At 55.7% G+C, this 115057-nt stretch overlaps 6 protein-coding genes, 1 long non-coding RNA gene and 2 pseudogenes across 16 annotated transcripts; 3 read left to right on the top strand and 6 right to left on the bottom strand.

The window, feature by feature from the left end:
• Positions 1-12304: 12304 nt before the first annotated feature.
• Positions 12305-13627, top strand: LOC123807357. The gene is made up of 2 exons (XR_006783629.1): positions 12305-12584; positions 13463-13627. It is a non-coding gene; the product is annotated as an uncharacterized LOC123807357 (long non-coding RNA).
• Positions 13628-13880: 253 nt separating this feature from the next.
• Positions 13881-24681, bottom strand: PSMD13 (proteasome 26S subunit, non-ATPase 13). Its single transcript, XM_045820994.1, has 13 exons — positions 24486-24681; positions 23244-23322; positions 20650-20684; positions 20513-20568; positions 20227-20270; positions 20008-20094; positions 18549-18720; positions 17746-17825; positions 17521-17646; positions 16354-16416; positions 15005-15085; positions 14713-14829; positions 13881-14194 (listed from the first exon to the last, which is right to left on the bottom strand). Exons 1-13 carry the CDS (start codon positions 24578-24580, stop codon positions 14099-14101), a joined length of 1131 nt encoding a protein of 376 aa, XP_045676950.1. The 5' UTR covers positions 24581-24681; the 3' UTR covers positions 13881-14098.
• SIRT3 (sirtuin 3) lies at positions 24670-36546 on the top strand. 8 transcript variants are annotated; one of them, XM_045820999.1, is made up of 7 exons: positions 24670-24917; positions 28903-29094; positions 29182-29414; positions 29894-29994; positions 31495-31656; positions 33870-34073; positions 36347-36546. In XM_045820999.1, exons 2-7 carry the CDS (start codon positions 29048-29050, stop codon positions 36407-36409), a joined length of 810 nt encoding a protein of 269 aa, XP_045676955.1. In that variant the 5' UTR covers positions 24670-24917; positions 28903-29047; the 3' UTR covers positions 36410-36546. The 8 variants fall into 8 exon arrangements, with proteins under 8 accessions (XP_045676955.1, XP_045676957.1, XP_045676951.1 ...); XM_045821001.1 differs by having other exon boundaries at positions 24797-24917; positions 28911-29094; XM_045820995.1 differs by lacking the exon at positions 24670-24917 and adding an exon at positions 25058-25205.
• Positions 36547-36553: 7 nt separating this feature from the next.
• RIC8A (RIC8 guanine nucleotide exchange factor A) lies at positions 36554-41908 on the bottom strand. 2 transcript variants are annotated; one of them, XM_045820991.1, is made up of 10 exons: positions 41682-41908; positions 41389-41436; positions 40713-41303; positions 40254-40345; positions 39590-39740; positions 38575-38670; positions 38351-38495; positions 38133-38277; positions 37722-37844; positions 36554-37420 (listed from the first exon to the last, which is right to left on the bottom strand). In XM_045820991.1, the coding sequence occupies exons 1-10, from the start codon at positions 41763-41765 to the stop codon at positions 37300-37302; spliced, it is 1596 nt and encodes a 531-aa protein (XP_045676947.1). In that variant the 5' UTR covers positions 41766-41908; the 3' UTR covers positions 36554-37299. The 2 variants fall into 2 exon arrangements, with proteins under 2 accessions (XP_045676947.1, XP_045676948.1); XM_045820992.1 differs by having other exon boundaries at positions 37722-37841; positions 41682-41817.
• Positions 41909-42161: 253 nt separating this feature from the next.
• BET1L (Bet1 golgi vesicular membrane trafficking protein like) lies at positions 42162-46294 on the top strand. The gene is made up of 4 exons (XM_045821003.1): positions 42162-42852; positions 43855-43946; positions 44180-44236; positions 44351-46294. The coding sequence occupies exons 1-4, from the start codon at positions 42162-42164 to the stop codon at positions 44516-44518; spliced, it is 1008 nt and encodes a 335-aa protein (XP_045676959.1). The 3' UTR covers positions 44519-46294.
• Positions 46295-47634: 1340 nt separating this feature from the next.
• ODF3 (outer dense fiber of sperm tails 3) lies at positions 47635-50018 on the bottom strand. Of its 2 annotated transcripts, XM_045821131.1 has the most exons (6): positions 49910-50018; positions 49537-49737; positions 49077-49178; positions 48873-48994; positions 48040-48180; positions 47635-47737 (listed from the first exon to the last, which is right to left on the bottom strand). In XM_045821131.1, exons 1-6 carry the CDS (start codon positions 50016-50018, stop codon positions 47648-47650), a joined length of 765 nt encoding a protein of 254 aa, XP_045677087.1. In that variant the 3' UTR covers positions 47635-47647. The 2 variants fall into 2 exon arrangements, with proteins under 2 accessions (XP_045677087.1, XP_045677088.1); XM_045821132.1 differs by lacking the exon at positions 48040-48180 and having other exon boundaries at positions 47648-47737.
• A 1406-nt stretch (positions 50019-51424) lies between these two features.
• SCGB1C1 (secretoglobin family 1C member 1) lies at positions 51425-52520 on the bottom strand. Its single transcript, XM_045821136.1, has 3 exons — positions 52466-52520; positions 51755-51954; positions 51425-51514 (listed from the first exon to the last, which is right to left on the bottom strand). Exons 1-3 carry the CDS (start codon positions 52518-52520, stop codon positions 51482-51484), a joined length of 288 nt encoding a protein of 95 aa, XP_045677092.1. The 3' UTR covers positions 51425-51481.
• Positions 52521-71904: 19384 nt separating this feature from the next.
• Positions 71905-79785, bottom strand: LOC123807362 (annotated as a pseudogene).
• Positions 79786-112390: 32605 nt separating this feature from the next.
• LOC123807280 overlaps positions 112391-115057 on the bottom strand; it is an 11847-nt pseudogene continuing 9180 nt past the window's right edge.

Genomic DNA, 115057 nt, shown 5'->3' with positions numbered 1-115057 from the left:
GGCCCCTTCTCCCCGTGATTGTTTTCTGTTTAAGACAAATAGGCCCCAGTTGGCCCCAAGGGGCGCTCAGCCTGTCCGAGGTGCTGTGTGGCCGCACTCACATCGACCCCCTGTAGCCTGCTCGCTCTCTCATGCGGGGCCCCACCCGCTGGCCCGGTCGCCCTGCACACGGGCAGCTGGGGGCAGGGGACGCTGTGTGCTTTCCAGGGACCCATCTCCCCTGTCCCCACGTGGCCCCGCCCCCAGAGCACGGTGTGGGCGTCGCCCGGGAAGCAGAGCAGCGCGCGGGCCTCCCGGCGGCAGGGTCCTGGGGACGCTGTCCGAGCAGAGGCTGCCACAGCTGCCTGGGGCGGCGCCTGCCACGCGGGGACGCTGAGGGGTCCCTGCCTCGGCTGCCCCGACACGCTGGCGCTCCGCCGCGGGCCCCCTGCGGGATGGCGAGTGCAGACGCCGCGGAGCTGGCTCTGCCGACTCTGGACCTGGCGCTGCCCCGCAGGCAGCGGCGGGGGAGGCGGGGCCTGCCGCACCCTCACCCGGGGTGCGGTCGCACGCACGGACGGACCACACGGGCCGCCGGCACACACGCGTGCGTTCCCTCTGTGCACCGCACACGTCCGTGCAGCCAGCTCCCCAACTGGCCCGCCCTCCTCGCCACTTCAGACGGGACGTGTCGCCGTCGCAGGCACAGCCTCCTGCGCCAGACGGTCCGGGGTCACATCCGGCTGCACTGCCTGGCGGCTGGGGGGCCTCGGACACGCTCCGCAGCCTCTGGGCGGCGCTGCCTCGCCTGCGCCCCCCAGAGGGCAGCGTGGAGAGGAGCAGAGCTGGCGCGCGCAGGCCCCTGCTCCAGGCGCTCGTCGCTGTCACCATCCCCGGCCTGTGAGCGGCCCCTCCCTCGCCAGACAGCTGTGCTGCCCGGGGTCACCGAGAGCGGCCCAGGTTCCACACCCACTTCAGTCTGGCTCCACGTCACTTAACCCTGTGGACCGTGACCTCTTCCTTTTGCCAAGGAGCCCAGGGGTGCAGGCCAGAGACAGCCCTGAGCCTCAACAGGGGCCCAGGGGGTGTCGCCTCTGCTCTGACACAAGTGGCACAGGCCGGTCCCAAGGCCTGGGCCGAGATGGACCCTCCTGGAGTGGACTGTGTCCCCCATAAACTCTCCCCACCTGCTGATAACAGCCCCGGGAGCGGCTTTGATAACCGGCTGGCATTCCTGAGAACCGGGAGGGCAGCCAGGCAGGTGGAGCCACGTAGGGTGAGGGCGGCGGGGCTGGGGGTGGGGGTGAGAGGCAGTGAACGGGGGAGAGGAAGACAGGGCGAGGAGCGGGTGGGAGTCAGTGCTGGGCAAGGCCAGTTCCCTCCGGATTTCTGTCACCTCCAGGCTTAGCTTCCGGGCTAAATCTGTCACGAAGAATTCACACTGCATTTCTGATTTCCTCCCGCGTCTGCAACCATGTCCAGAACCAGCAGTGCTGCTCTGGGCCCCTGCTTCTCCCCCGCCCCAGGAGCTCGCCGGTTGCAGGGCAGCGCTCCCCTTGAAGAGACGTGCCGCCCCCCCGGCTCATGGCAGTGGCTAGAACTTGCCCTCAGCTCCTCCTGCGACTCCCCGGCCTCCTGTCCGCAGACCCCCAGCGACGGGCGGGCGCCCACCCACCTCCTCTGCCGCCCCCAGCGTTCCAGTGCCCGCACCGCGGTCCTGCGGGCCTGGCCCCCGTCTCTCCTGGGCAGCAGCGTCGGAGCCCCCGTGGCGGCAGCCCCTCTCGCGCTCGACTGGCCCAGGGCCTCCAGGGCCCCGGAGTGTCCTGCCTGCTGCCTCGCCCACCGCATGCTATGAGCCTGACCTTCCGGGAGGGGGCCTTGGCACCCCCGCCTTGTCCTGGGAGGACAGGACATGGGGCCCCGAGGGCTAGGAGGCTGTGCGTGAGAAGGTGGGAACCACTTCCCGAGGCCGGGGCGGCTCGGAGCCGCCGCCTCCAGTGCCCTGGGTGGGGGGACTGTGAACCCAGGGGTGTCTGTCCCAGGCAGTGCTCAATGATGCCCCTCCCTGCGGCCACTCCTGCCCTCGGGCCCTCGGGAAGGCCCTGCCCTCCCCGCCATAGATGGGTGTTAGGGGGCTCCCGCACGTGCAGGCCAAACTCCGTTGTCTTGTAACAGGAGACCAAGAGAAGAACTTGAGGCCGTGTGCTGCGTTAGCCAGCCACAGAAGGACTGACCCTGCGTGACCCCTCTCGGCAGGGCCCCGGAGGAGTCGGATGGATTTGCTCTCGAAACAGAAAGCAGACCTGGGGCCGGGGCTGGGGCGGGCGGGGAGCGAGTGTTCCGTGGGGACGCAGCGTCAGCGGGGAGACGGAAGGTTCTGGAGACGACGGAGTGAGGGCCACATGGCAGTGTGTTTGACGCCGCTGGGCCGTGCACTTAGCAGTGGTTGAACTGGCACATTGTGAGTTACGTGTGTGCAGCTCAGCTTACAAACATGAGACCAGAGAGTCGATGTGTCCGTAACCTGATGAATTATTAGCTCGGGAGTCCTCTGCAGACAGGCTGCAGACCCAGGAAGGGGCCCGAGCGGGACCTTGGAGATAGCGATGCTCTGTCCCTACCAGATGACGGGGCCCATAAAGTTTTATCAGGCTTATCGCGCACTCACGCTGGCCACCTGCGGCGCCTGGGCCCCCCCGCAGAGCTGGGCCGGGCCGGCCCCTGCCACCCCGTGAGGCTGCAGGAATCGTCGCCTTGATGGCTACTGGCAAGGCTCCTCTCACCAGCCGGCCGTCCGAACCTTCAGCCGCAGCACCTCCTGTGGGGAGGGGAGGGCCTCCCACCGTCGTCCGGCCCCAGGTTCCTGCTGAGGGAGGAGCCTGGGGGAGGGCCGGGGTGGGGGGGTCTCCTCGGACAGGTGGCCACCTCCGCTCCCGGAGGTTGCCTCATCGTGTGCATGAGGCCCGCCCCCCCACAGGAGGCCCAGGCCAAGAGGACAAAGGCCTGGCAGGGGCACAGAGCCAGGAGGCACCCAAGCCACCTGGGGGGACGGTGCCCCCTGGTGTCCCTCTTTTCTTCAAGGGTGGGGGACTCTCCTGGCTCCTGAGAACCTGGTGGGGGAGGGGCACCCGACACCGGGAGGCCCCTGGGGTCTGGTGGTGGCCCACGGGGGCCCTTCCCGAGGCTGCTCAGCCTCCGCCTGCCTCGGGCCGGCGAGCCCCCACTGGAGCCCCAGCGGGCCCTGCACCCCACCCCCGCCCGCCCAAGGCCACACGCTGTCTGCTACCTGGCTCACCCCTCCCCTGACGGCCCACCTGCGAGCCTCCTCCTCTCCCAGACGTGACCCGCAGCACAGCACACAGCTGCTCCACTCGGCTCTCCCCTGCTCCGGGGGTCTCCCCCCGCCCCCCCAGGCCTCCGGCTGCAGCCAAGAGCGCAGGTGCAGCTGCCTCTGCCGCGAGCGCCAGACTCCCAGGCAGGTGCTGGAGCAAAAGGGAAGAGGGTTCCTCGGGTACCAGGACCTGGGAGACCGGTGGGCCCGTCCAGAAGACCGTTGCCCCTGCCCCCTTGAGCCCGCGGTTCTCCTAGGGACAGGAGAGGTGGGCTCTTTTTTCTATCCAGTAGCTCTGCTAGCTTTTGGGGGCCGGTGGGGGCGGCAGGCCCCGCTGAGGGAGCATGCCCACTGTGCGGCCGTCACATTCAAAATGACAGAGCCAGCAGAGCAACGCATCTGCACGGATTTTGCGTTAAACTTGAACGTTCCTCTGCAGAAACTATTTGGATGATTCAGAGGCCGCAGCCGTGGGCAACTGGTGATTGGCAGCTTCATCACAACAAGGTGCCCACTCATGCATCGTGTCTGGTGCAGAGATTTTTGGCGAAATGTCCAATCCCCAGGTGACTCAGCCCCCCTACAGCCCAGAGTGGGTACCCTGTGATTCCTGGCTTTTCCCAAAACTAAAATCACCTTTGCAGGGGAAAAGATTTCAGACCATCGATGAGATTCAGGAAAATACGACAGGGCAGCTGATGGCGTGGGGAGAACTGTGGGAGGTCCCCAAGGGGCCTCCTCTGAAGGGGACTGAGGCATCATTGTCCTGTGTGCAATGTGTCTTGTGTCTTGTATCTTCCTCAACAAATGTCTCTGTTTTTCACAGTACATGCCTGGATACTTTCTGGATGGACCTGGTATGAAGAATGCCTGCTGCTTAACAACAAAAACCAAATATTCCAAATACCAAGTAGGCAAAGGACTTCCAGAGAAGACACAGAAATGACCAATGAGACAGCACCCCGTACCCCCGACCCCCACCCCCGCGTCCCATCTCTGAACCGCATTTCCGCGCCCACTCTGCTGGCCCTTCTTCCCTTTGCTTCCGGACACTCTGGCCCCTGCCCCTTGGCCTCCCAGCCCGCGCCTGTGCGCCTGCCGCGAGTTCAGGGCCAAAGCAGATGGTCTTCCCAGCACCTTTCACTCCCCGGCTGGACCTGCCCTCCAGATGCGGTCTCGTCGGGGCCCCTCAGCCTCTTGCCCCTCTGCCGACCGTGAGGTCCCCGAACCCACAGCCCCCAGCAGCCCCCCAGCTCCCTCCACGCCCCACTCTGGTCTCCACACCCCTGGACCTCCTCTGGCCGCGCGGCTCTCACTTGGCAAGAGCGTAACTGACCCAGGACCCTGCTGTAACTGAGCACGGCTGGAGACAGAGGCTGTCTGGGAGGACCCACGGTGGTGACCCTGAGCCTCAGGGCCTGACACTGGCTCCCCAGGCACAGGGGCCACCTCTGTGGCGGTCCTGCTGGTGCTCCGTGCCCCAGGGCGGGGGCTCCCGCTGCCCCCCCCTCCCCTACACTGCTGCTAACTCGCCCGCTGGGCCGCCCGCCTGTCCTGCGGGGCCTGTGTTCTGGCCCCCACACCCCGCCCCAGTCTCTCCTGACTCCGCCCCAGCACTCCCAGCCCAGGGACCGCCCACGCCCCTCAGCCGCCCACGGGTTCCCAGCCCTGCTCTCCCCGCCCCTCCCCCCTCCCCGCTGGGAGCTCGGCCCGCCCTCCTCCCCTGACTGTGAGCGCCACAGGTGACGCCGGATGACTTCGACGCCACTGCCACCCACGCTCAGACTCAGCGCCTCCGAAGCCCCACAGGAATCTCAAACTCACGTCCGAAAGCGAGTTCACGCTCCCTGTGGACTCCGCACCGGAGACCCCGCCCGCGTGCTCTTTCGGCCTGGACTTCTCGCCCTGCAAACCCAGCACCGCGGCCTCCTGGGGCACACCCAGGCTCCCTGCCAGCCCCCCCTGCCCCCCCCGCCCCCCGCCCCCCCGCAGGCCCAGGCCCTCGCTGGGCTCCCCGCCTTCTCCGCCGCCGGAGGGTCTGGCAAAACCCACATCTGCTCAGCAAGTGGGACCAGGGCCCTTCAGCTTATTTTAGGGCTGGGCAGAAAATACAGGACAAAGTCTGGAATGTTCCACAGTGCTGGGAAGGAGGGAAGGAGGGAAGGAAGGGAGGAAGGAAAGAAGGAAGGAAGGAGGGAAGGAGGGAGGAAGGAGGGAAGGAAGGAAGGGAGGGAGGAAGGAGGGAGGAAGGAGGGAAGAAGGAGGGAGGAAGGAGGGAAGGAAGGAGGGAAGGAAGGAGGGAGGAAGGAAAGAAGGAGGGAGGAAGGAGGGAAGGAAGGAGGGAGGAAGGAAAGAAGGAAGGAGGGAGGGAGGAAGGAGGGAAGGAAGGAGGGAGGGAGGGAGGAAGGGAGGAAGGAAAGAAGGAAGGAAGGAGGGAGGAAGGAAGGAGGGAAGGAAAGAAGGAAGGAGGGAAGGAAGGAAGGAAGGAGGAAGGGAGGAAGGAAGGAGGGAGGAAGGAAGGGAGGAGGAAGGGAGGAGGGAAGGAGGGAGGGAGGAAGGAAGGAAGGAGGGAGGAAGGAAGGGAGGAAAGAAGGAAGGAGGGAAGGAGGGAGGAAGGAAGGGAGGAGGGAAGGAAGGAAGGAGGGAGGGAGGGAGGAAGGGAGGGAAGGAAGGAAGGGAGGGAGGAAGGGAGGGAGGAAGGAGGGAGGATGGAAGGAAGGAAAGAACGAAGGAAGGGAGGAGGGAAGGAAGGAGGGAGGGAGGAAGGAAGGGAGGAGGGAAGGAAGAAGGAGGGAGGAAGGAGGGAAGGGAGGGAGGAAGGAGGGAAGGAAGGAGGGAAGGAAGGAGGGAGGAAGGAAAGAAGGAGGGAGGAAGGAGGGAAGGAAGGAGGGAAGGAAGGAGGGAGGAAGGAAAGAAGGAAGGAAGGAGGGAAGGAAGGAGGGAGGGAGGAAGGAGGGAAGGAAGGAAGGAGGGAGGGAGGGAGGAAGGGAGGAAGGAAAGAAGGAAGGAAGGAGGGAGGGAGGAAGGAGGGAAGGAAAGAAGGAAGGAGGGAAGGAAGGAAGGGAGGAAGGAGGGAGGAAGGAAGGGAGGAGGGAAGGAGGGAGGAAGGAAGGGAAGAAAGAAGGAGGGAGGAAGGAAGGGAGGAGGGAAGGAAGGAGGGAGGGAGGAAGGAAGGAGGAAGGAAGGAAGGAGGGAAGGAAGGAAGGGAGGGAAGGAAGGAAGGGAGGGAGGAAGGAGGGAGGATGGAAGGAAGGAAAGAAGGAAGGAAGGGAGGAGGGAAGGAAGGAAGGAGGGAGGGAGGAAGGAAGGAAGGAGGGAGGGAGGAAGGAGGGAAGGAAGGGAGGGAGGGAGGAAGGGAGGGAGGAAGGAGGGAGGAAGGAAGGAGGGAAGGAGGGAGGAAGGGGGGAAGGAAGGAAGGAAAGAAGGAAGGAAGGAGGGAGGAAGGAAAGAAGGGAGGAAGGAAGGAGGAAGGGAGGAAGGAAGGAAGGAGGAAGGGAGGAGGGAGGAAGGAAGGGAGGAAGGAAGGGAGGAGGGAAGGAGGGAAGGAAGGAGGGAAGGAAGGAAGGAAGGAGGGAAGGAAGGAGGGAGGGAGGGAGGAAGGAAGGAGGGAGGGAGGAAGGAAGGAAGGAGGGAGGAAGGAGGAAGGAAGGAGGAAGGGAGGAGGGAGGAAGGAAAGAAGGAGGGAGGAAGGAGGGAAGGAAGGAGGGAAGGAAGGAGGGAGGAAGGAAAGAAGGAAGGAAGGAGGGAAGGAAGGAGGGAGGGAGGAAGGAGGGAAGGAAGGAAGGAGGGAGGGAGGGAGTAAGGGAGGAAGGAATGAAGGAAGGAAGGAAGGAGGGAGGGAGGAAGGAGGGAAGGAAAGAAGGAAGGAGGAAGGAAGGAAGGAAGGAGGAAGGGAGGAAGGAAGGAGGGAGGAAGGAAGGGAGGAGGAAGGGAGGAGGGAAGGAGGGAGGGAGGAAGGAAGGAAGGAGGGAGGAAGGAAGGGAGGAAAGAAGGAAGGAGGGAAGGAGGGAGGAAGGAAGGGAGGAGGGAAGGAAGGAAGGAGGGAGGGAGGAAGGAAGGAGGAAGGAAGGAAGGAAGGAGGGAGGGAGGAAGGAGGGAAGGAAGGAAGGGGAGGGAGGAAGGGAGGGAGGAAGGAGGGAGGATGGAAGGAAGGAAAGAAGGAAGGAAGGGAGGAGGGAAGGAAGGAAGGAGGGAGGGAGGAAGGAAGGAAGGGAGGAGGGAAGGAAGGAGGGAGGGAGGAAGGAGGGAAGGAAGGGAGGGAGGGAGGAAGGAGGGAGGAAGGAAGGAGGGAGGGAGGAAGGAGGGAAGGAAGGAAGGAAAGAAGGAAGGAAGGAGGGAGGAAGGGAGGGAGGAAGGAGGGAAAGAAGGGAGGAAGGAAGGAGGAAGGGAGGAAGGAAGGAAGGAGGAAGGGAGGAGGGAGGAAGGAGGGAGGAAGGAAGGGAGGAGGGAAGGAAGGAGGGAAGGAAGGAAGGAAGGAGGGAAGGAAGGAGGGAGGGAGGGAGGAAGGAAGGAGGGAGGGAGGAAGGAAGGAAGGAGGGAGGAAGGAGGGAGGAAGGAGGGAAGGAAGGAAAGAAGGAAGGAAAGAAGGAAGGAAGGAGGAAGGAAGGAAGGAGGAAGGGAGGAAGGGAGGAAGGGAGGAAGGGAGGAGGGAGGAAGGAGGGAGGAAGGAAGGGAGGAGGGAAGGAAGGAAGGAGGGAGGGAGGAAGGGAGGGAGGAAGGAAGGGAGGAGGGAAGGAAGGAAGGAGGGAGGGAGGAAGGAAGGAGGAAGGAAGGAAGGAGGGAGGGAGGAAGGAGGGAGGGAAGGGAGGGAGGAAGGGAGGAAGGAAGGAGGGAGGAAGGAAGGGAGGAAAGGAAGGAGGGAAGGAGGGAGGAAGGAAGGGAGGAGGGAAGGAAGGAAGGAGGGAGGGAGGAAGGGCTCAGCACAAACTGGAAAGGAGGTTCCGGAGTGATGAGGGCGCAGCAGGTGCGCGCAGCAGCCGAGAGGAGGGACCCCCAGTGGCCAAACCGGAAAATCACAGCAGGGACGGGAAGCAGCCCCGCACCCCAAACAGACACCCCGGAGTCCATGCCGATCTAGTTCACTGAGCAAACAGTAACAAGCGGATAGAAACTAACGAGCAGAAACGCTAAGTAACAGCGAGTGGGAGCTCATGGCCCGGGCAGAGGAATTCCAGGGATTCCCGCGGGGCCTGCCCCTCCCAGCGGGGCAGCCACGGTGCGGGCGCGTGCTGGTGGGGGTCGGTGGACAGGGACGTCGCCCCAGACGCAGAATGGCGGGGGGAGGGGAAGCAGTGGCTCTACCATGAAGAGACAGACAGAGCAGCCGCCGCCGGGGGCTCAAGGTCAGTGTCTCGGTGAGAAGCTGCACTGCCCTGGACGGAGGGAAAAGAGGAGCATTCGACCCCTGCGGTCGACCCCCAAACCCAAGCTCGGGCTGGTCCTGGAAACACGCCAGACACACTCCCACCAGGGGGGCACCCTGCCCACAGCCGAGCTGCCCCCTCCGGACCGCCCGGTCCGTGTCCAGAGCAGGGGAGCCGGCACAGCCGAGGGGACGACTTGGGTGCCGGAGGGAGCCGCCTGGGGTCCTGGAGCGGGTCCGGGGCAGGAGAGGGGCACGAGGGGGGACCCGGGGGAGTCTGAGGGAGGTGCGGTCTTTGGCTGCCCGCCCTGCCCGCTGTGTCAGGGTTAGGGTTCCCTGGAGAGGGAAGCAGCACGGGCCGGACGCGCGGACACGGCGCCGCCCACCAGCAGACCGATGATGACCAGGCCTCGGCTGGCTGGAGACGCTCTGTTTCAGCTCCCGTCTGTGGGGGCGTGGGGGGGGGGAGCCCCTCCCTCCGGCGCGGGGTGGGGGCGTCTGTTTTGAGGAGTTGTCTCCTCTGAGTGTGGAGACCGCGAATCCGAACGCTGTGGGGCGGGCGGGCGGGGGCGGCAGCCGGGGCGCAGGGAGGGTCGCGTGCAGGGGACGCCCCCCCCGCGCTCAGCCGTCCTTCTGCGAGGCCTTCTGCTGACTGAGGAGCCCCCTCACTGGGGGGGGGGCGGGGGGAGGGTGACCCGCTGCACGGAGAGTCTACCAGTTCACATGGTCGGTAATTTTGTCCAGCAATCACCGTCACAGAAACACCCAGAAAAGCGTTTGAGCAGATGCCGGCAGCGCGGCCCAGCCAGGCCGGCGCGCGCAAGCACAGCCAGCCGTCGCGCCAGCAGAGCTACGGGGGTTGGGACGCGCTGTCCTCCTCCGGCACGGCCTTCCTCCGGCAGGCTCCCTCCAGGGAGGCGGGGTGGGGTGGGGTGGGGTGGGACACGAGGGGCAGGCGGCAGGGCCTCCCCAGGGTCCCTGCCCATGGGCCCCAAAGCTCCAGGAAACCCTGCTAACCTAAAACACTTTGGCGCAAGGGTGTTCTTGTAGGTCAAAGGGAAGGACTGCGTTTTGCCGCCTGGGCGAGGTTTCCGTTTTCCTGGAAGCGGCCACGTAGTTTGGAACGAAACCGGGCCGAGCGCTGTGCTGGCGCGGCAGGACGACAGTCCCCAGACTTCACCGTGCACCCGGGGTTCCCGCGGCGGGGGCGGGGGCGGGGGCTGTAACAGGCGACCCACAAGCCCCGAGTTTCCCAGTGATTTCCGACAAGCTCCGGGCGATGCCGGGCTGCCGGTCCGGGCACCACGCTGCGGGGACCACCCTTACGTGGTGAGGGGAGACTGAAAGCAGCGAAGTCACCGGGAGTGTCTGCAGGCGGCATCTGTAGTTCTGAGCTTGGACACAGGGTGGCGCCATGTGCCCGCAGTGAGTGCCCCAGAGCTTGCTGGTGGCCTTGCAGCTTTTCAAGCCCCTGCTCCCCACTCCCCGCCCCCCTCCAACACACACACACCGCAGGCGGGAGGGACAGGTCAGCGCAGACCGACAGATGGCCCTGAGATGAGGATGAGGATTTGAGCACCTGGAGAGCTCTTCCTCCTCCCGCCCGGCACAGGCCAGGGCAGCCTGGCTGGCCCTGAGCCCCGGGCCCTGCTCCCTCCCCAGGCCTCGGTTTCCCCCAGTGTGACAGGGGGCCCTCTGCACCGTGCACCCTAGAGCCTCCTCCTTTGTGCAATGCGAGTGGCCACCACCTCCTTCCAGGCCATGGCAGACCCTAGTGGGGAAGGGGCACCGGGGACACAGGCCCTTGCTCTGTGAGGCCCGCAGGCTTTGGGGCGATGACTGAGGGTCCTGCCAGACCCCCCCTCTGGTGACCTCTGTGTGGGGCGTGGGCAGCAGGGGCCTGTGCAGGGTTTGGTTTGGACAAGGAGTTCTGGGGGCCAGAAGCCTGGTTGGGGTGAGGCCCAGAAGCTGCGTCCACGGGGAGCCAGGAGGGCAGGTGTGGTTGGAGAGGGTAGAAAGGTCCGGAAGGGCTAAGGCCTTGCAGCCATCCAGGCCTGAAGGAGTGGCTTGGTCTCCTGGGGGCGGCCTCCCGGACCCAGGCCTGGCAGGGAGCTGCCCCCCACTGCTCGCTCCCTGCTGCACCAGGCTGGGAAGAGGGGGCAGCTCCCTCAGCCAGGCCCGGGGGTGGGGGCCGCAGGTCTCATCTGGGAAAGGAGAACCCCTCGGCTGGGTGCCTGATCCTCTCTAATCCACAGCCTTATCCCCAGCTGCACCCCAAAGCTGTAATTAAAGTTTCAGGCGGAAGGGATTATTCTGGAGGAGGGGCGGTGCCCCCATGGCCTGAGCTGGCAGCTGGACCCAGCACTGCTGGGGGCGACACCGAGGACACCTCCCTCCCCCGGCCTCCAGCCCGGGAAACCGGTCATGGGAGCTGGGCTGGGCCCTGGCGGTGGGGCAGGGGCCCAGAGAGGAGTCCTGCCTCTGGAGCAAGCGTGGCCTCCAGGCAAGAGCAGCAGCGACACTGTCTTCTGTTCTGTGGGTGACGCGGGCATGTCCCACCTCCCCATTTCTAGGCCGACGGACCAGGGTACGGTGGTGCCTGTGGAGTCGGCCCCATGGGCACCCGGGGCTGCGGCCCTCCTCACCGTCGGCACCTCTCTCAGGCCGCTGCGCTGGTGCTGTGTGTGAGCAGCTCCTTGTCTCCCCCAGTCTCCCCAGAGCCCCCCGCCCCCCCATGCATTCGTCCAGCAAGGACCAGCCCCGCTCCAGCCCCCCGAAGCCCCAGCGCTTGTCCTCACAGGGCTCGCCCTCCAGCCACAGAGGCCCGCTGGCCGTGGGCAACAGGCACCGGAGGGGCCTGACCCAGGGACACAGCTGAGGGCGCACAGTGGCCACGGGGCGTGTTGGGGCCGCACCGCCGGGTGCGGAGGCTGTGGGCCATGGGCAGAAAGGGGACCCACCTGTTCTAGGCTTGTCTGGCTGCTGCGTGGACTTGGGGGCCACCCCTTTGAGCCCTCGAGGTTGGACTCGGGGAGGGGATGTGGGTGGGGTGATGGTGGTGGGCTGATGCGCGGGTGGGCAGCAGACGGAGAGACGGTGAGCCTGAGGGTGGGGGACACAGATGGGCCCACTGCTCCCCCTGGGACTGGGGCTGGGGCAGGCGGTGTCCCTGCACAGGGAAGGCGTGAGACCGTCCCCAGGACTTCAGGAAACAGTCCCTGGTGACCGTCTGCTGGGCGAAGAGCCCAGCAGCCAGAGGGGAGAGGTGGGGATGCTTGGGCTGGCCTGGGCGGCTGCATGTGGGCCGTGGACCGGGAGGCAGGGGGCACCCCTGCCGGTCAGCAGCCAGCGCGGCCCAGGGTTCTGGACCCCTGCAGCCCTGACATGGCCAAGAGCAGAGAAGCTGGGCGGCCGGGCAGTGTGAGGCAGCTGTCCAGGGAGCTGCCGGCTACCAGCCCCCAGTCCAGGCACCCCCCAGGCCCCCTGCCCCCGCTCCCCCGGGCCCGCTCCCTCCTCCTCCCTCCGCTGGGCCCCTCTTCCACAGAGAACTGCACACCCGCTCCGCTCCGGGGAGGGCCGAGCCTGCAGCCCACAGGGCAGGCCAGCTACAGAGGGGACAGTGTCCAGGAGCCGTGCTCGTGGGCTGGTCCCAGTTCCCGGCAGGCGTCCTGCCCGCCCGCCCTGTGACAGGAGGGGACAGCTGCGGCTGCCCCTCGAGCTATAAAAAGCCCAACGCCCGAGCGGGCGGAGGTCACAGGGAGCAGACGCAGGATTCCTGGCCTCGGGGAGCTCAGCCCAGCAAGCATGAGGCTGCCCCTCGCCATCAAGCTGCTGCAAGCCCCTCTGAGGGGCTGTGTGGTGCCCAAGGCGCACATCTACGCCAAGCCGGCCAAGACACCCGTGTCCCCCGCGGTAGGTGTCTCGAGCTGCAAGCCGGCAAGGGCGGGGGAGGGCCGGCAGTCCTGCGACAACCCCGGGATGAGGCTGGGCCCAGGGTGTGCTGCAGAAAGACAGGCTGGCGGGGAGGGAACCTCCTCCCGGGTGCTGGGTCCCAGTCCTGCGGCCAGGAAGGCACCCCCACTTCAGGCAAGGGGCACCCACAGCCTCAGCCTTCAGGCCAGGGCCCCAGGCAGCCGGCAGTCAATCACAGGGGCAGGCAGGGGGTCCCTATTCTTGAGCCTGTGCTCGCCTTCCGGCAAACGCCAGGCGTAGGGGGCCGAGCAGGCAGGGTGCTCGCTGGATCCTGCGGCTTCCCACTCGTCAGAGGGGAAGGCGGGCTGCCTGGAGGGGAGGCCACCTCGGGCACCCGGAGAGCAGGCAACTGTTGGTTTCAAGCACACACACCCAAGGTCCAGAAGGTCACCTGCCCAAGGTCACACGGCTGGACGACACTCAGACCCGAGGCCAGCCCTGCTCTTAAAGCTCCGGTCAGTCTGATTCCGGAAACAGGAGGGGTGCCTGGGTGCAGGCTGTTCCAGGGGCAACTGAGGACAGGCATCAACCCACCCAACTGGGGGGCCACCTCCCCCACTTGGCCACTCACTTGAAGGCCCCACACTTGTTTGCAAGCAATTTAGAACCTCGGCTGTCCCTGGTGTCTCGTATGAACCTGACGAGCACAGAGCCCTGGGGAAGGAGTTCAAGGTCAGTCGCTCGGCCACACAGGTGCAGGGGTAGACAGTCTGTGTAACGCTGTGGCTGCCATGAGGACTGGGGTAGGTAGACAGCCTCCTTCACGGAACCAACTCTGACCCCCCCCCCCGCCGCCCCCCGGGCTTCCCTCCACCCAGGAGCAGGCTGTGGGGCTCATGGTGACGTTCGTCAGCTTCCTGATCCCTGCGGGCTGGGTCCTGTCCCACCTGGAGAGCTACAAGAAGAGCTCCGCGGACTGAGGGCTGGCAGGCACTGCTTCCGGCACCGGAGGAAAAGTCCCATTAAACCCTCTCTCCAGCCAAGGCTCTCGTGGTGACTGACCTATGTGCGCCGCTGGCTTGGGGGTGCAGGGATGGGGGTTAGACGTCTGTCAGAAGGGACCTCCCCGGGCCACCGGCCCCAGCCTGCCCTGCGTGTGCAGGGAGACCCCTTTCTCCGAGCAGAGGAGAGCTGAGGCCACACCACACTCACACCCTCCCCGGTCCCACCCCTGGCCTTGACTCTCCAGACACAGGCCTGCCCCGGAGGCTGAGCCCAAGGAAACCACCACAGGGCCACACCAAGCAGAGGCCTTTATTACGCACGCCGGGGGAGATGCCCACACTCGGTGGGTGGGTGGTCACCCTGGAGTGGGGCGCCCGTACAGTCAGGGCTACCCCTTCGCGTTGCTTGGGCCCCCACGCACCAGTGACAGCTGTCCTCACAGCAAGGGCAGCCCCTCCTCCCGGCAGAGCCCGCTGCTCCCCCGGCCCAGCGAAGAGCCGGCCGGGGCGCTAGGTGAGGATGTCGTGGGCCTGGTGCTCCACCAGCATCTCCATGCTCCGGACGTCTGCGCACCACACCTCCAGGCGGTCCTTCATCCCCTTGATCTGAGGGAGAGCGGGGCACAGGGCGTCAGGGTGCCCTGCTGGGGCCGCACTGACGAGGGGCCGGGGGCAGGGGCCGGGGTGCAGCCGGTGGCGCCAACCCAGCCCGGGGCCATGGGGCCACGTTCTCCTCAAAACTGGCACGCGAGGAAACGGACGAGAACAGGAAGTGCACGGGATTACCCCCCCGCCCCCCCCCACCGCAAACTCGAGCCTGACAGGCAGGAACCCGAGCCCACAAGCAGGAGTGCCTCTGAGCCAGAGGACCCATTTTAGGATTAGAGGCACCACCGGCTGCCCAGCACGGCTACCGTGATCGCTGTTTAAACACAGGGTTCAAATCTCAGGCTGGCACCGAGTCACTGAGGTTCTTTGGAAAACCCGCAGTCCCCACAGCACTAAGGCACCCCCCAAAACGTCTCCGGACACGCCCTCCTCCGGTGTGGCTCCCGTCCAGAGTGAGCTCAGAACAGAGACCCGACCCAAGGCCTGGGGGGGGGGCTCGCACTCCGCCACGTCACCTGCTGCAGGTCCAGCACTCGGGGCTGCACCCAGGTCATGTGCACGCGCCGGTCCACCTCGTCGATGCTGCCCTTCACCAGCCCCACTGAGAGTGCCTTCATCACCAGCAGCTCCACCTGTGCGGGGGGCCGGGGGGGGGGCTGTGTGAGCCACGGACACCAGCACGCCCCACTGCCCCCACCTCGCACCAAACGCGAGGAGGCCCATTTCTTCCGTGGTTTGTGTCGGAGAGCAGGGTGCTGCCACCGGGAGCCCGGCCCCTCTGGGACCCTCCAAGCCCAAGAACTGTACCTCGTTCACGCTGATCTTAGCACTTTTGGCAATTTCTTCAAAAGTGAGTTGTCTGTGATTGGCAGGTCGTGTGAAAGTCATCTGAAAAAAAAAATTTGGTTTGTCACCCATTTTCCCAGATAGTAAAGACATCCTTATTAACACTGGCTCCAAGCCCTGGCTGCTGTGGCTCAGTGGATGGTATGCTGGCCTGCAAACCAAAGGGTCGCCGGTTCAATTCTCAGTCAGAGCACAGGCCTGGGCTGTGGGCCAGGTCCCCAGTAGGGGGCGCGTGAAAGGCAACCACACACTGACATTCCTCTATCTGTCTTCCTCCTTCCCTTCCTGTCTCTAAAAATAAATAAATCAAATCTTAAAACAAAATACTCATAAAATACAGCTACTAGTGCCCCTAAGCTAAGACTCTCTCAGCGTCAGTCTCACAGGGTATTAAGCAGCAGCTCCCAGCCCTAAAGGGAGGCCGTGCCGTAGTTTGCACAGTCACCGCCTGCTTCCTGAGCTGCACTCGGAGCTGGGGACACGTGCTGGGCCAGACCCAAACCAACAGGAACTTGGTTACAAAAACTGTGTAGTCTTTGTGATGCAGTACACCTCTGGAAACTTTCTTGCACTGCTCAAAACAGTTTTTGAACTCGTTTACTTTGATGCCTTTTAGTGCTTCTGCCGTTTTTTGTTTCACCTCTTCCACAGTGGCCAAATGTTTGTCTCTGAAGACTTTTTTCACCCAGGGGAACAAAAAAGTCTCTTGAGGAGACACCCGGTGAACAGGGAGGGTGTGGCACAGGGGTCATGCCACACTGGGTCGAGAACGGCTGAGCACTCAGCGTGGTGTGGGCGGGGGCGCTCGTAAACCGCCCCCAGTGCAGTGGGCAAACCTGGTGACAGAGTCCCCCCAAAAACTCACCGAGGCCCAACGCAGCCTCTCACAGCAACGCCAGCTGGCGCACTGACGCAGGTGGGTCCCTAGAACTCTCACCTGGGGGGGGTTGGTTGGGGGGCCTGGACTACGAGGGGCTACGCCAGAAGGTGGCTCTGGGCTGTGGGGCCCCCTGCTGGGACAAGCCCACACGCTGGCGGGAGAGGCAGACGACGAGCAGCGTGCTCAACGAAGGGGCAGCGACCTCCGCTCAGGCGGCCTGGCCTCTGAGGAGGGGCCGCAGCGCCGAGACCCAAACAGAAGCCCTGAGAAGCACGTGGAGGAGGAGGCCCAGGGGGGTGGGGGGGCAGGCGCCTCAGTGCTGTTGTTCCGGGGGACACACTCCCCTCTCCGCGGCGCCCGAGGCTGGGCGGCCACAGGCCCACAGCTCCCCTGCAGGGACGCGTCTTGGGGGCCCCGGCTGCCTGCTTACCTCCATGAGACACAGGAGCTGGATCTTCCTCAGGAGCTGCGCTTCGTTGGCGGCTAGGTCAGGCTGGGAGGGGGAGAGACAGCGGTCACCCGGCCAGCGAGGGGACGGAGACAGGCAGGGGGGACACAGACGCCGGGTCCTGAGGCTCGCAATCAGTGTGCAGCCCTCTGGCCCCACATTCTCGGCGGACTGTCAGACGCGGCCCGGCCAAAAGGCCGTCGTCCAGGACCAGGAACACACAAGCCGAGAGGCTCACGGACGCTGCACACACTGGGGGCCCAGCCACGGCACTCGGGAGGACATCAGCACGGGGCCGGGTGTGCGGGGCTTCCGCCACAGCAAGGGGCCAGCCACCGACTCGTCGCAAAAACGGCCGTGAGCCCCACACCAGCACCTCGCCCTGCAGGCCCCAGACCAGACCCCTAAGAGTGGGTTCCGTGAGGGCAGCCCCGACAGGGCCGTCTCTGCAGGGACTGCAGAGCAGGTGCAGCGGCTGTGCGTGGGGCCCTGCCCGCCTGCACCGCAGCGGCGCTCCAGGCTCCCGAGACCAGCCTGCTCCCCTCCGAGCCGCCTGCCGTCTCCCTGAGGAGCTGACACAGCCACCCCAGCCGGCTCGGCTGGGTCTGCTTGCCGCCTCGTCCCAGGGCACTCGCACCCACTCTGCCTCATTACGGGTGAGGTCCACACGTTCTTCCCCAACTCTGGGGAACGCGACAGAGTCTGAAACGCACAGGGACAGTCACACGCCCTGGCCGAGCGGCTGAAACACCGTCCCCAGACGCCGGGCAGGGCACACGCAACGGGTGTTCCCTCTGAGGTCACTTCACTGGCAACGAATGCGTCCTCACGCCCCAGGCCCTGTGAGGCGGCTCTTTCCCTGCCCAGAGCCTGCTCTTAGCAGAGCCCCCCCCCGCCCCCCGCCCCTCCCGAGTGCTCCGCACCTGCCTTGTTTCTGCGCACGTGGAAGGTCACGTTCTGGGGGGGGCCCTGCCACACCCCCTCCCCCTGCACTGTCCGCAGCACCCTCGTGACCCAGCAGCCCCTCCCCCTCCCCCCGCCAGCTCCAAGACGGGGGAGGGAGGGAGGTGCTGGGAAGCGCCTGCGAGTCAGCGCACAGACACGGAGCCGGGGGCGAGTGGGCGCGAGGCCGGCCCCGCCCACACCGACCTGCTGGCCCCAGGCGGCCCTCAGAGTCTGGAACCGCTCCACGTTGCCGCTGTTGAAGGCGTAGAGGGTGTCGATCAGCCACTGCCGGTCCGTGCCCCTCAGGGACTCCAGCACGGGGTGCATGAGCTGCGGGGGCAGAGCCGGTCAGCGGGCAGTGCGCGAGGAGACCCCCCACCCCCCGGGGAGGACCCCGCCCCCCAACCCCGCCCCCCGGGGCGCACTCACAAGCTCCCCGAAGTTGAACACGCCCTCGCCGAGCAGCCCCGCCAGGCCCAGCGTGAAGGCTCTCTCCTGCTGCTCCGGCACTAGGGCAACAGCACCCGTCACCCGCCGGCCCCACATGGCCCCGCTCAGACACCGTGTCCCCGGAGGGTCACAGCGGGGCGCCGACACGCGCCCCCTCCCCCCGCAGCTGGGCCGTCCAGCTCGCACGGGGAGCCACTCGCACGGGCCCCGCGGCGAGCACGCTCTCGCCCGTCTTCCCCCTGAGCCCCTGCGACTGCCACGCTTCCCGGCCGTCTGCGTCCTGCAGCTCCGGGCTCCCTGCGGCCCTGCCTCGGACGGGAGGCCGCCGTCCCTCCCTTTACCCCCTCCAGCCTCTTTCCAGACCAGCTTCGGCGGTCTGCGGTGAGAACCCCCCAAAACGTGCTGAGGTCTCCTCTCTGAACACGTGGTCGCTGCACTTTCCCCAAAACTCAGCGGTCACTCTTCTTTCCACCCTCCGAAGCTGGAAAGACTTCTGTCGTTCCTTCCCTGGGTCTGGCGTTTCAGTTCTCAGGGGAGTCTCAGGGGCGGGAGCAGGGGTCCAGCACCGGCACCGCTGCCCTGTCACAGCGACCTGTGCCACGGGCGGCAGCCAGGGCCCGGGAGGGAGCAGCTGGCCGCACCTTCGCCTGAGACTAAAGCTCTCACAGCGCCTCCCCCTCCGGCCACACGGGCTTTCTCGTGCCCGTGAGGACCCGCAGCCCACACAGCGGCCGTGTCTGCAGCGCCAGCTCCCGGGGGACACGGACGCGCGCCGGGGTCACCTGGCAGGTCCTTGATGTCGACGCAGCCCAGGAACCGCAGGGCGTCTTTGTAGTAGGAGGCGTGGCTGCCGACCGTCTGGTAGTATTTGCTGGACAGGTCGTAGAAGCGGCTGTGCACCGAGGTCACCCCGGGCAGGTTGCTGAGCATCTCTTCCACGTCCTCGATCGTCTCCTGCACACGGGGGGAGCAAGGCCGCCTTCCTGTCCAACCTCCGACACCGCAAAGGTGCACAGGGCAAGGTGAACACACACAGTCTGGCTGCACCGCGCCAGAAAACTCCGGTTTGTCCCAAACAGAACCCAGGACGGAAGGAAGGACAGCCATGGCTCACGTGCCCCACGAGGGACCACGAGCAGAGCCACAGCAGGAGCCCTGCAAGTGGAAAGGGCACACGCAACACAGGACAACGGGCAAAAGAAGACACCAGCAGGCGACTTGCAGAGGCGGAGACAGAGGCCAACAAACTGCCAGCGATCGGAATTCATGAATCACCCCCACGAGACACCACTGCACCCCCGCCGGACTGGCGGGCGCCGGACTGTCTGCACACGCACCACACATCGAGAGCACGGGGCCGCGGGGCACGGGCCACCGCGGAAAACTCTGGGCAACGCCCGGCCCAGGCGCATGGCCTCCACCACAGGCCCGCGGTCTCGCCTCCGGGCACGGCCCACCCGGTGCGTCCGCCCGCGCGCGCACACACACACACACACGGAGCTGGGCACGGACACGCGGACGCAGCACGGGTGGTGGGAAAGACCCCACCCGAACCCTCCCGGACAGACGCCGTGAGCGTAGCTGCGGCGAGACGCTGTGGAACAGTGACAGGCAGCCGGTCCCACGTGCCAGGGACGCCCGGGGCCGATACTCGGCCGGGCAAGGTGCAGCAGCACCCCCCTTTCATCCGGGGCCGCACGCCCCGACCCAGCGGCGCGCGAGGACGGGGTGCCCCGGCTCCAGCAGCAGGGCTCCCGGGGCGGGTGTGGCCGGGGCCCAGCTGCCACCGCTGTTTCCCCAGCTGCAGTGGGGGGAGCTGCCCATTCCGCCCCTTCTCCGTGGCCCGTGACGGCTTTCAGACACTTCAGAGCAGAGGCAGCAGGCGTGTACGAGGGCTAAGACCAGGAAGCAAAGAGGAAGGTTTCTAGGGCAACGGGCACACGAACGCTTACGCCCGGTACTTCCTTCAGTGCCGTAATTGCCAACAGCCCCACATGCACTCTCTGGTCAGCACGGTGCACCGACCACGGGAGGGGTCTCCCTGACACCCACGCCGGTTCCCACAGTCACTCCGAAGGGACGAGGAGAAAGGCACCGATGCAGACAGGGAGCTCGGGCAACGCCCAGGTGCAGACGGAGGGGGCGAGCGGCAGGGGCCCGGGGCTGCGACAGGCAGACTCCTGGGTTAAGGGCAGTGGCCACACCGGTCAGTGCCGACAGCCGGGGTCGCAGCGACCTCACCTTGGTGACCTGAAGGTCCCCGACGTTCAGTTTCAGGGCCCCGATCGCAGTCTTGCACAGGATCACCGCCTCGTCGCTGCTCTTCACCTGGGGGTTGGGGACGAGGGCTCTCAGCGGTGGGGGCGCAGGGCCTCCCGGCGCGACCGCGGCCCCGAGCACACCCTGACAGGCCTGACAGGCCGCCGCGCGGCAGACGGCCGGCCCCGAGCCCACACTCACTTTCTCTCGAGTCTTCTCCAGAAAAGTGAGAGCCACATTAGGATCTAGAAAAGGAGGCACAACACGCTCAGGAGAACCAACAGAGTCTCGTCACAGCCTGGTTTTGACCAACCAGGACACTGTGAGGTGGGATAACCCTTAGGGTTAGAACCCTTAGGGGTTAGAACCCTTAGGGTTAGTAGTAAAAACACAACTCAGAACCTGCTATTTCCTACCCAAATGCAACAGCTGGACTGGCTGTTAACTACCGCCTGGACCGGCCCCTCCCGGGCGCTCGCGGACTCACCTGTCATCTGTCGGACCACGTGGAGGATGATCTCCACCAGCGACAGCGGGTTCACCCTGGAAGAAACCACCAGCCTGGAGTGCCCGCGGGCACCCACGCTTCCCTCCCCCGGTCAGAAACAGACGACAGGGATTTACCTGTGTTCGAACTCACTGATGAAGTTTTCGTAAAGCTGTGGAGGGAAAACACGGAGAGAGATTACAGGGCGCCCTCACCCTGCGGGGCCCAGACTGCAGGCTGGTTACAGGCCATCGCCAGTTTCCCGGGCCAGGCAGCCAGCCCTCGGGCACGTCCTCAGACTCTGCTGATGCTGCCAGCTCAGAGGCTGTCCGGCCAAGCAGACCTGGGGACAAGGGAAGAATGGCCCGCACCCCGAGCGCTCGGGAGCAAGGGAGGTCAAAGCACACGGGCGCAGCAGCCGAGGGGAGAGGTTTCAAAGGTTCTTCCAGGAACGGTGGGGAGTTCTGAGGGGCGAAAAGCAGAGGGGCGGCACCTCTGGTGTGCGTGTGGGGGCAGCTGCGCGAACATTCCGGACGGGAACCAGAGCCACAGCGCTGAAAACACACCTGCACTGTGCTCTGGGGGATCTCTGAAGGGCAGACCGTGACCGGGGGCCCAGAGCACGGCCAGGGGCGGCGGGGGCGCGACCGCAGCAGCAGACGCGCGGTCAGAAGGTGCTGCCGGTGGGTCGAGCCAGACTCTGCGGGCAGGTCCCCGAGACGGGGAGCCCAGTACGACCGCTGAGCCTGCAGCTGGGTAACTGGGCAGAACAGGGAGGGGGCGTCCAGACGAGGTCAAGTTAGGGTAAGGAGAGCCTGAAGTTCCTCTGGGACACGCAGATAGAAAGACAGACGAGAAGTGTGGAAGAAAATGCGGTGTGCGCGCGCACACACACACACACACACACACACACAGACGTTATCCAGCCACAGAAAAAGCAAACCCTGCCGTCTGAGGTCAGGCTGGGTGTGGAGGGCGTCACGTTGCGGAAAACTAGCCCGACAGAGAGCCACGGGCACCACGACATCATGTACACGTGCAACCTGAACGAGCGGACTTCGCAGACACAGAGGGCCCCTTGGCGGTTGCCGGAGGCGGGGGCAGGGGTGCGAAATGGGCGAAGGGGGTGAGAAGGTCCAACTCCTGCCCGCGAGACAGGAAGCCCCCCCGGGGGGGGGTGGCACAGGGTGCGGCGGGTGCGGCCCACAGCGCTGCGCGTCACAGGTCTGCCAGCTGCTGGGCAGGTGCGCCCCTGAGGGTCTCCCCGCGGAGAACCTCTGTGTGGTGAGGGGCGTTGAGGGCACCGACTGTGGGGACCACTGCGCATTCACACACACGTCAGATCACTGTGCCCGTTACTTCTCAGTAAACCTTGGAGAAGAGAAAGCAAGCCCCTTCCCTGCAGCAGCCAGTGAGATCCTGACCCTGTCACCCAGCAAAGAGCAACGTGAATAAGAAGGCTGTCTCGTCACAGAGGACAGCGTCAGTGGCATCCTCCTCAGTAAGAGGGGTTGTTCAACAGCTCCGATGCCTACCACCATTTATGGAAGCACCTCAAGAAAGCAAGCCCTGTACAGAGAGAAGTCCACTAAACCTAGAAACTCAAAATTACTCCTGAATTCACAAATATGATCTACCTGAAAGTCACGTGGACTGGGTCCCAACAGTTTTTAAAGGTTCACTTTGTTCTTAGAAATACTGAACCTAAATCTGAGGACCTGAGTAGGGGTCATGTCCAAGGTTTAGGAGGTATCCTGCTGCGTGCAGAAAGTGATTTGAAGACAAGACAGCACAGGAAAAAGTGAACGGTCACACAGGACCCGCCACCGTGGTGCAGAGCCGTAGGGAGCAAACAGTGGGACAGCTGAGTCCTCATCTCCCCCCTCGGCCCAGCAGAGCCTCCAGGCTGACAGACGATCAACAGCAAGTCCCTCTGAGTACAACATGTTAAGCTGACGGGTGTAAACCACAGATCTCAGGAGCTCAGGTGGCACTGAGGTGGCGAGTGTCACTGTGGGCGTCCGGAGCGACGTGTGCAGGGCAAGGAGCTCACGCTGTCACCGCGAACCGTCTCTCAGCTCCAGGCAGGTGCGGATCCCTGATTTGTTCAGGATTCAAGAGGGAGACACCAGGAAACTGCGAAGAGCAAGTGGCCAGCGAACAGGTCCGTGGGGCTTTCTCAGGAGCTCGGGGTGCGGCTCAGGTGGGGATGGGCTTGCTCGTGCTGACGAAACCCCTTCCGCTGCGCAGAAGGTGCTCCCTCTTCCATAGGACCCAGGACAGAGGTGTGGGCCAGCAGGCACAGTGTGGGGGGGTGCTCCGGTGAGCCCCTCTCTCTGTATCCCTACTTTGCCCTCAGCTGGTTTTGAACTTTCAACTTTGAACAGTTTTCTAAAAGTACAGCAACAAAACAGTAAAATTCAACGGCATGCCGGCAGGTGCTAAAAGACAGAACGTATATCACTTCATGGCTGTGACCTACGGCGACTCCCTCAATCTCTTAGTTCTGCTTCAATGGCGAGAAGTCGGGTGACAGCAGCGCCGGCCCCCCAGTCCCCCAGTGCCGCTGGGAAGGGTCAGTGAGAGCAGGGGTGCGCGCAGCACTCGGCACGGCACTGGACACACAGTGACTGCTGGGCAGCTGTGGCGTTTTGTGAGAACCACCACCTACGGTTTTAAAGAGCCCTTGGGCACATGCACACAACCTGACCCAGTGCGACCAATCACGTACCTTGATGAGACCATCCCCTTGGGCGAAGCACGGGTCCTGCACAAAGTCAAGCACCTGAAGTGTCAGCTGGTGCCACAACCTGAAAAACGAGGCCCGTGAAACCTATGCCAAGTCGCAGCCACGGGCGGCCCAGACTGTCCCATCACACGGACCCCAGGCCGTGCCGCCCACCAGGGAGAATGCAGCGGGTGCTGCTGACCCTGCGCTCTTTCCCGGCCGGGCTCCTTCCTGCTCATGTCCCCCAAGACCACCTCTCCTCTGGGGCGAGCAGCTCTCCCAGCTACAAACAGAGAGCATCTCTCTGGACTACCGCAAAGGGCTCCTGTAAGGTCCACCGGAAACGAGAACTGTGGAGTCCACACATTCCAGCTGAGGTCCTGACCCTTCTACCTACTGGCTGAGTGTCTCGGGGAAGGAGCACAAGCCATGCTCCCGTTTCCTCATCTGTGGATGGGATGCCTGAAGAACTGAATACAGAAAACCTCCGGAACAACAACACATTTAAAAGGAAAGGCTAATTTTTAAAAATGCAAATAAAGTGCTGTGGAAAATACGAAATGCTACCCGACACAAGCAACTGTTTGCTAAATACTGGGCATTTTCTCCCACAAACTGGTAATGGTAGAAGGTTGACCACCAGCCGAACACACAGTGAGTATCTACGCGAAGGGCGCCACGCGGAACGCTGGGGGTCGTTAACTCAAGAACCCACAACTTAACCTTCCTGAAACTCATCCTATTTCTACACACACCCGAACTGCGATTGCTCTAGGGGCACAGCCCAGGATGAAGTGCCGTGGAAAGTCGGACCCGTGGGAGAGGGGACAAGGGGCTGCACCCCAGCGTGCACCCAGACGCAGAATCGAAGTGGTAAAGGACTAAACTGCGCTGGCCGCGAGTTCGTGCTCCTCAGACCGAAGCGGAAGACGGCTGTGGACACAGGCCACGTGCAAGACACAGGGTCTGCTCTCCAAAACGGGGGTGGGGGGCGGGCGGCTTGACCCCTCACGGAATCGAGAGCTGAAATCACAGGCCAGCCTTGAACCTCCTTCCGAAGATCAGCAGAAAGGGGGGTTCAGAACCTCAGCACAGCCCCTCAGCCAGGAGGCAGCGACCTCATGACCCCCAAACCCTGGCCCTGGCGCTGGCACCCCTCCCCCCGACCCGGCCCCTCCAGATGCCCCCTCTCGCGCCCAGCCGCTCCCCGCCCTCGCCCGCCGGTCCCGTCCGCGTGGCGCTCACTTCTTCGTGTAGAGTTCCTCCAGACGGTGCCACACGGCCGCCTGGCCGGGCCCGGAGCTCTGGCTCTGCTGCAGAAAGCCGGTTACGTCCTTCATGACGGCGACAACACGGAGAACCAGCGCACCGCGGAGAAGTCAGCACCGCGGAAAGAGCAGCCGGAAGTGCTCACTCACTTCCGGTGCCGTGCCGCGCAGGGCAGGCCGGGAGCGCGGCCCGGCGCGCCCGCTGGTTGCCAGGGAAACCGCGCCTCCGTGCCCCAGGGTGGCCCGGGTTTCCGGCGCCCGGGCGTGTGAGCCGCAGCTTCTCTCCGCGAGACCGGGGACGACGATGCTACGTTCCTAGCTGTGTGTGTCCTTCGAGGACCCGGTGTAAACGTAATCCCTGGTCAGAGTCCGGGCTCCCGAAGCGCCACCACCATTCCTACTGGAAAAGGTGGGCGTACGGGATGGGGCGACGCGGACGCCGGCCTCGGTCTCGGGGCGGAGTTCTGCGGAGTGGGGAGCCGCTCCCACCGGAGACTGCCAATCCCGGGCCGCGCGGGGCGAGGCGAGAGCACGGGGCGGGGCCGGGGGTGGGGCGAGCGAGCGGACGGGCGTGGGAATCTCGGAGACCGCGGCGCGAGCGGGTTGCGGCGAGTATGGCGCTGTGGGTTCGCTCCGCTGGTCGCGCTCTCAGGCTCTGGGGCCGGGGCGGTGAGCCGGCCTGGGCCTGCCGCCATCGGTGCGTCCGGGTAGCAGCCGCGGGGCGGGCGGCGGGGGAAAGGGCGGAGACGGGCTGCCTGGGTGTTGCCTTGGTGGTCAGAGGCCGGGGAGAAAGCCGGGAGGGGGGTTCCGAGTCCGGCGGAGCAGCTGTCTGGGGCCCCTCGCCTGGTGCATGCGGCGACGGGAGAACCGGGACTGTGCTGTCTGTTCCCGGCTCGGTTCTCAATTCTGCTCGCGGCGTCCCGTGTCCGATGTTGACACCGCCGCTCTCAGAGCCCAGTCGGTACTTGGGCTTTCACTTAACGGTGTTTCTTGGACTTAACTTCCGTTTCAAAGCAGAAGTGCTTCTTCCACCCTCTCTACTGATCTGCAGGATTCCGTTGTTCCGCCGTCCTCCGATTTCTGTAACCGTTCTCTTACCGGAATAGTTTCCAATCTTGAGCATTACAGATAATGCCGTGGTGAACTACCTTGTCTGTAGGTCACTTCTTTGATGAATTCCTAGTAGCGGAACTCCTCGGGCTAAAGCCCAGCGCACTTTATCGCCCCCTGTGGAGGTCGTGCAGGGGACGCTCCCGCCAGCATGGGTTGTGTTCACGCCCTCCCTTCTGCACAGTAATTGTGTAGTTGGAATCCTCGTCTGGGGCCGGGGCCTGCTCATGGAATGATCTTAAGGCCCACAGTTGTTAGGAAACTAGTTTAAATGGCCAGTGTTGGGTGGATATTAAGTACAGTGGCACATTCGCTCCGTGCTATCTTACCCAGCTCCTAAAAATATTGGTGAAGAGTTCTACAAAGTGATACTGAGGAGTCTCTTAGTCATCCAAGAAACCTTTAGACCCATCCTGTGCCAGACTCGGGGAGATGCTGAGGGCACAGCAGGTGCTGGACGGATGCTGGCTTCCGGGCGGCTCGTGCGTTCCAGCACCAGGCCCTGCAGGCGGCCTTGAGGGTGGGACGCTGCTCAAGAGATACCTGAGCTCCCAGGTGCTGCTTAAGAGATTGGATGGCCACAGACAGGTCCTGGCTGCCACTGCCCCCAGAGCAGGGGGTGCAGGCGGCCTGCAGGGCTTCCTGCAGTTGGAACTTTGGCCCTTTCTGTTTGATTTGGGAGCTTCCGTGTGGAGCCATCCTCTGCTTCCCTTTCCCAGGCTTGCCCCTCAGGGCGCTCCTACACCCAGCCAGTCTCATTCCGTGGTGCGCGTGGACTTCAGGCCGCACACCGCACGTACACTCTGGACTTCTGGTGAAGTCCTGTGGTTGCAGTTTCCCGTGACGGGCATCCGTGCGGGTAGGAGGCGTGTGTGCGGCCCTGAGTGGGACTGGGCACGCAGCAGGCCCTTGCAGCGACGGGCTCAGCCCCCAACACGCCCCCCACCACAGATGCCCGTGCAGGCGCCAGCTGTGCTGCTGGCATTAGATCTGAGGCTCCCACCACCCCTTCAGGTTGGATGAGTTTGCTAGAGCAGCTCCCAGGACTCAGGAGACCAGGGTACTTCCTCAGTTTGGGGTTTGTGATGGAGATCGTTGAAGGGCACAAACAAACAAAGGAGAGACGCACAGGGAATGGTCTGGAAGGGGCCCGGCCCGCGTGTGCTTCCCAGTTCCCTGTCTGACGGTTCTCTGAGTCTCCCTCCTGTTCGTTCAGTGAGGCTCCAGCCCTCCGTGGTCGGTTCTCCTGATAACCAGTCCCCATCCTTAGGAGACTTTCAAAAGTCTCTCACTGACAGGAGCTCAGGTGTGGCTGGAAAGGGCCGTGAAGACCCGCGTATGCGTTTATAATGTGAATCACGGCATCGCAGCCTCCCTCTCACCCTGCCTGCGGCTCCCACAGTGACCGGCATTTCGAGGAGCTCAGCAGACGCTGGGTTTCAGTGTGGTGGCGGAGCTGGCGAGCGGGCTCTCCTTCCTGGCCACCCGAGCAGCTCTCGAGAGAAAGCCCCTTTGCACTCGCTCACAGAAGTGGAGCGGAGTCCCGTGCAGAACCAGGGCCATCTCTGCAGGAGTGTGGGCGGGGCGGCACTGTTTGCTGGCTGGGAGGGTGACAGCCCCTGGGTCTGCTCAGGCAGGGTCGTCCCTCCCTGCCCAGCTGGGCTTCGGTGGCCGAGGCAGTGGGCATCTAAGTGATGAAGAGATGGGCAGTGAGCTCGGGCCCTGACCCCTTTTGGTGCCCTCAGCCCTGCACGTGCGCCCTCCCTGCCACCCTTCTCTTTCTCAGTGTGCACCTTTCAGAAGCCTGTTCTTTGGATAACCCAGGTGACACTTTGGCAGGAGAGGGGACAATGCAGAGGCTGCGTGTGGACTGAGTGGCAAGCAGGTGCCTGAGCTGCAGGTCACTGGCCCCAGAGTGGAGTGAGGCAGCCCTCAGGTTGCTGCAGGGAGAAGAGGGTGACCCTAAAGGGAGCGGGGAGCCAGTGCTGGCACCGTTCAGAGGAGGGGCCGTGACCCCTCACTGGGCTCAGTGGCGGCTTCATAAGGAGCTGGCCTGGACTCCAGGAAACTGGGCATGTGGAGGCGGAGAGAGGGAGCTGGGTGTGGGCACACAAGGACCTGGCCGTGGGGGCCCTTGTCCGGCTGACAGGAGGGGCATGTGAGAGGGCCAGCCCTGCAGTGGGCGGGCGGTGCCGGACGTCAGGGCCCTGTGGGGGCAGGGAGCTGTAGGGCAGGTCCCCGTGCACGGAGGGTTCGGTGTTGGATTTGGAAGGAGCAGAAGGAAACACGAAAGACGGAGCAAACCAGAGAGGGAGTCAGGGACGTCCTCCTCGAGGGTGAGCTCTGGACGGCCCTGCCGTCTAGACGTGTGCGTGCAGGGGGCTTGTTTCTGTCATGTGTCACCAGCGAGTTGAGGAAACACTCAGTTTCCTGTGTTCAGGTCTGTGTTTGCTGTCGAGTTATCATCACGTGGGGAGGGTTGTCCATGCAACCTGTTGCCTCTGTTTGGTCGTGGAGGAGGAGGGGTCTGCGTGCCAAAGTCACGGACACCAGCCCCTGGGGTGCAAGAATGCACCCTGAGCAGGGGGTCACAGTCATGGACTCTGGGCGGGGCATCAGTCAGACTCCAGGAAGCGGAGGCCTTCAAGGGGTGTTGCGGTGAATGCCAGCGAGGGCCCGGAGCCGCCTCAGTTTCCAGCGGGGCCGAGAAGGTGCTGGGAGCTCGGCAGCGGACTTGCTTGGCTGTGCTGTGAGGGGCCTGCGGGTGGGCTGTGGAGGCGGCGTCGGCAGCAGTTTGAACCCCTGGCCGTCAGGGCACGGATGTTTCTTTATGGAGTGTCTCTGGGGCCTGCCTGCTACCCTGATGATGCGTGGTGTCAGGTGTGAAACTCGGAGAGGCTTCACTGTCGTGAAGTGAGTTCGCTGCACACTTGCCACCCTCCAGGCGCGTCAGAGTGGCGGGGTCTGCAGAGCCAGCCCGCGGCTTGCAGCCGGCAGAGCGGCTCTGGGCAGAGCTGGCCCCGGGGGCACGGACCTGTGATGACCAGACTTCGGGAATGCTGCCTTCCTTGTTCGCACGCTTCCCGCGTTCACACCGGCTCTTTTGCCCCTACATGCGCCTCAGCTTCCGAGTCGAGTCTGCTCTCTGCTGGAACCCCATGTTCGAGACGGGAAAGGGGCCCTCGGGGACAGGAGGGGTGTGGCCATCCCGCGGCGGTCTCACTGTCCACCGCTGGCCGGGCCTGCTCGGCACAGCCCTCCGGCCACTCTCCTTTCTCTGCCAGTGTTGCAGGTGGGAGCAGGCCCACACCTTCCTCTGCTGGGGCCTCAAGCGCCTTTGGGAGCGGAGGTGGCGGTGAGGAGGAGAAGCCCTTCCTAAAGGACGTCGCAGAGCTGATCCGCACCCAGGCCGGCCAGAGGGTGGTGGTCATGGCGGGGGCCGGCATCAGCACGGCCAGCGGCATCCCGGACTTCAGGTGGTCCCCCCCCCCGTGCCTGCCCGCCCCGCCGTCCCCGGCCGACCCACGGCCCGGTCCCCTGACGGCTCTGGCTTCTCTCGGCAGGTCCCCGGGCTCCGGCCTCTACAGCACCTTGCGGCACTGGGATGTCCCGTACCCAGAGGCCATTTTCGAGCTCCCGTTCTTCTTGGCCAACCCCAGGCCCTTTTTCGCGTGGGCCAAGAACATGCACCCCAGGAACTTCAGGCCCAACGTCATCCACTACTTCCTGCGCCTGCTCCACGACAGAGGGCTGCTGCGGCGGCTCTACACGCAGAACATCGACGGCCTGGAGAGCGGTGAGCCTCACAGCCCCGCCCCCGCCCTCCCCCCGCTGCCGCGGGCGCCCTGAGCCCGCTGGCGGGAGCCTGCAGCTTTGCTCCCCGGCAGGAGGACGAGGACTCCTCGTCTAGGGCGGCCTTGCAGAGGTTTCTGCGGCAGTGAGCCCTCGGGCCCTCGTCAGGCCCTCGCGTCACCTCTCTTGCTCCAGGTTATTTTGAGGCAAACCCGTCACGTTAGAACGTTAACCTAAAAGTAAACACCAAAAACACCCAGAACATGTCTAACCTGTAACCCGTCTTGGGTATCTGCGGAACTTTGAAAACCTAACTGCGCTGTCGCCACACACATCACTGGTCGCTCCGTCCCGCCGTCAGACTCCGGGAGGGACGGGCGATCTCTGGGCCGAGACTGCGCAGTGGCCACGGGCAGCGAGCCCAGCGGTTGTGCCCGCCCCCACCGTCCAGGGCCTCAGTGCCGAGTGTGCTTTCACTTGCAGCCTCGGGCATCCCCGGCTCCAAGCTGGTCGAAGCTCACGGGTCCTTTGCCTCTGCCACCTGCACCTGCTGCGGAAAAGCCTCCCCGGAGCAGGACTTCTGGGTGAGCTGCCCTGCGGGTGGGCCCCCCGCCCGCGCTCGCGGCGGGACGGTCTGGGGATGCGGCGTTCTGTGAGCACTGTGTCCCAAAGGTGGAACGGTAATGGTGTGAAAGTGTTTTTCTTTGTTTCAAAATCAGAAATGTGATCCGTGCTTGTGAAAAACCAAGGCAGTACGGACACGCGCAGGAAAGGTGGACCTCCCCCCAACGCTCTGTAGCAGTTTGGTGTGCCACGCTGGTGCCTGTACACACACAGACACACGTGCACCTCCCGCCCCACGCAGGCCCCGTGTGTTTTCCGTGGTGGGACCGTGGAGCTTCAAGTTCTGCCGCTTTGTCGCTGAGCAGAATCCCACGGGGGTCTTCCCGGCGGGGCAGGTCCGCTCCCGGGCGCAGCGCCTGCGGAGCTCTCGTGGGGCGTCTGCTGCCGACCACGCAGCAGCGAGGCCGCTGCTCCCTGCCGGGGGCTCCGGGGGGGCTTCCTGTGGGCGGGTCCTGCAGGTGCAGGGGGGCAGAGCGGTGAGAACTCCTGGGAGATGGAAACGAAACGTGGCCCGGGGCCCTCTTCACGTCTGCCGGGGGGACGCACGCGGCGCGGAGCTGGCCGTGGAGCAGCGTGCGAGTCATCAGCGTGTCGCGGGGCCCGGGCTGTGTGGCCGCCTCTGTCTAGTTGGGGGTCCTGTCAGGGAGCCCGGACCACGCACCAGTGAGCCCCGTTCCCGCCCTCCCTGCCCCTCCGGTCCCTTTGTCGGAGTGTCACAGAGTTAGAGTCACAGTGCATGTCCCTCTCCAAATTTGGGGGGGCTCTGTGAGACAAAACTGGCAAAGTGTCACGTTGAAGTTGGGTTTATTACATACGGGGGACCCCCAAAGCTGGAATTTGTTTACAAGAAAATGTGCGTGTGTTCCTACGCTTGACTGTCAGTCGCCGTCCACGTCCTCTGCGTTCGGTGCGGAACGCCCACGGAGACGTTTCCTCCACGGCTCAGAGCAGCGGTTTGATGCCTTTTAGTGCTTCCGCCCTTTTCGGTTTCACCTTTTCCACCTCTGGAAAGCATTTCCTTATGAACCAAAAAAATCGTCACTCAGGGTGAGATTGGGTGACTAGGAGGGAAGGTCATGGGGGTCATGCTCTTTTTGGTCAAAAACTGCTGAGCACTCAGCGGGGTGTGGGCAGGTGAGCTCGTAAATCACCCGTATGAAATGGGCAAAGGTGTTGAAAGAGTCTTCAAAAAAATTCACCAAAGCCAAACGCAGCCTCTCACAACAACACCAGCTAGTGCACTGACGCAGGTGGGTTCCTAGAGCTCTCACCTAGCGGGGGAGCCTGGACTACAGGGGGCCCACACTCCAGACGGTAATTCCAGGTTTTGGGGGATCCCCTTTGTACATGGAGGTTAATTATACTACTCAGCTAACGTGTTAGAAACTTTCTTAAGTTGTTTCTCCTTTTTCTTTTGTGTTGCATTAACTCCTCGAGCCCATTTCCTGCATGTCTCCCAGGCCGCTGTGATGGCGGACAGAGTCCCCCGCTGCGCGGTCTGCGCGGGCTTGGTGAAGCCCGACATCGTGTTCTTCGGGGAGACGCTGCCCGAGAGGTTCTTCCTGCACGTGGTGGACTTCCCCGCCGCGGAGCTGCTGCTGGTCCTCGGGACCTCGCTGAAGGTGTGTCCGCGGGCGGGGGGCAGTGGGGGGAGAGTGAGGGGCGGGGGGTGGGGCAGCTGGGGAGCTCCCCGGGGCCCACCTTCGGAAGGTGGTTGGATTCAACCAGTGAGGAGGCAGGTGTCCAGGCCTCGGGGGCAGCAGAATGGGAGGGGGCGCCGGGCTCTGGAAGTGCAGTGAGCGTGCGGGGGTGGGGGACACAGAGGGCAGGTGGGGGCGGGGGGGGGGGAGGCAGAGGCAGGCTTCCTGGGTCACTGGCCAGTTTTAGGCCAGCAGCAGCAACACACTCAGAGGGCTTGGACCAGGGACCCTGGGGGCTGCGGTGGGCGTCCAGACAAGCAGACGTCTAGGGGCCGGTCCTGGGAAAGGCAGCGCTCTGGGTGCCCTCTGACCCCGTGAGCGCCAGAGGGGCCGAGGACAGCGACCGCTGGTCGTTTTGAGGGCCAGAGACCGGGTACTTGGGCCGGGTGCCCAGGGGCCCAGAGCGTTCCTGGTGGCGAGGGGTGTGGAGGGAGGGTGCTGAGCCCAGCTCTGCCCCTGTGTGTGTGAGGAGCTGGGGGGCTCGCCGCTGGGTGTGTGGAGGAAGTGTCGCTGTCTGGGGCCGTTGCTCAGGAGGTTCGTAGAGGACGTGAGGACAGCAAACAAGGCGGCCCCAACCCTGGGCCTGGCTGGCTGGAGGCACCAGGGTTGATGGGCCGGAAAGACTGGTGCCCGCAGCCCAGCAGGCCATGCTCCGTGGGGGGAGGTGGCATGTGGCACAGAGAGTCTGGGGGGGCTGGGCTGGGCTGGGAGCTGGAGGAGGTGTGGGTGTGAGGGAGAGGCATGGTGGGGATAGTGCCCAGGGGCCCGTGGTCACGTGCCGCAGTGCCAGACAGCATCAGTGACGGCGGACCAACCTCTGTCCCTCTGGGTGCTGTGTCCTGAACAGACCACGGGGCCAGCGTGGAGCAGGCGGCAACCGGGGGGCGGGGGGGGTGGCGTGCAGCCGTGTGTGTGCAGTGGGGCAGCGGGACAGGGCGGCTCCCGTGGGGTCCAGGGCTGTGGCCTGAGCGGCTGCTCCATCCTGACAGCTGATTTTCTGAGACAAGAGGCCTGTTGGGGGAGTTGGGGAACAGGTCCTGCCGATCGGAGAAGCGTGTGGGGCAGGCAGGAAGGGCCGGAGGTAGGAGTGGGGGTGCCAGAGTGAGGACAGAGTGGGGTGCCCACGCTGGGCCTGGGGTGAGGCGCGGCTGTAGCAGGGCAGGCGGGGGCCTGGGGCCCCAGTGCTGGTGCTGGGCCTGCCCGACCTGTGCCAGCCACCAGGTGTGGACACTGGGACTGCCAGCCCGCTCTCTATTTTTAAAAAGATTTTATTTACTCATTTTTAGAGAGAGGGGAAGGGAGGGAGAAAGAGAAGGAGAAAAACATCAGTGTGTGGTTGCCTCTCGCGCACCCCCTACTGGGGACCTCGCCCGAAACCCAGGCAGGTGCCCCAAGCAGGAATCCACCAGCAATATGACTCTTTGGTTTGCAGGCCGGCACTCAGTCCACGGAGCCTCGCCAGCCAGGGTCCTACCCTTTTCTGTAGAGAAGCAGGTGACGGTGTCCCATATCAGATCCGTCCTGTCTGACTTCAGTAGTCACGCCTGCAAAGTCTTTTCCTACTATTGCTTGGAAACCCAAAATTTCCTTCAAGAGATGTTTTGCTAACACTTAAATCTTTAAGTCATTTTAAACTATTACAACGAAAGGCAGGAATGGAGCTACTTCCTCCCAGGGAGTGAGCAGGTCATCAGCCTGGCTGTGTCTCACTCTGTGGAGTTCTCCGACGACCTTGACCGTGCAAGGTGCTGGCAGCTGGCGGGGCCCAGAGTGGCGGTGGACTGGGGCCCCTGCGGCCAGGGGCGCATCAGCAGCCTCGTTGGGGAGGACGTAGGTCACTGGCCGTTAGAGAAACGTCAGCTCTCACACCCACACTCACACACAGGAGTGAGGACGGGGGACGAGAGGGGTCTCGGGTCAGGGTGTGCTGGGGGGTGTGGCCCGGTGCAGGGGGGGGATGGGGAGACTGCGATTGCTGGAACTGAGCCTGGAGTGGATGCGGAGGCCACGTGGGGGAGGGTGCTGCGGGGAGGAAGCCGAGCGGGTGGTGGGCTCTCTACCCCTGAGGCCCCGCGTGACTCCCCTGGGGGCGCGGGTGGCGGGACGAGGCCCCTCACGTGTGGGCAGTTTTCCAGGTGGAGCCTTTCGCCAGCCTGTCCGAGGCCGTGCGGAGCTCAGTGCCCCGAGTGCTCATGAACGGGGAGGCGGTGGAGTCCTGGCGCCCCCGGAGCAGGGATGTGGTGCAGCTCGGGGACCTGGTGGACAGCGTGGAACGGCTGGTGGAGCTGCTGGGCTGGACGGAAGAGATGCGGGACCTGGTCCAGCGGGAGACGGCGAAGGTAGGCTGCAGAGCCGGTCCTCCAAGGGCTGGGGCCTCCCGCTGCTGCGGAGCCCTGTTTGGGCTGAGGCGGGAGCAGCCGTGCTGACTGGCTGTCAGCCCCAAGGGGCGGCCGCCGGGGCGTCCGCGCTCCTGGATTGGGCGTGCCGGTCCTTGCTGCCTCCGTTCAGGGACGAAGAAACCCACTGAGTGCTGGCTTGCGAGTGTGGAGTGGGGTGCAGCTCCTGTTCTTCTGGGCCCTTGGGGGTCTGCGGTTGCTTTTGTTCCCGAGACAGAACAGCACCGGCCGCTGCCGGCGAAGGCAGGATTCTGAGGGGACTGGGCCGGAGCCGGAGGCTAAGGCCCTCTGTGCATGTGCGGACGGGAGCCCCGCAGCGGGGGAGCGGGCGCGAGGTTCAAGGCCCACAGACAGAGTGGTTCCCCAGGGGACTCAGCGGTGTGGGGGGCTTCCTGCCGGAGGGGCAGCTGGCAGCGGGAGTCCAGCCGTCTCGGGACGGCACGCGGCAGGTGGGGACAGCAGGTGGGACAGCTGCGCCGGCAGGGTTCGCCACGGGTGCTGGTCCGGCCCCCGGGGCCCCAGCCAACAGCTGCGACTGCCCCTTCCGCCGCCACAAGCCCCCACCCTGGCCGCAGCCTCACCTGCCCAGTGGGGCCGGAGGGAAGGCGAGGCTGAGCTGGCGTGCTTCCACCCGCCGCATGTCCCCCACCCCCAGGCCTGCCCTTCCGGCGGGGTCTGGGGCCCAGACGGTGCGTGGCGCTGCTTCTCTTCCGTGGAGGGAAGTCGAGGCCGCGTCCAGGCCACGTTGCGGTCACTTCGCGGAAGTGGAGAGTCAGCCCGAGGCACCCAGGGCACCCTGGGAGCAGAGGCAGCGGGTGCCCCGCCCCGAAGCCTTTTCTGGGCTCCACCTCCTTCCGTCCTCAGCAAGGTCAAGTCCAGTGGCCCCTGAGGATTTTTGGAGGATTCTAGTCCTGTAAGATTCGGCTGGTGGCAGAAGTTCGGTAGTTCCTAGTTCCCCAGTTTACATAAATCAGGTTGCGGTTGTCGGGGTTAGTCAGGTAGGGGTTGCTCTGGGCGAGTAAATGCCGGGGCACGCCCTGACGGGCTGCTCAGAGGAGCCCGGCCGTCCGTGGGGCACCCAGCCGGCCCCGCCCCGCCGGCCCCGCAGCCGCTCTGCGGACAGAGCAGCGGCGGTGCGTGAAGTGGTGAGGACTGCGCCCAGGCCCCGAGACCTGTCTGCTTGCCCAGGTGCTTCCAGGTAACTGGCCCCCTCTCTCCGTGCTCCAGCTCAGCAGACCGGACAGATAGAGGGGCGGCCACCTGGAGTCGCCGCCCACTTCTGAACAGACCTCACGCCTGAGGAGCAGCCTGGGCAGGTCTGCCAACTCCGGCTAAGCCAGGGCGCAGGGCTGCCGCAGGCTCACTGTGCACCGCCCTCTCGGCTCTCTTCCCTCTGCTGGGCGCTCGGTGCCGACGGCTTGTCTGGACCGTGGCCCTGGTGTGCGGACCGCGCCCACTCACTCACTGGGCCCCGGGCTGCACCGAGGGGCAGGCTGGGCCCCGCCGTGGGACCCCCCAGGCCGAGTGGGCTGGGTCCCGGGGGCTGCCCCGGGCTCCGGGGTGCCCCTTTCCCCAGCAGGGCCACTCCAGTCTGTCCTTCACCACTCCAGTCTGTCCTGCGCCACCGAAGTGACCTTTGCTGTGGGAGTGGGGCGCCCCTCACAGGGGATGTGGGTGCTGACAGCTGCGGAAAGGGCACCCCGGGGTGCGGGGACAGGTGTCCCTGACTCCCCCTCACGGAACATCCCCACATCCCGTGTGCCTGACGCTTTCCTTTGACATTTGCCCCCCCACACCTGCTCCAGGCCCTCCCCACCAGGCCTGCCAGGAGCACAGCTCGGAGGGACCCCCAGGGTGTGGGCGGCCCAGGGCTGCCGGGCCCGCGGTGGGCTGGCTCACTGCTCCCTCTGCGGGGGCACTCCCCCAGCCACCCTGAGCCTGGGCTCCCACCTTCCAAGGCCAAGACCCCGGTGGGGAGCTCTCTGGGCATCGCGGGCAGGGCCTCAGACAGCTCTGGGGGTCTCGCTCCTCAAAAGGGGGGACACGAGCGGTGACAGGGAGCAAGCTGGGCAGTGCGAGGACAGGCCGGGCTGGCCAGTCCGGCGTCTGCCGTGAGCCGAGACACGCTCTCCACTCTCACCAGTAGCTTTATTGACTCGGACGTGCTGAGTCTGCGGGCCGGCTCTCACTGCGGGCTTCTCGTGGGCGGGGCCCAGGGGCGCTGCTGGACACCCACCCCGGCCCAGGACGGCCCCCAGCACAAGCACAGAACGATGTGACCCATGTCGGCAGCACCAGGAGACTCTGAAACCAGTTTGGACACGTCCGACCAGGCACAGCACCTTCTCCCTGCAAACCCTCTGTTTCAGCTGTGTTTTTACCTTTCTTGAAATAGTAAAGCACGATGCGACAAAAATGCCACGTGTTGTCTTCGTCTTCATGTTAAAGCGGCTGCACGGAATTCCGCCCATTTTGGCGAGTTGTTTTCTGGTGCGCTCTAACAACGGGTCACGACCACCAAGCACTGCCGGGGTCACGCACGGCAGCACTGCGCGGACTCTGGCCAGCCCAGTGCTCGCACTGAGGGCGCCCCGCTGTGCGTCCGACACACACCTTCTCTCACACGCCCGTTCTCCCGAGACGCTCACAGGGCAATGCCTCTGCGGTGCTCTGGGGCACACGGCAGAAACGCAGATGCGGCCTGACCTGCAGTGTTTTCCTTCTGTATTTACGGCCCACGCCAGCGGGGAAGACCGAGGGGCTGGGGGCGGGGGGGGGGTGGGGGGGCCTCAGGGCTGGGGACAGCGCAGCAGGCGGCTGAGCCAGGACCAGGAAGGCAGACGAAGCCGGGGAGCCGTGCCCGGTGGGCAGACGGCGCACCCCGGCCAGTGCGCCTTCCGTCGGCACCTGGGTCCCAGCAGGGTCTCCCCCTCGGCGGTGCAGCCCCTGCCGGTCCCTGGCCCTCGGCCAGCAAGCGGCCCGGCCTCCAGCTCACGGGAGAAAGCACTTGCCGGGAGGCAATCAGGTGGGCTTCCAGCGTGCCGACGGCACGACCCCTTCCCGGTCCTGGAGGCGGGTTAGGGACAGAACTTGGGGAGCAAGGGGAAGGGGACCCCGAGGACATCTCTGGAAGCAGCACCGGTTCGGACGGGGCGCAGGGCGGCCGTCTTCAGTCGGGGTCTGAGTCGGGGTCCGAGGAGAGCTGGCCCTCCATGCTCTCGCACACGGCGTCCTGCAGGGAGGTGAGGTGGCCCCGGGGACTCACCCCCAGGGGCTGGATGACTCGGTGCCTGCGAGCAGAGGGGCGGCGGGTGGGCGTCCTGCTCCCCACCGCCCCCTCTGGCTTCCCAGGCTGCTCCCGCTCTGGGTGCCAGCCAGGCTGCACCCTAAGTGCCATGGTGCCCAGGGCTCCGACGCCTCAGGCGGCCGCTCCGTTCTCCTGGGGCTCTGTTCCCCAAAGGACAGGGTGCCGGTCTCAGCCCAGCTCTAGCCCGGGGGGTCCGTCCAGAGCAGGTGTGCCACTGGACTCCCGGACCCCCGCCCCCTCTGACCCCGCCTCCCGGGTCTCACAGGACAGGGCGGGCCGCGCACCTGGAGAGCTTGTCGAACATGTTCACCAGCTTCATGGCCTCGTGCTCCTTCTGCTCCTCCGTCATGCCCTCCATGGGGTTGGGCAGCTTCTCCTCCACCCTCCCGGTCACCGGGTTTATGCTGCTTCCCGAGGGGGGGCATGGGGAGGGCGTTAGTCTGGGCTGGGGGGCTGGGGGGCAGGCGAGGTGACTTCGGGAAGAGACCCACCTCCTGCGGCAGGGGTCTCGTCCCCCAGCCCGCCCGGCCCCTCAGCCTGTTCTCCGCGGGGCCTCCTGCCGTCAGGACCGTATCCCGCGGGGACAGTGCCAGGCTCCGAGAGGCCTCACCCACGGGTCCCACTGCCCACCCGCTGCGGGCCCAGGTGGCCCAGGGAGCCCAAGCTCCCTGGAGCCCAAGGGTGCGGGCACATACCTGGCCTTGGCCTCCTTGTACTCCTCAGTGTCTGTGTCCTCGTCCTCCGAGTACTGGCCCTCGGGCCGGCCCCCCGCCAGGAGGCCCCGGGCAGCCAGCAGGCCGGCCGCGTTCCCGTAGCCCGTGTACTTGATGAAGCGCGGCACTGAGGGCAAGGCAGAGGTCAGCGCGCGCCGGGGCCGGGGCCGGGGCCGGGCGCACGGCCGCCCCACACTCACCGCTCTCGGAGCACAGGACGAACAGGAACTCGGCCGCCACCCTCTTCACGTCCGTGTCCAGGTGCGTCATGAGGCGGACGAGCTTGTTGCGCAGCTGCTCCCCCACCTCGGGCCGGGTCTTCACGTCCCTCAGCGGAGGCAGCACCTGCGGGCAGCCGCCCGTCAGCCTGGGTCTGCAGCAGCTGGGGCGGCCGGGCCCCCCACCCCCGGCCCCGCGGCCGCACCTGGGCCTTCAGGAATTTCCTGGCGGGGCGGTGCATGCGGGCACACTCGGTCAGCACGCTCAGCACCGGGGCCACGCTCTCCTTCAGCCTGTGCGTCTGCGGAGGAGCCTGTGTCAGCGCGGGGGCGGCACGCGCCCGCCGCGCGGTCCCGGCAGGCGGCCCAGAGAAGGGACCCCGCCGGGGGCTGGGAGCGGGCAGTGGGTGTCCGCTTCGCGAGGGACCGGGGTGGACCCTAACTCCGGAAGCCCGCTGCCTGCCTGTGTCTCCACTGCTCTGACTTCCTCCCCCACCGGCTGGGGCTGTGGGGAAGGGCAGCGAGTGGAGTTGGGAGCCACTGGCAAGCAAGTCGCCCTCAGAAAACAGTGGCCTAAAAAATCAAGAACAAAATGCCTACTCTGTGCGTTTCACGGACGCACAGCAGGGAGCTCCTGTTCCTGTCCCTGCCCCTTGGATACCAGTAACGGCAGGACAGACGATCACGGCTAGCGTGCACAATGCCAGGCCCGTGTGACCCAGCTCATGGGGAACCTCGCTGTGGCTGCACAGCCCCCAAACGTCCACAAGCTCCCAGAGGGGCCGCTTGGGGTCGGCCAGTGCCCTCCGGTGCAGGGACAGGCCTACCGGGGGCCTCCAGCTGGAGGACCGCTGATGCTGCCCCCCAAGGGATGCCTGCGCACCACGACACTAAGAGGCTGGGGTCACAAGCAGGGACTGGGGGCCTCTCAGGACCACTCAAGAGGGACCTACAAGCAGGTCTCGGAAACAAGGACTTTGCTAGATTCTACAAACTCGACTCCAGACTCGAAACCTTTGAGTGTGTGTGGGCGGGTCTGCCTGCGTCTCAGGGAGGCGTCTGCTTTCCTGCCCGCTGGACTGAGAGCGGCTGGGAGACCTGCCGGGGCTCACCACTGCGGAGCGACCTCCCCGCATCCTGGGGACTTGGCCAGAGCAGGGGCCACAGCTGCTTGGGAAAGCCAGAGCCCCTGGGAAGCCCACCGCGGGCGCCCCTGCCCACCTGGTGCAGACGCTTCTCCAGGAAGCTGAGGAGGGCGCTGACCGCATCCATGTTCACTCCCAGGAACTGCACGGAGCCCTTGTGCGGCTCCAGGCTCAGGAGCACGTCCAGACACTTGAGGGGCAAGTTCCCCAGGAGGTTCACTGTGTGGCTGGGGACAGGTGTGGATGGGGCATGGCTAAGTCCGGGACCCTAGTGCAGCACAGTCCTTGGTGCATCCGGCCGGGGCTACACCACAGGATGTGAGCCAGCGTCTGCCTCTGGAGCAGAGGGGGCACCACCCAGGGGTACACTCAGTGGGGTGGGTGCCCCAGGAGGGCACTGTCTGTGGATGCCCCACCTGCCACCCTGTGTCTGGACCTACACATCACAGGCCATCTCCGGACACCCAGGACCCGCCCAAGCACAGGTCACCGAGGATGGGGGCGAGTGCCCTGCAGACGCCACTCCGCCCACTGCCACTGCCCAAGGTCAGGGGCACATTCCCGCCCCCGCCCCATGGCTCTGGTCCAGAATGCACTGTGAGTGCCAGGGCCCTTGGGGACTCGGGGAATACACTGACATCTAGTCCCACCCAGGTGGACGAAGTCCCTCTAGGGTGGAGCCCGGTTCCCCATCTAGACAGGGGAGCGCACCCCCTCCAGCACAATGGGCCCCACCTCACCCATGGAACTCCTCCGTGCGGTCTCCAGCAGCGGTGACCATCACACAGTGCCGCAGGAGGGTCCCCAGGCGCCGGTAAAGGGCAGCATCTTCCTGACCGAAGAGAAAGGGGCTCCTGTGACAGGGCCACACCGGTCCCCCCTGCTGCCAGTGGAGGCTGCCCGCCTACACCAGGACCCCGTGTGCCGACCACATCTGCTCCAGCGTACGCTGCACCCCATCGACAGTGGCGGTGGGCCCCTGGACGTCACGCGGTGGGTGTTCTGGCCCCACACTCAGTCTCTCCCCACACCGCGCCCCCTCCCCTAGAAACCTGCCCCCTTGCCTCCCAACCGGCTGAGGTCTCCCCCTGCCCTGTCTGCGTCTGACACCCACACACTTCACAGTCAGCGAGGCAAGTCCAGGAAATGTCCAGCCTGTTAAGCACAAGCACCAGCAATGGGTTCAGGCCAGCCCTCACCTCGTCCACCTCCCTCTTGACGGAGTCGAAAGTGATGTTGAAGAGAACCTTGAGGATCTCCATGGCCCGCTCGGTCTCCTGGGATGGGAGGAGCTCCAGGGGGCTCTGTCCTGGGGCCACTGCCAGCGTCTGCTGCAGCGCGCCAGTCAGCAGGTGCACGCCCTGCAGCTCCTGGAACAGCTGCTGGCGCACGTCCGTGCGAAGCGCCGTAAGCAGGAACAGCAGGCGCAAGTCGAAGAGCTGGACCTCGTGCGGGAAGCTGCCCTGGTAGTGCAGCCCCACGCGCTCTGCCAGCCTCACCACCAGGCGGGCCTCCGCAGCCAGCGCCTGTGCCCTGGGGCTGCTGAGCACGACATTGCATAGGCACTTGAGGGACTCGAGTACCACGTCCATGTCCAGGGGCTCAGGGACTGACCCCCTGGCAGCAGAGATGCCGGCATAGCAAGCAAGGGCCTGCAGGCTCTGGCGGCTGGTGAAGGGGTCCAGGCAGCCGCGGTCCCTGGACAGGATGCGGATGCTCTGCAGCCAGGTGACGCGGCGGGAGGGCGGCAAACCCTGCTCCAGGAACGAAACCAGCAGCTCCGCCAGTCTCTGTGGGTAGAGAAGGGCGGCTCCACCAGGCCCCTCTACCAAGAGCCACCCGTCCCTGACCCTTGGCCCCTCGGTCGGCACCCACCTTCCTGTCCTCCTGTTGGGCAGCATCAAACGTGAAGCTCTGGGAGTTCTGTGGGGAGACCCAGAGGCTCAGAGAGCACAGGCCGCAGGCACCGCTCTGAACAGGCAGAGCCCCACCCTCCACACCTGCCTCCAGGTACGCACCCCACCCGCTCCCCAGCAACTCCTCGCAGCCTCGGTGCCCCGCCCTGCCGCGCGTCCTCCCTCCGTCCCACTCCCGCACCTCCGCGGGCACACGCAAGCCCCACCCTGCTCCCTCCGCCTGGAGCGTCCCATCTTCACGGTGCCGCTCACCTCCCGGTTGTACGCGCGCAGAGCCTCCACGATCATGTCCTCCTCTCCCGTCTCCACGGCATCTGCAACCGCTCGGGGTTCCATGGCGCCCCCGGAACCCGGCGCCGAGGGGGCGGGAGGGCTTCGCGGCTCGGTTCCGGGCCGGAGTCCACCCGCCCGCCCTGGCTCTGCGCGCGGGAGAGGCCGGGACCGGCGTGCGCGGCGCCGCGGGGCGGGGCCTGGCTGCGCGCCTTGGAGTCAGAGCAGGGAGCGCGCGCGCCTTCAGGTGGCTGCCTCACCCCGGGGATTCGAGACCGATCTCGGGGCCCGAGTCGCCCTTGAACTGAACAGTGACCCCTTCAGCGCTTCTTGGGCCGGACCCGGGGGTGGGGAATGAGGTTTTGAGAGGGGATCCCGACTCGGCTTCATGGTGGGCTGCAAAGGGATCTGCCAAGGGCAGTTTCGCCGACACCAGACAATAAGAAATGAGCCAGGAAAAGGATGTGGGGGAAAGTCACCGAAGGCAGGACGAACAGCCCGTGGACAGGTGGAATTGGCCTAGTGGGAGAAAGGGGAGTGTGGGGAGAGATCAGGACAGAGGCAGAGCCTGGTCACGTGCGGAGCGCTCTAGCCGTGCACCCCAGGTACACTGTCTGGCCCACCCAGTTTACTCTTTTGAAAGACGGCGCCGATAAAGATTCCCATTTCGATGGGCGGTTGGGAGGAGTCATGACACGCAGCGAACGCTCCGCTGCGGCGGGAGGTGGGGTAACTTATGCAACAAGCGTTTGTCGAGCGACTGTGTGGTGCCGAGGCGAGGAGCGCCGGCTCCGAGCGGCCCCGCGCCTCCCCTCCCACCAGGGCGCTTCGCGCCTGCGCGCGTCTCTGGCCGCGCCTACCTCCACTCTGTCCGGCCGGGGAAGGGCCCGACGCAGCCAGCGCCAGTCAGCCCGGTCCCCGGCGCGGACAACAGTGACCCCCGAGCGCCGGGAGCGCACAGGCAGTCCCTGTCTACGGGGTCCTTTCGGTGCCCGCCCCGCACCCCAGCCCGACCACAGCCGGAAGTCGACGGCCCGAGGCGGAAGGGGCGTCGCCGGAAGCCCCTTCGCGGGACGCTGCCACGTCGCGGGAGGTTGCGGTGGATCCGGGGCCGGGGGGGAAGGGGCCGGCACCATGGCAGATTGGTCTCGGGGTGAGCGCAGGAGAGCGGGGCCGGGGGGTGCGGGGCCGGCCCACACCCATGCCGCTGTCCGCAGGAGCCCGTCCTGGGTGGCCCCGTCGGAGCCCCTGGGTGGCAGACCGGGCCGGACGGCCGGACCGCCGCAGGGTCCCGACGCCCCGAGGCCGCCTCCACCCCCTGCGAGGCCGCCCTTCCCTGGGCCCCACGTCCCCGGCCCGCACGTCCCCGAGGCGGCGTGGAGGGAGGGCCTCCGCAGGGCTCATAGAGCAGGGGCCCTGGGATCCCCGCTCTCCTGAGAGCCCCTGTTCTCACCTGCGGAGCGGGGCGCCGATGCCGGTCTCACGGAGCGATCCTTAGCGTCAGGAGTTGGTGAACGTGAAGTGGCCGCGGGGTCTGTAGGCGTCAGTGACGCCCCCGGAACCGGGTCTCACTGAGGCATCCGGTTCTCCGCCACTGGGGGGCCGTGGTTTCCACTCACCTGGTGTGGCAGGGATTCCGAGTGACCTGGCTCAGCCCTGTCGTCTCGCATCCCAGCCGGCCCCGCCTGGGGGGTGGGGCGTAAGCCCCCTTCTGTCGTTGGGGAGCGGCGTTTCCTCCCAGGTTGCTTGTCCCTGCTTCGGACTCAGTGTGCAGGTGGTCGCTGCCTGCTGTCCTCTGGGTGCCCTTCCCAAGTCTCCCCTAGTCCACACCAGCCTGTTCCGCTTACCTCTGAGAACACGTCCCAAGCGCACCGGTGTGTGGAGGTACAGTGCGGAGCTGTGCCAGAGCTCCTGAAAGTGCCAGCGGGACTGAACTGTGGGGGGCTGTACCCGTGGGGGTTCCTGCCTGTCCCGGCCTGGGCGTGGACACACGCAGCCCGCCCACGCGTGTGAAGTTGGCACCGGACCCTGGGTGCCCCAGACACCAGGCCTGGCCAGGTGGGACTGTGGTCAGAGCCCTGAGGCCACCAAGGGCTGCCTGCGGGGGTCGAGGGCTCGTGGGCGGACCTGCCCCTCAGCCTCTCTCCCCCTGCAGCTCAGAGCTCCGGTGCCGTGGAGGAGATGCTAGACCGGGAGAACCTGCGCATGGCCGACAGCCTGGCCTCCAAGGTCACCAGGCTCAAAGCGGTCAGTAGTGGCCCACTGTGGCCTCCAGCTGGCGCCCTGCAGTGGGACCGAGGGGGCGGAGGCCTGGAAGGGTTTCCTGTACCTCCCATCCCCCGTGTGCAGCCCGGGTGGCCCTGGGCCTGACCCCTGGCGGTGTGACCGGCAGAGCTGTTGGCAGGGTCTGCCGTTCTTGGGGGTCAGGTGCCCTCGAGTGTGGCCCTGGCCCGACCCTGCCCCCTCTGTGTCCCGACCAGCTGGCCCTGGACATCGACAGGGATGCGGAGGACCAGAACCGGTACCTGGATGGCATGGTAAGGTCTGCAGCAGGCAGGGGCCTCCATCGGCGCTGCCCTCCGCCCGCTGCCAGGCCCCGGCGTGGGTGTGGAGGTGCCGCCCGGGGTGACCGAGCTCGGTTCCTCCCCCAGGACTCGGACTTCGCCAGCGTGACGGGCCTGCTCACGGGGAGCGTGAAGCGCTTCTCCACGATGGCACGGTCCGGGCGAGACAACCGGAAGTTGCTGTGTGGTGTGGCCGTGGGCCTGATCGTGGTCTTCTTCATCCTCTCCTACTTCCTGTCGAGGGCAAGGACGTGAGCTGGGGGAGCTGGCCTCCGTGGGTGCCCGGGGCAACCAGAGCCTTCCCCCGCCTGGTGTCCAGGGCTCCAGTGGACCTCCTGCAAAAGACTCCCTTGAGATGGTGGCTGTGGTCTAGGAATCTTCCTGTGTGGCGTGAGGCCCCGCTGTGAGGCCCCGCTGAGCCGGAGCCCTGTGGGCCAGCGCCCACATCTGAGCGGAGCGGCTGGGAGTCCTGGACGTGGCCACCTGTGGACAGCCCTTCCCCGGTCCTGCGGCCTCTGACATCGCAGGGCTCCTGTGCCCTGAGTCCCGGCCCAGGGGCGGCGGTTGCTCTGGGCCGGGTGTGTGTGGGCGGACCCTCGCTGAGGGCCCCCCACTTGCCCCGCCTGCCTTCCCGCCCCACGTCCGGAGCCAGCCGGTGTGCGAGGGTGCGGATGGAGCCGTGGACTGGTTCCGGCTGGAGGCCCTGCGCCCCGTCCTTTTGGATTCTGCGGCCGTATATCCCAGGGCGGGGACCCACGCCTTCTCAGGGTGAGGATCCTCCCAAAGACGCGTCCCTGAGGCCAGGTCGCCGGGAAACGAGGCTCTGGGGGCTCAGCTGAGCGTCCAGGTCACGGGGGCTTGTGGGTCTCGACAGGACCCCCTTGGTAGGACCCACGGGTCACTTCTTGAGAGTCACCGGGCTGTTTCTTCTGTACCAAGCCAAGCTGTGCCTCCCTCAGGGAGCCTCCCCTTGCTGTGAGGGGGCCCTGGGCCAGCCCCTCACCCCACCTTTCACAGACTCTCCTCCCTGGCCACCCGTCCTCCGGCCCTGGCTGCCCACTTGGCCAGCTGCACGTACCACCAACCAGACCCCAGGCCCGGCCAGGCCAGCGGCTTCCCCCCCAGTGAGGCCCCAGCGCCCTTGCCTTCACGTGGAGACTGGTGATGGGTTCGGCGTCCTTCCCTGTCCTCATGCCCATGCTCTGCCTTCCTGGTCATCCCCCCCATACTGCCTGGGGACGGGGGCCCCCCGCCCGCCCTCCTGTGTGGTCCCATCCACGGGCCTGTTGGCTCCTGCCTTCCCGCTGCTCCTCCCGGCAGGCCTGGCATGGTCACCACCTGGCACGGTGTCCTCTCTTTGGCACACATGGACGGGCCCCTCCGGCTCGGGGCTCTGCCTTGTCAGCCCCACCGTCCGGCACAGGCTCGCTTGCCACCGAGGCTGCCGGCCTGCCTCTGTCTCGGTCTGCCTCCCCTTGACGGTGCAGCCCCGGGTGCTGCCCTGTACGCTGGCAGCCCTGGGCACCTCCGCTTTGGCTCAGCGCCCCCGCACCCCCTGGCTCATCTCAAGTGCATGGGGACTTGTCCACAGTTTACCAAGCGGCACAGCGGCTGCCCACACGTCTCCCCACTGCAGTCTGCTCCCTGCAGACACCGGAACCCGAGCGCCTGCCCCCGACCCCTCTGTGGGCCTGTGGTGCCAGCCGCACACCCTGGGAGCAAGCCCTGGCCGGCACCAGGTCACCACCGAGGGTGGCTGTGCCCCCCCGCCGCCGGTGCACACCAGGAGTGCGGGTTCTGTGCCCACTGTGCCCTTGGGTCGCTGCTCTCTCCTTGCAGCTTCTGTTCGTTTGGGAGCCTGGGGGTCAGCTCCTTTCTGTCTTGCTTGTTTCTCGCTCTCACTGTGTTGGGGGGGGTTGGCTACTCAGCCAGATCGGGGTGTCCTGTGGGCTGTGCCCTCCTCACTCAGCGCTGTGCACGCAGTGCTTGGTCCTGGGCACTTGGTCCTGGGGGCGGGAGGGGTTTGTTGACACTGGTCCCCAAGGCCAGTCTGTGTCAGATGGCCAGGCCCTGTCCCGTAATTTGATGACAAAACATTGAACCATAAAAATTTGAAATAAACAGCCCTGGCTAGTGTGGCTCAGTGGGTTGAGTGCTGGCTTACAAACCAAAGAGTCACAGGTTAGATTCCCAGTCAGGGCACCTGCCTGGGTTGTGGGCCAGGTCCCAGTAGGGGGTGCGTGAGAGGCAACCACACATTGATGTTTCTCTCCCTCCCTTCTCTTCTCTAAAAAGTAATAAATAAGATCCTCTCCTCTCTAAAAAGTAATAAATAAGATCTTTTTTAAACATTTTGGAATAAACAGCTTCCTCATTTCTTTGGGGGCTGGAGAGGGTTTTGGGTGGTGCTGACCCTGGTCCATAGACACCAGAGGTGCCGACGGGTCTCGGCCTCTCCTGGGTCCCTGCACCTCCGGGCTCATGGCCTCAGGCAGCCTCCCCCGCACGTTTCTGCAGCTCAGACGGGCCAGGTGGGGGCCGACCGCCTCGTCCAGATTCCACGAAGAGCAAGCTGCGGGTCGCCCTGGGTGCTCTGTGTGGTGGCACCCGCAGGCACCTTCCCTGCCGGCGTCCTGCGCTTCCTGCCTCGTCTGTGGTGTGCCACCAATCACCTGGAAACCCGGTCACTTGAGTGGCAGCAGTGACTCCTGTCTCACTGTCACTGTGGTTGGGACTCAAGACGGGCTGGGGGCTGGCACCCGAAGGCTTGCTCGCTTGGCAGTGGGTGAGGGCTGGGGGCGAGCCGAGGGCCGGGGTGCCGCCCACAGCCCCACAAATGCTGCTGCTGCAGAAGGGGAGCGAGGTTTGGGGGGTCCAGGCAGAAGCTGCCTGCTCTGTGTGCTGCGTGGCATGGCCCCAGGGGACACCCCCTGTCACTTTGTTGAGGTCACAGGCTCCGGTGCAGAGTGGGGGGGAGGGGCACAGACCCTTCTCCCTGGGGGACTCCGTCCTGGAGGGAGCAGAGCACACGGGTGGGCGGGGGCAGGCCGCGGTGGCCGTCCGGAGTCTCTGAACTCACAGGGTGTGGCCCAAGGCCGAATCGGGAGGGCCAGCTGGGCGACCTCGCTCCGGAGCCCTCCCGGAAGACCTGACCCTCCCCGCAAGACAAGCCTGTTGCCAATGGAATCGTGATTTATTAAATGTGTGGGCACAGCAGGGAAGGAAATTAGCAAACAGAAAAGTAGCATAGAAAAAATGTCGCAAGTCTCCAGACGAGCGTGCTGGGCCCTGCAGGGCCAGGCGGCCGCCGCTCAGCGGGGCAGGGTCCGCGCCCACAGCCCAGGTCCGCAGCTGGGGGGCCGCGGGCAGGGCCGAGGGGCGGGGCTAGTCCGTCTGCACCAGCAGGGGCGTCATGTAGTCGGAGTGTTTGATGCCGAAGGTGATGATGGGGGCGCAGGGCTTGGTCAGGGTCACCTGGGGGAGGAGGGGCTGTGAGAGGGGCTGGCCCCCCGCCCGCACCCCACCCGAGAGAGGCTCTGCACTCTCAGGCTGGGCCTGCTGATGGCTGTCCTGTCCCCAAGAGGACCAGCGTGAAGGGGACACCGCCAAGTCTGAGCACAGGACCTGCTGTGTGGCAAGTGCTCAGTCGCATTCACGGTCTGGGGACAAGGAGCCTGCTCGCTGGGGGAGGGGCCGGGTGCCGCAAGTGCACCGGCAGGCCCCCGGGCCCCACCCCATCCTCTCACACTACACCCCCCCTCCCCCGCCTTTCAGACCTTCTCAGGGCTGTGGGCCCCTGGCCCTGGCTTGAGGGTCTTGTCCCCGGGGGGCTCCACGCGAGCAGCGATGGTGTACTGCGGAGCCTTCAGCTTGGTCACCTGCACGTCGGTCTGGTGGTAGGCTGCGGGGCCTGGGGTCTGGGGGGCCAGAGGGGCTCAGACAGTCTCTGCCTGCCCGGGCTTGTGGCCCCAGAGGGCAGCAGGCCCGTGCCGGACGTCGGGTCTCGGGCCCCAGGTCTCTGTGCGTCTGTGCCGGGGCCCCTCTGACTCCGGACAGCGCTCCCCGCGGGGTGAAGCCCCGGGGCTGGGGGCCCCCGTCTGTGTAGGGCGTCGTCCTCGGCGTCAGCCCCGCCGGGGCAGAGACACCCAGCGTGTGGCGGTCGGGCTCACCCTGCTGCGCGCGCGAGCGGCCCCTTTTCTGGGCCGGGGCGCTGTCCTGTGCAGCCAGACTGGAGAGGAGGGGACACCGGTGCAGCGGGGGCGTCCGCACAGGATGCTGCGCCCCCCCACCCCCGCCCCCGTCCCCAGCTCCCTTCGCCCCGTCCCGCCCCTCCCACCCCCGCACCTGCCCGCCCCGCCCCGCACCGCCTCGCACCGCCTCGCACCGCCCTTGCCTGGACGCGGGGCTCTGTGGACCCCTTCCCGGCTCAACCCTCCCCGGCTCTGGAGTGTGGCCGGCGCGGGGCAGGCCCCCGCAGATGGAGCGCTGAGGGCCTTGGGGGGGCAGGGGGGGCTGGAGAGTGCTGGGTCCTGGGGAGGGGGCCGCGAGGGCTAGTCTCAGGGACGCACTGCCCCCCACCACCGCCCCCCCCCCGCCCCGAGTGCCTTGCCTTGTGCAGGTCGTCGCTGAAGCCACCCAGCTTGCTGCGGCCCTTGAGGGAGAAGGAGGGCTGGGAGGCCTTGCCCACCGAGTGCGGCCCCATCACGGCGGGCAGCATGTACGCGGCGGGGCCTGCGGGGGCGCCAGCGCTGAGTCTCTCCTGCCCCGTGCACACCCCCACCCAGTCCGAAGGGCTGTCGGGGCCGCCGCAGACCTGGGGTGCTGTCCACGCGGAAGGTCCTGGTCCGGGCGGAAATGGAGTGGCTGGGCGCTGAGTCGAACACGTGCTTGGTAGATCTCTCCGGAAAGTAGTCGCCTGCAGGAGGGAAGCAGCAGAGGGGTGCTGGCAGGGCGGGGGCCATCGTGCACTCGCCTGGTTGGCGCAGGGGCCTCAAGGACGGCCCCGACATTGTGGGCACCCGGCCTCTGGGCCCTGCTCGGGCGGTGAGGGCGGTGACAGTGAGGGGTCGGGGGTTTCGGGAGGGGAGGTGCTGCGGCGGGTGGGGGCAGGGGCCCAGGACAGCGGGTCAGAGCCGCTCAGGTGTCTCAGTGGCTCCTCTGCGGCGGCGGGCCGGTGGTCACTCCCCTGCAGGAGGGTGGCGTGCACGCCGGCTCCGTGGTGCGGGGGCTGCGGCAGGGGCGGGCTGGGTGGAGGCAGGGCCACTGTCACGCACCCGGGCCAGGGGTCAGCCCGGCCTTGGTGTGGTAGCGCCCCAGGATGGAGAAGGCAGGGCCGTAGTCCTTGCCGGTCCTCAGTATCTTGGGGTTCACGCTGTAGCGCGGCCCTGGGGAGCAGTTCTCCGACAGGAGCATGGGGGCCCCGCGGAAGCTGTAGGCGGGTGCACGCAGCTTGGTGGGCGTGTGCTTCACAAAGCCTGCGGGGCGGGGGGCTCTCAGTGGCCTGGAGCCAGAGCCCGACCTTTCCCCCAGCCTGTTGCACCCGGAGGGGCTGATGCTCTGCGGCCCAGATGAGCCCCAGGCCTGCCCATCCCAGGCTCACCCCAGACCTGGCTCCTGCCCCAGGGAGACCGGCTCCCAGGCACCTACCTGTGGTAGGTGGAATCAGGTACTTGGGCCCGGGGCTGCTGTAGAGGGCCATGATGGGCCCCCGGGGGCGATGGGGCCTCCAGCTTCCCACCCATACGTCCTCCACCATGGTGGCTCTGTGTGTGGACAGGAGGGTGAGCAAGGGCTGGAGGGCCCCCCCCCCGCTCCCGTCTGTACCCCAACCCACTCCTCAGCAGGGTCGAAAGCTGGCCCAGACCTAAGGCGTGTGGCAGCTTCTGTTTGGAGTCGTGGGTTTGCTCTGCCCTCACCAGCACCCAGGGCAGCGGCCTCAGGCGCCGCGGCACAAGCCCAGACCAGCTGTGTGTCCGGGGCCTCATGGCTGCACCTCGCTGGCTCTGGGGGTCTGGGTAGTTCCTCCCAGTCAGAGGCTGCTGGGCATGGCGGGGCAGGAGCAGCGGGCAGCTGGGCTGAGGCTGGGCTCTGGGGTGGGGCGGGGGTGGTGGGCCCCGAGGGGCCCTTGCCTCTTGGGTCCGGGTGCAGCACTCAGAGCAGCCTCTGGACCGCGCCTCCTCAGAGGTGGTCCCGTTGCATCACCCTTGGTGCTGGAGCTCCCCAGAAAGCAGTGTGCACCGAGGGCCTCTGCCCCTCTCCTCTCCCGAGGGGGGCTAGGGGCGTTGGGGCGGGTCCCGGCCCCTGAGCTCTGGAATGTGGCTCTGGGAGGGTGGGTTCTAGATTCCTGTCTGTGTGAGGGAGACAATGGCCTCCCCTGGATGGGGCGACCCCCCCACCACACACCTTGCCAGGTGTGGCTCTAGTCCCGGGACTTCACTCTGCTCCTCGTCACCCAAAAGGGGGTGGCAAGTTCATGGGGACCCAGAGCCAGGTGGCCCAGGGGCAAAGGTCGTGAGGGCCAGAGCCGGGCCTGCTGAGCTCTGTCCTCGGAGACTACTGAGCAGGGGAAGCAGAGGCAGGAAGGAGTCCCGGGGTCCCGGTTCAGGGCTGGAGGGGAGCTGGCGGCCCCTGGCGGGACCCTGCTCTGTGACGTGCCATGCTGGCCAGCCGGCCCCTCAGGCCCAGGACCCTCACAGGCTGGCACAGCCTTTCTTGCCTTTGCTGGACCCCTCTAGGGGCTCGGGCTTGGGCATCTTCCAGGCTCTTTCCCCGGGTGACTTCATGGGGAGAGACCGCTCTCGGCCCTGGGCCAGGCCACATGGGGATGGTGGCAGCTTACTGGACGGCTCAGAGTGAGTGCCCTCCTAGCCGGGCCCTTCCTGGGTCTGGGCTCTGCCTGGCCCCGCTCTGAGCCCATCCCCTGCCCAGACGTGTCTCCGCCCGTCACCCTCCCCTGTCCTCCGGCCTCACGGGCCTCAAATGGCTTTGCATTGTGGGCCCCCCTCTGTGTGAGGCGCTTACACGTGTGCCTCATGCGTGTGCACTGCGTGTGCGTGTGGTTGTGTCCCTGAGTGTGGGAAGAGACAGAGCCAGAGCCTGAGCTGCAGGAGGTTTATTGATCGAGTAGTTGAGGAGGAAGTCACGCATGGCGAAGGGGGCGTGGGCGTGTGGCCACGGCTGCGTGTGGCCACGGCTGCGTGTGGCCACGTCTGGGGTCCGCTAGGCGCCGTCCTCACTGCCCAGCACTTGCGCCTGGAAGGCAGACACGGGTGGGGCCCCTCCCGGTGAGCGGTCACCACAGAGCCGCAGCGCCGTCAGGAGCACAGGTGCGGGCCACCCCCCGGGGGACGGTGGGCCCCTACCGCCGGGGGGCAGTGTGCAGGGGCAGTGATGCCTGCGGTGTCACCCCTGTAGGTGAGGTGGCGTGGGGAGTCTGGGGGCGGAGGGCCTGGGGAGCAGGGCTGCGGGAAGTGGGGTGCCCCGACACAGTACCAGCAGGGTGACCATCGCCTCCTTGTGCATGGACTGCAGGCCGTCGATGCAGGACTTGAGCTCGGCCAGCGCAGCCTTGGCGTTGGCGTTGACGTTGTACTTGCCCAGGGGCCCCTCGTAGAGCTCCTCAGGGGACCCCACCAGCAGCGTTTGCAGGAATTCCATGAAAAACTCACTGTTGTCCTCCCCCGTGGCCCGCCCTGCGTGGGGGGTGGGATGATGCCAGGACAGGGGGAATCCAGCCGGGCCTCCAGCTGCCCCAGGCCTCCAACCTCCGTGGCCTCCAGACCCCCCATCAGGGCCTGCCTCACCTGCGCCAGGTGTCCCCTACGCTTACCTAGCCTCACCTGCCCCTGATCTTTCTCCACAGCACCCCCAAACCTGCATGCCTGCAGACCCCAGCTGCGACCCTAGCCTCAGCTTTCTGTCTTCACTGTCTGCTCCCTGGGCTTCAGGGAAAGGAGAGCCAAGCTCCTGGTGTGGGGATCCCCCTCTGTGTGAGGCCGGCCTGGGGCTCAGAGAGTGGGGGCTGGAGTCGGCAGGGGCTGGGGTCGTTGCCCACCTCTGGGTTCTGGGTTCTGGGATGGAGGAGGGCTGGGGTACCTGGGACTGTTCCACTGTGGGGGGCCAGTGCCTGGGTCTCTAGCTTGCTAGGTCGCCGCCCACCCCCACAGCACAGTGTGCCGGAGGCCCCTGTCCGAGCAGACTCACCGCAGGTGCAGAGCAGGAGAACTGCCGCCAGCAGGAGGGCGCTGCTCCCCTTCATGGCGGACAGCAGAGGTTCCTCGGGAGCAGCCTTGGCTGGCTTTATGTCCCAGGGGCGGCCCCAGGCCTGGGGCGGGTGGGGGTGAGGGCGGGCCGACCTGCCCATCAGGATCTGCCAGGGGGAGGTGGGGGTGGGGGTGTGTCCTCACCTTGCCCTCCAGGGGGCACTGCGCAGCCACGAGCTTAGGTGCTGGTGAGGGTGGGCAGCAAATGGTTTTGGGGGAGTGGGCACAGGTGAGGGGCGCCGTGACCCTGGTCAGGGAGGAAGGACGGTGGTGACAGGGGGCTCTGGCTTGTGGGTCAGAGTGGCTGGCTCTGGGCCGGTTCTGAGTCTTTGTTTTGGGGGTCAGTTTCCCTCCATTCGATGAGCCACACGGGTTGGCATCTGGCTTGCAGCCCAGGGACTCAGGCCAGCAGGGGTGGGGGGCCTTCTGGGGCCTGTGCATCTTGCTGTGGGAGATGGGGGGGGGGGGGGGGGGCGGGGGGGGGGGGGGGGGGGGGCCGTCCCAGAGGCCTGTCAGCACCACCATGCCCTTGCCGGAGGCAAGGGGGCAGAGCTTCCTTCTATGGCCAGCCCAGCCCCAGGTGGTCTCAGATACAGGGGGACAGTCACACCCACCCAACCAGGTGCGTCAGCTGGAGCAGCCATTCCTGGTTTCTGGAGTCCTGGCCTTGCCTCCTGTCCCCTGCTGCCACCTGGTGGCTAATGGTGTCCTACTGGATAGTCCTGCTCACTCCGGAGGACCCGGAGTCCAGCCCCTGCCCAGCCAGCCTCATTGGGCACTGACCTGCACATCCCCAGACCGACCCACAGGTTGGCTTTGTCCACACTGGTGGCCGTGGTGGGCGCTGTCACCCTGCCCCTCATTCGCCTCCCACTGGGCTTGACTGTGTCACGGACCCCAAGGGAGGGGTCTCTCTGAGGTGTCGGGGTTTATCTCCACTGCACCGTTCTCACCAGCATAACCTCGTGTGCCAATGCCCCAACTTCCAGCAAACGCAGCAGAAACACAGCCCCGCCCAGTGATGCGGGCCGTCCTGGGCCCCTCAGACCCCTCGTCTGGCCGCCCCAGCCTTCCGTCTTCAGCTCGGGCCTGGCTCCTGGGGAGGGGCAGACACACACGGCATCTCCCCTCCCCCGCCCCCCCACCCCCCACGCCGGGGCCGCCTTCTGATGGGAAATTGCAGTCGGACCTTCTGTGAGGAGGTCGAGCACTCTGCGGAGCCGTGCGCTGAGCGGTCGCACGCCCGCAGACGCGCCGGTGGCACGGTGACATCGGGGAGCTGCTCGCCCTGACTGCTCAGGCCCCTCGGGCGAGTTTCTGCGCATTCATTCCTCCCTGCGACCCAAGGGGCCCCGGGGGACACGATGTGTCGTTCTTGCACAGAAGCTCGAGGGCCGTTGGACGGCGGCGCTGCCGGAGAAAGCAGCCAGCCGGACGGCCTGGCCGACGCCGCTGATGGCCTGGGGCCGGGGTGGCTTCTTTCTCCTGGGAGTTCCTTCTGTGCCAGCACTGCGAGCTGGACCGCCCGCCCCGACAGCCGGCCCGCCTGGAAAGGTGTCCGGGCTGCGGGAGGCAGCGGCGTGCCCGCGCACCGTGAGGAGGGGCTCCCCTGCCCAGGGACGGGGCTCGGGCCTGCCCGTGGTCCTGCCCCCGCCCAGCACACCTGGAAAGCGCAGCACGGACTCTGTCCTGTTTACTTCTTTTTGCTGGCCTGCGTGACTCCCCTTCCGTCAGACTGGAGCTTTCTGAGGGCAGAGGTCAGGCCCCCTGCTAAGTCCCGTGTCACCTGTGCGTGTGTGGCACAGTCGCCTCTCTGGCCAGACACGCCGCCGGCACGCAGCATGGGGCGTGGGAGGGCTCTCTGCAGAGGACGGGGGAGGGGCACTGCCCGCGGGGCTCCGGCCCCTCACCTCCCAGCTGAGGGAGGGTGCATGCGTGCCCCCGCTGGCGCCCCCCGCTGGGCCGGCTGCCCCGGGACCCACCGTCTTCCGTGTCGGTGGGGGCAGGCCCTGTGTGGCATGTGGACGGTGACTCAAGTGCCCAGTGAGGTTCCCCAGATGTTCCCTGCCCACCACAGGGGTGTGGGCTCTGCCGAGGGAGAGGCACTGTAAGGCAGGGTTGTTGTTCGTGACCTTCAAACCCAGACAGGGCTCGTGAGAAGCATCTGCCCTGCTCAGTGAGGGAGAGGTGGATGGAAACCCTGACCCAGTGCGACCCCGATCTTGCCCTTCCCTGAGGCGGGTGGCTGCGGGTCGGGGGCTTGTGCCCTGACCGGCACCCCCACCTTGGAACACAATGTCCAGAAGGTCCATCAGTGACCGGGAGCCAAAGCTCCCGTCCACGGCCCTGAGGGAAGTGTGTGGTGTGTGTGTGTGTATGTAGGAAGGGAAGCAGGAGGCATTCTGGCTGGAAACTGGAGCTCACAGAGCCTCCCCACTAGCCACCGGCTTGTGTGAGGTCCTTCCATCGGCTTGCTGGGTCTGGTATCAGCCGAGAGGCCACACCGAGGTCCGGTCTGCCCTCAGCAGGGGCAGGACAGGAAAACTTACCCTGGAGCACGCACGGACCCCGAGAAACAAAGCGTCCTGGCTTCTCTGTGCCACACTGGGCCGTCCTGCCTTTCTCCCACGAGGCTCCTCAAAGGAGGCCCCCTGACGGCCGCAGAAGGGGGTCCCACCTCGTTCCCTGGCCGCCTACCACCTGCCACGCTGGGTTCCACGTGGCCTCTTCCCTCCCTGCCTCTGTGGAGGGGCTGTGACGTCCTGGGGCCTTCTCCTAAGAGCGTGGCAGCCTTAGGGACACTGACCTCCAGGCCCCTGCAGGGGACTGGACTAGAAGAGCCTCGTTCTGGTACCTCCGAGGTACCGGTGGCCCATTCCAGTACCTCCATGAATCATCAAAAATGCCAACGTTTTCGAGTCCAAGCTCAATGTCACAGACTGCCTTTGACACTCAGAAGTGGGACAGAAATTCTCAGGCAAGGCACCCCGTTTCCGAGCTCAGGACACGTGGATGCCTCGCGGCGCCCGTGGTCGGCCGGGTCCTGCCTTCGACCCGTTTCCCGGAGGAGGGTTCTGAGGCCTGAGCCGGTCAGAATCGCTGTGCTGCCCCCTCAGATCCTGGGCTCCCCGAAACCCTGGACTGAAGCCCACTGCACTGCCCTCCTGATGGGGCACCTGGCCACACCTCAGCCCAGCATGACTCCCCAACCAGAGGCCCCTCTGGCCGTCAAGCTGGCTCTCACCCAGGTGTTCAGGGCTCACTCACTTCTGGAGTTCCAGCCCCCGATGGCCAGCAGCATCTTCGGCTTGGGATTCCCGGACAAGAGAAGGAAAGGGCCAGAGCTGACCAGCCCGCGCCCAGGGCTCACCTTGCTGACTGGGGCAGCATGGGGCCGGTGGGCGCCCTGGCAGGGGTGGTGGGGGGGTGAGGGGCATGTGAGCTCCTGTGCGCAGAGCCTCTGCCGCGGACGCTCCAGACTAGGGAAGAAGAGACACATACCTGCCTTTGAGGACCTGCCACCTGGCCGAGGAGACGCGTGCTAGGAATTCAGGAGGCGACACGTTTGAACAGAACCCCAGCAGGGTCCGTGAACGCGGTGCGAGCCGATGAGCTGAGGATGGACAGATTTTAGGAGGAGGGGCATTCCCTCCCAGCAGAGGGAAATCGTTTCTTAGTCCAGATCCCACTCAGACCTGAACTGGAGGTCCCCGCGGAGTCCCTTTCTACAGTCATCTCTCCCACAGACACTCGGGAGAGCCCAGAGAGGGGTGTCACTTGTTGAAAGGCACACAGCGGGTGTGTAGCCATACTTCAGTGCTGGGGAAGGTTCGGCTCAGAGAGGGGATTTATTTCCTCACTGCTCTGGAGGCTGGAAGTCCAAGTTCAAGGTGTCAGCCAGGTTGGGTCCTTCTGAGGCTTCTGACCTTGGCCTGCAGATGTCCATCTCCTAGCCGAGTTTCCACCTGACCTCCTCGCTGCCTCTGGTTGTGTCCTCATCTCCTTTTCTTGTAAGGAAGGGCCCACCTGTGCGACCTCAGTTTGCCCTGATTATCTCTTTAAAAGTCTAGTCTTACAAAGCAGTCACCTTCTGAGGAATGGGGGGTTAGGACCTCAGTATGTGAGTGGGGGGCCATTCAGCCCGTGCAGAGAGAATCGAGCTTGGTTCTCACAAAGCTCACTGGCAGAGCTGAAGCCAGATGCCAAGGTGGAAAGGAAGCAGATTTCAAGAAGGCTGACTGAAGATGAAAAGAGAAACTTTGTAGGGAGAGGACAGGTGCCCGAAGGAATTAGGTAAATAACCACAGTGAAGCCAGCCAGCAAACCGACTTCTTCATTAGGGGCCACACAGAGGTGGCCTGTTAGACCCCAACAGTTTCTCTGGAGACGGAGTGGCTGTGAGGCTGCGGCGGCCCCGGCCGGCCGCGGGGCTGTGGCTGCGGACAGAAGACATGGGGGGGGGGAGGCCTGGGGGGGAGGCGCTGAGAGCGGGAAGCCCTGTCGAGGGAGGTGGAGACGGGAGCCCGCGGCTGGCCACCGGGGGTCTCGGTGGGACGCGGGGAGGCTGGGCTGCACGTCCCGCTGCTGCCTCAGCGTGCGCTGTGCCCTCTGAAGGTGGGCGGTCAGGTTAGTCCCAGGTTGGGACAGAGAAAGCCACTTCCTTTTCTTTAAAAAAATAAATTTTTTACTTATTGATTTTAGAGAGTGAGGAAGGGGGGGAGAGAGGGAGGAGGGGAGACAAAGAGCGAGCAAGCGCAACTTGTTGTTCCACTTGCTTCTGCATCGTTGGTGGTTTCTTGCAGGTGCCCTGGCCCAGGCTCAAACCAGCAGCCTCCGCACGTCAGGACGACACTCCCACCCGCTGAGCTGTCCTGCCAGGGCCGCAGACAGAACCATTTTCAGTGGATATTTGTGCCACTAGTACTTTTTCATTTTCAGGTTTTTTATTGTTTACGCTTATTTTATTTGCAAATTATGTAAAACTGGTAGGGTGTCATGTGTATCAGTCACTTACTGCTGTGTAACAAGCCACCCCAACATTTGAGGGCTTAAAGCAATAACACATATTCCCCGCCTTTTCTGTGGGGCAGCCACTGGGGCACTGCCCAGCCGGTCCTTCTGGCTCACTGCCAGGCTGTGCGGGCACCTGCGGCCTCACTGCAGGAGCGTCCGTCTCAGACCAGAGGCTGGCGGCTAACCAGCAACGGGAACGTTTTTCTCACGAGCTGGAGGCTGGGAAGTCCACGATCAAGGCACCAGCAGACTCTGTGTCTGAAGTCTGTTTCCCACTTTGCCCTATTTTTCCCCTTTGACCTCACAGGATAGGAGAGCAATGGAGCTTTCTTTAAAAACAAAAACAAAATCTGTATTTTCACACCTGGGAGAGGCGAGGGAGTGGGGAAAAGCAGCTCCTGCACGGGCTGCAGCAGCTTCTCGCTTGGGGTGCTGGGGAACTTGGAGGGTCGGAAGCGAGAAGGTCCAGGAGGAAATGCCGAGTGCTGTGACCGGTAGGAGGGCGCAGGGTGGGGGCCTCCACGCCCTCCCTCTGGCCACAGGCCCTGTCATTCTGGAACCCTGGGCGGAGGTGGCTCCACTTTCTTTACTGCTTCTTGCGATGGCTGACGGTCTCCGGCTGCTGAGACTGAAGGACCCGTGCACGCAGCCGGCAGAGATGCACGAGAGCTTCGGTGGCTCCTGGCCGGGCGCCGGGCCTGCCTGCACCCACAAGGTTGCACTGGGAGGCATGGGCGTGCAGCTGTCTCTCTGCATGACTTTCGTTCCTTCAGGCGGGCTCCGTCCTGGAGAACTGGTGACGTCGCAGCAGCCCCACGTCCTGACATGCCACGTGGCTGCTGGATTGCTGTCCTTGGGTAGTGTCCCCTCAGCCAGTTCCAGCTACAGCGGGGGTGGTGCCTGCGGGCAGAGGGCTGCAGAGGGGCCCTGAGTGTCAGAGCCCCACCCGACCTGCCAGGGCCAAAGCCAGGCGTCAGGGCGCCTCTCGCAAGTCGCGACCTCTTCCTGCCATCGAACATTTGTTAATTCGTGTTCCCTCAGTAAGTGGCTCCAGGACATTGTGATCAAAGGGCCCTGGCGTCCACATCAGAATCGGTGGTCTCCGAGGTGCCCTCTGCTCGGGCCTCACTGGGGGTGCCTAGCAGGGGAGCTGCCCAGCAGCTCTGCCCTGTTCCATTCCTGTCCCGGGGGGCGGGGGTGTGGACCCCAGAACAATGAGGAGACCACAATGAGCATGGGAGAGAGGGGAGGGGCCTGGATGAATAACTTCTCTGTATTTTCCTTATTTTAGGTCCATTTTATTTATTTTATTTATGCATTTTTAGAGGGGAAGGGAGGGAGAGAGGGAGAGAAACATCAATGTGCGGTTGCCTCTTGAGTGCCCCCTGCTGGGGACCTGTAGGGGGCCGACAACCCAGGCGTGTGCCCTGACTGGGAATCTATCCAGAGGCCCTGTGTCTCCCAGGCTGGCACTCAATCCACTGAGTCACACCAGCCAGGGCAGGGTCCGTTTTAATAATGTGCATTTTTACTAGGAAATTACCCATTTTCTCTAATTTTCCAGTTATTTGACTCTCAATTTCTCCTATTTTTGTACAGAAATGTTATAATTAATAAACAAATACTGACACATCATTATGAACTAAAGTCTATATTTCACTCAGCTTCCCACATGCAAGGCTCCGTCTCGGTGCTGGTGCCTCCGTCTGTGGAAGCCCCCACCGTCTCCAACCAGAGAGGCCGATGCTGGCCTCTGGGGTCCCTGGTGACAGCAGAGTCTCGACACCTTGCTGGTGATGGAGGCTAGTCTCTAGGCAGGGGTGTCCAACCTGTTGGCGTCTCTGGGCCACACTGGAAGAAGAGCTGTCCTGGGCCACACATTAAATTCACGAACACTAACGAAAACTGAGGAGCAAAAAACAAAAAAGGTTTTAAGTAAATTTACGATTTTGTATCGGGCCACTAAGCATCTACTTGTGTTATCTTGCGAGGACATGCTGAAGCTCCAGGGCACCTCGCACGACCGCAGCCCAGCAGGTCTTGGATGCCCATCGTGGTTGGACCCCAAGTGCATGTGGAGGGACCCACCACTCTCTCGTGTGGGACATTTACCCAAACTAACGGGAGGCATACATAGCTAATATGACAAGAACCCCTGTTCTCCCAGAGAGGAGCCCCTGTCCACAGTCACAGGACCCAGAGCTGAAGCGACAGGACCCCTAACTCTGGCAGCGGGGCTCCCTCCCCATACGCATAGGACCTGAGCTGATGTCATAGGCCTCACTGCTCATTCTGGGTGAAACCCTGCCCGATGTTCACTAGACCTGGGGCTGACACGACACAACCTCTTACACTATTTGGCGAGGACCCAGAGCTCATGTCAGGGGCTCCATCCTCTCTTAGGTGCTTTCCCAGCAGTCAGAGGACCCAGGGCTGACGGCAGGACCCTTGCTTTCTCTGGGTGGGACCCTCCCTTTCACACAGTTGCACAGCGCCATCTAGTGTGCATCTGTGGAATAGCATCCAAGTTGAGGTCTCCAGGAAATGCTCTTTTTGTTGTCACCTAGTGGACATCTTGGGAATAGCACCTTTTTCCAAGCATTTGCTTTATCTTGCAAGGACATTTTGAAGCCCCTCTGCACCTCACGTCATCACAGCCTCAGTATGTTTTCTGTGCCCACGTTTATGTTCTATTTATTTATTTTTAAATATATTTTATTCATTATGCTATTACAGTTGTCCCCTTCCCCCCTTCACTCCCCTCCTCCCTGCACACCCCCTCCCACCCATATTCCCCCCTTTAGTTCATGTTCATGGGTCATACATATAAGTTCTTTCGCTTACTATTCTTACCCTCCCCCTGTCTATTTTCTTCCTACCATTCATGCTACTTATTCTCCGTATCTTTTCCCCCTCTCTCCCCCTTCCACTCCCCTGTTGCTAACCCTCCATGTGATCTCCATTTCTGTGGGTCTGTTCCTGTTCTAGTTGTTGGCTTAGTTTCTTTTTGTTTTTGTTTTAGATGTGGTTGTTAATAATTGTGAGTTTGCTGGAATTTTATTATACATGTTTTTTATCTTCTTTTTCTTAGATAAGTCCCTTTAACATTTTATAAAATAAGGGCTTGGTGATGATGAACTCCTTTAACTTGACCTTATCTGAGAAGCACTTTATCTGCCCTTCCATTCTCAATGAAAGCTTTGCTGGATAGAGCAATTTAGGATGTAGGTCCTCGACTTTCATGAGTTGGAATATTTCTTTCCAGCCCCTTCTTGCCTGTAAGGTCTCTGTTGAGAAATCAGCTGACAGACTGATGGGAACTCCTTATTGTAGGCGACTGTCCCCTTATCTCTTGCTGCTTCTAGGATTCTCTCCTTAATTTTAATCTTGGGTAATGTAATTATGATGTGTCTTGGCGTGTTCCTCCTTGGGTCCATCTTCTTTGGGACTCTCTGAGCTTCCTGGACTTCCTGGAAGTCTATTTCCTTCGCCAGATTGGGGAAATTCTACTTTATTATTTGTTCAAATAAGTTTTCCACTTCTTGCTCTTCCTCTTCTCCTTCTGGTACCCCTATAATTCAAATGTTGGAACGTTTAAAGATGTCTTGGAGGTTCCTAAGCCTCTCCTCATATTTTGAATTCTTATTCCTTCATTCTTTTCTGATTGTATGTTTTTTTCTTCCTCCTGGTCCACTCCATGGATGTGAGACCCAGTTTTCTTTCCATCACTATTGGTTCCCTGTGCATTTTTCTTCATTTCACTTAGTGTAGCCTTCATTTTTTTCATCTAATTTGAGACCAAAATCAACCAATTCTGTGAGCATCCTGATCACCAGTGTTTTGAACTGTGCATGTGACAGGTTGGCTCTCTCTTGGTTGCTTAGAAGTATTGGCTCTGCAGCTTTCATTTGTTCTTCTGTTTGAGTCATCTTTTTTTGGTCTGGTTGCGCTTGTTATGTATGAGGGGCAGAGCCTTAGGTGTTCATCCAGGAGGGGCAACCCAGTAGCTGGGTGTGACGTTGAATGTGGAGGTGGGGTCAGAGAGGGGACAATGGTGCTTGCTGTGCTCTCTGTCAGATTTCAGTCCCCTCTGCCACTTCCCCCAAGCAAATTGGGCCCTTCTGGTGCTGGTTCCCGGGTGGGTGGGCTTGTGCATGTTCTAGGACCCCATGGGTCTCTCCAGCGAACTCTCCTGTGAGGCTGGGAGTCTCTCCCTATGCCTCAACCTCCACAGGTGTTTTCAATCGGTGCTTTTAGGCTTTATTTCCCGTCACTGGGGTCCTGGGTTGTGCGGTCTGTCCGTTTTTCACCTGGTTTATCTGCACGCGAATGTGTGACTGTGGACAGCCAGCTGCCTTGTGCGCCTCACTGGGTCTGCCCATTGCCTCCCCGTGCCCGGGGACTGCTAGCTGCCACCTGTGTGCCTGGGTCTGCCAGCCACCACGTTTTCTGCCGTGACCCCTCTCTACAGGCCGCTGACTCCGCCCCTCTTACTGGTCTTGATGAATGGTTGTCAGATTTCTGTACAGTTCAGTTTTCTGTCTGTTCTGGTCTTTTTTTTGTTTCTAAATTTTTGTTGTCCTTAATTTTGGTTGTGTGAGGAGGCACAGTGTGTCCACCTACACCTCCATCTTGGCTGGAAGTCCATTTGATCTGCAATTCTTTACTGTGTCGGCAAGGAGAACTGAGTTTCTCCCATAACAATTCCATAACCGAAAGGTCATAGTTCAAGCTCTAGTCAGGTCACATGCCGAGGTTGTGGGTTTGGTCCCCAGTGGGGAAGCAACCCTTTGATGTTTCTTTTTCACATTGATGTATCTCTCCCTCTCTCTCTTCCTCCCTTCCCTTCCCTCTGAAATCAATAAGCATGTCCTCAGGTGAGGAACAAAAAAATTTGCTGATATTTTAATCTAGATCATATTACATTTATAGGTAACTGTGGGAAATTGAGATCATTATATATTTTTGTATCTAAGAACATGCTGTTACTTTCCTGTTGTTCAAGTGTCTTTTTGGAAAAAAATATTTACTTTAGAGAGGGGATTGGAAGGGGAAAAAGAGAGAGAGAGAGAGAGAGAGAGAAACATCTATTAGTTGCATCTCACACACCCCCAACTGGGGACCGAACCCTGAACTCAGACACATGCCAGGATTGGTAATCAAGCCGGTGAACTTTAGATCTGTGGCACAGCACCCAAGCCACTGAGGTACCGCAGTCAGTGTTGTTCAGGTGTCTTTTATTGGGTAGCATGTTATGAATTGTTTCATACTGATCTTACACATTCTTGTTAAGCTCATTCCCAGGCATTTCACCAGTTTTGTTGCTATTGGGTGTTTTTAAAAATTATACCTGTAACTTACTCTGCTGTATATAAAGGATATTTAATTATGCATGCAATTTGCCCTACACATTACTTAATTCTATTATTTGTAGTAATGTAAAAATTGATTCTAATGATTTTCAAGGTAAGTAAGCTATCATGTAATAATAATTACCACATTATTTTAGTTATGTATAACAGAAAAGTAGCTAAAGCTTGGCAGAAAACATGAAGAAAAAAAGATAATGTGAAGGGTTAGAAAAATTAATTTTGTTAGTTGTAAGTTTATTAGTGACTAAACAAATTAGTAAAAGCATTCTTAGCATTTTAAATGAGTTATGGCCTAGATGCATGGTGTTCTAGTACTTAGAAACCAAAGTATCTTATAGGTGAAATTGTGCCCCTTGTAGGTAATCTAAGGAATTTATAATATAGCAAATGTCCACATTTTCAAAAGGTAAATTTTAGATGGTGAATTCTGGGAACTAAAAGACTAAGATTATTGATTTTAGTTGCATTATAGAAGAGCTATTGAAGAGTGATTTATGGGCAATGAGAAGAAGCAGTGACCTTCAGATGTCTGCTGTGTGTATCACAGTGTGGTTCTGTCTCCTAAGGTGTCAGGACTTTTTTGCCTCCTGACTTTCTGAGGATGTCTTCTCAGCCTAGGACACTCGCCAATCTTTGCAAGATGGTGAACTTTTGTTGTTGTTGTTGTTGTTGTTCTTTAGGTCTCAGTTTGTGTCCTGTCTGTGCAAAGAGAGAGGCATTGTTTCAGATCTAGGGAGCAAAGTGACGTGCGGTTTCCATTCTCCTGGACTCTTCACTGAGTTCCACACAGAGCAGGGCTTCTCATTCTCAGCACTGCTAAGCAGGATAGACAGCAAACCAAGATGGGAAGGGGGAGGGGGGCACATCTCACCCAATATTTCAGCTGTCCTAGGGGGAGTCAGGTAAGGTTTTCAGAGGTTCCGAGGTAACAAGAGAGACCAGGATGAGCGCAGCAGCAGCTGGAGGGGAGCCTTTGAAATTCTATGTATCATTTTCTCTATTGGGAAAGGAAGCCTTTGAAGTCGAATGTTAATTCCATGGTGAGGAGAAGGTCTGGGAGAAGGGCAAGGAGGGGAAGCCTGGAGGCTCGCTGCAAACATGAAAGCCCTGAAACCCCAGCAGGTGGGGCACTCAGACTAGCTGAGTGCAGACTTGCAGGTTCCTGTCAAGTGCATTTCACAAACAAACCTGCTACCTCACTTTCATTGTGCTTGTTGTTCCTTGCCTGAATCCATCTTTAAAGCAGGACAAGAACCAAGGAGGGGAAGTCCCCTAATTCCCCTCACTTGGGTCTTCCCAGTAACAGTACTAATGACCTTTTGGGCCAGTAATTCTTTCTCCTGTTTTGTTTTGTTTTTTCCCTTAATTGTAGGTGCTTGTTAGCATGCATTACCTCCATTGACTGCTGGCCAGTAACACTCTACTTCACATCCACCCTCATGACAATCTGAAATGTGTCCCTGCTTTACCTAATGTCCCCCTGGGGGCAAAATCACTTGTGCTTGAGAATCACTGACCTTGACCGTTTGTGGAACCTGAGTGATCTGCTTTGGTACGTAGTATTTTTATTATCTCCCAGTCTAAGTTACTTCTAATTCCAGTTGTGATTTGTTTTAGTGGGTTATTTAGAAGTGTATTTTATAACATACAAATAAAAGGATTTTCCAGTACCCTCTGTTTCTGATTTTTAGATTATTAGCAATTAGAGCAAGTAACATGCACTATATAATTTCATTGAATTGTAATTTGTTGGAACTTGCTTGTAGGTTCCAACGAATAGCACAATATGGTTAATTTTTTTTCCGATATGTGCTGTTTTATTTTTGTTCTTTGTAGTCCAGAATTATAACCATGGACATTTAGAGTTGTCATAGGCGGGCACAGGTAACCAGGTTGTTGGTGATCATGGACAAAGAATTGAACTGAACACACAGAGTTTATAGGAGACAGAGAAAGCAGATTTAGTAAGTGATAATATACTCTACAGAACATGGGACCAGACTAACTCTGAGCAGAGATTGACCTCAGAGGCTGGAGTGATTCTGTTCGTATAGGATGGACATTTCCTGGCTAGGTTTGGTGGGGTTTTATTGCACATGTGGTCTCCCATGATTTTCCTTGATTGGACACTGGAGAAGGAGGTTGCACAATGTCAATTTATTATAATGCTATTATAATGCAGCAGGGGTCGTGTAGCATCTTCTGTGCAGGAGCAATCATGAGTCACCATGATTCAGTGCTTTTCCAGAAAGCAGGAACAACCAGTCTTAGAACAGGGTCTCTGTCCTGTATGGGTCCTTTATCTTAGCCCTGGGGCACCTCCAGAGTTTCCTCCTTCCTGACTATCTCCTGCCTCAGAGTTATACAAATGATACTTACAAAGAAAAAAAACACAAAATACAAATACACCTGAGTGAGATGCTTGGCAGAGACAAACCACAGTCAGGGGCATTGGCAGGGGCACGGCTGGGAGCCTGGGGTCAGGGGCTGGGTGGCTCCTCACAGGCTCCTGGCTGACAGTCAGCTTCATCCCACCCCAAGACCCAGAGTCCAGTCAGACAAGGAGCACCGATCCTGCCAGCAGGGGCGAACACCTCACAGCCCTGATCCCAGGTGCGCCACTGACAGGAGGAGGAGGCAGTAGTGGCCGTGAGAGGCTGTGCCAAGACCGCAGACCCTCAGACCCTGAGTCTGGCTGTCAGCCCTGCAGGGCTGGGAGTGGAGCCAGAAGTCAGGCCTGGAGTGTCCTCTGCTGCCAGTCCCCCCTACCACCACCTCCTCCTTGTCACAGTCCCTCTGACTGTTTCTGAGGGGAACAAATTTCTCCATCCTGAGCCAGGCCTGTGCAATCTTAAGTAGAGCCCAGCTGGAATGCCCAACAGCCCCAGGAGCCCAGCTCCTGACATCCGCCTGTCACCTTGGGGGCAATGCTGGGTTTACTGCTCAGGACCATTTAGATGAGACAGTTGTGTCCAGACGTGCTTTCACATTTCTGTCACTGGAACAAGGGCACAAACTCCTGCCATTCTCTGTCTGTGTTCTAGCACCTCTGTCTTGGGATCAAAGGACACAAACTGGCTTCATCCAGAGTAGGGAGGGCTTCCCAGCTGTAACAAGTCCAGCAGTAGTGGCCTCCCAGTTCAAAAGAAACTGACTTCCGCTCTCCTATCCTCCATGGTCTCTGGGACGGGATGAGTGTGATGCTGGAAGTACAGGGGTCCCTCGCTACCAGGACAAAACACAGGCCCAGGAAGACAGAGCAGAAAGACAGGTGAAGCAATGTGCCTGGTGCTGCTGCTGGGCTTCCTGGCAGCTGGGCCTCTGGGCCTGGAGTGAGTGCCACAGCCATAGTGCAGTTGTGCTCTTGAACCATCTTGCTAACATTTCCAGGCAAGTGGCTGAAGGTGTTTCTGCAGCCACTTGCCTGGCTGCAGAAGATTTGAGATCATGCAGGTAAAACATGCTGCACACACTGCTCAGTAACCTATAACTGATGTTTCTTCTTGGTCAGCCAAGACCCTGAGCAGAGATCTGAGAACTTGGCTGGTCTGGCTGATGTCTGGACAAGCACCGACCACAGGGAGGCTCACGCATGACGGTGGCTGGACTGTCACAGGAAGGATGCCTGTGCCCATCCCTGACACCACTGTGATGGGAATTTGTGGTCGGAGTCAGAGTCCCTCCCCTGACCCCAGAGCAGGCACATCTGGATTGTGTCATGGACTCTGTCTGCTTCACTTGTTTCCCCATTTGAGTCACTGCCCAGTCCAGAGATGGCTGCCCCTACCCTGGGACAGAGAGTCGGTTGGTGTGTCCCAGTGAGGCCCAAAGGGTTCTAATGAGCCACCTGGCTGAGGACCACAGGCCCAGGCAACACTGCAGCTCAACTTAGTGACACACAAGCCACCAGTGAACGCAGTTCACGGGATGTGTGCTGGCCCCTGCTGGACATGGTCAGGCTGGAGACAGGAGGGTGGCTGTTGCTGTCAGTGAGTGTGAGTCCAACTGTCACTATAGAACTTAACTTGTCACCTTGCAGGCCATCACCTTGGACTGTCAGGCTGTACATGGGCATGCTCTGCAGACACACGGTACTTCACTGTGAGGATCAGAGGCAGGTTTGGCTCATCCACCCAGTGCCACCCAGAGAGCAGATGAGGAGCCCCTGAGGCACCCACCTAGAAGAACCATCCTCCCCATTAGACAACCAGCTTCTGGGCGAGGGCAAGAGACTCAGCATTCAGCAGGTGTCAGGCTGAAGTCACTTCTTGGAGCCTGCACTTCAAAACAAGGATGGTGGTTGCCAGCCACTGCCTTGTTTTAATGTTGTGTGCAAACACCCAGCTCCCTGCACAAGGTGGTCTGAGATTGTGTGAACCATGCGAGCAAGGCTGAACCAAGTCTCTTTCTGACTTAGCTTTGAGAGCCACACACCATTTTCACAACACAGATCAGCTCAGTTATGCAGAGGGACTGTACCAGGGCATGTGCATTTGTGGGGTACCTTGGAGGCTGGCAGCTACACTAGGAGTGTGGTTTGCTGCAAAAGGAGAGGGAACAGACCTCTCTCCTCATCTTGAGTCACTAAGCCTTCTGGGAGAACTCCAGGGTCTGTCCTGGTGTTGGGGGTGATGAGCATCAGGTGGCAGTCTGTGGGTTCCCCTTCCCACTGTATTCAATGCCAGCCCCTCTGCCACCATTACACCAGGACTCTGCCCCTCTCCCATGGCCCATGCTGAAAGCCACAGAATATTGAATTTTTGGTGTTCTCTCTGGGCTGTGGTGGTGGGGGAGAAACAGGGAAGGGAAAGAAAACCCAAGAAATACATGTCCTTTTAAAAAGCATAAAAGAATATCATAGTGGGTATTTGTTATTGAAATCCACATAGTTTATGTAGACACTCTTCTTCACAAGCCTGGCACTGGGAGGACAGAAAGGTCATCGTTCCAGGTCATGGGGGTGGGTGACACCCTTTGGTGAACCCACTCCAGGATGAACAGGGTGGGTCATGCTTAGGTCGTGTCCCTCATGAAGGAGAGGGTAGGATGGGGTCCTCACTAACTGCCATCTGTGTATTGAACTCAGCTCTGGTTCTAATAAAAGTGAGAACTCTGGGAGCTGTTAGCACCCTTCCCTGTGCTTACGCAGATGATTACCCTGTTCTCACTCTGAGTCTTGCTGGACTCCCACCATTGGGCCCACTGGAATTTTATGCTCTTGGGCCATTGTGGACATGATCTGGGAATGGGTGGCCAGGAATGACCAACATTGTGCATGTCCATTATCCCATCAGGCTTAACCTCACAAACAGAAGTTTAAAGATACAGTAAGTACTAGTTTCGAGATGGTGTCAGTGGTGTATTAAGCCCTGTGGGGCCCAGGTACAAGGAGAGTGCATTACGGAAGCTCCTGTGTTGTGGGCTTCATGAATGACATATGCAGACTGGGTGCACCTGTCACAGGAGAAACTTGGTTCTTCTTGCCAATGCACTAAAGGATTACAGATCAGCAAGTGTATTAGTGTGCAAGCAGGATTTGTTAGTGATGCATTCTCATGGGAGAGGACAGGTCTTGCTGAGATGGGAGTGAAAGGTAAGAACCTGGGGGGCAAGAGCACCAGTTCCTTTGTCCTGAGGACTTACACAGTTGGTGGGATGGTGGCAAAGAAGTTACATATTGATTGACAGGTAAAAGTGGTACCAGCTTCCATGGGGGATGAGACTACTCAAATGTAGGTATGTGTGGGGGTCGGTAGCCCAAATCCTTATCTGGCTTCAGACCCCATTTGGTCATCTTGTAAAATAAATATGAGACAGAAGACAGTTAAAGTTAAAGCAGTCACCCAAAGTTATCTATGGGCTTTTTCTGTAAACATTAGGGACCCTTCATAAAACAGATAGTGGACAGAGGTAGCAATTAGCCAAAGTTGTTTTATGGGTCCTTTCCTTGAGTGCTGTGGACCCCCTCCTATCTTCTAGGCCTTGGGATGAATAGTTTCAAAGCCTTTCTTTTCCAGATGGTGGAAATGATACCTAGAACTTCCATGTGTTAGCATGGAGTTTCTGGTGATGCTGGACCATCTGGCAATAGAAATGGCCCAGGCTCAGGACTGCTGAGTTAGTGGGTGAGACATGTCTCCCTTGTCCTCCCTGCCTTGGCTTACCATCTATCCTACCTAACATACCAGTGCAGGCAGGTGCTGTTCCCAGTGTCAGTTCTCAGCAAGGGATGGGTGACGGTCTTGTTTCACAGGTATTTTCAGTAGCACCTGCCTGTGTTGAGGAGGCTCTGAGGGTGCACAAGCTCAGTGAGAGGGTGGTAATCTGGAGGAGGCACATCCCCCACCTCAGGCCTCCTTCTCAGGGCAGCTGAGTCTATGTGGGGAAAGCAGTGGGGTCTGCTCAAATTCTGAATTTGGCTACAGACCCCTACCCTGTCCTTATCTTCCTTTGTCCAGCAGTAAAGACCCAGAAGACATGGGCACTGAAGGCTGTTCAGCAGGACTTGTGATCTCAGTGACCCACCTGCCAGATTCTGTCTGTGCTGACTCAACTTGGAATGTCAAACCGAAAGCCTGGAGTTCTCATTTCCAGTGTACAGACTAGGAATCAGGCAGAGAGAAGTTGAGAATCTTGCCCTAGGTCACACAGCTGGAGAAGACAGAGCTGAGACTCCAACCCACTATGGACTGATGTGGAATCTGTATGCTGTGCACCAGGAAATGCTGACCCTGAAGGGGCAGCAAGGAGAGTAAGGAAGACCAGGTGCTCAGACTGAGCCAGGCTCACGTCTGTGCACAAGCATACATCCCTCCCTGCCGTTCACCTCTGAGGCTCCAGAGGTTGTAGGAAACCAGAAGAGCCAAGAGAAGCCAAGGGAGGAGGGTAGGGAGCCTATTAAGAGAAAAGGCCCCACTTCCCAGGAGTCCGGGGAATTCCCTTCTCTGGTGAGTCTGTCTCAAATCCCTGTCTCTGAGCAGTAACCAAAGTAGACTGGCTCCAGACTCACCCATCTGTAGGGGTTGAATTTCTGTGGCTGTGAGTATGAGTTCTTTGTGGCTCTTCCCGAACTCTCTGCTTTCAGTGATGGGGGAATGAGGGACTCGGGCTTCATATTTGTATGGAGACAAAACTCTTTAGAAAAGGACATCAAGAAATCATGAAAGAGATTGGTGCTGATAACCCCATTACTCATGGAACTATTTGTCCATCTCACATCTTGTCATGAAACTGGAGGGTTTGTTTAATCAGTTACTTCTGCACTAATTACAATCTTGGGGAGAGTAAGGTTCCATAGTTTTCTTAGGGCTATTGACTTGTGATTTAATGGTAATGATTCATTCACTTCACCTGCAAACATAGGGATTCTCCCCAGAATGTGTCCTCTGGTGTGTGATGAGAGCTGACTTCTGTGTAAAGCCTCGCCCACACTCCCTGCAAACATAGGGCTTCTCCCCGGAGTGTGTCCTTTGGTGTGTGATGAGATGTGACTTCTGTGTAAAGCCTCGCCCACACTCCTTGCAAACATAGGGCTTCTCCCCTGAGTGTGTCCTCTGGTGTGTGATGAGATATGACTTCCGTGTAAAGCCTTGCCCACACTCCCTACAGACATAGGGCTTTTCCCCAGAGTGTGTCCTCTGGTGTGTGATGAGACTTGACTTCTGTGTAAAGCCTCGCCCACAGTCCCTGCAAACATAGGGCTTCTCCCCAGAGTGTGTCCTCTGGTGTGTGATGAGAACTGACTTCCGTGTAAAGCCTTGCCCGCACTCCCTGCAAACAAAGGGCTTCTCCCCAGAGTGTGTCCTCTGGTGTCTGATGAGAACTGACTTTTCTGTGAAGCCTCGCCCACAATCCCTGCAAACATAGGGCTTCTCTCCTGAGTGTGTCCTCTGGTGTGTGATGACAATTGACTTCCGTGTAAAGCCTTGCCCACACTCCCTGCAAACATAGGGCTTCTCCCCTGAGTGTGACCTCTGGTGTCTGATGAGACCTGACTTCCAGGTAAAACCCCGCCCACACTCCCTGCAAACATAGGGCTTCTCCCCAGAGTGTGTCCTCTGGTGTGTGATAAGACCTGACTTCCAGATAAAGCGTCGCCCACACTCCCTGCAAACATAGGGCTTCTCTCCAGAGTGTGTCCCCTGGTGTGTGATTAGAACTGACTTCCGTGTAAAGCCTCGCCCACACTCCCTGCAAACATAGGGCTTCTCCCCTGAGTGTGTCCTCTGGTGTGTGATGAGAACTGACTTGCAAGTAAAGCTTCGCCCACACTTCCTGCAAACATAGGGCTTCTCCCCTGAGTGTATCCTCTGGTGTGTGATGAGAGCTGACTTGCATGTAAAGCCTCGCCCACACTCCCTACAAACATAGGGCTTCTCCCCTGAGTGTGTCCTCTGGTGTGTGATTAGAACTGACTTCTGTGTAAAGCCTCGCCCACATTCCCTGCAAACATAGGGCTTCTCCCCTGAGTGTGTCCTCTGGTGTGTGATGAGAACTGATTTTTCTGTAAAGCCTCGCCCACACTCCCTGCAAACATAGGGCTTCTCCCCAGAGTGTATCCTCTGGTGTGTGATGAGACCTGATTTCTGTGTAAAGCCTCGCCCACACTCCCTGCAAACATAGGGCCTCTCCCCTGAGTGTGTCCTCTGGTGTGTGATGAGAGCTGACTTGCATGTAAAACCTCGCCCACAGTCCCTGCAAACATAGGGCTTCTCCCCAGAGTGTGTCCTCTGGTGTGTGATGAGCTGTGACCCATCATTGAAGCCTTGCCAACACCCTCTGTGCTGGATTGTTTCAATTTTTGACATTCCTATTTTCACAAATAACTTGCCTGTGCCCTCTGGACTCTGTTTCTGGCCTCTGCGGGGCTCTTCCTCCATCATCTTCTCATGCTCACTAGAGCTCTTCATTTGTTCTTTGGCAGGTTGGAAAAAAGGTCTTAAGATTCTCCTCTGACTGATCCTTTTATGCAAAGGTTTGGACCTTTCTTTGACCTCTTGACCTTCAGCTTTATCATTCCAGCTGTGTGTATGAGTATGTTGCTGCTGCTCATTCTGATCCTCTGGACAGGGCTCCTCTGCTTGGAGGTGTTTTCTTGCAGATGTTCCCGGGAGACTCTGAGGGGGATGACTGAGTTTCACATGTCGGCTGAGGAACTTCTGAGTGGAGAAGGCCAGAGAGCAGGAGGGACATGGGTGCACCTCCGGCTTTGGTTCCGCTGAAAGAGAAAGGTTTGGTCAGGACAGGTGTTGGTGAGAATGCCTGGGCTGCACAACTTGTCTCCTGGTAAGACCTGCCCCATGAATCCTTCTTATTGTGGTGACAACGCAAGCTCCGTCTCCCATAAAGTGTGCACTCCCAGTCTTTCTTTCTATTTTTATGCAGTGCACCTTCTTCAGAAATCCAGAAAGCTCACATCAAGGATCTTTGCTAATATTCCTCAGACTAGGGACTTTCGAGTAACATCAGAGGCCATTTCACTCCCTGAACTGCAGTGACCTTTTCCAACTACAGGTATCCTGAGAAAAACTAGAAATTGCTTTTCTTTCAGTTTTTCAGAACTATAAAATAAAATGTCTTTCCTGCCCTTGCTTGCGTGCCTCAGTGGATTGAGTGCCTGCCTGTGGAGCAAGGACTCACAGGTTAGATTCCCAGTCAGGGCACCTGCCTGGGTTGTGGGTCAGGTCCACAGTAGGGGGTGTGTGAGAGGCAACCACACATTGATGTTTCCCTGCCATTCTTCCTCTTCCTCTCTAAAAGTAAATAAATGAAATCTTAAAAAAAAATTCCTCAAGCCTCACACCAAATATTTATGCTTCATCTCATTCAGTGTTAGTCCACTTCAAATATCCTAAGAAGTCCTGTTTCAAAATATTTCTCCAACCACATGTCTTACACGCCTGACTCCTGCTGCTCTCTGGCCAATCCACCATGTGCTCCCACTTGGAGATGAAGTGATCTCTGAGGAGATTCCCTACTGGAGTTTATTTTCTAAAAATTAACAAAGCATGATCAGAACAGAGAACACACCACTCTACGCTGAGGACTGCACACTTGCACTCAGGAAAGTCCCCAGTGTCTCAGCTCGGATCATTGGCACTGCATTTCCAGGCTTAAGCATCTACCTGATCTCCCTTCTTACCCTCTGTGCTGAGACGAGACCTGAGTGACCCTCAGCCAATTCAACGCCCCACCTCTTTTCTTCCCTACACTAGCTGCTCCCTCTGCCTGGGATCCTCTGCCCGCAGGTATTTTTGTAAATGTTATCTCCTGAGGGAGCCCTTCCCGGGTCGTGTGCCACACTGCACCGCCCCTCACACTGATTGATCCCTAGGCACTTGTCTTGGATTAGTTTTCTCCAAAGCACTAACCGCTGGGTAGTGTTATGCACAGGCAAGCATGTGAGCCTGCGTTTCCCTCCTTTATTGGTCAGCTCCTCAAGAGCAGTGATTCTCATCCTCATGTTAACCTGTATTTCCAGGTCCCAGGATCCTCTGTCCCACAGAGTAGGATCTCACCTGACAATTCACTGAAATGATGAATGTGCCCTGCCTGAATGGTGTGGCTCGGTGGGTTGGGTGTTGTCTCACAAACTGAAAGGTTACAAGTTCAAATCCCAGTCAGGAAACACGCCAGGGTTGTGGGCCAGTTGGGGTGTGCCATAGACAACCGATTAATGTTTCCCTTGCATTGATTTTTCTTTCTCCCTCCTTTCCACTCTCTGTAAAGGTAAATAAATTCTTGGTTAAAAATGTTTGATTTATGTATTTATTTATTTTCAGAAAAGAGGGAAGGGAGGGAGGGAGAGGGAGAGAAACATCAACGTGTGGTTGCCTCTCACATGCACTGTACTGGGGACCTGGTTCAAAACCCAGGCATGTGTCCCAACTGGGAATCAAACCGGCAGCCCTTTGGTTCACAGGCCAGTGCTCAATCCTCTGAGCCATACCAGCCAGGGCAAAATCTTTAAAAAATAATGAATGCCTATAAACAAAAACGTTTTATTCAGAAGTACGGAGGAAAATGAACAACAACAACAAACAGCTATAAAAGTTTCAGAAAAACTGCCTTGGTGAGAGAACTGGTAAGGGATTGAAAACTTCTTTTTTGCCTTTCAGTATTTCAGCACTATGTGTGGTTGTGTATTTTGCTCATGAAATATTTTTAAAATATAAAATATAAAAATTTTGCCTAAGAGTCAAAGGCACATGATTGCATTGTGAACTTCTGCAGCATGTGATTTGAAACTTTACTGACTTTAGAGTGGATTTTACTCTTCTTAGGAGTTGGATCATGAATATTTCTATGGAGAATTCTCTCTTTTCTTTCTGTTTTGAAGAACAGTGGTGCCCACCTCTCCCGGACTGCGAGCTCTCTCTTCCACTTGCTGCCCCCACTTGCTGCCCAGCTCCTGGCCATACTCGTCCCCCGAACCAGACCAGCAGCTCACAGCCCGGCCTGATGACCCGGCAGGTTCGGTAGAAAATCTGCCCGTGGTATTGAAAGGCCACCAGGTTCTGCTCTTCATCATCCCGGGCACAGTTCACATACCTGGGATTGAGGAGAGGAAGGGAAAGAAAACCACAGTGATGAGTTCCCACTACCTGTTACATCCATGTCCAGCTCCTCACTGATTCTTAAGGCCCTCAGGCTCTGGTGTTGCCCACTGCCCCTAATGCTCCTGGGAACCTCTGTTCACTGTCTGAGCTTCTGTCATCATGTCATGTGAATTCCTACCTCCAAGTGCTGCTTGCAGTGCTCATCCTGCCTAACACCATTTTCTAAAACCCAGTTCTAGACTTAACCTCCACCCTGACTAGCCATAATATCCAGTGATCTCTGGCTTCTCCAAGCTCTAAATCAAGTTGTCTCACACCACAGAACCTGGTGCTTGATCTAGGGCTCTGCTTCTAAATTAGCTCACTAATTATCCAGTTCTCAGCCCACATCTATTTTCTTGAGAGGCCTTTCTGCAACCCCCCTACACTTTATTTAGAGTACCATTCACTTGGCTGCCCAAGGTGACCATAGAAAATTGGAGGTCTTTTTGTCCTAGTTAAAATAAAACAGAACAATAGTAGTTGATTCATATTCTGTTATTCCTGATAAAAGAGAGCCCCTCTCAGGAAAGGGGCCCATGACTGTTCCTCTGCAGGCCTCAGAGCCCAGCTCTAGTTAGAAGTGAGGCTGGGATGGTTTGCTGCCCTCACAGGTTTAGGCCATCCTTGGTTTGTGCTATCTTGACACTGTGCAGTTCTTGGAAATTAGTGAAATGTTTCTAAAAGCAATTGTTTTATGTCTGTCTGCAAGAAGTCCTTCATAAGGACATGGGTTGTGTCATCTGTGTAAGTAATGTATTCCTTCACCTAAACTGGAATATAGTCAGTGCTTAATTAATGCTCATTTGATAAGTTAAAGTGTAATCCAGTGTCCCTGGTGAATCTAGGCTCTTCAAGGTCCTTTCCAGTGGCCAGATTGTGTCTAGCAGAGAACTTCATCTTTTGAAGACATATGCTATACTTTTTCCTTAAAGCCCCCTGAAATGAAAGAACACTGTGTGGAGAAAAAGAGGAAAAAAGGATGAAGGGAGACCACTGACGGAGGCATGATGAGAGGGAAAGATATATGGGTTTGTGGGGGATGAGAGTCCCCTCTGGCACCCAGAGACCTGCTGACCTCACCTCATCCAGTTGGCCCAGGACCTGTCCTTTCCATCCACATACTCATAGCAGTTTCTCCCTTTGGTGATCTGTGTTTCAGAAAAGAAGTTAAAGACCTTTTATTTTTTTGGTGGGGAGGTAATAGTCAGAAGAATTATTTTACTCCACTGTCATCAAAGCTCTTCCAGCTTGCATGGGGATTCAACTGCCAGTTGTCGCCACATGATATTTTTCTTACTCATCATCTACGCATCTGAGTCTACCCATCCAATCAGAGTGGGAGCCCCACAAGGGAGGAGCCAGTCCTTTGTGTCTGTACCACTTTGCTCCCACTTACCTTCTGATCCTTAAACAGGAGCTCTGTGTTCATGGGAAGTCCAGTCAGTATACAGAGCTAACCACATTGTCCCCTCCATGTCTAGCATGTAGGAGGTGAGGTCCCTCCAAGCCTCAGAAGAAATGTGGGAAGGCAGGACAGTGGAAGAGGTAAACAGTTCTCACCAGCCAGGAGTATCTGCTCTTGGCTGCCTCTTCATCTTCTGTGATGTGTCCTTCATAAGGGCCAAAGTGCAGACCCACTGGCAAGTCAGCTGCCTCATTCCACACTCCAAGCCCAGCCTCAGGGATGCCGGATGGCCCGATTCTCAACCCAGGGGGCAGGGTGAGGGCTGAGTGGTGGGGATGCCCCTTGTGCACTGCAGTGTCCTTTACAAATGTAGGGGGCCCATGCACAGCACAGCTGTCGATGAAGAAGTTCTGACACTTCTCACAATCTGGAGGTGAGAGGAACAGGGGTTAGGGAAGGGTTAGCACATGTTCCTGGACACAAAGAGCTTCAGAGGGAGTCCTGCAGTCACATCATTGAGACTCAATCCTGTACTCCAGGTCACTAGAGGAAGGGAATGATTTGGGGACCAAAGGACTAGATGAAATTATTGTATCATAACATGCTTCTCAGTGAGGGTCACTTACAAAGGTAGTCATCATCCTGGGGCTCGTTGACCTCTTGGTACACACAGTCCTTTCTTTCTTGTGTGCTGTACATCTTCACGTCAATCTCCTTTTTTGAGTTCTAAGTTGGAGAAGGGCAGGTAAGCGAGGTTGGTGGGGTCTGGAGTGTTAGTTCCCATTTTGTCAGATAACACACAATCTCCTCCCATCAAATGATTACCTGTCCTTTTGCATACTCTGGTATTTTACTCCATTAACTGTTGGTCCAGAAGACTAAGACTCTAACTACAGATGACTGATTCAATTTTAGTTTCTAGATTTTCACATTACCAGCCAATATTTCCCATTTTACTTGCCAATCTTTAATCAATGATAAAATATTTATGGAGTGCACATTATGTGTTAGGCATTGAGTAAAGGCCTGAGCATACAACACCAATAAAGTGTGGTTGCTGTTATCACAGATGGATTTATTGGACAACTTGTATGTGTCACCTGTTTTAAATTCAGTTTAATGTTTTCAAACAATATATGAGTGATGTTTCCTTATCTTCACTTTACACATTAGCATTCGGGAACTCAGAGAATTTATGGGGTTTTCCCAAAGGTCCAGTGCTAACTTCAGTCTCAGCTTAGCTCAGCTTAGGTCCAGACCCATCCAAAGTCCTCCTCACATACCTAGGTCATACTTATCAGCCCTTCCATTGGACTTAGAGGAACTAAAGTTTCCAAATTATTTTCTCTTACCCAATTTTTGTCCAGTTTGCTTTCCAAAGGCACATGCTTCTCCAGGAGGGGACACTGGTTTCTGGGCATGCTCTGAGTCACTTGCAGTCATCAAATTTGCTGTTCCTGACAATTCCTTCAAACTATATTCATTGCTTAATGGCACCCTGGATGTTGCCTTCAATATAAGAGTGACATATTAAAAGATAACATGTATTTAATTTTTAGGGCTTATTATATATCTTACATGCATGTCTTTAATACTTCAACCCTTGGAAATACCTAGGGAGTATGAATATTAGAGGGGATAGGTCCAATGTGGGTAATGAATCCAAGATTAGAACCCATGCTTATGGCCCTTTTCTTTCCACTGTCTCTATAATATTTAGAGTGAGGGATATGGGGAAGAGAATAAAGAAATAGATGGCAGAAACATATCTAGATAATAAATAAAATGGTGATAACGTTTGCAATACCTTGGAGAGAATATTTGTACTTAGATTAGCTGGTTCCCACCAATTCTGTTTGAATAAGGCTGTGCCAGTAGCTAGTTGTCCTTAGTGTCTTGATATATAACATGTCAATTTTTAATGCTATAGTGAACATGCAATTAAATAATGTTCAACAGTGTTCTGTGAATTATGTAATACAGCATGAATGTTCTGCTATCAATTTACCACTCAGCTCTTTCCATATTCCATCAACACTCTGTTGACCCCAGCAACAGAATCCCAGTCAAGTTAGAGATCACATCTTGACCTCAGCTGTGTGTCAACCCCAGACCCATGAAAGTGGACGGACCCCACCCACCGAACACTCACGATACTGGACAGATACTGGACAGAACGGCACCACGACCGACATCAGGAAATCATACGGTGATCAACCCCTCCCGACCCTGGCCCTCCCCCACTCCCGTCATCACCAGGGTTAACACTGTCCCCCCCGTCTGTCTCCATGCGGGCCACCGCGCGGCCAGGTGTGGGGACCCTCCTCACCGGCCAGACCCGCCTCCCTCCCTTGCGATGACGACCCTTCTGAATTAGTTACTTCTCGCTCACTTTATGTTCTTACACATTCACTGCTTACTAATGCGTCTGTAAATACATGTGATTACGTCGCCCACGTGAAAGTTGACGGGAACAGCCCCTCACTGTGCGACACACTGTTGTGCCTCTTGCTCGTTCGCTGCACCAGCAAACCTGTTCCCTGGTGACGTCCTGAGATGCCGCCCGACCCAAACCAGGTCCGAGTCGGGAGGGCAGCGCTGGCTCCTCCCGCCGCTCACCTTGCTGCCTCGGAGCCCGTTCTTCATCCGAGTCCTCACGGTCCTCCTCCTGGAGCTCGGTGGCCCGCCTGCCTGCGGCGGTGACCCAGGAAAGCCGGTCGCGGGGCCCTGAGACCTGGGAAGAGACGAAACCTCTGTCCTGAAGCAGAGAGCGTGGGGGAGGAACACGCCCAGGAAGCCCGTGGGGCTGGCTCTGATGGGACGGGAGAGTCTGCAGCGAGTTGCAGTGAGCCCCGCACCCTCGTCAGCGCCGGCCCCGCTCTGACTGAAGGAGCAAACTCCCCCCGATCGGTGTCCGGGCGAGAGGGAGCTGCGGGCGGACGGAGCCCCCTGAGCTGGAGCCAGCCCAGCGCCTGTCGGGTTCACTAGGCTCTCCTGGCCCAGCGCCTGCGCACGCGCTACCTGGGCTGCAGGGCCCGTCCGAGTTCCTCTTCACGTTCCAGTGCCGGCCTTTCTCCCCGAGGGCAGGGCGCCCGGCGAGGGGGACGGAGGGGCTGGACCGGCCGGGGCGAGCCGCCTGCGGGGGCGCCCTTGTTCCCGCCCCTCCCCCCGCGCGCCGCCTCAGCGTGGGCTCCCGAGGCCGCGGCCCGGGGGTCTGAGGGGCCCGTCAGCCGGGCGGGCCTGTGGCGGCGCAGGAAACGCGCTTCTCCCGGGGAAGGGCCCGCAGGCGCCCCCGGGGTCCGGAGAAGCCCGCGCGAGGCGCAGGCGCAGTGTCCGGCACTCCGCCGTCTCTTGGGCTGAGAGGCTCGGGGTCCCTCAGGACACGATCTGCGTCTTCCGGGCGGAGGACACTCAGCGTCCCGGGGGAGGGTCAGACCGCCGCGGCTGAGGGGGGTTGGGGCGTCTCCCGAGGGGCTTCCGGGTCCCCTCCACTGAGTCGGTTTCCAGGACGACGGCATTCGGGGTCTCTGCGTTTGGGGAGGTTTGGTCTTCCCGGGCGGGCGGGCTGCAGGAAGGGCGCCCCGAGCTGAGGGGAACTGGGGTTCCAGGCTGTTTGGGGGTCTGAGCGTTGGGGGTCAGGAGACGTGGGGTCCTCCGGGTTAGCGGACGCGCGCCCCTCGGTGCTGAAGGGGTTCGGGCCCCTCGGGATGAGGGCATCTGGGGTCTCTCTGGCTGGACTCGGAAGGTCTCAGGCTGAGGGTTCCCCAGGGCAGGGATCCCCGCTTACCGGTCCGTCTCCCAGGTCCTCTGTCGCGCTGCCCACCTCGGCGGAGGGTCCTCCCTCTCCCGGCTCCAGAGCTCCCCGCCCTCGGGAGGAGGCTCCACCCTGGGCAGCCGCGTGGGCACAACCCGCCAATCAGAGCTGGGATCCCTGGGCCCTGCCCGCCAATGGGCGGTCAGAAGAAGCTGAAAGGCCGGGGCAGAGTCCCCTGGGCTCAGGATAGGCGAAGGGAAGACCCGCCCCGCCCCGCCCCGCGGGGATTGGCTACCCTGGGTCTCCCGAGCGCCAGTCACGCAGTCTGCAGCTCGGTGGCTCGTTTTCCCGCAGCTGGTGGAGGGGTGCGCCCCGCAGGAGCTGGGAGTCCCGAGCCGGGCCGGACCTTAGGGTGGACGTGGCCCTCCTGCCGCCGGGCAAGTGTCTTTGTTCCTCCAGACTGTGGTCGGGATCCCCAACTTACATGTAGCCCCGTCCGTGCCCCCCACCCCCACCTTTTCAAACGCACTTTCAGCTAGAGCTGCGGAAGCAGTGAGGACGGGGTCAAGACTGCATTGCGTTCCGTGGAAACTTAAGTCAGTGAATTTTGAGCAAGCAATTCGCAGACACAAAATAAGTCCTAGACGGCTCCAATATTTAAACACAACAAATAGAATAATAAGTGTACTGGAAAACACACTGGGAGAATTTCATGTCTCAAGGAAGTGGTGTTACGATTGATAGGTGTGTTTAAGTAACTCAGGTGTAAAAACATTTCAGAAATAAGAAGACGAGATAAAACCAAACAAAACTAAATAAATGTAGAAATGCTGGAAAAACCTACAAGTCTTTTGCTTAAAAATAACATCAAATTTGAGTACGGGGTCCACAGAGTAGGGTCAGTTTAGCTGCTGCTGGCTTTCACAGGATAAGGTGGGAAGAGTGTTTCTGGTTCTTACCTCGTTTTGAGCACGTAAATATAACTGGATTTCCATTGGCTGGAAATGAGCCAACTAACTGGAATTATTACTATGAAAATGCATAAAGGGAAACCTCACTGAAAGGGAGTTGGGGGTCAGTAGGGGTGCTGTCACATAGCATCACCCAGGGTCAATTACAGGAAAAATTGTCTGTCACAGGCCCCAGCATATAGATGGTACCGTGTGCTCCCAGGAGAAACAGACTCCCCAGCACCTCAGCCAGAGAGAGACCATCCTCACCCTGAACTGACGCTTTTCTGCAATGCACTTTCACTTGAAGTGACCCCTCCCTACTTCCTCCTTTCTGCCTGTAAAATAACGTTCCTCTCTTTTACTTGTGGAGCTGGCCTATGGTTTTTGCTACAGCTTCCTTGCCCTAAATTGCAATTTTTTTACAGTTTCTGAATAAACCCCTTACCTGCTGGCAAAATAACTGACTGCTATATTTTTAAGGTTAAACTGTTGCGCGTGGGTCACCGGCCAGCAGTGACCACGGAGCGCTGTGGATGGCTCGACAATAAACACGCGAGAAAAAACAACACATGCACAGAGACAAACTAGTTTCTGTGGGGAAGTAGGGATGAAATGGCCACCCCCCTAGTGGGGAGCGCGCTGATTTACCGTCCATACCTGCTTTTATTGGGCTCATTTTGCATAATAATTCAGGTAAAGTACAGTACTCATTAGGGGGAAGTAAGGGACCATAGAAAACAAAGAACTCTGCCGGTCTATTGAGTTGGGGGTCAAAGAGCTGTAAGACTGAGGAACAAAGTAACTTCCTCCTAAAACCCTTCTCATTCAACTGAGAGCATTCTAAACAAAGAAGGTTTCACAGTAATTTACATGTTCTTTCTTAGGCCTGATCACCCCGGGAAATCCGCACTTCTCAGTACTGAGCTGCACTACCGTGTCATTGTTTCAGGCTTAGGTAGAGCAAGGGAACTAAGGCAACTGGGAGACAAGGAGGTTTTTTTCCCAGACGCTGAGAACTCAGGCTATGTCAAAGCCGAGGAGCGAGGGTCCATCACCCCCTTTTGCTGCAGCCCCCCAAGTCCTTCTTTTGGGGGGCCTCCCAAAGTGATCGTGCCTGTCTTAGGTCGCTCCCCCCGTGGGGAATCTTACCCGTCTTTGGCTAACCGACCAAGCTTTGGGGTTCAGTCATGAATAAAGCAGCAGAAGCAGCATTCCTGCCAGGGAGGTAAGCTTTTGTCTCCTTGCTGGCTTACAGTTCCAAGGGCGTTCCCTTAGCCTTAGCTAGGCGGGGGTTTCAGCTTCTGATACCAGTCAGGGCGGTTCCCAACAGTAAACATAGTTTGGTGGCCTGTGTGGGGATCCAGAGGACTCCTGACATCTCTGAGGCTGACAAGCAAGCAGGTGCAGTGTCCTTGCTCTGAAAGACTCCTTTGGTGCAGACTCCCCAGTGATCATTTTGAGAATAGCCATCCAGAAATAACACCCTCATACCCTGTGATCCAGAAATTCCACTTTTCAAAATTTTCTCCTAGTGTCCCTGACCTGGTAGCTCAGTTGGTTAGGGTGTCCTGCTTATATGCCAAGGTGGTCAGTTCATTCTCCAGTCAGGGCGCATACAAGAAGCAACCAATGAATAAATACATAAGCAGAACAACTAAGTCTCTCTCTCTCTTTCAAATTAATAAATCAAATGAAAAGAAAAGCATAAAAATTCCCCCCAGTTATGCTTCCCTGTGTATGAAATGAAGTATGTTTAATATATTTTATCCAACACTTTTATAATAACAGATATAATTTTAAAGTTTTCGGTAGAAGAGAATTTGTTTAATTATGGTTTGCTCACACTGTGAAATATTATAGAACATTAAAAATGGGTGAAAATATATGATACTTCATTAAAGAAATAAAACCTAGTGAGGTGGTTCTAATGGATTTTAACAGAGTAACTTCCAAATAACGTTATTATGTGAGAAAAGTATCCTGCAAAACAAATTATGTTAAAAAAACAAACGAACGAACGAACCCAGGCAGAGGATGTGCTGAGAGGAAACACAGGGGCTAGTCACTGGGCAACATGGAGGGGAAAACTTGCTTTTCCTTCATGTCATTTGGAATGTTGTCTCATTTGTTTTCTCCTTTACTTAAAAGAAACCTATCTATAAATATATTTTGTAGGTAAAAGAATGGATGAGATGTAGTTGGTTGTATATGTATGCATTTAAAAATGACTCAACAAAAGTTCTTCACACCCTCATTAAATCCAGTGGAAGATTATCAGATAATCTTCCTTATCCAAATAGTACCTTGACCACCCAAAGTGTCCAATTTGCATCCAAAACTCTATTCCAGCAGGAACATTTCCATAGTGCAAAACACACTGTTATATAGTTACTGTTTGTTTGAGAGATGAAAACTATCTATTATAAAAACAATGAATTTTGCCCTGGCTGGCGTAGCTCAGTGGATTGAGCAGGCTGTGAACCAAAGTGTCGCAGGTTCGATTCCCAGTCAGGCCACATACCTGGGTTGCGGGCCACGGCCCCCAGCAACCACACATTGATGTTTCTCTCTCTTTCTTTCTCCCTCTTCCCTCTCTAAAAATAAATAAAATAAAATCTTTAAAAAACAATGAATTTTATATTTAACTATTGAATCCAAGGTCACTTATAGAAATGCTATTAAGAATATTATAAGCCCTGACTAGTGTGGTTCAGCTTCTCTGTCTGGCATCTGGCAACTAGGGTTCATTGTCCAGCTCCAACTCTGGAGTCTGGCTGTGGGATCTTGGTTATGGATCTGGGTCCTGTCTCCAAGGTCTGTGGCCTGGGTTTGACTCTATTTGGCTATGGATCTCGGATCTGGGGTCTCTTTGGGTGTGGCTTTGGGGTCTCTGGGTTTGTGTGTGGGGTCCATGTGGCTGTCTATAAATTTATAGTTGTTGGCTCCAAGTCAATGCCAAGAGGAGTCCGGAGGCTGGGGCGTGGTGAAGGAGGAAACTTTAGTGCAAATACCTGAATTTTAATACAGAATGGCTGTGAGTACAGAAGGGTTGTTAAGAAGCTCAGTATTGTTACAGGTGAATTATAAAGCAACACACTGTGTGTCAGCTCAGTAGTGCTGCTTCTTAGCATCTGGGCTGTGAGGAGGCCCTGAAGTGAGGCAGCCCTGGGGCAACTCCCTCTCTGGTGTGCTGCTTAGGGCTTCTCTGCTCATCTACATGACTTCTCGTCTAGACCTTCATTTCCTCTTTGCTCGGCTGCATTTGTACCTGAAGAAGTGAAAACTGGAAGAGGAGCCCCTCTGAACAATGAGATAAGGCCGGGTGAGCAAGAAAAGGCCTCTGGTGTTGTCCCCACAACAGACTAGATTATTTTTAAATTATGCCGTGTTTTCCTGTAGTACTTTGTAAGCCCAAACTGAGATGGCCTTTGTTTTGTTGTTGCTGCTTACTTAAATTATATAGAAAAGTAAAAATAATTGAAAATCCTACCCAAACAGGTAATAACTGCTATTATATTAAGTATATATGCTTCTAAACAAGGTGGGGTGTGTGGGGTGGGATGGGCAGAGGAGGGCAAAGGGGAAAAATTGGGAAACCCTAATAGAATAACAATAAAAAAATCATTTACTAAAAAAGTATATACCCTTCCAGACATCACTACTTGCACATTTTCATTCTTCCACTTCTTCTGGATTTAATTTATTATTTCAGGTTTGTAATATGATACAAAATTTGTGAATTTTCAGGTTTTGTTCCTAATGTGTGGATTTATCAATACATTTTCCCAGAGTGTTCTTTATGTGCTATTTTTATTATCATTCACTTCAAATTATTTTTTAACTGCAATTATAATTTAGTTTGAGAGTTATTTAGAAGTGTATTTTTTAAAAGATTTTATTTTATTTTTATTTTTAGAGAGGGAAGGGAGGGAGAAAGAGAGAGAGAGAGAAACATCAATGTGCTTTTGCTGGGGGCCGTGGCTCGCAACCCAGGTATGTGGCCTGACTGGGAATCGAACCTGCGATACTTTGGTTCGCAGCCTGCACTCAATCCACTGAGCTACGCCAGCCAGGGCTAGAAGTGTATTTTATAATTTTTAAATATCAGGACTTTCTTCTTATCTTTTACTACTGATTGCTAGACTAGGTGCAATGAAAGCAAGAAACATACTTTATATAATTTCAATCCTTTGATATGTTTTTTTGAAACTTGCTCCACAGTACAATATGGTTAATGTAAAAAAAAAAAAAAAAAAGCTGCAAGTGTGATTCTGTGCTTCCATCTCGTGTTCATTTTGGGAATAACACCTTAGTGCTGGTCAACAATAAAAGTGATGAATTCTGGTGGAATCTCAATGGCTGTTGATGGCAATGGTATTTAGAAGTGTATTTTAAAATGTCTCAAGATATGGACTGTCCAGTTACCTTGTGACTGGTTTCCAGGTTAGGCAAAAGGAAGCAGTAAACATGTTGTATGTACTATTTGTTGGAACTTGCTTTACAGTGTAATAGAGTCAGATTTTTAGAAGTTCCAAGTGTGCTTGACAATCATTTGTAATTTGCTTTGTTTGTTGCAGCTTCCTTAAACAATGAAGAAAGTAGAATCTATTTAAAATAAATTTTAACCCAAGAGGTTAAAAAAATAAAACCGCTATCATTTTATAAGTAAAAATCGAATGAACAGTTTGGCCAATCCACTGTGTCCCAAGTGTGCATCTCTGCTGCCATCTTGTCGAAATTTTGGGGAATAACATCTTAGTTCAGGGCAGCAGGAAAAGTGGTTGATTATAGTGGAATATCAGTGACTGTTGGTTTTTTTAAAAGACTGTTTCGAGGTACAAGTCTCAGGTCCCAGTATAAGTGACCAGTTCCTTGGGATCACTTTTTATGAGCACATTATCTAGAGCAGACAGTGGATTTGGGAGTGCACCATGGGTTCTTTTCTTTGATTATATCTTTAAATTACTCTTTGTGTATTCAAAAGAGTAACTTATTTCTGCATGTTATTTACCACACAATTTACTAAATTGTATTATTTATGATAACTTTAAGTTGATATTCATGAGTTGTCAAAGTAAATAAGATATCATGCAATAATAAAATTACATTAGTTTAGCTGTATAAAGCATGAAAAATAGTTAAAGCTTGGAATAAAACATGAAGACAAGTTAAAAATGTGTTAGTTATAAGTTGATTTATAATTAAATAAGAGAGTAACATTATTCTTAGCATTGTAAATGAGTTTAGGACCTGGAGCAGTGGTGTTTTAGAAAGCAGGAGTATTTTGTAAGTAAAATAAGTAAGTATTTTGTACCCCTTGTAGGTTATCTCAGGAACTCACAGTATGGCAAAGGTCCACATTTTCAAAGAGAAGAATGTTAAATGGTGAATTCTGGAATGTAAAAGAGTAAGATTATAGATTCTAAGTGATTTTAAGAAACAATTATTGCAGAGTGATTTATGGGCAATGAAAGGAGACAGTGGCCCTCAGTGCTGCGGTTTATCACACTGTGGTTCAGTCTCTTAAGGTGTCACATCTTCCTTGGCTTCTGAGCTTCCGTGGGTGTCTTCTTAGCCAAGGACATTCCTTCCCAGTCTTTGCAAGATGGCTGGCATTATTGTTTATTTTTTGTTGTTGTTCTGTAGCTCTCAGCCTGCAGGCTGCCTGTCCAGAGAGATGGTGATTTCAGATCTAGGGTGCAAATTCACATGCTGTTTGTATTCTAATTGATTCTTCATCCTCCTCCATATAGAGCAGGGGTTCTCATTGCTGTGAGACTGGGTTTTTTCCTCCACATTGTAGGTGCTTATTAGCAATCATTATCTTTATTCAATGCATGACAGTAACTTCCACCTTAACCCTCCCTAAGGACAACCTGAAAGGCCTCCATACAATATGCCAAATGTCCCCTTGGGGGCAAAGTCAACCTTAGGTTGAAAACCACTGATCTTTTTTTGAAAAATTTATGTATTTATTTTTAGAGAGAAGGGAAGGGAGGGAGAAAGGCAAAGAAACATCAACGTGTGGTTGCCTCTCCCGTGTCCCCCTCTTAGGACTTAGCTGTTGGGGTCCACCCTGCCTGGTCTCAGGAAGCTGTAACCCCCTGTGGCTAAGGCTGAGTGAGAGACCTCTGAACCAGGAGACACTAAGGAGACAAAACTTATTTCCCTGGCATGAACGCTGCCTGTTCTGTGCTGGCCTCCTAAGCTTGATCAGTTAGCCAATGACGGGTAAGATTTCCCACGGAGGGAATCAATGAGACAGGCATGATCATGAGGAGGCCTCAGGGAAGGACTTGGGGAGCTGTGGGAATGAAGGGGTGATTGACATCGACCCCTGCCCCCTCGGCTTTGTCAAAGCCTGAGTCCTTGTTCTTAGTTGTGAGAAATCCAAGTCTCCTGGCTGCCTTTGTCTCCTCTGCCCGACTCAGGCCTGCGGAAATAACAGGGGTGGTGCAGTCCAGACCAGAGTAGGCGGACCCCCGGGGTCATCAGGCCTGGGACATAGAATATGCAAGATCCTGTGAGATCTGCTCGCTGGAGGATGCTATTGAATTAAAATATGAAGGCACAGGCAGGAAACAAAACTAGCCTTTCAGGTCCTGTAGTTTTTTTAAGTGATAAAACTGCAAACTCTGCCCAGAATCCCAGTGGGAGATCTACCAGCACCTTTGAAAGCTACCTATTCCTTTTGATCTTCCCTGCCAGACTGACTATAATCCACAAACTGTATTGTATTCTTAATAAAAGCCTGCTCGGGCGACAACTCAGGGCGTTGTCCACTAGAGAGAGTGGCTGTTTCGTACCTATTTCTCCACAGGACTCAGTTGTCCATGTGTATGTTTTTCTCGTGTTTTGACGAGCATCTGCAGCAATGGATATGGCTGGCCAGTATCCACCACACTTAGCCTGCACCCCAGGCATGTGCCCTACCTGGAAATCAACTGGCAACCCTTTGGTTCCCAGCCTGTGCTCAATCCACTGAGGTACACCAGCCAGGGCAAAAACCACTGATCTTGAAGCTGAGATCATCTTTGGAACCTGAGTCATCTGGCCTTGATATGCAGTATTTTTTGTATCATTCCATGCAAATTATTTTCTAACTCCAATTGTGATTTATTTTGGGGTGGTTATTTAGAAGTGTATTTCATAATTTGTAAATATAAGTATTTTATAGTTTTCTGTTGTTACTGATTTCTTGATTAATGGCAATGAGAGCCAGCAATATATATGTATATAAATTTCAGTCATTTGAAATTTGTTTGAAATTGCTTTATATCAGTATGTGGTCAGTATTTAAAAAAGCTTCTAGGGTGATCTGAAAGCATCTGTAATCTGCAGTTTTGAGGCATAGTGAAGTACTTATGCACATTGAATGCAATTTGCTTGTCATGTTATTTCTTAAAATATTTTTACTTTTTTTGTGGGCTTTATTGGTTCTGAAACAGAACCTGAACGATAAGCCTTTGTTAAATCTCCTATTATGAGTATTAATTTGTGTATTTTCCCATGTAGCTCTGTTCTATATAATTTTGAGTTTATGTTATTAAGTGACTAAGAATTTAGAATTAACTGGTAAATTGACCTTACTAATATGAAGTATTCGTTTTTATTTGTAGTAGCATTTTTTGTCTTCAAGCCTACTGTGTTTTTTATTTTTCATTTTATTAATGTTAGTATAGTGTATTTTTCTTACTCTTTCACTTTAGATCCCTTGGTATGTTTTAGATAGCTCTCAGTTTTTTTATATTAGTTATGAGTGACTATTAAAATCAATTAAAGAATTGATTTTGGTGGAGGATATAATGTAGGGGGCCCAATATTTCCTCATTCAGTTGTTCTAACTCCTTTTATTATATCACAAATATTTTCCCACAGACCTAAGGAGATATCTTTATCACAAAAAATTTCCATGTGACTTTGCATTTATTGTTGGACTTTGTATTCTGTCCCATCAATTTGTCTATTCAAAGGCCATTATGCCACTGTTTTACTTAATGTAGGTTCGTAACACAATGCATAATTATATGTGGTTTGGCTAGGTAGTATTTATTAATTTGCTTTTCCAGAGTTTTCTTTTCTTTCCTCGTTTTAACAAGTGAAGTGAAAATGAGTTTGTTTTAGTTTTAAAATGTTGATACTTTAAACTGTATCACATTCAATTTATAAGCAACTCTGGGACATTGACATTCTTATGTTTTTTTTATAGAAGAACATGATGTCACTTTTCTGTTGTTCAAGTGTCTTTCATTGGGCATCATTTTAACATTTTGTTGATGTAGATCATCACATTTTTGCTAAGGCTAATGTAAACTGTTTTGTTGCTATTGGTTCTTTTCAATTCTATCTTTAACTTAGTGTTTCTATATACATATAAAGGATATTTTTTTCTGCGTGTTATTTCCCCTCACTGTAATAAATTCTATTTTTTGTAGTCATTACATTGCTTTTCATGATTCATCAAGGTAAATAAGCTATCATACAATAATAAAATTGCATTACTCTAGTTATGTAAAACCATGTAAAAATAGATAACGCTTCAAAGAAAATATGAAGAAATGAGGTTAATATGAGGAGATAGAAAAAGTTTTGTTGGTGTTAAGTCCATTAATGATCTGATGTGTCAGGGCCCCATACTCCCTCCAGTAAGACCCCTCCCTCCCGGCAGTCAGAGAATGCAGAGCTGATGGCACAGGACCCTCTGGGCTGGCGGAGTGGACCCCGCTCGCTCTCAGATGCCCCCTGCCCAGAAATGCTCTTCTCTACTGCCATCTAGTGCACATCATGGGAATGACAACTACTTACTCAGCAACTGCTATTGCTGTTTTGCAAGGGCACTGTGAAAACCCACGGCCCCTCACATCTTCGCTGCCTCATTTATGCTGTTCTGCATGTGGGGTTTCTGACTCTGTCCCGTGAGTGAGGCTCTCCTGCCTGTGTGTGTCTTACATTTGGCCATTTTCATTTGCTAATCGGTGTCATATCTGTTGGATTATTAGACCAGCCCAAAGATTCTTGAGGTCACAAGAAAGGTTATTTCCCCACCACATAAGCAAGCAGTCAGGTGTTTAATACAAGGTGAATTTGGGGAGTACGTGTATATCACCTTTTACTTAAGTAAGATTTAACAATTTAAGTAAAGCAAGTTATTCTCAAAACTGACTGATTATGTCAGGGAAATACGGAACAATGTACAGATGTACCCTGTGGGTGTAAAACTCCTATTTACAGTTTCAAAGGTGACAATGAAGAGGCCAACATTTTGCACTTGGCATGCTGATGCTAAAGTGGCTGTTAAGAAACGGAAGACTGAGAATTTACTTAGGATTGTCATCTCATTTCTTCCTAAGAGGTTTAGTTGCCACATTTTGGTTTAGGAAGAGAGCTTCAGCACAATCAACCTCAGCTTCAGACAGTAAGACTCCTAGCAAGAGCTTGTTGACCCTCTTACTGTTCTCCTTGTGTTTTAAAGTTTTGGGAGTTGCCCAACAGAAATCAACCTGCCAGGCATGCTGCCTTTTTTTTTTTTTCTAAATTACCTGCATGTCTCCTCTTTCCACTTTGCAATCTAAGATTCTATTCTTCCATTTACCAAAATGCCCTATACACCATATTACTTCACTATGTTTGGTATTTGCTTTAATATGAATTCTCCTTGCCCTTGTATTAGATGTTGAATTCCTCCCATTAATCAGATTATGTCAACTTGATTGTTATCCCAGCTGTTAGAATTTAGAAGGTATGACAAAAATAATTTTTTAACCCCCCACAGTGTTGGTGAGCTGGCCATGTGACATTCATGGCTGGGACACTAACTTCTGGAAAGCGCAGCCTCTGAGAAATCATGGACATCTCCTGGCAAAATTAAGCATTTTTGTTATTTTTTGCTCTGTCAGCCTTTTTGATCTATTTCTGCAGGTTTTGATCTAATTTAGTAGTGCCAGGAGTTATTTTCTTCCATTGTACACTTACATTGTCATGAAAAGCTATTTCTGCCGCCAGCTGCTTGGACTTAGAGAGTCAGGAATGTTCTTTATCAGCTCCTGGCTCTTTTCACACTGTGAGGACTTGGTTCCACTCCTGCATCTGGCAACTAGGCTCCATTGTCCAGCTCCAGCTCTGGAGTCTGGCCATGGGGTCCTGTTTACAGATCTTGGGCCTGTCTCCTGGGTCTGTGGCCTGGGGTTGAGTCTGTGTCTGTGTGCGTGGGATCTGGAGTCTCTTCAGGTTGGCTTTGTTTCCTGGCTGGGTGTGTGGGGTTCACGTGCAGCTCTGGCTCCAGGGTCTGATGCATGGAACCTGGTGTCCAGGGTTCTCTGTCAGTCTCTGGTGTCTGGGGTCTGGCATTCAGGGTCGATGGTTTGGCCTGAGTTGTGGGGACAGTTTTGGGATTGGGGCTAGGGCCTGGGGTTCAGCTTTTGGTTCTGGTTCTGCTCTGGGGTCCTGGTTCTGGACTGCAGGGCCTGTGTCTGTTTTGGCATCTGGTGTCTGTGAACTGATAGTCATTGGCTCCAATTCAATGCCAGCAGCAGTTCCAGAGTTAGAGTGTGGGGAGGAAGGAAACTTTATGTCGTACAAATGGCTCCATTTTGACACAGAATGGCTGTGAGTGCAACATGGCTGCTAAGAAGCTCACTGTTGTTCCAGGTGAATCATGAAGCAGCACCGCTGTGGGTCAGCTCGGCAGTGCTGCTGCTTAGTTGTTACTTAATCATACAGAAAAATAAAAATTAATTGAAAATCCTACCCAAACAGGTACTAACTGCTGTTGTTTTAAGTATATACCCTTCCACATTTCTCCTTGCACATTTCCATTCTTCTATTTTCCTGGATTTAATTTATTATTCTAGGCTTGTGATATGGATGCAAAAGTTGTGAATTTTCAGCTGTCTCCCTTAATGTGCAGATTTATCACTACATTTTCTCACAGGTTTTTAATGTATTATCTTTATTATTAATTAGTTCAAATTATTTTTAACTCCAATTGTGATTCATTTTGAGGGATATTTAGACATGTATTTCATAACTTTTAAATGTAAGAACTTTCTAGTTACATTTTACAAGTGATTTATCGATTAGCTACAATGGGAGCAAGAAACATACTTCATGTAATTTGAATCCTTTGAATTTTTGTTGAAACTTGTTTCATTACAATATGGTCAATGTAAAAAATGTTCCAAGCATGTATCTCTGCTGCCATCTTGTGTTCATTTTGGGGATAACACCTAAGTGCAGGTCTGCAGGGAAAGTTGTGTATAATCTGTTGGTTATCTGCGAATGTTGAATCCAATTTGCTGCTCATGGTGTTTCTTACATCCTTACTGAATTTTGTGAGATGGTCTCTTCTTTCTGAAAGAGGTATGCTCTAACTCTGGTGAGAGAGGTTTGTTAAATCTATTATGATTATACATTTTTCTTTGTGTCTGTTCTATATAATTTAAGTTTATGATATTAAGTACATGGTGATTTTGGATCTCCTGGGTAAATTAAGCTTTTTGAAGCACTTATCATCTCTAGTCATGCTTTTTACCTCAAAGTCTACTGCGTATTATTATGTAATTTTCATGTGATTTATGTAAGGTTTCCTTAGACTCTCCGGAGGAATAAAAGCCAATTATCCACGAAATCAGGCAGAAGAGCCTTATTTTGAGGGTCTGTGCTTCCGGGCGAAGTTTTCTCCATCTGCACAGCAGGAGGGCTGAGAAAAGATAGCGGGGGAGCTGGGAAGGGGGTGGGGGGGCGGTTTATTATGGGTTGACTCTCCGTGGGAGCCAAGGATTGGTCCTTGGTGAACAAAGAGGCCACAGATCATTGGTGGTTCCTGGTCTGACGTCAGCCATCTTTTCAGGTCACACTTCAGCCGCCATATTACTTGTAGTCCAAAACAGCCCCCAGACTACTTGTAGTCCAAACACCATAACTGATTGTAATCAGGCTCCCTTTTGTTCTACCCCGCCCATCCTGACAATTCATGTTTCTGATTAAAAGATTAAAGCTACTTTTGCACCATCCTATATATCCTTTCCCATTTTTTTTACTTTCGATCCTCTGTCACCCCATGCTTTAGGTAATTCATATTTTCTCCCATTTTGTGTATTTTATTTGTATTGTCTGAGCAAGTTCTTTTTCAGAGTTGTCTTTAATTTTATGAAGTATATGTCTTTAATATATTCGTTACTTAGTGTTTTTCATTACATTAGTTTATTATGTACATTAATACATAATGCACATAATGTATTTTATACATAAAGTATATGTATTAATAATGTATTCATTACATTAATGTATTTAATGTATGCATTAAACTGAATGTCCACTAGTATACTTGATTCCTGGCTACTTTTGTTTAAATGGACCACTAAAAATCAAATCTACGGATGAGGGGTGGGGTCTGTCTAAGGTCAGAGGCAGGACTGGGCTGCAGGTGAGAGGGGGCCACAGATGTGGGTGGGGCTGGGTGGGAGGCGTATTTAGGCTGGCAGGCGTGAGGGGCCGGCAGTTCTGGTGGACAGATGAACAACTACATGGCCTGGAGTTTAGGCGCTGCTGGCTGCCAGTCTCTGTGGTCACGAGGTGACGCTCACAGGCTAATGCGATGCAAGCAAGGCGGTCCAGGGACAGGAGGTGAACTGTGTGGGGGCTATGAGGTGAGGGGAGTGGGGGGTGGATACAGCCACCCTGTGGGGAGCAGAAGGGGGTCCAGACTGGGGTCCACATCTCAGGTCCCAATTTAACTAATTACTTCCTGTGAGACCACTTTTCTATGTTAATCTACATTATATTAAATTTATAGACAAGTTTGGTAAATGGGTTTCATTGTGTGTTTTTTTCTGAAATCCAAGAACATGATGATACTTTTCATTTGTTAAAGTTTCTGTTATTGGGTAGCAATTTCCAATTTTCTTCACACAGATCCTATGTATTGTTATTTCCAGGTTTTTTTTTAAACCTGTTTTGTTGCTAGCAAGTCTTGTTAAACAATTATATCTTTAACTTAGTATCTCTACATACTTATTTCTGCATGTTATTTCCCCATCATTGTACTAAATTGTTTGTGATACTTTTCCATTTATTTTCATGAGTTACAAAGATAAACTTGCTCCCATGCATTAATGATCATTACATGGTTGAAGCTGTTTGTGAACTAGAAATAGTTAAAGCTTTAAAGAAAACAAGAAGTGAGGTAATGTGAGGAGCTAGAAAATTCTTTGTTAGTCATAAATATATTAATGATTAAATAAAAGAGTAACATCCTTCTTAGCATTTTAAATGAGTTTAGGGCCTGGCAGCACAGTGTTCTAGAAATCAGAAGTATTTTGTGACAGGAAACGTGCCCCCAGGTACTCTGAGGAACACAAAATGTAGCAAATGTCCACACTTTCAAAGAGGAAAATTGGAAGACTGTACTATATGCTTGGCCAAAAGGTTTATTCGGTTTTTGGGTAAAGACACAATGAAAGAAACGTTTTTCGTTTTCACCAATAATTTCATTAAACAACATATTAACCATTTTCTCCCACTATTCTGCTATCTAACAGAGTAATCTGGAATCTAACAGAGTAAGACTCTTTCTTCTAAGTGATATTACGAATCAGTTATTAAAGTGATGTGTGAGCAATGGAAAGAAGCAGGGATCCTCAGAGAACTACTGTGTTTAATCACACTGTGATCTGGTCTCCTAAGTGGACAGATCTTCCTTTGCTTCCTTCCTTTGCCTAGGACACTTCTCCCCAATATTTGCAAGATGGCTGGCATTTTTTGTTCTTTAAGTTTCAGCTTCAGGCTTCCTGTTCCCAGAAAGGTAGCCTTTCAGACCTAGGATTCAAAGGGACATGCTGTTTTTATTCTAATGGAGTCTTCATGATACAGAGTAGGGTTTCTCATTCTCAGCACTATGGACCTTTTGGGCCAGAGACTTCATTCTCCTGGGGGACTGTCCTCTGCATTGTAGGTGCTCTTTAGCATCCAATACCCCTGTTCCCTGCCAGCAGCCTCGCTTCCCTTCCCCTCAGGACAATCTAACATGGCTCAGTACTTTGCCTACATCCCCTTGGGGGCAAAAATCACCTTTGGTTTGAAGCTTTGATCATTTTTGAAACCAGAAAGATCTTGGTCTGGTATGCAGTCTTTTTATTATTTTTCTATGTAAATTATTTTTCACTCTGACTGTGATTTACTTTGGGAAGGTATTTTAAAACCTCTAAATATAGGGACTTTCTAGTTACCTTATGACTGATTTTTAGATTAATGGCAAAGAGAGCAATAAACATTGTGAGACATTTGTTGAAACTTGCTTTATAGCTAAATATAGTCATTTTAGAAAAAGTTCCAAGCGTGCTTGAAAAACATTTTTAATTTACTTTGTTGCTGCTTACTCAAACAATGAGAACACATTCATTCAAAATTCTACCCCAAGAGTTAAAAAGAACTGCTATCATTTAATGTATATACACTTGCAGATATGTTGATGTGCACGTTTCTGTCCACTTTCTCTGGATTTCATTTACTATTTTAGGTTATATGTGTGGGCACAAAAATTGTAAATTTTCAGCTTTTATTTTTGATAATGTTTCTTTGAAGGGTGAAGATTTTTTTCATAACTTTTGGTATGTATTATCTTCAGCCCATTCAGTTTATTTTGTAATTCCAATTGTTATATATTTTGAGGTTAGTTAGAAGTGTATTACATAACTACCAAATATAAGGCCTTCCCAGTCACTACAAATGTAGTGAATTCTGGCTGAAGTGCAATAGGAGCACTTAAACATATTGTATATAATTTCAATGCTGCGATGCTTGTTGAAAATGGCTTTATATTGGTTTGTCTAAAAGATAAAAACTTTTGGGAAGATGGAATAATGAAGATGCTTGAAAGATAGCAGAATAGTGGGAGAAAATGGTTAATATGTTGTTTAATGAAATTATTGGTGAAAACGAAAAACGTTTCTTTCATTGTGTCTTTACCCAAAAACCGAATAAACCTTTTGGCCAAGCATATAGTACAGTCTTCCAAGTGTGTATCTCTGCTGCCATCTCGTGGGACTTTTGGGAATAACATGTTAGTAGCTGGTCAGCAGGAAAAGTGGTTGACTGTAGGAGAATATCAATGAACGTTGATTGCAATGTTGTGCATTTAGTAAGTTTTAAATATCAGTCCTTAGCAGTTACCTTTTGTTCCTGGTTTCTATATTAGCAGCAATGACAGAAAGAAACATACTGTATATCATTTCAGTCCTTTGAAATTTGTTAAAACTGGCCTTAGCACGGGATGGTCCCGTGTGAAAAAGTGTGGCTCTCTGCTGCAATGTCATGTGTCACTTAGGAATCATAGCTTCGTGCAGGCCAGCAGGAAAAGTCATTGGCGATAGTGAATTATCTACCAAGGGTTCATGGAACGTTATTTGAGAAGTGTCTTTCATTCCACTTAAATGACAGGACTTTCTAGTTACCTTCTGTTTCTGACTTCTACCTTAGCAGCCATGAGGGTGACACATGTATTTTTTATAATTTCAGTCCTTTGAAGTTTGTTGAAAACTGATGGCTGGTACAAGATGGTCATTTACAAAGTGTTCTGAGTGTGCACACTGCTGCCATCTAGTGGGCATTCTGGGGAATGACACCTTCGTGCAGGTTGGCAGGAAAAGTGGTTGATTCCAGTGGAGTATCAACCAATGTTGAATTGCAATGTTGTTTAGAAGTGTGTTTCATAACTTTGAAATGTAAGGACTTATTAACGACTCTTCCTTATTTCTACATTAACAGCAATGAGGGCAAGAATTATAGTGTATATAATTTTGGTTCTTTGTAATTTGTTTGATCTCGCTTTATGGCTCATTATGGTCACTTAGGAAAATGTCCAGGTGTGGCTCTCTTCTCGTCTCAGGTGCGTCTTGGGAAGGACACCTTAGTGCAGGCCAGCAGGAAAGGCTGTCAGCTGTGGTGAATGATCTATGACTGTTGAATGGAATGGCACTTAGTCGTGGATGTTATTACTTTCATATAAACGGACTTTGCAGTTCATTTTCCCTTCTCTCCCCCACGTACAACAGCGGAGTCTTTACATCAGATAAGTAGGTGCCTCTTGTGGGGTAGACCTGTGTCCATGTTTCAGCTGTGTCCTTGTGTTTGTGGTCCAGTGTCCCATGTGTGTTGACTTCTGTCAGCATGGATGTCCTTCCCATGTCCATGTTCTCGCCAACATCTTGATTGTGTCTAGGTCTCCTCAGCCTTGATGTCCTGGCCGTGCTGCTGTCCTGTCTGTGTTTGTGTCCCTTCCACATCACTGTCCTGTCTGTGTCAATGTAGAGGTCGTGCTGCTGTGTTGCCCGCATTTTAATATCCCATCTGCCTTGATGTCCCTGCTGCACTGCTGTCCCACCTGCACAGATTTCTTGGCTGTGCCACTTTCTTACCTTTGTCGACGTCCCAGTTCCCTAAGTGTCCCAGCCGCACCTCTGTATCGTCTGAGTCGATGCCTCGACCGAGTCAATATGTGAGCTGTGCTGCTGTCCTTTCTGTGTAGGTGTCTTGGCCTTGCCGATGTCCTGTCTCTGTCGGTGTCCTGGCTGTGCCTTGGTCCTCCCGCGTCAGTGCTCTGGCTCATTGATGTCAACTGCACTGATGTTTCAAACGTGGCCATATCCCAGCCACCTGATGTACCGGCAGCACTGAGGTCCTGACTGCATCATTGTCCCACCTGTGTGGCTGTGGCTCATCTCTTGGTTGTGGCTTCATGGTCACCTGCCTTGGGCTCACAGGCCACCAGCTGCAGGCAGAGGTGGATGGTCTGCACTCAGGGACACTCAGTCCTTTGATCCCTTGTGGGCAATGCAGGGCCCTCCTGGCAGCTGGTCACTCTCTCAGGCTGTGTCTGCTGCTGTTGCCACAAGATTTAACAACTTTAGCAAAGCAACCTATTCTCAACTAAATGATTACGTTGATGAAATTTGGAAGTTTATTAATTTAGCTTGTGTCCTATAGTTTGTGGGATTGCCTAACAAAAAGTAACATTGCATGAATGCTGCACTTTTCATAAATTTCCTGTCTATCACCCATTTTACCTCTGTAAGACTCTGTTTCCCCATACTCCCAAAGGTCCCATATGCCTGATATCACCTCATTGCCTGGTATTCATTTGTAGTCACGCACGTATTGAATGTTGAATATCTTGTATTGATCTGATTATGTTATTGTAATTATTATCCCACAGGTGTTAGAGCTGACAAGTTTTGTGGAAAATAAAATCTCCTTTTAATCCCTCAAAGTTTTGAAAAGCTGGCAGAGTGGAATGAATGGTGAGACAGCGCTAACTCCTGAAGCTGTTGCTGCTGAGAGATCATGGACATCTGTCTTCAAAGGTCAGCCTCCTTTTTGTTCACTCTGTGTTTTGGCCCATTGCTGCTGGGTTTGGTAAAATTTTGAGGTTTGCATTTGGAGAGACATGAGTTTTATCTTGTTAAATCACAAGGTTGTTTGTAATGGGAGGATCTGGTTTACCTCTTGACTGTGGCCTTGGGCAATGGGCGCCTGGTGTCTGGCTCCAGCTCCAAATTCTGGCCATAGTATCCTGGTTACAGGTCTGTGTCCTGTGTCCAGGGCCTGTGCTTCAGAGTCAAAATGTATTCAGTTGTGTGTCTGCAGTCTTGCACCTCTTGGGATGTGGCTTTGTGTCCTGGGTTCACATGCGAGGTCCATGTGCAGATGAAGATTTAGGTTGTGGTGTAAGGAACCTGGCATTATAAGGGTCTGATGTCAATCCCCGGCATCTGGTGTTTGGCCTTTGGACCACATGGTCTGGCTCAGGTAAGGGCCTATGGCTTTGGGCTTGAGGCTTTGGGCCCAGAGTTCTGGTTTTGGTTTGGGTCTGCTCCAGGGTCCAGGTTTTGTAGTCAAAGGTCTGTGTGCAGGATCCTGAGTTTGGTTCTGGTGTCTGTCAACAGATGATGTGTGTCATTGTGTCAAATTCAATGCCAATATGATTCCCCAAGTGTATGGAGTTTAGGCAGGTTAATAAAAATGTAAGAAAATTCCTGGATAGTAGAATGGGAAAACTGAGCTTGATAGTGAAATAAGGCCTAGCAATTTATATCTGGGTAATAAATGTGAGGATCTAACTTCCCTAAAAGGACATAGGAGGGCAAATGGTTCAGACATTCCAGACCAGGCAGGAGAAGACCCACCTCAGTCCCAGCCCTTCTCTGGTGACTCTTCTGGAGGAGAAGTTCACCAGAGAAGGACCCTGACCACTCTGTGTGCGCACTGTGTTGCATCAGCACATCAAAGGGCTCCCCTGGAAGCTGAGTATTCTGTGGAGATGACTCTTCTAAGACCTCCTCTAAAGTCCTCCATGTTAGAAAACAGGTAAAACCCTAAAGACAAAGCACCCAGCATGCACTGTTCATTGAGCACACATGTGCCTTCCCTTCTCTTCTTTTCTTAGTCGTGTAACTTTGCTTTGTTTCTCCTTATCTGCAAAGGTCCCTGTGAGACTTGCAGCCAGGGGAGTGGTGGGCAGCGGCAGCTCGTCCTGGGCTCACCCCTGATCGTGTGTCCAAGGTCCTTCTTTGTGTCTAACTTTTCTGTTTCCCCAGAAGCAGCTCCACCTATGCTAGCTCTCATTGCTGTGATTTCACCTCTTCTCTCTGAAGCGCCTTCTTTGTTTCACTGTCCACGGATTTAATATACAAACTCTCAAAATTCCCTAGCTTTGTGCTGTGACATTTTGCTGCACGAAGTCAAGAATCTACACACATGAGACCTTTCCAGGGAAAACCCCCTTTGGGTCTAGTCCCTTTTCGGTGACAGAATAACTAAATTTTGTTTATTCATTTATCTGTGGATGGACATTTGAATACTTTCTACCTTTCAGTTGTTGTTAACAGTGCTGTTATGAATAATCATGTATAAGTTTGTTTATGATATCTGTTTTCAATTTCTCGGCTGTATATTTCAAAGGAGAGGTATTGAATAAAGTAGGATAATTTTTTGAGGGACTATGAAACCATTTTATACAAGGTCTGCAATATTTTACATTTTTGAAAAAAATGGCCAATCATTCTAATTTTTGTTTGTGATTGTAAACATTTCTCAGTTTTGCTTTCTCATTATAGCCTTTGTAGTGTCTAGGAATGGGTATTGTGCCATGATGCTGCCATTGAACATCTTGTATGGTATTTTTTTAGCACTTCTGTGAATGTCTTCTCTTTAGAAGGGACTATTCAAGTTTTTTAAGAGTGTAGATGTCTGCCTGAGTGGTGTGGCTCAGTGGATTGAGCACCGGCCTGTAAACCAAAGGGGTCTCCTGTTTGATTCCCAGTCAGGGCACACGCCTGGGTTGCAGGCCAGGTTCCCAGTATGGGGCATGTGAGAGGCAACCACACATTGATGTTTTTCTCCCTCTGTTTCTCCCTCCCTCCCCCTCTCTAAAAATAAATAAAATGTTTAAAATTACATAGGTGTCTCTTCATTGATGAGTCATAAAGTTCTTTGTTGTGGAAGAAAGGGTCTGATCGAAAGTATAATGTGCAACCATTTTCTTCAATTCCGTGGTTGGTCTTCTTACTCTGCAAATAGCTTCTGCTGCTACCCAGAATTTTTTTTATCAGGAGGACATCACATTTACTCATTTACTTTAATTGATTTTGCTTTGGAAGAGTATGCCTTGATATGCCAGCAGCAGCGTCATGCATTTCAGGTCTTATGTGTATCATCATTTAATTTGCTTGATTTAATATAATTTGTTTTACAGAAACCTGCTTTATGGTTTTAGGCATTAGATGTTTAAGTTGCAAGGGTTTACAGGTTTAAATAGGAAGACACACTGTTCTCTGGAGTATGATGTCCAGAGTCAGGCATCTGGAGTCAGGGACAAGCTTTGGATACCCAGTCTGGTGCCTGGTGTGTGGCATGGTTTGGGGTTAGGATTAGGGGTTGGGGTTGTGGTGGATGCCATGACTTCTCTTTAACCTCTCGAAACCATCGTGTTAGACTGTATTGTAACAGGTGTCCTATGGGTGTGTGATACAAAAATCTCACCACAAGTAGTGAGTGTATGGTTGCCCATTTCCGCAGTGAAGATGCATGCACATAAGCAACATTTTCAGTCCTTTTGGCTTTGCTATTTCAAGAAGAGTACAAGGGAAACTGTACGGCAAGAGAAGATCTGTGGTGTGTGTGGAGAAGATGCTGTGACTGACCAACCGTGTCAGAAGTGGACTGCAAAGTTTCGTGCTGGAGAGTCCTCCTCCCACAGGCAGGCAGACCAGGTGCAGTGGAGAGCCCTCAACAGCAGACGTTCACTGAGGACAGAGCACGTCATGGCAGGTGGGAGACAGGCAACACGTTCAAAGTGTCCTAATCAGGCTTCAAAAACCATTTGCACCAGCTTGGTTACGTTAATTGCTTTGCCGTTTGGGCTTCGCAGGAGTTAAGCCGGACAGTGGGGACCCTTCATGAGTGGATTTCCACAAGTGGTTTTCCACTGAAACATAAGGAAAATGTTCTATTTCCATGAAGATTGTGTGTGTGTGGTGGGGGTGGGGAGGATAAATCTTTGCTATTTGAGAACAACGTGGTATGGGAGAGATTGTGGGCAAACCAAGGAACCACCACTCGCCCCTCCCAAGGGCGGTCGTCATCCAAAGGAAGTGATGATGTCCTTGTGGTGAACTCTGGAGGGAGTCCTGTAGTAGGAGCTCCTTTCAGAAAGCCAGCAGGTTACTGATGACAGGTACTGCTCCCCATCAGACCAACTGAAAGCTCCGCCTCAGGGGAAGAGTCCGGGGAATTTGTCAGCAGAAGATGAGGAAGGTTAGGATGAGGTGAGAGAGCACATTTCTCTTTGGTCACCAGGGGAGAATTGTTCCAGCCTGGCTGCGCAGTCCTGATTCCTCCACAGTAGTCAGAAGACCTTGTTCCTTCCCACAGCCATTTAGTTCATTTCTCTGAATGTTTCTTTATGGAGAGAAATTTCCATTCCCTGGAAGACTGCAGAAGACACCTAGAAGAGTTCTCTGCTCCAAAAGAGAACAATGTTGTGGGACCATGAAATGGTGACATTGCATGAAAGGGGCAGAGGGCAGTGGAAGAAAATGGTGATGACATTGTGCAGTCTGTTGTGGGGGGACAGTGAAAAGTGTGCCTGTGATTGTATCTCAGGGTAAAAAGCAAAGGAACTTTTCAGCCGGGCCAGCAGTAGGATATGCATTGCATCAGTCGGTGTCTGCTGCCATCTTGTGGTCATTTTGGGGAATGTCACCTTATTGCAGGTCCGCAGGAGAAGTGGGTATACTGTATCATCTAGGAATGTGGAATCCAACATTATTTCGATGTGCATTTCATCACTTTTAAAAATAAGGACTTTTTGGTAACCCTTTGTTACTGATTTCTATATTAACTGAAATTAGTGCCAAGAAAAAGCTTTACATAATTTCAATTTTTTGCAGTTTGTTGAAACTTGCTTCACAGTACAATATGATCATTGAAAAAATGTTCCCAATGTGCCTCTCTTCTGCCATCTGGTGTTCACGTTGGGAAAACACCTTGGTGCAGATCAGAAGGAAATGTTGGGTGTAGTGGATCATCCCTAAATGTTGAATCCAATTTTGCTGCGTGTTAAGTTTTTTTAAAAGACCTTATTTACTATTGTTAAAGAGGGAATAGGGGAGGGAGAAAGAAAGGGAGAGAAACATCGATGTGTCCATTGTGTAAGAGATGCATCGATTGGTTGCCTCTCACACACCCCAAACTGAGAATCTGGCCCTCAACCCAGCCATAAGCCCTGACTGGGAATCCATCATGACTGTTCGGTTCTCAAGCTGGTGCTCAGTCTGCTGATCCACACCAGCCAGGGCTCATGTGAAGTTTTTATATCTCTACAGGGTTTTTTTGGAGGGGGTGGTAAACAAGGCTACAGGTTTGATCCCTGGTCAAGGCACAGGCAAGACTCAAGCAATGGCTCTGACTGGTGTGGCTCAGTGGGCTGGGCATCCGCCTGCAAACCAAAAGGTCACCAGCTCCATTCCCAGTCAGAGTACATGCCTGGGTTTGAGGCAGGAGATAGTCAGGAGGAAACTCGGGAGGTGCTCCAGGGACAAGATAAAGGACATTGGTACAGGACAGAGACTGTGTTCTGAGACCAGTTGTTCCTGCTTTCTGGGAAAGTGCTGAATCATGGCGAATCATAACTGCATCTGTGCAGAAGATGCTACATGACCCCTGCCTCATTATAATAGCATTATAATAAACCAGCATTGTGGGACCCCCTTCCCTCATTGTCAATTAAGGAAGATCATGGGAGACCACATGTACAGTAGGTTTACACTAATATAACTACATGGGCAATAAAACCCTGCCAAAACTAGCCAAGAAATATTGCCCTGTAAGTATAGAATCCCTGCAGCCCCTGAGATAAATCTCTGCTCCAGGTCAGCTCTCATGTTCTGTCTAGTATGCTATTGCTTAATAAATCTTCTCTCTGTCCGTCTGCTATAAACTCTCTGTGTTCTGTTCAATTCTTTGTTTGCATTCATCAAGAACCTGGTTACCTGTGCCCACCTGTGACCAGTTGTGGGCCAGGTCACCAGTTGGGAGCACGTGAGAGGCAAACGATAGATGTTCCAAACAAAAAAATAAATCAGTAAATTTAAAAAACCGCCCTGGCTGGTGTAGCTCAGTGGATTGAGTGCAGGCTGCGAACCAAAGTGTCGCAGGTTCGATTCCCAGTCAGGGTACATGCCTGGGTTGCAGGCTATGACCTCCAGCAACCGCACATTGATGTTTCTCTCTCTCTCTCTCTCTCTCTCTCACTCTCTCTCTCTCTTTCTCCCCCTCCCTTCCCTCTCTATAAATAAATAAATAAATAAATAAAATCTTTAAAAAAAACAAATAAAACAAAACACAATTTCTATGTATGTATTAATGGACCCTGTATTCTTTTCTATCAATCTATCTATTCATAGGGTATTAATCCACTGTTATACTTACTGTATCTTCCTAATACAATACACCTTTTAATTCTTCCTTATTTTAACAGGTAAATTGAAATTGAGCTTCTTTTACTTTAAAAGATTTGGCTGAGTCCTGGCCAATGTGGCACAGTTGGTTGGAGTTTTGTCCTGTTAGGTAGGATAGATAGCAAACCGAGGCAAAGAGGAGGAGGGAGACATGTCTCACCCACTGACTCAGCAATCCTGAGACTGGTCTGATAATAGTGCCAGGTGTTCGGAACATCACAAGGAACACCATGGTAGCACGGGAGGAGGGAGCCCTTGAAACCCCATGTATTGTTTCTGCTGTCTGGGAAAGGAAGTCTTTGAAACTGTGTGTTAATTCCAAGGTCTGGTTGGTGGGTGGGAGAGGGTCCACAGAGCCCAAAGAAGAAGCCTACAAAACAACTTTGGCTACTTGCCTACCTCTGGTCACCATCTGTTTTATTAGAAATTCCCTAATGTTTACAGAAAGAGCCTGTAAATAAATAACTTTGGGTGACTGCCCCAACTTTAACTGCCTCCTGTCACATATCTGTTTTATAATAAGATGAACAAATGGGGTCTGGAATGAGATAAGAATTCAGGCTAACAGACCCCCACACATACCTAAGTTTGGGTAGTCACATCCCCTGTGGAAGCTGGCACCACCTCTACCCACCAGTCGATATGTAACTTCTTCGCCCCCATCCTGCCAAGTACATAAGTTCTCAGGACCAAGGACCTGAGGCTCTTGCCACCCTTGCCCTTGCCTGTTGCTGCCCTTACCTTGCCCTGCCTGGAATCTACACCTTTCACGCCACTTTGGCAAGGCCTGTTCTTTTCCATGAGAACATATCACTAGTAAACCCTGCTTGCTCACTAATAGACTGGCTGATCTGTAGGTCTTTACTGCATCGGCGAGAAGAACCAAATTTCTCCCATAAATGGAAAGGTTATAGCCAAACTCTAGTCAGGGCCCATGCCTAGGCTGCGGGTTAGGTCCCCCATGGGAACACATATGAGAGGCAACCCTTCAGTGGTTTTCTCTCACACAGATGTTTCTCTCCCTCTCTCTCTTCCTCCTTTCCCTTCTCTCTCAAATCAATAAGCATGTCCTCAGGTGAGGATTAAAACATTTTTTGCTGATACTGTAATGTAGATCATATTACATTTATAGGTAACTGTGGGAAATGGAGATCATTACATATTTTTCTATCCAAGAACATGCTGTTACTTTCCTGTTGTTCAAGTGTCTTTTTGGAAAAAAAAAAGATTTTATTTATTTTTAGAGAGAGGGGATGACAGCATAGGAGACCGTTATGTGTGGTGTGGGCCCAGCTCCCACTCATAGATGCACAGGACTCAAGCCCACGGATAGGTTCTCCCATAGGAATCAGGCCTGCATTGTACCTAGACTGCTATGAGACTTGCTTTTGCTGAAACTCCCTCACCCTGAAGTGAGACAAGTGCTTACTGTAACTTCCTAAAATCCATGCCAAAACTTCCAAGTGTGGAGTGCAACTGGTTCATCCACTTTTCCCTTTGCATTAGCAAATACCCTTCTTCTGTGATGTGATTAGCGACATCATCTCCTTTGTCTTCTGTATAAGGTGACCACCTAAAGTGAACCTGTGCATAGTAAATGAGGACCATCATGCAATGTGCCCAGAAAAGAAATAAAGGCATGTCACAGCAAGGGGCCGAGGCTTTTTTTCCTCTTGAGAGAAAAGCCATGCTGTCCCTTTTCCTCTACAGGACTTGGTAGTCTGTGTGAATTTCTTGTGCCTCATCCACAATGTGGCGGACCCCATGAGCCAGGGTCAGCATCATGGGGAGGGGGGAGGGGGGGAGGGAGGCCCTCAACTGGGGACTGAACCCTCAACCCAGGCATGTGCCCCGAGTGGAAATCAAACCGGTGACCTTTAGATCTGTGGCATGGAGCCCAAACCACTGAGCTACCACAGTTGGTATTGTTCAGGTGTCTTTTATTGGGTAGGTAGTTATGAATCAGTTCATACTGGTCTTACACATTCTTGTTAAGTTCATTCCCAGGCATTTTGCCAGTTTTGTTGCTATTTGGTGTTTTTAAAAATTATATCTGTAACTTACTCTTTTGTGTATAAAGGATATTTAATTATGCATGCAACTTGTCCTACACATTACTTAATTCTATTATTTGTGATAATGTAGAAGTTGATTCTAATGAGTTTCAAGGTAAGTAAGCTATCATGTGATGATTATCACATTATTTTAGTTACATATAATGTAAAATTTGCTGAAGCTTGACGGAAAACATGAGGAAATAAGATAATGTGAAGGGTTAGAAAAATTATTTTTGTTACAAATTCATTAGTGATTAAATAAAGTAGTAACAGCATTCTTGGCATTTTAAATGAGTTAGGGTCTAGATGCATGGTGTTGTAGTACTCAGAAATCAGAAGTATGTTGTAAGTGAAATTGTGCCCCTTGTAGGCAATCTAAGGAACTTACAATATGGCAGATGTGCACATTTTCGAAATTTTAGATGGTGAACTATGGGAACTAAAAGACTAAGATTATTGATTCTAGTTACGTTATAGAACAGCTATTAACAAGTGATTTATGGGCAATGAGAAGAAGCAGTGACCCTCAGATGTCTGCTGTGTGTATCACAGTGTGGTTCTGTCTCCTAAGGTGTCAGGACTTTTTTGCCTCCTGACTTTCTGAGGGTGTCTTCTCAGTCTAGGACACTCGCCAGCCTTTGCAAGATGGTGAGCTTTTGTTGTTGTCGTTCTTCTTCTTTAGGTCTCAGTTTGTATGCTGTCTGTGAAAAGAGAGAGTTGTTGTTTCAGATCTAGAGAGCAAAGTGTTGTGCGGTGTCCATTCTCCTGGGCGCTTCATTGAGTTCCATGCAGAGCAGGGTGATGTGGACCCTGACCAGTGGGGTCCGTGTGTTGTCTCTGTGACGAACAAACTCACACGGACTGCAGAAGTCCTGTGGAGAAAAGGGTCGGGATAGCCACTCTCTGAGTGAGACAGCTCCCTGACCCCTGCCTGGACAGAGTTTTATTGCTATTCTGGGCACATGACATGGAGGATGGTCCTCATTAAGTATGCACAGATTCACCTTAGGTGATTATCTTTTACAGATAATAAAGGAAAGGATTTTGTTGATTACTTCAAAGAAAGGATGTTGTAAATGCAAGGGGGAAAAGGGTGGAACTGGTTACACTCAGTCCTTGGGAGGATTAGCACAGACTTTAAGAAGTTACTTTAAAGATATGCAGTAAACATTTTCTGCTTCAATTCAGGGTGAGGGAGTTTTAGCCAAAAGCAAGCTTTAAAGCAGCTTAGGTACAATGCAGGCCTGGTTCTCCATGGGAAAGCTGATCTGTGGGCATGGCTCCTGTGTGCCGCCTCACACCTGTCAGTTTTCCAAACCAGGGCTGAGCTACATTCACCACTGCCACACAGATTGGTTCCCTATAGCAGGGCTTTTCATTCTCAGCACTGTTAAACAGGATAGGTACCAAACCATGGTGGGGTGGGGGAGGGGGACACATCCCATCCCATCCAGTAATTCAGCAGTGCTGAGTGGGATCAAGTAAGATTTTCAGAGGTTCCAAGGTCACAAGAGAGACCAGGATGAGCGCACCAGCAGCTGTAGGGGAGCCTTTGAAATTCTATGTATTCTTTTCTCTATCTGGGAAAGGAAGCCTTTGAAACTGTTTGTTAATCCCAAGGTCAGGAGAAGGGCTGGGAGAAGGGCTACAGAAGCCCGGAGAAGCCCGGAGGCTCACTGCAAACATGAAAGCCCTGAAATCCCAGTGGGCAGGGCACTCAGACTAGGTGGGTGCAAGCTTGCAGGTTCCTGTCAAGTGCATTTCACAAATAAACCTGCTACCTCACTTTCACTGTGCTTGTTGTCCCTTGCCTGAATCCATTCTTTTGAGCAGGACAAGAGCTGAGGAGGGGAAGCCCCATAACTCCCCTAACTTGGGTCTTCCTAGTAACAGTACTGCTGATCCTTTGGGCCGATAATTCTATCTACAGGGTTTTTTTCTTTTCCTGCATTGTAGGTGCTTGTTAGCATTCATTACCTCTATTCACTGCTGGCCAGTAACATACGCCCTCACCTCTGCCCTCATGAAAATCTGAAATGTGTCCCTGCTTTACCTAATGTTTCCCTGGGGGAAAAATCACTTGTGCTTGAGAACCACTGACCTTGGCTGTTCGTGAAACCCGAATGATTTGGCTTTGGTATGCAATATTTTTATTATCACTTAGTTTAAGTTAATTCTAACTCCAATTGTGATTTGTTTTGGGGGTTATTTAGAAATGTATTTTTATAACATACAAATAAAAGGACTTTCTAGTTACCTTCTGTTTTTGATTTCTGGATTATCCAGAGCAAGTAACATACCTTATATAATTTTATTGAATTGAAATTTGTTGGAACTTGCTTTAAAACACAATATGGTTAACTTTTTCTATTTGTGTTATTTTATTTTTCTCTCTTTCTAGTTCAAAACTATAACAATGGGCATTTAAAGTTGTCATAGGTGGGCACAGGTAACCAGGTTCTTGGTGATCACGAACAAAAAATTGAACTGAACACGGAGAGTTATAGCAGACAGACAGAGAGAGAGAGATCAGATTTATTAAGCAATAATATACTCCACATAACATGGATTGGGCCAACTCTGAACAGAGATTGACTTCAGGCGTTACAGGGATTTGGTTCTTAATAGGGTGGATCCTTCCTGGCTAGTTTTGGCAGGTTTTTATTGCACATGTACAAATCATTGTATTATTTGAAAGTCACTGCTCATGTGGTCTCCCATGATTTTCCTTAATTGGCCACTGGAGAAGGGGGTTGCACAATGTTAACTTATTATAATGCTATTATAATGCAGCAGGGGTCATGTAGCATCTTCTGTGCAGGAGCATTCATGAGTCACCATGATTCAGTGCTTTTCCAGAAAGCAGGAACAACCAGTCTTAGAACAGGGTCTCTGTCCTGTATGGGTCCTTTATCTTAGCCCTGGGGCACCTCCAGAGTTTCCTCCTTCCTGACTATCTCCTGCCTCAGAGTTATACAAATGATACTTACAAAGAAAAAAAACACAAAATACAAATACACCTGAGTGAGATGCTTGGCAGAGACAAACCACAGTCAGGGGCATTGGCAGGGGCACGGCTGGGAGCCTGGGGTCAGGGGCTGGGTGGCTCCTCACAGGCTCCTGGCTGACAGTCAGCTTCATCCCACCCCAAGACCCAGAGTCCAGTCAGACAAGGAGCACTGATCCTCCAGCAGGGGCTGAACACCTCACAGCCCTGATCCCAGGTGGTCCACTGTCAGGAGGAGGAGGCAGTAGTGGCCGTGAGAGGCTGTGCCAAGACCGCAGACCCTCAGACCCTGAGTCTGGCTGTCAGCCCTGCAGGGCTGGGAGTGGAGCCAGAAGTCAGGCCTGGAGTGTCCTCTGCTGCCATTCCCCCCTACCACCGCCACCTCCTTGTCACAGACCCTCTGACTGTGCTACTGAGGGGAGCAAATTTCTCCATCCTGAGCCAGGCCTGTGCAATCTTAAGTAGAGCCCAGCTGGAATGCCCAGGTGAGATCCCAACATTCTCCTGTCACCTTGGGGGCAGTGCTGGATTTACTGCTCAGGACCATTTAGATGAGACAGTTGTGTCCAGACGTGCTTTCACATCTCTGTCACTGGAACAAGGGCACAAACTCATGCCATTCTCTGTCTGTGTCCTGGCATCTGTCTTGGGATCAAAGGACACAAACTATGGCTTTATCCAGAGTGGGGAGGGCTTCCCAACTGTAACAAACCCCGCAGTAGCGGCCTCCCAGTTCAAAAGAAACCGACTTTCGCTCTCCTACCTCCATGGTCTCTGGGACGGGATGAGTGTGATGCTGGAAGTACAGGGGTCCCTCGCTACCAGGAGGACAAAACACAGGCCCAGGAAGACAGAGCAGAAAGACAGGTGAAGCTGTGTGCCTGGTGCTGCTGCTGGGCTGCCTGGCAACCGGGCCTCTGGGCCTGGAGTGAGCGCCAGAGCCATAGTGCAGTTGTGCTCTTGAACCATCTTGCTAACATTTCCGGGCAAGTGGCTGAAGGTGTTTCTGCCTCATAGATTTGAGATCATGCAGGTAAAACATGCAGCACACGCTGCTCTGTAACCTGGAATTGACAGTTCTTCCTGGTCAGCCAAGACCCTGAGCAGAGATCTGAGAACTTGGTTGGTCTGGCTGCTGTCTGGACAAGCACTGACCACAGGGAGGCTCACGTGTCACGGTGGCTGGACCATCACAGGAAGGATGCCTGTTCATATCCCTGAGGCCACTGTGATGGGAATTTGTGGTCGGAGTCAGAGTCCCTCCCCTGATCCCAGAGCAGCCACATCCGGATTGTGTCATGGACTCTGCCTGCTTCACTTGTTTCCCCATTTGAGTCACTGCCCAGTCCAGAGATGGCTGCCTCTACCCTGGGACAGAGAGTCGGTTGGTGTGTCCCAGTGAGGCCCAGAGGGTTCTCATGAGCCACCTGGCTGAGGACCACAGGCCCAGGCAACACTGCAGCTCAACTTAGTGACACACAAGCCACCAGTGAACACAGTTCATGGGATGTGTGCTGGCCCCTGCTGGACATGGTCAGGCTGGAGACAGGAGGGTGGCTGTTGCTGTCAGTGAGTGTGAGTCCAGCTGTCACTGCAGAATTTAACTCGTCACCTTGAACCGTCTGCACATGGGCATGCTCTGCAGACAGACACGCGGTGTTCCACTATGGGGATCAGAGGCAGGTTTGGCTCATCCACCCAGTGCCACCCAGAGAGCAGATGAGGAGCCCCTGAGGCACCCACCTAGAAGAACCATCCTCTCCATTAAACAACCAGCTTCTGGGCGAGGGCAAGAGACTCAGCATTCAGCAGGTGTCAGGCTGAAGTCACTTCTTGGAGCCTTCACTTCAAAACAAGGATGGTGGTTGCCAGCCAATGCCAGGTGGGCAAGTGGGGTGTGTGTGCAAACACCCAGCTCCCTGCACAAGGTGGTCTGAGATTGTGTGAACCATGCGAGCAAGGCTGAAACAAGTCTCTCACTTAGCTTTGAGAGCCACACACCATTTTCATAACACAGATCAGCTCAGTTATGTGAAGGGACTGTACAAGGGCATGTGCATTTGTGGGGTACCTTGGAGGCTGGCAGCTACACTAGGAGTGTGGTTTGTTGCTGAAGGGGAGGGAGAGGGAACACACCTTTCTACTCTTGAATCACTAAGCCTTCTGGGAGCCCTCCAGGGTCTGTCCTGGTGTTGGGGGTGGTGAGCCTCATGTGGCAGTCTGTGGGTTCCCCTTCCCACTGTATTCAATGCCAGCCCCCCTGCCAGCATTACACCAGGACTCTGCCCCTCTCCCATGGCCCATGCTGAAAGCCACAGAATATTGAGTTTATGCTATTCTTTCTGGGCTGTAGTGGTGGGGGAGAAACAGGGAAAGGAAAGAAAACCCAAGAAATACATCTCCTTTAAAAAAACATAAAAGGAAATAGTAGTGGATATTTATTATTGAAATTCACATAGTTTATGTAGACACTCTTCTTCACAAGCCTGGCACTGGAAGGATAGAAAGGTCATCGTTCCAGGTCATGGGGGTGGGTGACCCCCTTTGGTGAACCCACTCCAGGATGAACAGGGTGGGTCATGCTTAGGTCGTGTCCCTCATGCAGGAGAGGGTATGATGGAGTCCTCACTAATTGCCATCTCTCTGTATTGAACTCAGCTGGGGTTCTAAGTGCAACTTTGGTAGCCGTTAGCACCCTTTCTTATGCTTATGTAGATGCACATGTTTACCCCATTCTCATCTTGAGTCGCACTGGACTCCCACCATTGGGCCCACTGGAATTTTGTCCTCCTGGGCCATTGTGGACATTATCTGGGTGGCCAGGAATGACCAACACTGTGCATGTCCAGTATCCCATCAGGCTTGACCTCACAAACAAAAGTTTAAAGATACAGTAAGTACTAGTTTTGAGATGGTGTGTTGTATTAAGCCCTGTGGGGCCCAGGAACAAGGAAAGTGTATTACAAAAGCTGCTGTGTTGCAGGCTTCATGAATGACATATGCAGATTGGGTGCATCTGTCACAGGAGAAACTGTCCAGAGACTGGTGTGGAATCTGTATGCTGTGCACCAGGAAATGCTGACCCTGAAGGGGCAGCAAGGAGACTGAGGAAGACCAGGTGCTCAGACTGAGCCAGGCTCACGTCCGTGCACAAGCATATATCCCTTCCTGCCATTCACCTCTGAGGCTCCAGAGGTTGTAGGAAACTAGAAGAGCCAAGAGAAGCCAAGGGAGGGAGGGAGGGAGCCTATTAAGAGAAAAGTCCCCCTTCCCAGGAATCTGGGGAATTCCCTTCTCTGGTGAGTCCGTCTCAAATCTCTCTCTGAGCAGTAACCAAAGTAGACTGGCTCCAGACTCACCCATCTGTAGGGGTTGAATTTCTGTGGCTGAGAGGATGAGTTCTTTGTGGCTCTTAAGGAACCCTCTGCTTTCAGTGATGGGGGAATGTGGGATGTGGGCTTCATATTTGTATGGAGACAGAACTCTTTAGAAAAGGACATCAAAAAACCATGAAAGAGATTGGTGCTAATATCCCCATATTACTCATGGAACTGTTTGTCCATCTCATCTCGTCATCAAACTGCACGGTTTGTTTCACCAGTTACTTCTGTACTGATTACAATCTTGGGGAGTGTAAGGTTCCATAGACTTCTTAGGGCTATTGACATGTGATTTAATGATGATTCATTCACTTCACCTGCAAACATAGGGCTTCTCCCCAGAGTGTGTCCTCTGGTGTCTGATGAGATGTGACTTTTGTGTAAAGCCTCGCCCACATTCCCTGCAAACATAGGGCTTCTCCCCAGAGTGTGTCCTCTGGTGTGTGATGAGACTTGACTTCTGTGTAAAGCCTCCTCCACACTCCCTGCAAACATAGGGCTTCTCCCCTGAGTGTGTCCTCTGGTGTATGATGAGATTTGACTTGCATGTAAAGCCTCGCCCACACTCCCTGCAAACATAGGGCTTCTCCCCAGAGTGTGTCCTCTGGTGTCTGATGATACTGGACTTGCATGTAAAGCCTCTCCCACACTCCCTGCAAACATAGGGCTTCTCCCCTGAGTGTGTCCTCTGGTGTGTGATGAGATTTGACTTCCATGTAAAGCCTTGCCTGCACTCCCTGCAAACAAAGGGCTTCTCCCCAGAGTGTGTCCTCTGGTGTGTGATGAGATATGAATTCCGTGTAAAGCCTTGACCACACTCCCTGCAAACATAAGGCTTTTCCCCAGAGTGTGTCCTCTGGTGTCTGGTGAGACCTGACTTGTCTGTAAAGCTTCGCCTGCACTTCCTGCAAACATAGGGCTTCTCCCCAGAGTGTCCCCTCTGGTGTGTGATGAGAGCTGACTTCTGTGTAAAGCCTTGCCCACACTCCCTGCAAACATAGGGCTTCTCCCCTGAGTGTGTCCTCTGGTGTGTGATAAGATTTGACTTCTGTGTAAAACCTCCCCCACACTGCCTGCAAACATAGGGCTTTTCCCCTGAGTGTGTCCTCTGGTGTAAGATGAGATGTGACTTCCAGGTAAAGCCTCGCCCACACTCCCTGCAAACATAGGGCCTCTCCCCAGAGTGTGTCCTCTGGTGTGTGATGAGATGTGACCCATCATTGAAGCTTTGCCAACACCCTCTGTGCTGGATTGTTTCAATTTTTGACATTCCTATTTTCACAAATAACTTGCCTGTGTCCTCTGGACTCTGTTCCTGGCCTCTACAGGGCTCTTCCTCCATCATTCTCTCATGCTCACTAGAGCTCTTCATTTGTTCTTTGGCAGGTTGGAAAAAAGGTCTTAAGATTCTCCTCTGACTGATCCTTTTATGCAAAGGTTTGGACCTTTCTTTGACCTCTCGACCTTCAGCTTTATCATTCCAGCTGTGTGTATGAGTATGTTGCTGCTGCTCATTCTGATCCTCTGGACAGGGCTCCTCTGCTTGGAGGTGTTTTCTTGCAGATGTTTCCGGGAGAATCTGAGGGGGATGACTGACTTTCACATGTCGGCTGAGGAACTTCTGAGTGGAGAAGGCCAGAGAGCAGGAGGGACATGGGTGCACCTCCGGCTTTGGTTCCGCTGAAAGAGAAAGGTTTGGTCAGGACAGGTGTTGGTGAGAATGCCTGGGCCGCACAACTTGCCTCCTGGTAAGACCTGCCCCATGAATCCTTCTTACTGTGGCAACAACGCAATCTGTCTCCCAGTGTCCACTTGCCATCTATTTTCCTTGTATTTTTATGCAGTGCATCTTCTTCAGAAATCCAGAAAGCCCACATCAAAGGTCTAATACTGCCCAGACTGGGGATTTTCGAGGAGCATCAGAGGCCGTCTTACTCCCTGTATGGATGGAATTGCAATGACCTTTCCCTTCTATAGGTATTTTCTAAAGTCACGTGAAAGAGGAAAACCACAGGCCTCGACTAGGAATTCCTTCTGTTTTCCGAAACAGTAAAATAAAATCTCCTTCCTGCCCTAGCTCGTGTGGCTCAGTGGATTGAGTGCCAGCCTGCAAGGCAAGGAGTCCAATTTGATTCCCACTCAGGGCACGTGTCTGGATTGTGGGCCAGGTCTCCAGTAGGGGGCGTGTGAGAGGAAACTACACAGGGATGTTTCCCTCTTTCTCCCTCTTCCCCTCTAAAATTAAATAAAGTCTTTTAAAAAATGTCCTTCCTCAAGCCTCTCACCAAATATTTATGCTTCATGTCATTCAGTGTTAGTCCATTTCAAATACACTGAGAAGTCCTATTTCAAAATTTTTCCACAACCACACTTCTTACACGCCTGACCCCTGTTGCTCTCTGGCTAATCCACCATGTGCTCCCACTTGGAGATGAAGTGATCTCTGAGGTGATTCCCCACGGGGATTTATTTCCTAAAAATTAACAAAGCATGATCAGAACAGAGAACACACCACTCTACGCTGAGGACTGCACACTTGCACTCAGGAAATTCCCCAGTGTCTCAACTCAGATCACTGGCACTGCATTTCCAGGCTGCTGAGCCCGTGTGATCTCCCGTCTTACCCTCTGTGCTGAGATGAGACCTGAGTGACCCTCAGCCAATTCAACGCCCCACCTCTTTTCTTCCCTGCACTAGCTGCTTCGTTGGCCAGGGATCCCTTGCCCGTAGGTATTTTCGTTAATGTTGTCTCCCTAGAGAACCCTTCCTGGATGACCACACCTGTCCTCACACTGATCCATCCCTAGGCACTTGTCCTGGATTAGTTTTCTCCAAAGCACTAACCGCTGTGCAGTGTTATGTATATGCAAGCACGTGTGTCTGGGTTTCCCTCCTACACCCGTCAGCTCCTCAAAAGCAGTGATTCTGATCTTCATGTTAATTTGTATTTCCAGGTCCCAGGACCCTGTGTGCCAGAGTA

The sequence above is a fragment of the Phyllostomus hastatus genome, unplaced genomic scaffold, assembly GCF_019186645.2.
Source record: "Phyllostomus hastatus isolate PE091 unplaced genomic scaffold, TTU_PhHast_1.1 phas_scaffold_443, whole genome shotgun sequence".
NCBI lineage: Eukaryota > Metazoa > Chordata > Mammalia > Chiroptera > Phyllostomidae > Phyllostomus > Phyllostomus hastatus.
Note: the sequence above shows the minus strand (reverse complement) of the source record. Positions and strands in the feature narration are given on the sequence as shown.

What these genes read in the sequence shown, in the direction of transcription:
- PSMD13 (XM_045820994.1), bottom strand. Translation starts at nt 24,580, where the DNA reads ATGAAGGACGTAACCGGCTTTCTGCAGCAGAGCCAGAGCTCCGGGCCC. An exon ending in GAGGAACTCTACACGAAGAA is followed by an intron (nt 23,323 to 24,485) that starts GTGAGCGCCACG and finishes CTCGTTTTTCAG; the next exon opens with GTTGTGGCACCAGCTGACAC. An exon ending in ATCAGTGAGTTCGAACACAG is followed by an intron (nt 20,569 to 20,649) that starts GTAAATCCCTGT and finishes GGTTTCTTCCAG; the next exon opens with GGTGAACCCGCTGTCGCTGG.
- SIRT3 (XM_045820995.1), top strand. Translation starts at nt 25,123, where the DNA reads ATGGCGCTGTGGGTTCGCTCCGCTGGTCGCGCTCTCAGGCTCTGGGGC. An exon ending in CCCCGGAGCAGGACTTCTGG is followed by an intron (nt 29,995 to 31,494) that starts GTGAGCTGCCCT and finishes CATGTCTCCCAG; the next exon opens with GCCGCTGTGATGGCGGACAG. An exon ending in TCCAGCGGGAGACGGCGAAG is followed by an intron (nt 34,074 to 36,346) that starts GTAGGCTGCAGA and finishes GGCGGGGCCCAG; the next exon opens with GGGCGCTGCTGGACACCCAC.
- RIC8A (XM_045820991.1), bottom strand. Translation starts at nt 41,765, where the DNA reads ATGGAACCCCGAGCGGTTGCAGATGCCGTGGAGACGGGAGAGGAGGAC. An exon ending in TACAAGGAGGCCAAGGCCAG is followed by an intron (nt 37,845 to 38,132) that starts GTATGTGCCCGC and finishes CCCCTCGGGAAG; the next exon opens with CAGCATAAACCCGGTGACCG. An exon ending in ATGTTCGACAAGCTCTCCAG is followed by an intron (nt 37,421 to 37,721) that starts GTGCGCGGCCCG and finishes CTCTGCTCGCAG; the next exon opens with GCACCGAGTCATCCAGCCCC.
- BET1L (XM_045821003.1), top strand. Translation starts at nt 42,162, where the DNA reads ATGTGGGGGAAAGTCACCGAAGGCAGGACGAACAGCCCGTGGACAGGT. An exon ending in CATGGCAGATTGGTCTCGGG is followed by an intron (nt 42,853 to 43,854) that starts GTGAGCGCAGGA and finishes CTCCCCCTGCAG; the next exon opens with CTCAGAGCTCCGGTGCCGTG. An exon ending in AGGTCACCAGGCTCAAAGCG is followed by an intron (nt 43,947 to 44,179) that starts GTCAGTAGTGGC and finishes TGTCCCGACCAG; the next exon opens with CTGGCCCTGGACATCGACAG.
- ODF3 (XM_045821131.1), bottom strand. Translation starts at nt 50,018, where the DNA reads ATGGTGGAGGACGTATGGGTGGGAAGCTGGAGGCCCCATCGCCCCCGG. An exon ending in CGGGCTGACCCCTGGCCCGG is followed by an intron (nt 49,179 to 49,536) that starts GTGCGTGACAGT and finishes TCCCTCCTGCAG; the next exon opens with GCGACTACTTTCCGGAGAGA. An exon ending in TCAGCGACGACCTGCACAAG is followed by an intron (nt 48,181 to 48,872) that starts GCAAGGCACTCG and finishes CTGGCCCCCCAG; the next exon opens with ACCCCAGGCCCCGCAGCCTA.
- SCGB1C1 (XM_045821136.1), bottom strand. Translation starts at nt 52,520, where the DNA reads ATGAAGGGGAGCAGCGCCCTCCTGCTGGCGGCAGTTCTCCTGCTCTGC. An exon ending in TCTCCTGCTCTGCACCTGCG is followed by an intron (nt 51,955 to 52,465) that starts GTGAGTCTGCTC and finishes CCCCCCACGCAG; the next exon opens with GGCGGGCCACGGGGGAGGAC. An exon ending in AGGCGATGGTCACCCTGCTG is followed by an intron (nt 51,515 to 51,754) that starts GTACTGTGTCGG and finishes TCTGCCTTCCAG; the next exon opens with GCGCAAGTGCTGGGCAGTGA.